This window comes from Centruroides vittatus, unplaced genomic scaffold (genome assembly GCF_030686945.1).
Source record: "Centruroides vittatus isolate TY-2023 unplaced genomic scaffold, ASM3068694v2 contig_3262, whole genome shotgun sequence".
Lineage (NCBI taxonomy): Eukaryota > Metazoa > Arthropoda > Arachnida > Scorpiones > Buthidae > Centruroides > Centruroides vittatus.
In genome coordinates, this window is record NW_027122093.1 from 29,465 (window position 1) to 173,643 (window position 144,179).

A 144,179-nucleotide genomic window follows, 5' to 3' on the forward strand; every position below is an offset into this window, starting at 1 on the left:
AAATAAGTAATGAGTCCGCATCGTACAGTTGAAGCAATTGGGTGTGGATGATGGATGCAACCTAAGAGCCGAAAAATCCCTAAATATGGAATATTAATCCCTAAAGGTTTTAAAAAGGCGGATCGAAACAGGTAAAATTTCTCAAATTTAATGAATATTTTTATTATTATTATTATTATTATTATTTTTACTTTAAACAAATTTAATAATTGTTAATTAATGGGTGAATATTTTCCTTTGGCATAAAATTTTATAACAAATTCTTGCTTCGATTTATGTGCCAGGTAATTTTTCAGCTTGACGTATGCATCACTTACAAGAAAGTATAAAAAAAAAATCCCTAAAAAAATCAAACCCTCAATACTGTAGACGTATTATGCGATGTATCAGCTTATTGCGACATAAATATAATTTAAAACAAAAGAAATTACTACAGTGTTTTCCCTTAGGAACTTTTCTGCATGATCACCTCCGAATCTCAACCGTAAATATTGAATTTAAATTTATTTTTTAAAGTTTATAAGCTGAGAAAATAAGTTATTTATATTGTTTAAAATACGAATTTAAATTATTTAATAACGACAAATATGTAGAAAATATAAAGCTTTATTATTATTATTATTATTTTCTTTACTTTAAGAAACATTTTATATTCATATTATAAGAAAGAAACTAGTTACTAAGTGGCATTATGATAATAATAATAATAATATAATTCCTTATTGTTATATAAAGGATACAATTGTAAATAAACTAGAGAAATTGTATAAAATTTTATGAAAATTGCCATTATTTACTTTATATATTTCTTTGTCTATTTGGAAACAGGATTTAAAACTTAGAAAATTGATGGATTTTCGTGATGTAGAAGAAAAATTTACTTTTCATCCCATATTATATGGGACGAAAGAAAAAAAAATGCCGGTGGGAAAAAATCCTCCAAAAGAGTGTTGAAATTGGAAAAATATAAAATAAAATAAAAAAAAAACTGTGGTCCTAATTATAAGACTGGGAATCGTATATGACAAATCTCTATAGAGATATAAACCGAAAATAAGCTAAGAGAAGAAGAAATTTTGACAGATCGTGACACGTGCTGAATTTCGCGTGAGGACAGCAACAGCACGATTTCTGTCAATCAAATTATAATGAGATAGAGGCGTGTAAGCACGTTTAAACGTCTGAGCAAACGTTATATTTGTAAAGAAAATTACAGAAGGAAGGAGGGGGGAAAAAACACGTCATGTAACGTAAGCAAACGTTGAAACACCCTATTTAAAGCGGACAGCCTGTATGGAACAAAATAGATTTCTACAATTACGTTTATGGCCCATCAAGTTTTATAATGATACAAGAGGTTAGTTAATATTTACAAGTGCTGGCTTTCAATAATTGATGAGAGAGAGAGAGAGAGAGACAGAGAGAGACAGAGCCGTTATCGATAACGTTTAGTTTGATCCGAACGTTGTAAAATTTTCAATTAAAAACCAATGAGTGGGAGGGGGGCTTAAACATAATATGACAAGGAAAACAATTCAATTCAAACAAGCTATTTGGAAAACTTTGTAAGATGTGTATTCAGAATGGTACAAAATGGCGAAATCAATGACAGAATGGATAGAGATTTCTTTTTGCTTGGTTGCAATTCCATTAACTTATATGGCACAGGAGCAATAAGGAACGTTATCCTAACTCCATTAATAAATACTTTTAAAGTTTTAATAACAATTAATTTCGTGTGAAGTATTTACCTGAACTTTACTGAAAAATCCCTTATATAAAACACTAAATAACAATTAAAATATTACACTTTTTCCTTCCTTCTATACAATTTAATTACATTGATATAATTCATTCGCTTTTTTTTTTTTAAAGTAAAACGAATTTTTATTATTTTCTTTTAAAAGATTTTTATACACAACCCGACATTTTTATTTCTACCAATCAAAGAATAATATCTCACGTGCAGTGACGATTTTTAAAATTACCGTTACTATAGTAACAGTGTGACAGCTGTCAAGGACATGAGTTCGCATTTCTTATTTTACGTTATTTTATTTGTTTATTTATTTATTTAAATTTAACATAAACATAAATTTATTTTTAAGAGCTTGTAATCGCTTGTACGTTGTTTTTTTTTTTTTTTTTTAAATCTGTCGAGAAGTATAAGTGTTGCCAGATTAAAATTAAAAAAAATATTAAACTAATAAAAGAGCGTATAAAATACTTACTAAATATTAATATTACTTAATATATTTTACAAAATATTCTTATCTGTTGATAAAATCATTAAGAGTATTTAATCTTTTATCGTTCTTCCCTCGTACGTTCGGTGACGTCAAGCACGTGACTGATTTGTTATGGAGTGACGTCATTAGGCAGACGAACACCTGTTACTTAAATAAACAAAAAATAGAACAAAATCTACGTCTTTTTACGAGATTATGTGTCATGTTTCGAACATTTTTTTAAGATCGCCGGTTAGTTTTTCATCCAGTTTTTTTATTTTATTTTTTATTATAAACTCATCAATAATTTATATTTAATCGTTTCCTATTTAAAGTATACGTCAATGAACCGAAACAGTTACGTCACGGATCGTGTACACAAAATTCCTGACGTGTAGGGGAGGTCACGTGAACGGAATAGATAATTGACGTCACATATTCTCAAGGTCTAGACCTTGGACATTAGTACAGGATGTTTTCGGTAAAAACTCTTTTATCACGTTATTTAATTGTACATGACGTGAATAATACTGGTATAAAAGTGATATTATATATATATATATATACTGTACGTTTTGTACGTTGGTGTACGTCACATGTCAAGGATTTAGGTAGAAACTAACGAAAGTTTATTTAATTGCAACTGATACTAAATAAATATTACAGGATAAAAATGGCGAAAATACAATTTTATTTGATTTTTTTTTTTTACAAGTTTTAACAAGGAAAAAATAAAACCAATATATCTATTTATCTTGCAGAATTACGATAGCGTAATCTTGTTATATCAACCAGAAAAAATCGGAAAATATTTATATATAATTTTCCTAACCAGAAATAAGGAAAGATAAATTATGTTTTCAATTCATAAATATTCTCTATTTTTTTTATATATATTATTATTATTAAATAATAATTTTTTAAATAAAATATCATGCATTTAATAACCTGCCATCTCATCGGATTTAATACTAAATTTTTTTACCATTTTTTATTTAATATTAATAAATTATAAAAACTATGAAATAAATATTTTAATAAGGAAAACATTTCAACTGAAATTTCTCAAAAAATTTCACCAGAAATATTAATCTACTTTTAACTTATGTATATAGGTTTTTCACAATATATATATATATATATATACACACACACACATATATATAGTATATAGGCTATATTGATGTCAAATAAAATTGATTTAGAAATATAAATTTTACAGAGGAAACATCAATACTTCAATTATATATTTTGTATATATTACAAGTTATATTTATATTTAATTTTTAGTACATTAATTAGAAGATTGTTTTATCAGAAAGAAGGTAGAGTTTATAAACCCATTTTGTATTTTTATTCTGCATTTCTTCATTATAAATAAATAAATAAATAAATAACATTATATATACATGGCCTATAATAATTTTCTAAAAGAAAGAACCAATATGTATTACTGATTTTAATTAAATCTTTAAAAATATAGACAGTTTTATTTAAAAATTTTTAATTATATTTTTTTTATAGTGAAAACTTTTAAAATTAAAAAACTGTTTATAACTTTTCTATCATTTAATCTTAATAAAGAGTATTATTATTTTTTAAGTGTAATTTAAAATTCAAATAATAGAAAAAAAACAACCTCTCTATCTACCTCTTACTTGCTATATATATATATATATATATATAATTACTGTATACATATATTTTTTCTTAAATTGTTTTTATAAAGACATTCTTTAATAAATTATTTAAAAAATAAAAGTTAATTTAAGATTGAGAAAAGTATTTTAATATTATCAAGATTTTTCTGAGACAAGAAAAGATTTAAAAAGAAAAGAAAAAAAAATATAGCAGTTTACAGTAAATTTAACTCTGTCTTACATTACATTTTTTTTTTTAATTTTATGTTTTTTATTTCAATTTTTAAAGAGTTTTATAAATATATGAAGAGTTTTATATTTAGATGAAAAAATTCTTAATTTATTGTGATTTTTATTATTATTATTTATTTTTAAAACACCTTAAGGGTATTTAAAACTAAAACTATTGTATATTAATTTTTCTAATATTTTGCTGTATAAATTTACTTCTTTCTTTCATACACGATTTTTCAAATTATATTCGAGTTTTAGGGCATTACATATATATATTTTAGTATATTTTCAAATTTAAATATTTAAAATAGGTATATGAATATATCTACATATGTTTTCCTCTACTTACTTTTATGTAAAAGAAGGATAAATGAAAACGTAAGAAGAGTAATTCTTTCAGGTAAATATACTTTTAGATATCTTTTCCTAAAGAGTTTAACTGGAGGAAGCTCTTATATGTCGTCAGTTGTTGCTATAGTAACAACAGACAGCTGGGTCATTTGAATTAGTTGCAGTCGACAACATCCCCATGATGTTATTTTAAGTAGGTAAATTATTGGCCAAGTAACAATTTATTACATGTGAAGAAATTTTTTTTTTCACATCTTACTTATCGATTTTCTATTTTATGAAGCTTCTATTAATTTATCCGTTTTAATATTTATATAATTACTTAATTCAATTTCTATATATAAACATTTCTGTTTTCACTTCACTACTGGTAGGGAAATTTTTTTAAATATTATTTATTTTATAACAAAGTAAATATGACAGATTGAAGGGTCTTAAATCATATCTCGTTTCCCTTTCTTTTATACCTTCAGATTTATCTATTGAGAAAGAAAATAAAATAAAATATTTTTCCTTTAGTGAGCAAAAAAGAAAATAAAAACATTTTAAGGAAAATGTTATTACATGTAGTGTTTTCTAGGGATATATATATATATATATATATCCCTAGATATATATATAATATATATATATATATATATATATATATAATATATATATTGAAGCGAGAGGGAAATTTAAAATTCGTAAGAATGTATCATCGATATACACTTAGGGAATTTTTTATCAATTTTTTTAGGGAAATATCGCTAATTTTATAAGTAGATTTCTATACTAATAGGGAGAAAATGAGGAAATTACCTTGAATTTTTTAAACTCTAGGGAAATTTCCTCATCTTCTATGTTTATCCATTCGACATTCGATTTTTCTTTCGAAAAATTCTGTAAAAAATCATTCACGAGACATTTCCGAGATGGTAAACAACGTTTAAAAATAACTTGAACTGAAATCGAACTTAACCCAAATAAGTATATACATAAAAATATATTTATACTAATTGAATATTAATTAAGAACAACCGAAAACTTAAATACTGACGTAAATCATTCATTTTGTAAGAGGAAAAATCTTTGTTTTCATCGAAGAATAGAAAATGGCTGTCTTTGTTGCCCAGGCGAACAGCTGGAAGCATTCTATCACCTCTACACTGCGTACGATATATACTTAACAATAAAAATCATTTTTCTCCACAAAAATCCCACCAAAAGTTAAACGAGTTTTAAAAGCTTAATTTGCATTAATTCAATTGGAATAAGTCTAGTAATTAAATCCTCCGGGAGCGATTAACCGCCGCATTAATTGTCGCGGAATGTTATCTGCCATATTGCACTCGGCGGAATGATTTACCAGGATGTGATGCGGCTAGATATATATGAGAAGCGCAGAAGCTGGAGCTCCGCTGGACCCAAAGTGGGTGAGAGGAGAACTTCATACTGTTTGTGGTTGGTACTGAAAACTGGTTAAAGAAAAAAAACATATATATATTAACAAAAGGAAGGTAGCAACTTCAGTGCTTATCATCATTGCCTGTTCAATAATCTCAAGACTTTTTATACTTTTTTATAAGCAAGATAATATATTGATTGTATGTCTACCTGACGAAAGGTGAGTGTGTCATCCTACTGGCCGACTGCCCTGTAGCCCTCTTATCCCTCTTATACGCGAATTTACTTATCTATAAGTTATCGCTTACGTTAATAATTCAAAATAATTAACATATTTTAAGCCATTTCCTCGTTTTATACAATTAGAAATGGCTTCTACTACTACTACTACACACACTTATAACGTAGCCGTGTATTAAACAGTTTTTTTACTACGCGCGGAGTATCAATATGTTTATGAATTGTGAGTTGGTATCGATCCGTGTACGATTTTTTTGCGTGTTATTAGCATATTAATGACGATTAAGAAAGTTTTTCTACGATATTAGCACGCTCCAGTTCAGATATAGTTAATGAGCTTTAAGGCAGAATTTTTTTTTATATATTTTACCCTCGTATGTGTTTCGTACTAGTAGCTGAGGCTATTAATTGTTACGTCATCATGTGTGTTTGTGTTGTACGCGTATGTGTTTGTGTGTGTAGTTACAATAAGTGAACACCTGTCATCGTGTACGGGTAGAAAACATGTTTAAATTGTCATCTTATATTTGTAGAATTTATTATGAGTGTTTTTATTATATATCTGACTCTAACAGATGTTTAGTTTCGATCTCGATTCACGCTTTTCCGGTACGTGGCTCTATTGATTCGGGTTCCCAATTTAGTCGCTGGACTAAAGAGCGAGTATATCTGTGTTGCGCTTCTTAAAAAAAAACGTAAAAAAATAGAAAGAAAGAAAAGAAATATATATATATATATTTGTCAACGATTCTTTAAATTCTAGATGATTAAATTTGTACTGAATAACAATCGGTTCTGTTATTTTTGAAGACTGTTTCTTCGTACTACGCTACATCATGCTATTTTAGGACCTCCCCTATTTCCGGTGTGTTTTTGGTTATAGAAAAGAGGCAATACCATTATTGGTGTTGCAAAAAGTAACACGGTTTGCATCTCTTAATGATAAAAAAACTTTAAACTAACTTCGAATGTTTATTTATTTTTTGTTTCCAATCTTTCTTGAGAAGAATCGATTAGCTAAACAAAAAAAAACAATCGATTTTTTTAATGTTTACACTCATTGCACAGTTATTCCTAACCGATCTGATATTTTTATGGTAGTAGCACTGCCTGGCATTTTAATAATTTTCTTCCTAATCGCTAAAAATTCCTTCCGTCTTATGCATTTTACCCGTTTATGCGATTTAATAGACCATGCAAATTTTTACTTATTTTTTTTATAATATATATTTTTTTTAATTTCTTCGGATTGATTACTCATTTACTTCCCCTCCCCCTCTTCGTCTTATTTTTTTTATTTTCTAATTTTGTAAAAATTTTAACGATAATATTACTAGTTATAATATCATTAATTCTAAAACACGAAAATCACGATTTATAAATAGTTTTGTTAGGAATTACATTGCAATTCCTAAAGTCGATTGCGTAAACATCCAATCCTGCCGTTTTCCACCCCCAGGTGGCGTTTCCAGTGTCCTTGAAAGGACAGCACGTGATGCGCAAGCGTCGGTGACGTAGATCCATCCGCACTTCCTATTGACCAATCAAACGAATGCATACGGTCGTTCTAACTGTTCTATTCGACGTGTTGCGTTCAATCTTCAATGTCAATTAATAATAATAATAATAATAATAAAATTGCAGTTATTTAATGCAGAAAGAAAATTTACGTTAAATTCCTTGATTTTATTTTATTTTTTTAAAAAATCGATTAGAAAATTTAACAGTTTCGCACATTTTGTTTTTTGAATTTTTAGCCAGTTACGCAATTGGTTCGATCGTGTCACGTGATCCGGCAATAGTTTATTACGTTTAGAAGAGAAGAAGAAAGCGAAAGCGAAGGGGGAAGGGGGGTAAATTGAAGTATTTCTAGCTTTATTTCATCGTAAAAAATAATCAAAGTGGAAAATCGGTTAGATAGACTTCTCGCTCTAATGGAGAAAGCCATCGAATGTGACTAAAGATGGCCGAGTTGGTAGTTTTAGTACTTGTAAATGTCTCGAGTTGTTATGGACGCCTTTAGAATTGTTACATCTGTGCGGAATTTGTTTCTGAAGCACGAAATTGCTCCTGTAAGACGATAGTGCCATAGACGAATGCTACAATTGGCACGTTTCTTGGGTACAAGTAGCGATTACGCTTGAATTACCTTCCCAGATAGAATCGGCTTTTGTAAAGTTCGCAAAAACAAGATATATGTGGTGTGTGTATGTGTGTATGTGTACACGAAACACATCCACGTACAGTTTAAAATATATATATATATGGAAGAGTATTAAACAGCGTGCTTACACGCCGATCAATACGGAGATGACAAAACATATTCCTGGTCCAAGATGGCCGTATCAGAATTGTAGGACGTGGAAATTAGTACAGCCTCGTCTTTCAAACTTTTGATATCGTTAATTAACAAGTTTGAAGTGGTTTCAATTGCTTAAATGTCGATCCACCCACTAAAAGATCGCGTTACTCTTATCGTAAGAACCGTACCCGATGCGGCTTGCGTGTTTGTGTGTATGTTATATATGCTAATATATATATCAGTCTACAGGAACTGTACTAGGAATATTGCCCGAGTACGGCATTAAATTGGTCTTAGATCGATCAAACCGATCGATATATAAATAGGAATCTTATCGAATTCAAACACGCTGATTACTCAAACGGAAGAAAGTTCGTTTTAAAATTCCATTTTTATCGTTAGAGGAAAGTGCATTAGTTTTTCCCCGTTAAAAATAATAATAAATTGCGTACGGGGAAAGTTTTTTTTTCAAAAAAAAGATGCATTTTTAATGGTTGTCGAATATAAATGTGGCAAGTGAGTATCGCTTTGCCAAAGGTTTTGTTTTTGGTTTTCCACTCGCTAGGCTTATCTTATCAATTTGCATTCCGTATGCCAAGAGAAGAGCGACAGAATGATTCGATGCTGGCATTATTTACGTCATTCTGTCACGTTGTAGATCTGGCTTTTATCCTTTGAAACTCCGTGGACCGCTTCTCATATTGTGACAAGGGTTGAGTCTTAACCTCTTCATCCTCTCATCTTTCTACTTCGCTCGTAAGCCATTTTGTCTTGCCATTCATCTCCCCGATCCGCCCCGAGCTATTTAATCACTGTATTTCTTGGCTACTTAGCATCGTAAACTCTAACAAAATATATATAGATATATATAGAGATAGAGAGAGAGAAAGCCCCGTGTTTTATGTTTATCGTCATATACTACCGATAACTGTTTGACCTTTAATCTTCGGTCTCTATCTACACGCCCCCTTTTGATTGTTACGAGGTCGCGCTTACGTCATTCGGCACAGTTATCTGTTTTTCTTAATTATTGCGTGTGTTTGCTGTGTTTTGTAACTGTTGTAACAACACAGCATTCGGGAATAACGAAAGATAAATTCAAAATTTCATTCTCCATACTTGGATAGTTACGTCCGTGTTACTCGGTGGTCGTTGGCGTGACGTCAGCCGTCGGCTGATCCTATTGGATGTTCGCCAAGTGTCTTGTTGTGATGTCATTAACGCTGTATAAATACACGTGTATATTTTTACACGCTGACAAAGTATAGGTGGCGTAAATTATTTTACGAAATCTCCGAAACTTAATTTTAGATTTACGAAAGGTTATCAATACGAGCGGCCGTCATTATAAAAGTATTTTCTCTTTTTGGATGATATACCTGTGTTTGGCATCTTTCCCTATTCCCCTATACGGAGTGGCACGGCAACGAGCACGTGACCGTCTTCTTTCTCAACCGTGACGTGTAATTGACGTCATATGTTTTAATTCATATCAATCCCGCATTGTCGTAAGCGATATCGCATGACCGGATTGCTTGATAATTTTATTTAAATATTAGCCCAAAAAACAAACAAATTAATGTATATCTATCTATATATATGTATTAATATATACGTATCGAAATATTTACCGATCGTTGCAGGATGCGGCGCCATTTTTGTTAATCGCGTTTAGTCGTTAATTTATCAAAGTAATTAATAAAGCATCCCTTCCTCCGTCGTGGAACGGTTGAAGTGAAAAGGAGCCTGCGTGTCTGCTTTTCACTTCCGGTCACATGACCTTAGCATATGCGGAAGTGTGTTGCAGCCAATCGACATCTAGGTCCCGAGTCATTGACCCGCTGGAAGAGAAACGCCGGTTGGCGAGCGGAGATGAAAGATAGAGCTTCTTTATTCGCTTCGGGAATGCAATTTTCAGCTTCCGAAAGCGATAGAAGGCGATCGCTTTCCATCCTCGCTCCCATTCAACCACGTTCTAATTAACTTAGTTTAAATATTTGTCAATAAAGCCGGGCTTTAAACAATGGAAGAACAAGGAACGACAAACCTGACGTTCTGGGTTCGTACACGCTAAATACATCGGTTTTTAAGTAATCAAACGCGATCAGTATGTCGCACCTTGGCCCATTTTTGTCTGTTCCCGTGTCCTTGAAATGTCTTAGGCGGTTGGGGTGTGCCAAAAATTTGTCATCCAAAATGACTCGAATCAACTGTGTCAACAACAGAACTGGCTGTAGTTCATCTATTTAAACTAAAGTGGCGTTTTATATACAATTGATATTCTACCTTTTTTCACCCTCTTATTTTTGTTTTTCTTTCTGTTGTTAAATAAAGAAAATTCCCCCTCCTCCGTTATTTTCTTCATTCCCCATTTTATCGATATAACAGTAATAATAATAAAAAGAAATTTAACGACAGTCTCCAGCTATAATTTTTTTTTCCTATAAAGTTTCTGTAACATTTGCAATATATTTTCTTCTTCTTTTTTTTCTGTAAGTAAAGAAAGAAAGAAGAGAGAAAAAAAAGCGATTTCATTCTTAGCCAACGACACATTATGGTCTGTGATTCAATCGATTAGTTAAGAGTCATAAGTCTCCATTGCTGCCAAGGGCTTTAGGAAGCATTGATTCTTGACCTAATTATACTTAACTAAATGATGTATTATCTACAGATTTAAAACGAACAAAAATGTAATTCGTTAATAGGATATCAATTAGATATCTTCCCCTCCCCCCGTAATTGATTTATTACTCTGTATATTTTCGTATGGTTTACGTAACAATGGTTTGTGTTATTAGTGTTACGTCATTCCACCCTCTTTGTCCACGCTCGCCAGGTATCCTCTTACCTCATTCTTAAAAATAACCCGCTGAAAGTGTCCTTGTGTTTGACCTCTCCGTCAAACGAAAGATTCCGTTGGATGACGCTGTTTTCGGCTCCTACTACTCAGCATTTTAACTGTTGTTTGGTATTTTGGTTTGGCATTAAGAAAATCCTAAAATAGATTAATGCGTCATCTTTACTAAGTAACTCCATCTTCTCGCGCCCCTGTAAAGCGTGCTCGACCGTAAAGCGCCGCAGCTACGTCAGAAAGCCCGGAGGGAAAGTGACAGATTATTCGGAGGAATTTTTATTTATTTATTTTTAATTAAATAATCGTCGAAACTATATATAATTTAACTATGAAAATACTCGAATTTAACAACGGGAGACGGGGGGATTAACGTTTATTCTTTAATCTATCAACTGGGTAGACGTACAGCTTATGGTTCTCCCCAAACCCCGGGATGCATCGATAAGTATTGACGTCAGTAGCGGGTGAGCATGCGCAGTTAATGGAAAAAGCAAACAAGAAGAGGCAGCTTTCCCTGCGACGAAAGTAGGACATCGATTTTGTTTGATGCTCTTTCAGCTGTCCTGAACAAGATCGAAGGCGCTCCTATGCTGCTTTCTGGTGTAAACAAAGTCACTTCCAATGCCGTGTTTTAGGGGATAGTAAATCCTTTAATGGTCGACCAGAAGAGACAGAGTATGGGCCAAAATATAATAGTCTTTCATACGCCACTGCACGCTTGGATTATCTCGAGAGAGGCTAATTTTCTAAAGTACTCTTAAATATGCACGTCTTGGCTTTTTACCCTATCTACTAAAGGATTTTAATTTTAAAACTGGGTAAATATTTTTATCCTCGTTTAAATTTAGTTCCGCATGTTAAGAAGATTTTTGTTTACTCTAGAAAAGTAATAAACGTTACGCGATGACCTGATATTCTCTTCCTATCTCTCTCCATATATATATATATGTGTGTGTGTGTGTTGTGTGTGTGTGTGTGTGTGTGGTACATAAACACATCTTTGTATAATTTTTACTTCCTTTTAACAAATTTTCTAAGATAACTAATTTAAATAGATGATTTTTGTTATTTATTCCTGTGTTTTTGTTTGCAGATAACGTTGAAAATTTCGAGGCATTCCAATTAAAATTGAGCACAACGTATATTGTAACGAAAGTATTAAAAATATTACTTAAACGTAAGCAAAAAGATCTGAAAAAAACCTGAACGAAACATCATACGATGCATGTGGAAATTCAAGTTGCTCTCAATTTTTTTATTTCTTTCCTTTACAACAAACTGCCACGAAGGAGGGTTAACCAGTTTGGAGAAGAATTAGAAAAGGCTCTGAAGCTCAAATTTCAGGGACATTGGTATCCAGAGAAGCCATATAAAGGTTCTGGGTTTCGGTGTTTGAAAACCACTCCACCTTTAGATCCTGTATTCGAAATCGCTGCCAGGGATAGTGGGATGGATCTCGTAGACATCCAAGAAAACTTACCGCAAGAACTCAGCATCTGGATAGATCCCGGCGAAGTTTCGTATAGAATGGGTGAAAAGGGTCAAGTAAAAATTCTCTACAGTGAGATGGAAGGAGTGGAAGGAGAAAGTAATGATCGGGAAATCACAAAGACATTTAACCCAGAAGCACAATGTTTCAAACCAGTCGACAGCATGGCTTGTCAGCTGGGTAACTTGAATTTGACAACCACAACAACCGCTCCTACTCCCTACAACAGTTCCCCTTCGCCCACTTACAAGTCCGGAAGTCCCGTCAATACTTTTATTCCCAAATCTTCAGCACCTTTGACCTTCACGACAGCTACCTTTGCGCAAACGAAATTTGGATCAACCAAGTTGAAGACAAATACGAAACGATGCCACAGGCTTTCCCCCACTGAATTCAATTACATCAAACAACGGGCCATCGTACAACAGCAAAACCAACAGCAACAACAGGGCCATCCTTCCACAGCAGCCGCCATGTTCGCAGCAGCGGCAGTAGCCGCTACGAATCCTCAACGACCACGATCGCTATCTCCTAATCCTCAACCGCCGCTCGATCCCAGCTTCTTGCTTTTGGCCACAGGACGACAACAACAACAACAGCAACAACAGCAGCAACAAGGAAATCAGGGCCATTTCTCTCCTCCGACCAGTCGATCTTTCGGAAACAACGGTGTTTTCGACAGTGGCTATTTGGCCGATTTCTTCACGTCAAGTGGCAATAACGGTGCCAAAAGCCAACAGGGTCAGAGATCAAACGCCGCCGCTACAAACAACAGACTTTCGTTATTCTTCGACAAACAATTTGCTACTGGTAACGCTACCAACACCGCTAACGGGTTGAGCATCGGAGATACAGCAGCTCGGGTATTCGGCGTCGACGGTGTCAACTTCAATCTGAACGTTGTGTCGTATCCCAATCAGTATCAACACCTGTTAATGGCCAACTAAAAAATTCAATTTAAAAAAAGCGGATGCCAACCATCCCACCAACACTCTTTCACTATCTCGTTGGAAGTGTTCTAGTTTGTCAGTATCTTTAACAAAAAAAATAAACCAAAAACCAACTAGCTTGTGATAAAATAAGTAGTTTAAACCTTAGGGGTTTGAAATTGAGTCAGGGTTTTCATTGTTGTTCCAGTACAAAGCTTTATCTTATATCTACATAATTGTACAGTGTACTGAATAGAGACAAAGGAGGGGAAGACGAATGGGGGCGATGCCAAATTTTTTTGTACCCAGCCCACAGTTTGAGAGCCATTTAAAAAAAAGGCTTTTTAAGGAAAGGAATCTTCAAGAAGAATCGAGGATGTTTCAGGAGTTGTCCATTTTTACAGTAAATTAAAGCAAGAAGAATCCTTTCCTTATCTTCCCCTTCTGTTAAGGATTAACAACTTAAAAAAAAGATTATGGAATCTTTATCATGTTCCAACATGTTGTGTCCTCCATGGATATAAGATGCGACTGTTGTTACTATTGAATTTAGTGTCGGGTATATTTTCTTACTACCAAAACCAATCGTCATTGTCTGTATGCTAGTAAAAAAAAACAAAAAATACATTAAATGTGTGTATGTGTGTGTGTGTGTGGATGTCAAATCATCAGATGCAAACTATATTTATTCTTTCTAATAATAATAATAATAATTAAAAAATAATAATAATAATTAATAAAAATAATAATTATTATTATGAATTAATGATGGTCGTGTGGATGATCAAAGAATTTAGAAATTAAAAAGAGGGACTATTTTGTCCATAAGGATAGTGAAGTATCATCCAAAAAGGCTTTTATCTTTTGTACTTGGACAAGTGTCGCTATTTCCCTTACTTTTATATCACGGTACGTATAAAAAAATATTAAAAAAAAGAGAAAAATATATAAAAAAAAAGAAAAAATGCCAGTCAAGTTGCTGTAAGCCAGAGAGTGTACATATATTATATATATATATATGTATATATGTATGTTATATATATATATTATTATATTATATAACCTATACTATATATAATATATATATATCATGTATGTATGTAATAAAATATATATAAATAATTAATAATAATAAAAAGAGATACAAGCACAGATGGAACTTGCTGGTTAAAGTTATTATACTCTCCTGTTAGTCATTGTGTGCGGTGTTGTTCTTGTTATTTCAGCCCAAAGGCGACATGCACTTAGGCATATGTTTTCATACCTTGTTATATTTTTAAGTTTGTAATAAACGTTTGAGCATTATTTCTAAAGGGTGATGTTGTCTATTTTTTTTTAAAAAAAAATTATTATTATTATTTTTTTATTTCCGTTTTTCTAAATATGAAAGTATTGCCATCAGTTTGGTTAACACTTCCATTTATTATTGTTATTATTATTTTTTTAAAAATAATTTACATTTTTTTATCTTTAAATTTTTATAAAAATTTAATTAATTAATATCAAACTGAAGACAATACATTAATTAATTAATATATATACATTATATATATATAATGGTTGGAATTTTAAAATTTTATAAAATATTAAAAATATATATATATATATTATAATAATAATGATTTTTAGTTAAATTTTTTGTGAATTTTTGAGATATTTTTTTAATAAAAATCATGTTAATCAAGATAATATAATATATTTTTAAAATCCGTTTTAACTTATAAATGTTTATATATATATATATATATGGGTCTATATATATATAAATTATTTAAAATAATAATAAAAAAAGAAATATATTATCCAGTTTAGTATATACTAAATTGGAAGAAAAGAAAAAAAAAATTTATGTTCTGTAATGAAATTTTTAAAATTTTATAAAATATTTTACTGTTGAATTTTAGAATTTTTTTTTAAATATATTATCTATATATATATATATATATATATATATTTTAAAATATTATATATATATATATATTAATATATAGATATATAAATTAATTCGGAAGATAGTTAACAACAAAAAAAAAAAATCTATATTTATATTTATAAAAGTGTGTAGATGTACTTTATAATTGGATAATATAACGCTTTCGATTGTAACGAAAATAAATTTTCTTAAGTAATAGTTTAGTAAAAATGAACATTAATTGGAGTGATTGGATTTCTAAATGATTATATTTCCTTCATTAATCAAGTCGAAAACGTGTTTAATACATTATTTTTGCGTTTAAATGAATAATTTATTAATTTATACAATGTATAAAATTATTTATAGTTTAAGCGATTTATTCTCGAATTGTATTTAAATTTAACACGCGATTTAATTTTTTTTAAAACTATAAATTATAAAATTTTTAAGTTCATACCTATCGATTTACCTTATAAAAAAAATATATATATATTAAAAAAAATGAAAAATAAAATTGAGCGAAGTTTGCGTTAGTGCTGCTACAGTAACAATTTCTTTTTTAAAAAAAAAATTTTAATTAATTTATTTTTCTTAAATTATTTTATGAATAATAAAAATAGATATACTTTTATTCATATTTAAATTTAAAAAAAGAAAAAAAAAATGAGAGCAAACATTAATGTATTCCTTTCAATAGAGATCAGACTTTTGTATTGTCGATTCTTCAGTAACGTCTTGGCGTGTACAATCGATATAATACTCCTACACAATACCAGAAGTGAGTGATCGATAGTGAAAAACCTTTCCAAGGATAATCAAGTGAATGAAAGCTAAGAAAACTATCCTAATTCGATTTTAAGTGGTGGTACGTTGCCTGGTGTTGTGAGTCGATTTTTTCTCCCTCTATCCCTTATACAAGTGATCGAAAAAATTACAGTTTACGCCAATTCGAATCTATGGTAAAATTTATAATTTTGTCACACACACAGATAAAAAAAGAAGAACTTTATTGTTATAATATATTGTTAGAAACTCGAAGAATGATTCGATGGTATCTAATCTAATGCAGATCTACTCCCGATGCTCTCCGGAAAATATACAAAATTGTAAATGGAAAAGTAAACGATTTACTCGTTAAAAAATTAGTTTTATTTATTTTTTTTCTAATTAGAAGTTTAAATATGTAATTTTTTTATTTAAAAAAAAATCGTTTTAGAATGGAACTATGTAGGTATTTTTCGATAAGGTTCATATTCAATTAGTGTAACTTAAGAGGGATGATAATGATTACAATATTGCGCATTATAGCCATAGATAAGTTTTCATTCAGTTTTATATAATCAAAACGAGTTACCTAGGCAACCATTGCCAATTTGGTCAATTGGTCTTATCAAGATCATCTCTCGAAGGAGACTCGATTCAAAAACATTACCAGAAATTCAATTTTATCAAGACGTCCATTTTTGTTTAATTTTATATATGTATATGTGTGTGTGTGTGTGTAATTTTTCAAGAAGGATTATCCTTATTTAATAATAAGAATTGCTCCTTTCTAATTCGTATTCTCTGCGAACTGCAGTTGATTTGATTAACAATGATTACCCCTCTTTAGTCAGGTGTCTCTCTCTCTCTCTCTCTCTCTCTCTTCTCTCTCTTTTTTTCTTAAATCGTTGGACTAGAAAGTTAGAGTGTTCGAAGGATTTAGTAGGAATTTTATGAATTAAAAAATTATTTCCTACTTTACTACTAAACGGAAGCTTACCTCGAAACTTATATTATCCTCTAAAGTAGTTTTTGTGCCATAAAATTGTCTCCGTATCGTAACATAAAGGTTATCGTCATTATCGTAATGCTTAACATCTTAAAAATGGTGTTATCTCGGATATATTATTAGTTTAAGCAATATTAAAGCTCGAGATTAACTTTTAAAGCACATAAGCATTAAATAATTGAAAGATTTTAACAGAAAATTAATAAATTTTATTTTATTTTTTTTTATTTGCAGAATTTTATGTTGAATATAATTTTTCTCTTCTCCTCCTTTTCTTACGAAAATAAATTTACGTACGAATAAATTTTATTTGTAAATAAAAAAAAAGAAGAAGAAAAAAAAATTATTTTTACAACAAGAAAATGATTTTAAAAAAACATTTTGTGAAAAATATATTTATTTTTCTCTAAATTTTTGTATATTTAATTTAATTTTTCAAGTCTAAATTTTATAGAAATTTGTCAACAGATTGATTAGGAGTTCAAAAAAATTATGAATAAACGAAATTCTGAATACAATAAAAACAATTGTTATTATTTATTACGAATTGAATATTGAAAAATTTTATTTATATATATTTTTAAAGTTTATAACAATAAAACATTTTTTATGTTTGTAGTATATATATATATAAATACGTTTTATAAAATTTTAAACAATATTGCAATATAGCGCCTAGAATGCAGTCTTTTCCTTCTATACTTCCGTTTTGCAGTGAAGTATCCCTCAGGGACTTTTAAGTGTAAATTCTATTTTTTGACCCTTTTACATCGCAAGAGAAGTAAAAAAATAAATAAATAAATAAAATAAACAAATAAAATATACAAGTCAGCAGAAATAACATTAAATTAAAATATAATTTTATTTTATTTTTTCAACAGAATTATTTTTAAACAAATTAAACAATTATAGTTTAAATTTAAAAAAAACGGGGGGGGGGAGAGAAAAAGAATTAATGAAAACCACGTAATTATTCATAATTAGTTAAACGATAAGAGTTTATTTAATAATTAGATTATTTTGAAATATTATATAAATTTTATAATCATTTATAGAAGAGAACGGTGTAAAAAATGGAGAAACTCATCTATTTTTGATCAATTTATATTAGTTTTCAAAGCATATTTCCTTATCGTTAAAGCTAAAACATGGTATTTTTCTTCTTTTATCTTGGTTATATCTATAAGGTTAAAGGTGAATCTCTTTTTTTAAAATGTACTCGGATCACAAATCGATACATCGGTTTGTTAAATGAATGTTATATTTTATAAATTCTTTAAAATAAAATTTAAAGATGTTAATAGAATCTTGTTGACAGCTTCTTAATGATATCTATGAAAGATATGTGGGCGTAGAAGTCTGGAAATTTCCCAAGATTTAAAATATAATTTAGAAGAGACGTTAACATTTTTACCAAAGTATTTATTTTAGATTAACTAAAATATGTGATTAAAATATCTACAGGCTACGTGTTCCTGTAAGTTACATTATCTATTTTAATTATTTAATTAAACTAGATAGCCATGAGTGTGCCAAGTTTAGTTAATTTTAATAGGTAGAATCTATTAATTACATCACATCTCACTAAGCTTGATTAATATTTATTTAAATGGCAAACGGACCGATCGAATAAAAGTATAAGCGCTTTATCAAACGAGAAAGCTTTGTGTATATATATATGTGTGTGTGTATGTATATTTTATAGAAGTGCCTGAAAAATTTAATACCCGTAAGATAAACGAAAAAATCGAAATTTAGTTCTCCATTCTTCAACAACATATTAATTTCTGTTGACCCAGTTTATTTTTTAGTGGATCAAGGTGGTCAAAGGTAGCATAAAAACCATTTAAAGTTGCCAAAATTTAACGGAGGAGCCTTCTAAGGGATGCAGATTTTACAAACGAGCTCGGAAAATTTCTTGTTTCTTTTCTTTTTTTCCTTTCTTTCTTTACCTGATACTCTTAGATAGAAGTCTTCTTTACTCCAAAAAAAAGTTTCCTTTGCTGTATATTATATTTTTATTAGATGATAGTAGTTAGTAAGAGTATTTAACAATACCCTCTTCCCTAAATCAGGCAGAAGCAATGAGATTTTTAGTGACCTTGTTCTGTAACCTACAAACGAAGTCTGCAAAGAAAGGCTGAGCTTTCTAGCATTCAGCTCGAGGCTGGAACATTTCCAATTTTCCTTCCGCAGCCGGTCGATTCCATTTATCGAGCAAAACTGGGGGTGATAGGGAGTAACAAAGAGTATAATAATTTATAAACACCACCTCAAAATCCATATTTCATATTTTTAATTTACGACCAGTATCCAGGCATTTGTCAGTTATCTCCTTCATAAATACTTAAATAAATATATTTAATATTTACTTAAAACTCTTCCATTTTTCTCCTTCTCTCTTAACCTTATCTATTATATAGGCCACGCTCCAAAGGAGATCTCTAATATAACTTGTCTCTCGCTAGGTGTATTATTTAATAAACAATCTATTATTATCGTCATTTTTGTTACGTATGTTATCTCTTTTCCCTTTTAGATCTTAGCAAACTTACCGGTTGATAAAGGGGGAAAATAAGGAAAAAAAATCTAATTTAAGTCTAGATTGAGAAGATGTGATTAATGAGAAGTGACACGCTACCCCCTAAACGTTTACCGCCATCTGCCGCCAGTTCACTAAACTACATTTATTTTATTTTATTTTATTTGTTTTTTTTTAAATCGAATTTTCGGTAATGTTGACGAAAGTAGGGTAAATCGTTTTACATCTTCTTTATGGCCGAAATTTTTCTTATTTTTTAAACAATTTTATAAAAATAAATTCGATAGTTTAAAGACGAAGAGAGGGGGAGGGAAATTAAGTATTAAAAATATCCGTTGTTGTCGTGGTTACCGGATGAATGAAGTATGGAGCAACATAAGAAAAGCAGAAGAAGGAAAAAAAAGACAGCTTCCAGTCACGTGATGTTTCTCCTCGGCGACCGTGACCTTTAACCTTTCCGGTAACAACAGCTCCGCTCGCTACCGATCGATGGCGCGCGTGACCGAGGGGGCTCTGCTGTGGCGCAGATACCGTACGCAGCGCCCCTATGCGCGTTACTAGCGCCTCCTTCGTGTGGTGTAATTTCCACCTCGGTTCCTTTCCTATTCAATTAAAGTCGATTTCTTCTCGACCCAGTGGTACAGATTTATTTCCCAAATAATATCGATTATCAAAAGTGAACGAAAGTGAAATTATGTTTAAAATCTTTATTTTATTTTTTTAAATATACTTTAATGGGTACGAGAGAAAAAAATTTAAGGAAATAAAGTATGGTTTTCTAAATACAGATACAAAGTTTTTATCCGTTGTTAGATGAAAACAATTGATTTTGACGTAAAAAATAAATTTTTTTTTTCCTTTATTTAATTAATATTTTTACTCTTTTAATGATGATTATCCTATTTTATTTCAAATGCTATTTTTTTTTTTTCCTGTAATGGATTAATATTTAACAATAATCATAAACACGTCATTATAACTTTATGCGTCATTTAACTGCACGCTAAATCTGAAAATTTTTCGCTAATGATTCCCTACCAAAACTTATATTTATACACACGAAATTTTTTCTTTAAAGAAAAGAACACACACACATATATATATATATATATATATTAAAATAAGAAATTTAGTCTTAATTTTAAAACAGTTTATTATTATTATTATTATTATTTTAATATATATATTTTTGTACGATTCACTTTTGATAATAGAAGGAAACATTATCTTTTCGAGACATAAATAACTTTTGCATCCAATAAAATCATTTATCTTCATCTCGGAAGCATTATTGAAAGGATAAATCAATCAATAGATAAATAAGAGAAGCGTACTGTAAACTGTATTTCTGTTATTTTTCTTTTCTTTTTTTTTCTTTACATTTAAAAATAAATAAATAAATTGTTACAATTTAAAATTTTTCTACACGAGCTAGAAAAGATTTTATATTTTTAAGTAGAAACTTCTATCGTTTTCTTCGTTTTCTTAATTAATTGAAAGAAAACAATAGAGTAACAAAGCCTCTTATTACTTATTGAAAAAGTCTATAAATGTTTTAAATTAAGAATAAAAATAGGAAGAAGATGAAGACGAAATAAATTTAAATAAAAATGACTCTATAAACATTATAAAAAATAGATTTTAGCGATTAAAAAAAAAAGTGACATATATTATGTTTTTATGGCTAAAGATTATTTGTTAGGTCATCTATTTGTAAATTTTACGTAAAATTATTCGATATTTTAGTGAATTAATATATATAGGTCTATATATAAATGTAATTAAATTAGTTTCAGAGCTGTCTATCAATTTTATTACTGATCTAGCGTTACAACATAGGAATAAAATCATTCCATCTTTGATATTATATAAATTATTGTATATATTTTACATAAAGTTATAATTTATATGGAAATATATTAAAAGATGGAGATAAAATTCTCTTGTTTATTTAGTTAAGCCGGAATGACCTTTCTGAAATTCATTTTTATCGACTAATATTCAAAAGGGGTAAAGAAAATTCGCTTTTTAATGTAATTTTCTTTATTAAACTCCACGAAAAAGTTTTGTTAAAAAAAGTATATTTAAAATATCGCTGAAAGTAAAGCATTACTTAATTCTCTAAGAGAATTGTTTTATTATATGCTTATTTATTATCTAAGTATTTTATGAAGGAGATGAAAATAAGCAGTAGAAATTCTTAATCCCATAAGGTTAGTGGCCCAAAGCATGTCATTCAATTATATTTATCAAGGACGTCTATCCTCTAGAGAATCTGATGTAAACAACAGAAGAGAACACGTGGTCCAATTGGTTACTGCAGCAACTAGTGAAAAGAAATGTCGACTGTTCCGTTGACTTTTTACCATCCCTCTAAAGGAAAACAAGAACGAAGCAGCAAAAAGAGAGAAAAATACATCATTCATTATAATATTTTCAGTATTAAAAATCAACATTTGGATAGTTTGTATAATCAATCAAAGAAGAAGAAAAACTCCCGTCTTTTGTATTTGAGAATTGAGTTAAAAAAGATATTATATATGTTTGGATTGTAAAAATATATACATTGATTTCCCTAGAACTATAAGCTTAGATTAAATAATAAAAGTTTGTCTTCCTTCATATATATTTTTCCTTATTGCTTTCTACGTTCACGGTACATATTTAGTTAGTAATATTACATTTTCAAATTTATTTTTATTAATGTGCCAATGCCGGGTAATCGAATCATATCGGATTTTTGGATCGTCCGGAACCCATTCGTTCTTATATAAAATGGGTATCTTAGCAGCAACGACTGGAAAATGATGCTCCTTACACCATTCTTCTTTCGGGTTAAATGAGTTTTTCTTAGCCATTATAGGAAATATTCAGGCTGGCGCTTTCTCTCCAAGATCGTTTCACGACTCTCAGTTAATAAACGTTGCCTCGGATCGTTACGATAGTCGTGAAAGCCAGCGCACTTCGGCATGTCAGTAGTAAGTTTTTAAAGATAATATTCAAATTTAAACAAATTTGAATTTATAACCTAAGATAATCCTCTGTTAAAGGTTATTATAACAATTTAAACCAATTGATTAGGCAAATAGTAATGAATATTACTGTAAATTCTAACGACGTTTATAATGAATTTGGTTTTAATGACAATATATTTATTTTACATCTGTTTAATACAACTTAATCGATTAATAGCAACAATTGCAATAATTAATGATTATAAGAATGAATATTTTATTAATATCCCTCTGGTAATGAGATAAACGTCATTATCTACGACATCGTTGTCCACCAATCACAATAACGATTGGGAAAATTTCAATTTTTTTTTTTTTGAAATCGCTTTCATTTTCGCCATTTTATCCTAATTTATTACGAGGTTACATTTACGTTTAATTTGTTACGTTATAAAAACGCAAATATATCATTTTCTATTTGATCAATGAGATTATATTTAGATATCGCTCATGATGTTACGTTAGAATCAATGGTAATACCTAATATAAAACACCGAAACGTATGAAAATTTTATTACGTATTTACACAGTAGCGTATTATAGCTTCATGGGGCCTCCATCTTTAAATACAGCTTTATTAAAATATCTAATGGAAGACATTCTAACATGATATCTAGTTTTAGGTGATATATATTTGCATTATTACAGCATATCTTTTCCATATAAACTACAACTATCTGGAATCATGGAATACTAACATGAATCAAATTCTAATTTTAGATTTAACGTTGCACAATCATCGAATTGTTAATTTAGATTCGTTTCTAGATATAGTCCAATAAATCATTTTACACGAAGGTTTGCTTCATATTATGGGTGAGTTAATGAAGTTGGTCAAACAAAACTTTCTAACTTTAGATTATGATTTTTATGGATTATTTTGGGATATTATTGCAATGAAAAAAAATCAATATTAACAAATTTTCAAAAATATTATTGAAAGGAAGGAGAGATTGTTTTATCGCGTTTAATTGTCGTAATTATTACGTTATGACCATTAAAGCTTATCTTTTATCTTTAATTAAAATAATGTGATATCTCTTTATATATATATATATATATATATACTGACTATATTTAGCGTATTAATAATGTAATTCTGTCACTTACTCGGATTTTAAATCGATTGTGTTATGAAAAAAAAATGTAAGAAGTTTTTCCAATAACTTCTTCTGTGTTTATAATTAAATTGAAACAATACCATATCAAACAAGAAAATTCCGGACATTTTAAGAAGATGGTCCGGAATATTATCATTAAATATTTACATTCTTATATTTCCCTACTTAAATTCTACGCTTCTTATTTTTGAATATTGTATCAAACACATAATAGCTTTTATATTTGTAGTTGTAATTATTAATATTAATACACTTCGGGCTATATGAGTTTGATATAATTGTTTCGCTGTTGAATGCAATTATTTTATAGTAACTAATTTATACATTCGATAAAATATTCAACAAAATTTAAAGTCATGATCTGTATCACTGATCATACGTAGTGTTCGCGTTACACTAATTCCACTTCATTTTAAAAAGAGAACGGTAAATAGTGAAGAAAATATCCCGACAGTTTTTATATCCTGTTTGATAACCTTTCTTTTATTAATTAGATAATACGAAATACAATATCTATCAATAACATTTCAATTGAAATTTGTTAAGACACACACACACACACTCTCTCTTATCATCGTTGTTTCAGATTTGTCCATACGTCTCTTAAGATTTATTACTGTGTGATTAAAGGAGATATGAGAGAGATAACCTTTGTCTGCCTGAAGTAAAACCATAAAATAAAATTATATTCTATAGAAATATTAAAAAAAACAACTTACTTTTATTTTGTAAGCCACTAATTTTAGGAAATATATATTGTTACAATATTATCGTTCCACGTCTCCTTTTTTTTTAAAAAAAAAAAAAAAAAACCTAAATGTATTTTCGATAACAAAATTTACCTAGCAAATATTGATAATTTTTCCCTCCTCTTCCTATAAAAATAATGTACTTAAAATACACTATTGACATATAGAGTTTTTAAGTGAAAAGTTTAGGTTTTTGTTATACTTTTCTTTTTTTTTTACAGGTTAAATGCCATATTTAAATTGAATTTCTCTACTTTGTTGCAATATTTGTAACAAAAGAGAAATATTGCAAAACATTTTCGAGATCCTGAAATCGATTTAAGCTATCTAAAGCTGCATAAACACCCAAACTGTAAGATAGTTTATTACTTTTATCTCCGAACAGCAATATGAGTTTCGAAAATATATAATATTTATTAATGCATTCTTAAAGATAGATACAAATCAAAGAGAAAAATAACTGAAAGATATATATATATATATATATATATATATATATATAATTTAATAATTTTATTACTGTACACTTGAACGAGTAAATCTATGCATTAGCTTCTAATTATAGATAAGGAGGTTTTAATCTAGCTTATCTCATCCCATTGTCTTCGTAGTAACGATTATCTTTCGCATTAAGTAATAAAAATAAATATAAATTATTTCGAAAGATTATAAATATTCATATTTTAATGTCGTCTATAAAAATCACCAGTAATTAAATATGTTTATATTTAATATTCGCGTGTTTATAGATAACAATAATTACTATTTACTTATCATTTCAATAATATTAAATTTAATATAAAAGTAATTGTAAAATCGTTTATCTTAATAACAGAAAAAAAATATGTTTATTTAATACATTAAATAGATTTTCAATTGTTATAATTATTATTATTTTTTTAATATCAGATATTTTTATAACGTGATAAAAATCATTAGATTGTCATTAAAATTTTCGAATAAAAGTTGAAATTGTCTTCGTCTCATTTGCTGTGATGTTAATCGGTTATGTCCAAAATTTAATAGAGATAAACGAGGTGTTTGTGACAGAATATATTAAAATCTTCTTTAATCCTATATTTAAGCCTGGAAGGTACTCAATTAACGGGTTTAGATGTAATATTATATTTCAAACAAAGTTTTTATACAATGTAATAATCGTATATTACTATAAAATAAAAATAAAAAATTGATTTATAAGAGATTAACTTTAATTTTTTTTTCAGAAAAACTCTTGTACATCTTTTACTAGAAAAGTAAAAAATTAAGGAGAAAAAATTACTGTGGCATCGTCACAATGTCGAAAATATATGCTCTCGATCTGAAATCGGCAGTGTCTTGCCCCTGTAAATCATACTTTTCCGGATAACAACAGATTCATGCAGGTCATCCATTGTGAGAAAAATTTTTAAATTGAAATCACATGATTTCCGGTCTCTACCGTTCGTAATTGGGGCCTCCGGTCCCTAATCTTTCCATATCTGGTCTTAAATTTCATCTATCTAACACAGTTCTCGAGATTAAGGAAGGGCAAAAAAAAAACAGACAAATATTATTAGTATATTTATTTAGTTTTGAAATAAGTTTTACCAAATATTTCCAAAAGAAGTTCGAACGTACTTTATACCAAAAAAATTAAATATTTTCCGTAAATAATAAATTCTTAACAACAGGAAATAATAGGAACAAATGGTGCTAAAAGAAACTTCGTTATAAAGCAAAAGCAAAAACATGTTTTTCCACATTAGAATCTAATGGAGTATTTCTTAAATCGAACATCAGGTTGTGTCGTGCGCCAGTCTGTCGCTATACAAAACTCTAAGTAAAAAAAAAAGTAGATATAAAACATCACAATTAAATCAATATTTATGTAAAGCTTGAAACATTTATTTCTATTAAAATAATTATTTTATCTCCATTCCCTTTCTTAAAATAACATTCAGAGAGGAGTGAAGTTATTAGAACTATTATCATTTTTCTTTAAAATCTTATTTAAAAATCATCAAAACGATATTGATGTAATAAAATAAAAGAAAAAAACGTATAATAACTGATCAGAGAAAGATATAATTCAATAACTGTATTGTATTCAATTCAATAGCATCAAAGATTATCTTCTTACAAATGCCAATAATGGGAAGAGGATTATTTTGTCGGGATTTATGGATCGTTTCCAGATTATTGTAATTCCTAGAAGAGACTTAAAGATTTCTAATCGTATTTTAAAAATTTTTAACCTTATTAAATAACCTTAATACGAGAAAAAACAAATAGGAAGAGACGTGGCAAAATGTAGAAAATTAGGCAGAATTATTGGTTGATTTTTGAAATTATTTTCTAATTTAGAAAGTTTAACGATGGTTAAAGCTTTTATTTACACATTAGAAGGATCGTGTAACGGAATGTTTAATTATATTTTCTCCATTTTATCTTTCAACGGTTACCGAAATCTTAGAAAGAAGCTTATTTGCCGTCAAGTGAAGCTAAAAGGAATTGACGTCATTAACAGAACTATCCAATCACTAAGAATTTAATCTTTCTTTTGCTGCTTTGTCCTTTCTAATCAACACGATTTAAAAGTAAATTTAACGTTATTAAATAAAAAAAAATAAAAATAAAATAAACAAACCTAAATGTTAAACGAACAAAAATTATTGCCAGGCTGCAATTTATTAATCATTTAATTTAAAATATATGCTCTCGATCTGAAATTAGTAGTATCTTGCCCCTGTAAATCATACTTTTCCCGATAACAGCACATTCGTGCCGGTATAGACTGGAAGTTCGTATATAATCGAGGGTCTCCAGCCCCTAATCTTTCCATATCTGGTCTCGACTTTCATCTATCTAACGCCCTTCTCCAGATTAAGGAAAGGACAGACAGCCGGACGAAAATGGGAATTTGTCCACAATTTTTTTTTCAAATTGAAGCACAAAAATAGATACAAAAATGACCAGATAAGTTCCGAAACTGTTTGAACAGAATAGAATTTTATTACGAATTGTATGTAGAGGTATTTATTTAATAATTGAATTTGGAAAGGAAGTCAATTATTCAATTCGTTTACCTTTGGTTATTTGCATTTGATGTACCAAAAATAACTTTGTTTATTCGTTTCCCTTCGGATATATATATATACTTTTTTACTTCTTTTGTTTAAGCTGCCAGTAATGGAGTTCACAGATGGTTTAAAGTGTCTTTTTCTGTGTAATTCTCTCTATGATGGATGTCATCGATAAAAAAGAAATTTTATTGTCACAACACTTTGGAACTTATTCAGTTTGATGGTTCCGACATAACACGACAATTGCCACCTTATGTAGTAGATTGTGTAAAAAAATAAAAAGGAAAAATTGATTTATTACAAATGATAACATGGATAAAAAAAAAGATAATCGACTTTATCACTTTTCAATTCATTCCATCGGAAGATAACTTTATATTTTAGAACTGGAAAACTACCCTAAACTCTTTAAAAAAATGTACTTTTTTTTATTTAAAAAAATAACTTCTTAAAAAACATCTATTAAAGCTGATTTGCTTGGTATCCTCTACAATTTTCTAATCATTCAAGTTCTCTAGAATAGTCTCTCTTCTTTGAAATCCAAGCATATTTTCTAATATTTCAACATTCGTAAGCAATTAAGTTAATGTAAAAAAGAAATGGTAACTTTATTTTCATTTTTTTAAAAGAAAAAATCAAGCACCACTTAGTATACTTCAGATTTTTCTTTAGCAAAAGTAATTTGAAAAAAAAAAAAAATTATTATTCAAATTCACTATTTACTTTTTTTTTTTAATGCATTCCACGATTTTATACTCTATGAATAGAAAACTAAAGATAGAAAGATATTAAATTTTATTTCTGAAGCTTATACACATAGAAAGAGCGAGAGAGCGAGAGAGAGAGAGAGAGAGAGCTTGACAATTGCGAATAGTTGACAATTTTGCGAAAGATTAATTATAAATAATCAAAATGGAATTCCATGATAGCGTAGCAGGAAGCTCTGTAAATGACTTCAGCCTTTTGTTACAAATTTCCAAATGAACAATTTCTTTCTACACTGGCACAACAAAACGTGACTTTGGATAAAGAAACATCAAATCACACTCCAATCATTCTTACGAGGAACTGATCGTTGAAAAGTCGAATTCTGAATCATTTTAATTTGAAAGACATCTAAAAATGATCATTAATCAGAGATAAAGCTTGGCAACAACTGTATGCAGCTTCTGATTGTTCAATTTTAACTAATGGGATTTAAAATTAAAAAAAAAAAAAAAATGTTTTGATGCATTCTGGCGTGACACTACAATAACAAAATTCAATTATTGTTCTTTTTTTTTAAAGACTTAATTCGAATATTTAGGGCAGTATAACCCACTGTTTAATTAAGTAAATTTTTAAATAAAAATATATTCACAAGGTTTATAAAAAATGAAAAAAAGATTTGAAGTAAAATTATGGTTTGTTCGTCGACAGGAATCTTGAATATTTAAAGCTTAACTGAATGGCAAATATGTAAATTTTATGACATTTCGACGGAAGACGTTTTTCATTTTCGATATTAACCACAGTTGGATGCCAAAATGTTTTAAAAGATGTTGATTCAGCAGAATTACAAAATGAAGATTTATTAATAAGATGAGCTACGACTTACGATGTTCGTCCTTACAGTTTTCTCTTTCCTCTTATTATCCTTTTTATTTTAATCAGCAGAAACAATTAATTATGAGGAAGTTGTAAGAATAAGTTAATCATCATAACAATAAATGATGGGAAAAATCCGCAGAGGGAAATATCTTCTCCGTGATCTTCTAGAGTAAGGAAAGGAAGGGGGTGGGAGAAAAAAAGCTTGTAAAATATCATCCAATTCAATCACAGTCCAGAAGGAAGCATTATAATCTAAATGCCATAACTTATAGAAACGTTTCATACGCCCACGTTTGTCGAATCTTAGGTGGAAAATTATTGATCATGCAGATAACTTCTACATCTTTTATAATGTCGGCTTTCTAACCGCTTTTATTATGTTTATTAATGAATTTTAAAATACAGGAAAGTGATCACGCCGAATTTAAATTGTTATTACGAATGATTTACTCAAAAATCAGTTAACTAATTTGATCGGAATTCTACTACACACTTTTTCCCCTCGTTCGAAATTGTTTCTTCAGTTTTTTTAATATCAATACCAGTTTTTCAATCTTCAACACGCTGCCGCTCTTGTATTTTTTCAATAAACTCGGTTAAAATTGTCTCGAATAATCATTTTGGTACAAATAAAATTAGGAAAAAACTTAACTAAACTAAAATCGATATGGAATTCTGACTTTTTAAAGGGGGAAAGTTATAATATTAAATCTGGGTTAAGGTATGTTACTGGGCTACTCTCCTATAGATCTGCATTCTAACGCACCGTGAAGTGATAATTAATACTATAATGAGCGATTGATTCAATTTAACATTTTGTGCGGTACCAAACCAATGGAGGGAATATAAAGCTTAAACGGAGTTAGGAATATATTCAGAGCTTATGGCTATTCAAACATCGATCGATTCGGCTTGTAATCAGTTTTATTTTTAAGCGAAAGTTGTCCATCACTCACTCCCTTTATTGCATGTCTTCACAGAGAACTGAAGAATTTTCAAAATTTTCCGCAACGACACGAATATATTTCTTTAATTTTAGAGAGATTAATTTCTTGTTGTTCGCTGGCTTAATCCCGTAACGTTCGCCAAAAATAATGTAGGTTATATGCATATGAATAATTTCAATAGGATAAAGGATTCGATTTCCACGATTACAGTCTGTCAACTTTGATTAACGCTGATCGTGGTTGCTAGTAATTCCATTCCGATGAAAATAGAAACGTTTGACCTTTTAACGCTTTACTTCCATCATTTTCTTTCCTCCAGGAACAAGGGGGGAAAAATCTCTGATTTATGGTGGTAAATTGAACGGTAATCAAGAATTTCATCTTTTAAAAATTAAATGATGGAATACAGATTTGATACGTTCACTCGGCTATTAATATCGACTTTAATTATCATTATGTTACATACCGTTATCTTAAATTGCCATCCATCAAGGTAATAAAGAAACCTTATTCTGAATATACTAGATAAAATATCACCCCGGTTTTTAAACGATTGAAGAATGAAAAAAATCGATTTACATTTTTCATCTTGGGTAAACAAATACTTATTCGGTCAGGAGTTTGGAATGAAATTTAGTTATAAACGATTTTTTTAAACATTAGAAAAGCAGAACAAATCTAAAGGGAGGGAGGGAGAGAGAGGAGGTAAACAAAAATTATTGATACAATGTCAATAATGAGCCAACTTGGGTTACAACGCCTACACTGTACACACAGTACAGTACAACCCACGTTTTTCTCTTCAGTTTATTTCTCTGTTTACTACTATAAGAATAATGTCGCAGAAGGCCGGTTATACATTGAGATATTTAGAGATTTAATAAGTTTAGCTTTTTGCTGGAGTTACCCATTTAATAATGTAATACTTTTCCGAAGAATAATTTATATCCGTGCCAGTTATTCCAGCTTTTATCATTAATTACACGTTTAACTTTCTTTCTTAAATCGGATAATTCTATTATTTATCCAGTAGTTTTTTAAATATTTAGTTTCGGTTGCCTTATAATAATAATTAAATAGATACAAATGTAATTATTGGATCATCCTGTTAAAAAGGAAATTTATAAGTTTTCTAGGAGAAAATGTTTACAAAAGGAAATCCTTTCTTATCAATGTTTAATATATTATTTTAGTCAGAAGGAAAATATAATAATATTTTCCATATTTAATTTCAATTAAATAAATTATTTTATTAAAAAAAATTAACCGAATGAATTAATTTTTATCTCATTACATATTTATAAAATAATACATAATATCTTGTGATTTGTTAACAAAATTATTACTTAAAAAACTTAAAATTTATTCTTCTTCATATTCATATTTAATGTCAACTTTCATTATAGATACAATATGGAAAAAAAATTTTGAATTTCCACTCTTGGATGAATATATTAACTTGTATACTTGGCCTACTGTTTGAGAATTACTTCTTACATTATCTATTCAATAGGCGGTGTGTATTTTATTATGGAATCCGGAGAAAAAAAATTAATCTTAAATATCAAATGTTACAAAAATGATTCTTAAATTATCAATAATAGATATCTGGCAGCAATTATGTAGGAGAATAATAAAAATTATACAAATATTTATTTCTATTAAAATGTTTCATTTTGAAAATTTGCTTAAGCCAGGTATTTGTTTATATACTTTTTTAGATAAACAAAATATACAGTTTTTTTTTTTATATAAATATATTTTATTAACAACATTTTTATTACTTAACACAGTTGTAAACGACACGACAGACAATGGAATTCAATAATTACACAGAAGAATATATACACAGAATATTCTTAACGGGACTATCAAATATTTGAATTGAAATGTAAAAAAAATGAATCGATTATTAAAAACATTTTATTAAAAAATTTGTACAAAATACTTCGGAATTTGATTTTTCAATAAAATTCGTTATCGTCTGCGTTAGTAGAATGAGATTTCTGATTTTTCACTTGCTCCTGATTTTTATATAATTCTACAATCTGCATAAAACATATATTTATATATATTTTATTAATTAAATATGCTATCATCACATTGTTTTGAATAACACTGAAATAAAACTAATTAAAAGAAAATTGACTAATTAATTTTTTTTTCTTTTCTTTAATTAAAGAAATTCCTAAATGTTCACAATATAACACTGACAATCATCAGTTTGATTGCATTCTTTCCCATTTCTTTTTATATTCAAATAAGGAAGAAGAAAAAATTACTGCGGAATAACAAACAGATCATAAATATGCTAAAGTATAAACAAAACTTACTTGATTAGCAGAAGTAGCTTCTTCGGGAGTTTTGTCTTCTCTTATCCTAAGAAATCTGGGGAATCTCAAAGAAATCCCCTTTTCTGGATCAAGCTTTCAGAAAAATTATTATTATTAAATTATTTTCTTTCAACAATATCTGAAAAATCTTATAACAAATTCATTAATAAATTTGAAAACCAGAGTTTTTGTTTATATAATTTATGAACGTTCTTTTGAATTACTTGTTATTGAGGAGTTTCTCGTTTGTTTTTTTTTTTTTTTAAATACGTTTCACCTAACTTAAAAATGAATAAGAAGTGTACGGCGTACAAGTGAATACGGCCCTGTTAGAAAAACAAATGTATAGTACGTATGTACCATATAAACGTCAACATATTTTCGGAGAAATAAATTCAAATTTATTTAACAGATAATCCACAAAAATAAAAATTCATTACTTTAGGATACGCAATACTTTATAATGAATTGAGATCAAAATAGACTACGATCTAGAATAAAATCCATTTATAATAAATTATTCATTTCTGAAAATCTTTCTTTTACAAGACAATTTACTGTAATAAACAACAAATCATTTAGCAATGTCATTGAAAACATTGCTCGTGAACAAATTAAATTATAAAAATTTAATATTTAAGATATATTTGCTTTTCTGTAATCCCGAAAAGTAATTTAATTTCGTATAAACTATCCAACTGTAATTTCCACAAAATTATGTTGATAATCAATGATAAGTTATAAATAAAATTTAAACAGATTTCACTTAATATATTATTTTAATTATGTAATTTATGCTTAAAATATCTTAAATAATTAATTGACTATAAAGCACATTTTTAATATCTTCATTTATTTTGTGTAATATAAGAAATGGTAAAACTAACAAGTGAATAATTAAATTTATAAAATTTGTGGTTAATTTTCAATGTAATGATAGCAATTTTCATCATATTTTCGAAGGGTAGCCATTTTAAAATAAAATTTCACTTGAAATTAGAATAATAATTAAATATTGTACAAAGAAAAATGTTACTTTGAAAAACACATACTTAATTTCTATATAAAATAGTATTTTTGATCATTTTAAGCATTTTTAATGGCAATAGTATTATACAAAAACTATAAAAAATAAGTATTAAAATTCAGACTATATTCACCTTTAAAAAAAAATAAATTTTATAGAGTTAGCATGTTAATTAAATTTCATAGTTTAAAATTTCTCTGAAAATGTTTAATATAATGAGTATTATTTATTAGAATAATAATAATAATAATTAAAAAGTATAATAAATAACAAAATGAAAGACGTGTCGTGTTAATGATATTCGTTTAAAATTTGATAAGCTCAAATAACTGAAAATGCGATTACATTTGTGCGTCTTTTCGGTTATTTTATATACATAATTCTTAATAACAAAAGACTACATTTAAATTAATTTTTTAAAATTAAATAAATAAATAAAACTTACAATTCCAACAGCAGCTTTATGAACAGGAGATTTAGATAAATCTGCACATTTGATTTCCCAAACTTGTACAGGTTCAAACCACTCGTCTGGCTCGACACTGGAGTCGTAGCGATAATACGATTTTGGATTTGGTATGACGTGTTCTTTGAAGAAGGAATTGTGCAATTCTAATTCTTCTTCTGTAAAACCAGTTCCAATCTACAATTATAAAATTTATTCATCCATATAGTGGTTATTAATTCTAATGGGTGTTCACTATTATTAATTTACATAAACATACAGGTTGTTTTAATGATGAATATTTAATACTTTGAATACATTATTTACTATAGCTTACATTAAACTATAGCTATTACCTATAATATGTTTTATAAATATCTATATACCTATAATATGTTCACATAGACCATACAATCTCCTCTACAATGTTCTTGATGCAAACTACAAAATGAGCTCCAGTATGAGAATGAATAGAATTGTAAACCATTTATATCAATACTGTAAAGCCATTTCTTGAAAATGTCCGTACAGTGGACTGATTGATGGTTGATTTATATAAAATATCTCTACGTCTACATCCTGTCTTATGATGGACAACACTGGAAATAACAAGTCTGATGGCAAGATCCTTTCATAATTTGATGAGCAGTGACAAAATTTTTGCCCTTGTACATGGCTCTCTCTGGTTGTGCTAGGCTGATTCTTAGTTTTAACACAAAAATGCCCCTGCATTGTTGCAATATTCTACAACTTCGTAAATGTTGAAACACAGTTTTATTGTGTTGCCATCTGCATACACACCTGCATTAGAACCTAATGGAAACCTCATAATAATAAAAAAAATGCTTCAAAAATTTGTTGACTGCAGACACAGATCCTTAAGAAATTAATTATTTGAATCCAGTGAATGCTCTCTATCTTCAGCAAGCTTGCCAAGTACCTGAGACCTTAGTGCTGCTAGGTTAGAGCCCTTTCCTCTAATCTCTTGCTCGCCAGTCTTTTTAAAATTTTCTTTACAGGATCTTCCGACCAATCACGACTCTTCCTCAAGAGAAGCTTACAACTAGGTCCTTTTGCCTCGGATGTGGTTGAAACTTACGTCTATTGATCTCCGACATGGGTGGTCACCGATTTGTTTACTACTGATGTTTACCACTCCTGTAAGCAGTTTATGACCAGACCACCCTTGAGTCAATTTAGCGAGATTGAAGCTTCCTTTCGCCTACCCTCCATATCCAAACCTATACTTTACAAATCCCATTCCAAAGTAATCTTCCATTGTATCTTTTGAATTCAAATATATTAATTACATTGCTTAAATACTTCAAAAAAGAATAAGATTATCAGGGCACACAAAATTAATGACATCTTATTAAACAGGAATTAGCAAAATAAGTAATTATAACATTTAAGATTTATATTTGGAGACTTATTTTACAATATACAGTGATATAATATTCTGAAAAAATACCAAAAGGCAGATTAAATAAACTGATCATCATAATTTTTTTTTGTAAATAATTTCAAATAATGTTCATTATATGCATATTTTAGTATTAGTTTTTCTCTGATATACAAGATTTACTTGTAAATAGTATATAGGGATGTAAATATGATATCTAAATCACTGTGAAGTAAATACTACATTAAAAAAAAATTTCTTTAGTTATTCAAACAATTAGGAAACAGAAACAACATGAACCTAATAATACTAACTGGATAATTGTTTTTTATATTTTATATACTATCAATCATGTGCTACGTAACCAGTTTTTTTAAGCATTAAACTAGAAGAGAAAGATAATAAGACAAGTTTAAAATTTAAATACTTTTGCTGATTTTAATGCAAACATCTTCAGGAATATAGTCATTAAAGAACATAAAAAATACTTTATTTAGCTGGTGTAATATTTCAATTTTCTAACTAATTATTACTTAACATAATAAATGAAAAATAATGCCAAAGAAAATTTTGAAACCAATAGAATTTTATCATTAAATTAAGCATTTATCATACAAATATATGATAAATGCTTACGTTAATGTCACAAAACAAATGCCACATTTTTATTCATAACTGTATAGTTAACAATTACTTTTCTTTTTCGTTATTTTTTCTCTTTCACTTTGTTAATTACCTTAAAACCTTGGGTATGAGCCCCCTTCATATGCAGACTATAGCCACAGTTTTAGTACATAACTCCAGAATAAAAATAAGAAAGAACAGCAATCAAGATTATTATTATTTATGTAAATCTGTGCTATGTAGTAGAGTTAATTGTTGTATTTTTTCCATAATAAATTTTATGAAAATAAAAGTTCCAGCTTTTTATGGGAAGTTACCAAATTTTACTGTATTTTTCTTTCATATTATAGTTACAGTATTTACAAGTAATCATGTTGAAAAACATGATTACTTATTATTTTCAGATGCCAGCGGCCCTTGTGCATAGGCAGTGAGCTATATAGCCAAGGGGTTTCAGGGTATTATTTAATATTTTATATCTTAAGTTAAAAAATCCAAACCAATACACTAAATAAATAAAACATCTTTCATATTGTCAGACTATAATTTTATGAATCTTTGATTGAATAAATCTTTAACAGAAACAAATATTGATAGTTTATATAATTTTATCTATTACTATTATATATAATTCAAACATTCTTCATGAAAATGCATTAGAGTGCACTTACATTCATATATTTATTCACTGTAAGTAAACAAACAAACAAACAAAATAGATACTATATTGTCGGAATATAATCTCACAAAATAACCTATATCAATTACTTTATACGTATTTAATTTTTATATCCTTTATTCCAATAGACTAGTTTCTATGTTATATGCAAAGGTATGAATAAATTTAAACGTCAATCAAGAGCGCCGTCGCGAGACTAATTTGCATAGTTTTCTATATGATGATTTAACGAGATTTGCTTATTTTGCAGAACTAACACATCAACATTAGGAAAACTGTTATTGATTAATTCAAATCAGTTAAGAATTTTAAAATAAAAATTGATATATTAAAACATTAAATATGTACTTGTAAAGAAGTTAATGTAGACACAGAAGTCTTCAAATAGAATTTTATACATTTAAGTAAAAATGTCTGGAGAATTACATCAGGTTATTCATTAAATTTGACGAGAAATGTTATTTATTTATAACATTTAGATATAATATTTACTGTATGATTATTGGACGAGAATAAAAAATAACTTGTATAACGATAAACAACAAAGTAATAAATTTTAAAAGTTTTAAGAGAAAATAATATATATATAAATAATAAAGTTATTGCTTAACATTTTCTATTATTATTTTTTGGCAATAACAATAATAATCTTATTTTACGACTCTAGTCGAAACAGAAAAAATAATAATTTATGTTATACAAACATAACTTACTTTTTATTTACTTTATTTTTATTCTTAATGCCATTTTTATTGAATCAGAAAAATTATATAACATTTATTTTTTAATTAAATAATAACAAATAAGATTAAAGGATCACTTAGGAATTTGTAGCAGAGATGATTTGGCAATTTTAAATGTAATTACCAATATAGTTAGTTTGATAAGGTGCGTTTATTAAATTTGAGTCTGTTTATGCCACAATTTAAGAGTATAAACCAAGATTAACGAGATCATCAATAAGGAAATTAAAATGTATCCTTTCTTTTTTCCTATTTCGAGGAAACTGCTAAATTAAATACAGGAAAATAAGTGGCAACTATTTTAAAAGTGAAAACAATTTTTTCATAAATTAGTAAAATAATTAATCAAAATATAAAATGATTTAACAAAACAACATTATTTTTTTTTTAATTTAACGTTTCTTTATAGTACATAAATCTAAAAGATAAATAATATTTGTTCTTGGTTTTAGTAGCAAGTTTAATGTATTATTTTCTTAAAAAATGGCAACATTATCAGTAGATACTAATCATGCGAAAGCATTATCGACTTGTATTAAATTTTTCGTATGTTTTTACGATAGCAATTTTTAAGTTCGATTGTATTATCGTTAAAATTTCGGTTAATAATTTATAACAAATTTATAATTCACTGCGTATCAACTTTTTTTATCCTTTTATATAAATTATACATTTTAAAATTAATATTTAAAAATTCTCCAAATAAAACAAACAGTAACAGTTAAATGAACTGACTTCACATCATGTAATTTCAGTAATAATCGCGAATAAAACATCGTAACTTCTGTTTTAAAGTTTTATTGATTTCATTTTATTTGAATAAATATAAAAATGAAAAATAATTAAATCTGAATTTGTATAAAATACATCAAATAATAAAGCAAATACACAATGAGACTTTATAATATTAATTTAGTTAAATTTATATTAATGTGGTATTTAAACTTGAATTGCACCATTTGACTTATCAGCAATGAAACGAAAGTTTAAATAACATTTTGGGACTAACATTTCTACTTTTTAAAATATGATATGCTTATATATATATATATTGACGAATTTTGGCTTCTCTAATAAAAGTATTTCCATGTAGCTAAGTGCTTTTCAATACTATTCAATTAATATACAAGAGATATATCTTCAAAGTTTCGAGAATCAAATATTAAATTCAGCATTTTTCTGTCATAACGAGTATGTTACTAAACAATTACGTAACGACTATCAATCGTAACGGCGTTTAAATTATAAAACAAAAATTATAATTGCTTTGTTTTTGATTTACAACATGTACAGTGTTTAAAATACAACATTTTAAACACTGCATTGTTTACATTTAAAAAATACAATAACAATTATTATCGTACAATAAAAAATAGAGTATGAAAATAATTAAACTGAAATGAAAAATAACAATTTAATTTGACAAATAGAGAATGCCAAATTTTTATAAATTAATCATTTGTTTCATGTACAAAAGGGTAAAAACACAACATTTACAATGAAATTAATAATTGTACCAACAATAATAAACATTGTTTACGAGCAAAGAAAACCTGGCATTACATCAGAACACCAACAAAACAACATAATACTGTCAAGTCGATATATATATAAACTCAGAAGTTAAATAATATTCTTATCTTTTTACTTCACTGTTCCTAAATAGCGAAGACGCACAATTAAAAACAGTCAAAAAATTAAAAAAAAAAAAAAAAAAATACAAAATACTACTACGTTAACAAACCTTTAAAGTCCAATTAAGACAAATGGGGCAACCTATTCAGTGTTGGACGTCACTTCAGTAAAATTTGATCCCCGAGGTCGATGCCAAATGCTATTGTTGGGTAGGAGCCAAATGTTTTTAACCATTTTTTTAGTGTTTATATTTTTCTGAACTATCGTAATTGATGGTTAAGGTTTATTCGGATCTCAAAATAAGTGTTCGATAATGTTTTTTATCCATCGGCATATTTTCTTTTATTAACATTTATTAACTTGGAAACTTTAATTTTTTTTTGTTAATTTATCACAACATTTTTACATTCAAAAACAAATATTTGGAAAATGCATATTTTTTTATTACAGAATTTAATTATATTCTTATTTTTACGACAAATATTTTCAGTTAGAATAAGAAAAGAAATGAATTATAATTGAAATGTCACAATAATTTAAAAATTTTATAAATAAATTAATATAACGACGAAATTTTTAGCTAATTTTTATTTTTATATTTCTAAACTCTTAGATTACTTGTGGAAATTTTTATAATATTTCACCTTGCAAAATTATTTACAATAGACCAGCAATGAGTTGTGTAACTTTCCCAGACAAACTTTAAAATCGCTTATGGTGCCATCTGTTATGAGATTTTATTTAAAGTGGCAAAATGTTTAATTTCGAGGTTAGAGACGTGTTTTATAAAAAATTGAAAATGCTAATGACGACTAAAACCTTCATTCAGTCCGACCCCACTTGAGATGTGACAAATGACTCCCCTCTATCTTCCCGTTCCCTTGACCTTAATAACGCCAAAATTTAATAGCATCAATCCCCTAAATACACAAACCTCCTCGCAAAATTTCAGAAGTTTTTGACAAAAGACAAAAGTTATTAGGCTTTGAAGTAGGTGAATAAAACCATGCCATAATCATACACATAAATTAATATCTATAAGTACAGAAAAATCCCTAAAATTTTTGCATTTTTTGATGTTTCAGTGTCCCAAGTCAAAAATGTAAAAATCTTCAGGGTGGTCACTTTTTGACCGATCGCCATACTTTCCCCTTATATATAATGGCCAGGAAAGTAAAAATCAAGCTTGGTCTCTGTTATTTATTCATAATTAAGTTTGTTATACATTTAATATGACATCATAAATATGACAAATTTTCACACAAAATGAATTAATTATTCAAGAATTAATCATTAATCTAAATGTTAAAGGAAAGAGATTAATCATTTTTACAACATTTTAAACACTGACAATTTTATTTTGTACAGTACATTATGCTGTTGTTGCACACAGTATTTAAGTGCAGTTCTCATACCACACGACAATTAAATGACTTTTTAAAATGTTTTCTTCTTCATAAATCAATATAAGATTTTAATAAAACATTTTCAAGATGCCAGGAAATAAAGCATTTTTTTAAAAAATGCTTTCAAACCTAAACTGATTTCATTTCAGACAAACTGAAAATGACGATCGGTATAAAGTGAATTTTTGAATTCAAAGCTTATTCAATTAAATACATTTACAATTTTAAATATAAAAGAAATCTTTTATGTTTTCTTTGTTAAGAATCTGTTAATATCCTGTAAAACTATTTTTTTACACTTAAATCGCTTAAGATTAATTCTCGCAATTGTCACAACCCCAGAAAAGTTTTTTAGATAGAGTGACAAATGGACAAGATAAAGTTAGAAAGATGAAAATAAATTGATCATAAACTAACCAAAGTTCTAGCCTGGAAAAAAGGAAAATGACTTTTTTAGATAATCAATTATCCTTCCATCCTTTTTTTAAGAATAAATTTTATTGCTTTCCTAACTTTGAAGCTGCCATTTTATTAAAAGTTAACATTATACTGTTATTTCTTCTGTATTTTAGTGTAATTGTGTTATATAACTATATTAATAACTTCATGATTATGGTTTTATGAAGTATATAAATTAAGCTGTTACCAAGTAATAAAAATGCATATAATAAACAGGGAGATACAATCTTATTCAAGAACTCTCTTTTTAATAATCACTACACATTTTTACTTTCATCATTTTGCCTAAAATTACAAAACTTTATTCAAATTACGTATTAGTTACAGTAAAATAAAGGCAGTAATATATAAAATTAATGCATTTCAAATACCCTCTTAGGAAGCCTAAACATCCTTAAATGGCAAAGCATTTATTATTACTGTGGATATATTCTAAAATTATATATATACATATATTTATTAACTAAAAGTTTAAGAGCTGGCATATAGTTCCTTGCCTTGAATAGTTTAAAACATCAATTCACAAACACCTTCAAAAGAATCCTCTTGCGTGATCATACTCTTTTTCCAGTTTTCGTACAGCATCTAGAAGCATTGCTATAAGCCATTTTTTACAACCACCATAATATCTCTTGCAATGCTGCTTTTACCTCATTTGATGACTCAAAATAAAACAATCTCAGGATATTTAGATAGCTGGACTCATGAAAATGACCACATTTTGTGCCCAGATATTTGGTGTTTGCCTGAGTCCAGCCATCTAAAGATCCTGCATGTGTTCTCATAGAGTTGCCAGCATTTCAGAATGCTGGCAACCCTATGAGAAAACTGCCCTTCCCTTACAATGGAGAAAACCGCTTAGCATATTTCTGAACTACTCATTTCAAGGCAACAGATAATCCATGTTCTGGACAGGTCATTTCAACAATAGTGAATGATGATAAGAAGAAATCTATGATCCAACCCTCAAAGACTGCCAAACTTTCTCAGCAATTTCTCAGAAAAGTGTTTCTTATATCTTCCATAACATCCTTGACATGTGAAAACTGTCTGCAAAATGAATTCCAAAAGTCCTCAATGAAGACTTTTTGTAAGATTGTATGATTTCCTCCCAGGTTATTTTAGTGTGGTTCATGCTGGTGCTAAAAACTTTGTGGCTTCAACTAACCGTGGATGAAACATAACTTCACCATTATGATTCTGAGACAAAGAGACAATTCAAAGAATGATACATTAGCAGATCTCAAATAATAATAGTTCCACATTTTGAAATTGGCCCAAAAAAACATGGCTTTCATGTTCTGGGACAAGAACAGTGTCATATTTATAAAATGCTCACTGAACAACCAGAGTATCAACACTAAATATTACATGTCCCTTATTAGATGAAGTGCAGAATGCTCTGAAAGAAAAAATGATTCAGCAAGACAAAGTCCCATACTGCCTATCCAATCACGAAATCAAGGATTTGAGGCTCAGATTGTTGGACCACTTACGGAACCAATGACTTCCTTATTGGAAGCAAATCTTATCATCTATTGGTCTTTTCTCAATGCTGCAAAATGATGATAATCCAAGAAGGTGAGATCTTGTTATTTGTTAGATTTATTTCCAATAAGTTGGTCATTGGTGACACAGAGATCTGATTCAGACAGCAACCTCAGGAGTTCATTTTGCGAGAAGTTACAAAAATTGAAGGAATGTTGTAGCAAGTGCATACAGTTGATGACTATGTTGAATAAAAATGACTTGGTTTCCAGATTTGTCTTTTGTTTTCTAGGAAAAGTTTGCAACCTTTCCTAGAACACAAAAGACAAATTCAGTGGCGTGCCGTGACATTTGATGATAGGGAAGCTGTGTTTCCGTAAGAAGCCGACTTACAGGGACAATCAATTAATTGCATGTCAGGGCCCGTTCGTATTTGTTTGTTCGATAAGCCAGTAAAAACCGTATACTTCTTTAAATGTATTTTTGCCAGATTATCTGACGTACTTAATAAATAACAGAGGTAATTATATTGAACTTTCTTATTAAATTCAATAAATTCCCTATGCCTTCTAAATGCCAATTCTTACTTTGAGAATAAACATATAACATCTATTAATTTAGATATGTCTATTAATTGTAATTATCTTGTTATAATTTTCAATATTTATTTTATATTGTCTACCAATGTTACGTTCTATTCTATTTTGATTTCCAAATTGCTTCAATTTTATGAAAGAATCGTTATTTGTCATAAATTTTATCGTCAAAATGTTGAAATTTTTTTGTCGACGTATTTATATTTAATTTAGGCATTGGTCTTTCTCTTTTAATGCTTTCTTTTTCATTATATGGTCTTGAGCCAGAACCTTTTAAAATAAACTTTTTAATCCCTAGATCATGATATAAGGGCTAAAATTAAAATTATAAAAAAAAAATTATTTGGTAAAACAAAATGTGTGATGAATATACATACCTAGTACAAAAAATTCTTCAATTGTATGAATATACTTTTAAAGAAACTTATAATTAAATATAACTTTGTGAAGAAACGTCCATAAAAATAACAAAATATTCTTTATTTTTTAAATCTTAAAACAATCCACTTAGTGAAATAGCTCTTCTACGAGTGGCTAATGAATGCAATCAGAGACGTCCTGGTAGGTGTGTGGCGCGTGCATGCACCCAGGTTGCCAAATCCCGAGGTTTCCGATACCTGTCAATGTCAAATGCCTCTTTTGTCGCATCACTAGTATATCTCAAAGGACGTGACAGGGCTGTTGTAAATTTTAAACGTTTCTCATCATAGCTGTAAAAATCCAAATATGTTAAACTTAATAGTCATTTGTTTTCTAACTAATTCGTTTTAATACCAGGTGTACACGGAAATCAGTTCCCCACTGTACTGAGCTAGTGATTGGTTCAGTTAAGCTTTTGTTTAAGTAAAATTCTGGCTCTTTCAGCAGGGTTTTATTTATGTCCCCATTACCTAACCTCTTAATTATTTAACTACATCTTAGTAGGAATAAGTTGAAACCAGTTACTTTGTACTTGAATATCTGTAGTTTTGGAAAAACATTGAAAAGACAAATTTTTATGACAACGGATATATAAATTGTAAATTTAAGGAAAATAAATTCTAGAGCTTTTTTTGTACCTTGTACCTTATTATTGAAATACTTAAAAAACATTCTGGTAGCCAATCATAATCCTGTACATTTCAGCAATTTTTACTTTCCTGGCTCCGTTATATATAACAAATGGAAAGTATGGTGATCAGTTGAAAAATAACCCACCAAGATTTTTACATTTTTGGACTCAGGACCTTGGAACATTGAGACATTCAAAAATAAATTTGGAATTTTTTTCCCGTATGTATGGATGATAGTTTGTTTGCATGAGGGAACATGACTTTGTTCACCCCTCTTTGAAGTTTAATATTTTGTCAAAAATTTCTGAAGCTTTGCAGGCAGGTTTGTGTACTAGGGGATTTATGCTGTTAAATTTTAGTGGGTTAGAGGTCAACAGGATGGGGGAGATAAAGGAAGTTGTGTGTCGTATTTCAAGTAGAGTCAGACTTAATGATGATTTTACTCATTATTACATTTACAATATTTAAAAAAAAATCCATCCCTGCCCTCAAAATTAAGTATTTTGCCATTTTATAATAATTAAAAGTATAAAAAGTTTTTAAAAATAAAATATAACAGATGGCACCACACATGCAGTTTTAAATGTTACTGGACTTACTTCATAATGGGGTAAATCATTTGCCTACGTATGGAGAAGTTTCAAAAATGTTTTATGGATAATTATTAACTGACTTATAAAAAGTAGGTTGGATATAATTTTTAATTGTGAAAATATGTATATATGAACTTTTAGGATTATTAAATTCTAAAATTCTAATCATCTTATGTCTTCAGAATATTAAATCTACATTCTTCAAAACTAATAGAATTTGCCAGGTAGCTCCAGAAAATGATCATCACTCAACAAATCAATTCCAATCTATTCCCATGTGTTAATCCAAAGCTTATTTTTACTTGAGAAACAGTCAAAATCATTCAAAATACTATCTATATTCAAGGTTTCCAGCATTTTTCTGATTGTCGCATTGCATTGTTAATAGAGAGGTTGCAGCCAACATTTTTGTCGTGAAAATGTGAACGTTGGACGTTCAGCGCTGTCTTCCTGTAAGTCTAGAAGTTTGACAATGACGTTTGTAACGTCGAGCACAATTCCACTAATGTTCCAAAAGCCATTGTCAAACTTCTAGGCTTACAGGAAGACAGTGCTGAACGTCCGACGTTCACATTTTCGTGATGAAAACGTCGGCCGCAACCTCTCTATTATATATGGGAATATTACTGAAAAATTTATAAGTATCACATTGTTTATGTACAAAAAAAAATCCAATACTGCTGTAGAAACTAAATATAAATTACCGTATTTACTTGAATGTAAGGCGATCTCGCATATAGGACGAGGCGAGACTTTAAAGATCAAACTAAAGAAAATTAGATTTATTAATACAATTCTAATTTTATTTCGTTTAATCACTAGTAAAATATCAAATGCACGTAAATGCCCACAAAAATCTTGTAAAATCAACAATATAATTTGTTAATGTAAAGCTGGACAATCGGGCACCTTTTTTGCCAATTCTTAACAGTCAAATTCACTCTTCATCGATTACACTTATGAGTTTCTTCAAATTCTGATTTCTAAATAATCATCTGTTTTCACGTGGGAATAAATTAAAACTTATATCGAGGTCCTGTGTAATTTTGAAATTCAATTCAAAAGCTTTGCTTTTCCTATTGCTATTCATCTTTAGCCCTGACAATACACAAGAACGATTCAAACGGCCCAGATAAAATACTTTTGTTTTTAAACACCAGAAGGTGAAAATCTGGTATAAAATGCAAATACACAGTTTACAAAAATTATACAAAAACGAAAAGAATCCTTCGCTTGCGCATATAGGACAACCTAGGCTTTAGAAGCAGTGAAAAATGGATAAAAACCTCACCTTATATGTGAGTAAATATGGTATTTAAGTAATGTAATTTTTGTAATAACACAATGCATTTTTAAAAGCTGTTCTTATGCAAGTTATTTTGTTTATTTACTTAAAGACACTAAGTTAGTCTAATCAAAAGTACACATCAAATAAACTTTTTCAGTCTAAGTAAAATAAACTCTCATATAACACGCTCGCTATAATGCAAATTCGTATAACACAACTAAAAATTGTTACTACTACTCATACAAAAACCACAAGAACTACTTTTGTCATCCAGAGATATATACGTTTTTTTTTTCAAGTTGTAGGTCTAGGTTTAAAGTTGCATAAAATTGTCTAATAATGCAACTTCCTGTAACATGTAACATACCCCCTACATTGTACAGGATTCCACTGTATTTGAAAAACTTTTAGTTTTAGCACTTCAAGATAAGTTGCAATAATATGTGACTAAAGACGAAGCATAAGAACTAACAGAAAATAAAAGCACTAAAGAAAAATTTTAAAAATTGCAAGCTTCTTATGAAATAAAATGACTTTATCAAATATGATCAATTAATGTTCAACACATTAACAATAGTATATAACAAATGAAATTACTACATTAGAAGTTTTAAAATACAAAATAACAATTTTAAGGTAGAATGGAAAATACATTTATGCCATTAACCTTCCTGTAAAGCATAAGCGCCTCCTCATACTGTTGCGCACAAGATGCATATGGTGGAAACAAAACAAAGCAACTATGCTGCCAGTTTTGTAACTGTACACATAACCTTACATTTTCTGTAATACACTTCATAATAGTAAAATATATAAATGACATTATTAAACATATTTTTGTCATTACTACTATATTAAATACCTTACCACATCTCGAAGTATCTTTTGTAATAATGACATGATCTCTCTTTTTCTATCTGGCACTGTGTTTTTATTTGTATATACCATGTCAGACTTACACCCAGGCTGTTAGAACAGATTCTACTGTAAGTTGAGGTATATCCACTACTACTACTACTACTACTTTAAAGATAATTTTGAAATTTAAAACTACAGAATAACTTTTACTAAATAATGTTGAATTAAGAGAATTATTTAAAAAAACTATTACAAATTCTAATCTTTATATATATAGATATTGTTGTATATTAATAACATCTTTATTGTTCCTGAATTAAGAGCACATTAGTTAATCTATCACAAATTACAAAATAGATTTTATTCAAAATTTAGGTTGCTGTTTCATGTTCACGCACAATACTGAATATATGTAATAAAATTTTTCCTTCGAAAGTGATAGAGCATCTAGATTACGATCATTTGTAAGCATTATTGCCACGCATTTCTGGACAAAGTAAATATATTTTCTTATTTAAAAATTCTTTATACAGTGGTACATTGGTTTTCATTGATAATCCGTCTGAAAACAATCGGCGAAATCCGAAACCGATGAAAACCGAGCAATTATTTCCATATGAATCAATGTAAATTCAATTAATTTGTTCTAGACACTCCAAAATACATATAAAAAAACTCATTTTATAGAGAACAAATATAGTGAAAACAATAAGAAATTAATATAAAAGACTAATGTAAAGAATAAATAAAACATTTAAGATGGCATTTTCCATGATGGAGCTAAAAGGAAAGGAAAGCAATGGAATTGGGTGTATTCAAAATCTCAGCATCAATCCAGTGAGATGCTGCCGGAAGTGACGCAACTGCTGGCGTTTTCTAGAGAACACAAATGCTGACTGCTGGGAATTTCAGGAGAGAAAAACAATAAAAATGGCAAATGATGTGGACTTCCACATTATGTTAAATTTATTTTTGAACTTATTTAATGAGAACAACTTAATAAAAAATGAATATTTCAAAAAGAGAAATAGGGATTAAGATGTTTTAAATTTCCATAGGAGTTTTAAATAATAAAGTCTAATCTTAGGATTTAATTTAAACAACTAAAAAAAGATTATGTGATGTCTTATGTAAATATACTAGTATATTAAAATATTCTATTAATGTACTAACAAAATATTAATTTATTCGGGATTTATTCATCAATATATAAATTAAATTCAAAATGGTCAATGCAAAATAGAGCTCTTATGAGCCTTGTGATAGCAGCTGCCATCTTATTTGCTGGTATATCAAGCACCAAAAACAATACTTGCAGTTTGATGGAAGCACGCTGGCAGCAACTGGAAGTCATCTGAGATTTCGAACAAGTCCATTGTTTGGCTAATGTGCAGGGTAATGCTCACACGAGAAACAATGCCAAACTGAGCAGGAAAATGCATGGTTTTGCAAAATTAGCAGAAAGGTCACATGGGCATGTTGACGAAAACGGAGACAAATTTTTTGTGAAAAAAATCAACTAAAACCGAAACCGACGATAACCAAAGTCAATGAAAACTGAGGTAGTACTGCATTTGATCGCTGTTAGAAACAAATCAGTTTTTCTGACTCTTCAATTTAATTTTATAGTTTTCAAAACAACAACAATTAAAATAAGTTTTAAATTGCCATTTACAACATTTTTCTTTTATATATCATATATTTCTCTTAAATATAATCATACACAAAACTGTCCACGGGAAGATAACGGAACAAGTTAATTTATGTTAATGAGAGAAAAAATAATTTTTCATTAGTCACAGTTTGAATTTATTTCTCAAACTAATATAAGCACTTAAAAATACATCAAATGTCAACATTGGTTTCACTGGAGTAAAATTCTTTTCTTCTTATACACATCTAAAAGAGATTAGAAGCATGACCTTGCTGCTATTTTTGCAAAACCATGCATTTTCCTGCTCAGTTTGGCATTGTTTCTCTTGTGAGTATTACCCTGCGCATCTAGCCAAACAATGGGCTTATTCAAAATCTCAACATGCAGCCAGCATCTCTTAGCACCTCTGTTCAAAATCTCAGATGACTTCCAGTTACATAAGACATCACATAATCTTTTTTTAGTTGTTAAAGTCTAATCTTAGGATCAATTTAATTATTTAAAACTCCTATGGAAATTTAAAACATCTTAATCCCTATTTCTCTTCTTGAAATATTCAATTTTTAGTAGCATATTTATATTTGCTACTAAAGTTACCATATTTTCAACACTTGAAAAGGGCATTTCGGTATAAATTTTAAAAATAATAAATCATCACGTATGTACTGACCATTTTAACACTCTCTCTCAAGTCAATCATCATAAAGCAATATGATGTATACCATCGTCGTATTGATAAAAATGATGACAATCTTTAAAGTAGTGCCACATGGTAGCCTATATGGCTCTTGTGCCAAAAAACTCCAACCAACTAACCAGCCATATGGTTTCTGTGCAATCGTATAGATAACACAATTGTCTTAAATATTTAGATATATATTGTAGTTTAATCTGAAACAACTAATGGTCTATTAATAAATTATAATTTCATTCAGGTTAGAGTATATTAATATGCACTGATTGTACCGAATAAAAGTCAGTATTCAGTACTCATTGGGCTCCGTTCTCTCAAAACAGAGTTGACCCAATCACTCGCCAGTTTTTGGGCAGCCAACACAAATGGCTTAGTACAGCAATGGCAAACCTTTTCCCGAAGGCATGTCAAAACTGAATTTAAAATTTAGTTAACTCCAAATTGCAGGCCAAATATTTTAATTTAAGTAATTCAAAAAATATAAAGAGTTTACAAATTTTATTTATTTAACTTTTTAATCTATATCAGAAAAATAGCTATAAACTATATAATTGGAAAAAAATGATGATAATGAAAACAAATATTTCATTTACTAGGAAATCTGTTTTTTATTTGATGATAATTTCTCTGAGGTTCATAATCTGTGGGCTTTAAGACTTTTTATGTCAACTTCAGGATCCCAATTTCACTCTACATATGCAAAATTTTGAAATCTATACTATTTTATAATTTATAATATATAAAATATAATATAATATAACCTAATACTTTCTAAACATTTAATCCGACTACCCCGAAATCATTATGTGCATCATGAGCTTGCCATTGCTGGTTTTTTAAGGTGCACTAGTGATAAATAATTTATAAAAAACACTTCTAAAATTATCATATCACCTAGGTAATAATATTAGAATAACTTATATTGAATAACATAATATTAAATTTAAAGTTCTGAAAGCAAAAACTTTAATTATTATCTATTACAATAAAACAGTTATTAAAAATATATTATTTTAATACTTTATATCCTTTTACTGTTAAAGTTGTAAAATATTTTTACTGTATGTAAAATTTTTCAAATGTAAAACAAAACGTACTTTACAGACTGTCTGAAATTCTTCATTTTCAACATCGTAGCAAGCCAATAAAAAGCCGCCATACGTGCCGGTTCTTTTTCCTTTTCCTCGATAACCTCCTATCACCACGACGTCCAAAGTGTCGCCGACACCATCTAAATAATCTTTCTTCAACTAGACAGAATAGTATTAAATACAAATGAATAAACTTATACATATTAAAATTCTTCTTTATAGTAAATATAACTTCATATAATAAAATGTACATTTAAAATATTTTTAGCTTACTTTTACTTTATTTATTAATTCAAAACAACTAGTGTTATTTATATTATTTTATGTAACATAAATTATAAAATAATAAATTTTAATTAATTATTTAAATTTAAATTTTAGAATATTCCAGAGGAAAAGATCGGACCAGAGTGAGACTCAAACCTTCAGTTATGGTATCCAGACCTCTACAGAAGCCCGGATACCCTTAACTGGCAATCGTCTGCACGGAACCATAAATAAATTAAGAAAAGTTCTAAATCAAATAAGAAATATATTAATTATTTGCATTGCATACTGATGAATAATCTGTAAAAGATCACAATGGATAAAAATGCATTTTGTAAATAAAGAAATGTTAAAGTCTAAAGTTTCTTTTTTAGTATTTGTTCAAAAAACAGCACTTAAATATCTTATTAGTTTGAATATGTTTCTATGGTACATAAAATTATTCCTTTCTCCCTGCTTTTAATGCATCATCTAATAATTTTGTTATTTATTTTGTTTTTTTTCACAAAAAAAACTAACTAGAAACATACATTAAGTAATAAATCTTCTATACACAAATGTATAGAATTTTCTAAAACTTCAATTAAGTGCACAAGTACCAAATGAATAAATCACACAAGTGAATAAATGTTTTGCATATCATCCACATTTACCAATACCAATTTCATTATTTTTTATTTATTTATTTAAATCTAAATGTATTTAAATAGTAGCTTTTCAAGTAACATTTAGAATTTCAACTTTTACTAAATTTTTAGAACTTTTATAATGTTTATAATTATTAAATATTATCATCTAAAATTTTCAATATTAAGAATTGATAATAGAAATTCTTAGATTTTCAATACTAAATTTTAATAAGAGATTATTTGGAAATACGAATTTTACTGAAAAATATCTAACAATATAACAGATGAAATGTTTACCACGTTTGCCGACATATAAGACACACTCCATTTTCCAAAGACATTTTTTGAAATTTTTTTAGTACATTTCTAATCTACTTTACTGAAAAATAAAGTACTGTAATTTTCATACAATTGATTTAGGTACAAAAAAATAAATATTCAAGAACAGACGACGACAAAATTGCAATGACTATGCATTTCCTAAAAAATATATATATATATATTTATTGACGTATAAGATGGACCCCATTTTCAGACAATATTTTTTGGAAAAAGAATGGGTGTCTTGTATACCGAAAAATATGGTAATTTATTTTAAGAACGACAATTTTGTGTAGTGCTAAATTTTATATTGTTGTAATTAATATTCTATGGCTAGACATGAATTACAGAATGAATAAATTACAAAAAGTGGCAGAATTTTACTAGAGTATTGAGATATATACGTACAAACAACAATTTAAATATATTCTTTAAAGACAAACTGAAGGTAGTTAGATGCATATTATTTAAATGATTATCTAATTAATAGTTTTAAATGTTAATACCTTTAACCAATTATGAGATCTTTTGGCTATTTCGTAACTGGCGTCGACATCTAGAGTTTTAACCATCAAACCTTCACAACTCTCTACAGAATTAAAAAGACACAAATTAGAAAATTTACCAGTATCCTATAAGTTATATATCACTTTCTTATATCCACAGAAGAATAAAATTTTAAATTATGGTATATGGTAAATTAAATACTTTTTTCTTTTCTTTAAATCTGTGTGAAAGGACTCTGCACAACCTAATGGGTCCTGACAAATTTGGCAGAAGGCTGATACACACTAATCTCTATAATATAGAGTACCGTAACATTAAGAAAGCCTCGTATACAGCTTATAGTGCATTATAAACCATATTCAGTGTGCATCCATTTGTTCAATGCTGCATTGAGTTTTCTTTATAGTATAGGTCAGTATAGACTGGCCTTAAATCTTTGATGTTTTATAGTTTTAGTGGTCCCAATCAACAGTCTCCATATGCACAGTTAAAAATGGCAGTTTTTGAATTATCAAGATCCAAGATGCCAAAAACAGCATGTATTGCAAAACCTTTTTTGTTTCAAAATACAAACTTTTTTCAAATATTATTGATGTTTGGCATATTACCTGGATTTCTTCATGAAAAAATCATTCATTATGCAATACATGCAAGTTTTATACTCACATCATTTGGTTATACTGCACTAGTAGGGTTCATATAGTGCACTTCCCTATACAGTACACGGACACCCATCTTTCAAGAGTCACTCCATCAAGACTTGATAATGGTCGAAAAGGAACTCTATGGGACATTTACATTTCAAAATAAAAAGGATTTAGGGCTTTACAACATGAATTACATTGTTTTTGTGTCTTGAATGTTCGATAACTCAAAAACTGTCCATTTTTTGACTTCGTGCCTATGGAGACCACTAGAAGTGCAAAATACGAAAGATTTGTTCCAATCCAGGTGAATATTTCCTACAAGGTTTGTGTGGGATCCTTTCAGTTTTTAATTATTTAAAAACAATTAGCATTTGAAAAAAATAATATATCTTCTCATAGATCATTGGCTCCGTAATAATCATCTGAACAAAAAAAGTTTATTAAATAAGCTATAGACAGTCTATTTTATATATGAAAGAAATTTTGAAAGTCCATTACTTATTTAGCATGTTTTCATCCCAATGAAAACAATATAATAAAACAAACTATGAAAAAAAACTCTCAAGATAAAACAAGAGAGAGAATAGTGTGTCTGTCAAGACAGAAACAGAAAAGTTATTTACATATATAGTTCATACACATGTATGAATTTAATTGTTTCTTATAGGCAGTAATTAAATATAGTTTTCCTTTTAAAGTTTCTTTTGACAAATGCTTCATTGACTATAGTTTCCAGTTTTGTACAAACTAGTGCTGAACCAAATATTTGGCATTATTCGGCATTATTGACAAATACTAAAGACCTGTATTTGATATTCAGACCAAATACTTTCCCAAAGCTAAACTATTCAGCCAAATAATCTCATTTTAGAAGAGGAGAAAGGAGAGAGTGAGAGTGAGTGGGTGTGTCATTTATTCCTCTCTGAAACAAATGCGTGGTACGATCCAAAAGTTCGGGGAATGCAGTAATCTATGACAACAAAAGCATGTATTTGAAGTTACAGCGTATGAAATGGATTCTACCAAACCACCTCTACGTGTTCAGGTTAATTTCACCCATGTCATGTGATTAAACCACGAGCACTGCTGTTTTTTTCCGGAGATAGTTACCTTTGTCCTGCAACGAAATCAAAGTGGAGTTTCAAGAACAACCTCCAACATTTCGACTTTGCCGTGACCTTTCACCGTAGAATCACCGTACACCTTTCTTAGCAATTTTAAAATCTCCGTAAGTGTTTTACCTAAACGCTGACAAAATTTAATGTTGGAGGTTGTTCTTGAAACTCCACTTTGATTATGTCGCAGGACAAAGGTAACTATTTCCGGAAAAAAACAGCAGCGCTCGCAGTTTAATCACATGACATGGATGAAATTAACCTGAACACGTAGAGGTGGTTTGGTAGAATCCATTTCATATGCTGTAACTTCAAATACATGCTTTTGTTGTCGTAGATTACTGCATTCCCCGAACTTTTGGAACGTATGACTTTAATAAATGATCTTAGCAATAGAAGAATTATTGAAACCGGATGTCTGAATGAAAGCAGCACACCTTGAATATCTCAGCAATAAATTTTAATAGACCAAAAACACCTCTTTGTTGACAGCATAAAAATCATTATAGGAATTCTAACTTTTTCTTTGTCCCATGATGTTTATTTTTATGTACTGTACTTCTGTTTTATGTTTAATAGTTTGATGTTTACTTGTACTAAACTTCTAGTTTAATGCAAGTAAACTGTGAATAAATGCTTTCAATCTTTGCAAGAGATCATCATCAGATTCGACATTCTTATTTATAATTGTAAATTAAAATGTTATTTTATTGTATGTGCATTTTAGTCCTCTTTGGTGTTTGAACTTTAATTATATTATTTATTTTTATGTTTATTTTTTATTTCTAGAGTTTAAACTTATGCATGTTCTATTTCATTTAGAATGTTTGTGTTCTTTATTTAAATTTTTACATAGAAAATTCACACCTTGCTCACACTTTCCAGCAGTACCTATTTCTTAAACTAATCTTTTTGGCCACATTCAGAGGCCTGAATCAGGCTAAAACATATACAAAATTGAATGTCTATAGCAAGTTTGAAGTTTGAAATATTGCCAACTTTCCTTGACATCATTATTTTTAAATTTAAATTTTTGTTGTTCCAACTAATGAAGATCTATATGTAGGTTGAAAATGTTTTTGGTCTATTAAAATTTATTACTGGATTTATTCAAGATGTGAGGCTTTCATTAAGATCTTGAGGATTCAATCAATATTTATTAATAATCACAATTCAGAAGCGATAAATTGTAATGAATGAACAATAATGCTTCTGCATTCTTGGGAAGCAAGCAACTTTGTATGGTTGTCATAAATACTTCATAATTTCAGCTTTGCTGAATATACTGTACATTTACAAAATACACTACTTTGTTTGCTAAATTTCTACATTGCTTCTTCATGCAGTGTTTAAAAGAATCTAATATACTATTTAAAATAATATGAGTTTGTTGTCTTACCCCAACTACAAATGGGCAATTTATGGATGCCGCTTACTAATTTTGAGCCAGATGCACCAGGGTCATTAATTATTTTAAAATTAATAAATGGACTACATCAATATTTCCTTTTTGACTTTTTTTTTTAATAAAATGCTTAAATTTACAAATTTATTAAAATTTTACTTTACAGATATCATTTTTGACTGATTTTATGGGCGCAATAATGAAATATATCCATTAAAAAGGGGTATTAGGCCAAAATAGTTTGGAAAACACTGCTATAAGCTTTTTGTTTTGTGTAGTTTCAAATATCAGCTGATATACTGTATTTAAAATACAGTATATTAGCTGATATTCGACCAAATATTCGATATTTGGTAGCCAGAAAAATCAAATATATGAAGTATTTGGTGAATCATTTCATATCAGTAAATTTAAATTTAAATTATTCACCTATAGTTTCTCTGCACAATTCTTTCTTTTGGAAAACATTATATATTACAGTAGAGCATCAATTATCCGACTTAATTGGGGACTGGGGTTGGTCGGATAACCGAAAAGTATGAAAAAATATATTATTAGTATAGTGTATTAGGCCTGGTTTAAATACTCGCCTCCCTTTCATGGTCGAGCCAGTGCTGCCAGTTAAAACATGCAAAAATTTAACAAAAATAATATTAAAGTAGCCAAGACATAACCAAATATTGTAGCGCTACATCACTAGTGGACATTTGAATTTGCCGACTAGAACACGGTCGGTTAACCGATAAGTCAATTAATCGGGAGTCGGATAATCGATGCTCTACTGTATTTCAAAAATAAAAATTAAAAAAAGAAGAAAACTTACGTTTCACAGATTTATCCAGAAATTCTTGAATGTCTTCAGTGGATGATATGTCAGAAGCAAGAGCAAACATAAACTTTGATTCAATTTCTTCGAAGGACTGATGCAGAAGTTCTCTACGTTCTCTCAAATTCATCTTTACCAAAGATTTACCATTCAAATACAATAAATCGAATGCAAATATGCATACTTGTATTTTTATTTCTGACTCAACTACATCCTAAAAAATTAAAAACTGTTTGCAAACTGGAACCATATATTCTGAAGATATAAAATTCACTAAATAATGAATGTCTTGCAATTATCATGTTTAATTTACAATGTTACTGTCCTAACACAGTAACATTCAATGATTTTCAATTCCCTTATATAGTTTATGCTGTAAGACAGTAACATTGTAAAAGTTAGCACTGCTTAGTTGATTTTATTCTGATATGAAAATAAAAAAATTTTGTTTCACATTTATACGTGATAAGCAATTATTATTTTTTAATTATTTCATTAATATTTAAGTATATATTTTATAATTTTTGTATACAAAAGTCTTTAATATTTGTGAATCTAGGAGAAAGCATTCTAATAATAAAATAATTTTTATATGTACTGTGCATTAATAATCAAATGGCATTCCATTTATAATATATACTCAATATTTAATTATTTAAATTAAATGTTAAAAACCTTTCTTTTTCTTGTACTGAGCACTTGAAAAGGAAGTATCTGTTTATTTTCTACATCCCAAGCAACAGCTTCGCTATCTATAATACACGACTTAATCTCCGGCTTCAAAACCAAAGGCATCCTACTGATAATGTCTGGATATTTCGAAGTGTTATTTTCCTGGTTTCGACTGTATATCTGAACGCGTCCGTCTTCTAAAACATGAATCTGAAACAGTTCAGATAATAATTTGTTAATAAATTCATTTTCATTTGCTAACTCGTGCATTTAAAAAGTTTCAGATCCTGAATTTTCAATATAGTTTTTGTGTAAAAGACACTGATTGAAAATAAATTATTATTAAAAAATACAACCATCTTAAATGTATTTTCCTTATTCATTCTCAATCATTTCTAACTGTTCTTTTTACATTATGCATACCCAAATTTTTATTATAGTTTTGTATTAATATATTATAATTAATAGAACAGATTTAAATATTTAGATATATTTGATTTACAAGAAACAATGATTCTGATTAATATTCATATTTAATATGAGAAAAATGTTCAGCCTCTGTATACATATAATTTATCCATATATGAAGCAACTAATGAAAGAGTTATTAAGTTTATAGTATTATGAACAGAAAAAATGTTATATTTTACTTATTTAAAATACTGTAATAAACTTCGTCAATAAAAATCTTTATATGTTGGATTAAATACAGATATTATAATAATATGTCTGTAAGGAAAATTACAAACCAAATAATATTTAAATCAATGTAAATATATTGAAGAATATTTACATTAAAAATAAAATTTTTAAATATAACTACAGTAATGAAATAATAGTAAAAACAAAGTAATATCAAATTTAAAAGTGTTTATTAATAATAGGAAGGTGTAAATTATTTATTTGAATTTAAAATAAAATGTGTTTTAAGTACAAAGAGATTTTTGTGCTAACAACAGACCGAGTTTTCAAAGGTGTGCTTTGCTTTTTAGATTTTGTGCATATTTTAATTTACTTGAACTTCATTCATTAATTTTGGTGTTGTTTTATTTTTAAAGTATTAAATCATCCAGCATAATGTCATTTGTTTCATTTTTATTTGCCGACAGGTTTGCAATTTGTCCTTTTTTGATTTTGTCTGCTTGAGATCATACTTTAAGGCCATAATTCCTCTGTGACTGCACCAGAATGAACTAATATGTGTGAGTATAAGAAAGTGTTGATTCTGATTGGATGTACTTATAGATGTATATAGTGTAAAGCAATGTTGTGGGAAGTAAGGTCCATTCTAGGAGCATGAAGATCTACGTATCAATCATGAATACTATTGTTAGAGACCGGTCTTGACGAAATGTACGAAAGAAAATTCATCTTTCGTCTTTGGAAATACATTTATTTAAATCTCAGAAAAAAGCGAAAAGCAGCATTTTTGTTACCAGAGGATGAGTGCATTTCTCTCCCCAGAGTCATTTCCTTTCCCAGGAAACTCATTGAATGTGTCATGGGGAAGTAATAACAAAAATTACTATTAGTGAAAAAGACAACGTAACTTGGAAATATAAAAAGGAAAACTCAAGGAACAGAAGGTTGGCGAAAGTCCAGCGTGTATCACTTAGTGCCCGGCCAAAAAGGTTTATTGTTGTTGCCCATACCTCCAAGAATATCCTGTGTTTCTTAGTGCCCAGCCAAAAAGGTTTATCATTGTTGCCTGTTCCTCCAAGAATATCCTGTGTTTCTCTTGGAACACCTTCGAAGCACATACGGATTATTATTTCCTCCAATAGACTTTAACTGCCATTCAAGGCAAAAGAGACATTCCCAACCGCCATTCTAGGAAAGTGACATTCCCAAGCCTCCCCTACGACTCCACAGCAGTCTTAAACTCGCACACAGAGCCTCAGGTATTTATAACAACACGCAATGTCATGTAAGCTCTCTCTCTCCAACTTAGATCTTGTGAAGAAGCTTTAAGGTTTAAATGTGAATTAATAACCTTTTTGTAGAACTAGCTTAATAAATGAAATTTGTTATTGTTAGAATTGTGTTTGGTGCACTTCCTCAATCTGTGCCATTCCTTGTATCAGATTGAAATGTCTACAATGCAAACGCTTGCGCGAGAAAAATCGAAATTAGAACCACTTAGGTTTCAATATCTACCTAGAAGACACAGTGGTGTTAGTCCTGACGAATTAGTCATTGTAGTCTTCGCCGACGCAATGTCGACCCTTTGGTCCCATGGTGCCGAAGCATAGGGGGCGCTTCGTGCATTGTCACACTATTGTTTGCTTTGGAGTACAACTTTCATACATACTAATTAGTTTGGTTAGAATATCAAGTATAATATAGCATTAAAAGCACTCATAGCTTTAGTATTTATTTCTTTAAAGTTATTACATTTAAGTTATTGTTTTAATGATGTCATGATTACAATGTACAGATACTTATTGCTACATGAAATCAAATTTTAATTTGATTTCATTTAGCAGTGTCTCTGTGTACTATTATTCTTTTGTTTTGGTTGAAAAATTATTGTGTACTATCAATAGTTTTATTAAAATAAAACAAATTCTAAAAAAATTATAAGCTCATTATGCTTTCACAAAGTTTAGAGGTACAAAACATTTATTTACAAAAAAGAGGACATCTCAAAAAATTTAAGAACCATTGGTGTAAGATCTTCCTTAATTGTTTTGTTGTATCTGTGTAAGATATTTATGATCTCTTTTTTGGTATCAATCAATCAAGTTTATTAGCGTAGTAGGCATGAGCCTGTTACAACGGGGGTTAAATATACATTTTTTAGGATAACGTAATTTACAATTTTAGGTAACTTTTAACATTATATTTCCTTTCAATTTTTTAATTAGCCATAAGGCTTAATTAACTATTAACACATTGCCTTAATAACCTATTGACAATATTATACAGGCCATAAATGTCATTACTATTGACTTTATCTAGTTTTCTATACATATCAATTTCCGTCTTTTGGTTATGACTTTGATCGTTGATAATATTTAAATCCTGTTCTTCGTTCTCATTACATCCGTAGATTAAGTGTAGTTTTGATAATTTTTTTCCACACTTGGAGCAGGTACATTGATTATATTCTATATATTTATTTATAACAACTAGACCTTTTTGATTAAGTCTTAACTGAATGAAAAACTTTTTAACATTAAATGGGAGATTTGAAAGCATATAGTTGTTGATATAAGGGTAGTTAAGGATTATATTATAGTGTGAGTTTTTTCTTTTTCTTATATCTTCATTATCCTGGCTTATTGAATGTTCCATGGTTTAATATAGTAATTGACTGATTCGTTGGTCATTATTTTTGAGATACTCAAATACTAGTTCTATCGAAAATCCGTAAGCATTGAAATTCTTCGATAATTGAGTTATCCAATTCCGTTGAATGTTTATATTTCTAGATCTATTATATAACAAGTGCATTAGTTTAGATGACAAATCTTCTGCATTAATTATTTTTTTAAGCCAATTAATGTATCTCTTTACCAAAATAGTATTAAGTTTGAATCTCTTAAGTTCCAAGCGCAGTGCACTACCTGGCGTATTATATTCCAATTGAAATGTTTTTTGAATGAATATATTTTGGATTTTTTCAAAATCATAGAAATTGTTTAAACTCCAGATTGGAGCGGCATAGCACAATGCGTTTATTACTATTGCATCAAAGAGCTGAAAATGAGTTTTGATATTTCTTATTTTTGCCTTACAGCATAGAGCTATTAAATTACTCATTAGATTTCTAGACTTTGCAGTAATATATAAGTTGAATGTAAAGAAAATACCCAGAAATTTTTTCTCATTAACAAGTTTAATTTTTTTATTCTTAATATAAAAGGATTTAGCTCTTTTTGTAAGATTATTTCCATTTCTGAAAACCACGATTTCTGATTTATCAGGATTTATTTTGACTTTTAAAGTACCTAAATATTCAACTATCTGGAGAATCTTCCTTTTTAGTGCCACAGCGGTAGGAGCCAGTACTATGATATCATCTGCATATAACACTGAGTGTATACATATATTGTCAATATATATCCCATCTTCTTCCCTTGAGAAACAGTTATTTAAATCAAATAGATAGAAATTAAACAAAATTGCAGATAAGGGATCACCTTGCAATAAGCCTCTACTAGTCGTAAATGGATTCCAGCATGTATTATTTTGCTTGACAATGACATTATAATTACCATATAGTTGACCAATTATCTTAGTTAAGTAATTGCTTACATTATAGTTATTTAATTTGTCCTGTAGCAAGTTTATACTAACAGAATCATAAGCTTTTGATAAATCCAAAAAAATTGCAAAAATCTTCTGTTTCTTCTTTAATAGTTGTATTTGGATTATTGCCAGCAAAACAAATAGAGCTTTCTGAGTGCTTCCATTTTCTGTATAAGCAGATTGTGTCGGATTCTTGTAATTGTTCACCTCTATCCATTGTTTAAATTTCTCTGCCAGTATTGCTGTAAATATTTTTCTGAAACTGGATAATAATGCAATTGGTCTATAATTTGCTGGTTCATCTTTGCTGCCATGTTTGAAAATCATAGTGAAAATTACTTCCTTCTAGTTACTTGGAATTATACCACTAAAATATATATTATTAAATATTCTAGTTAAATATTGAATTAGTTTGGGAGGTAACAATTTAATAAAGGAATTCGGAATACCATCTGAACCTGGAGCCGATTTGATTTTCAATGCCTTAACTCGTTCCTGCACCTCATCTACACTTATTATTTCATCCTGATTAATTTGGTAAGCTATTTTATCTTCCTTGTGAATATGCTTTTGATTATGTAAGTATTCCAGGGAAAATTCTTGAAAATATTTTATCCATTCAATATAATCAATCTTTTTTTGATTGAAAGAGCCAGATTTAGTATTACGGAAGTTGTTAATGACTTTCCAAAAGGTTCTGGTGTCTCTTGATTCTATTAACTTTTTGTTAATATTGGTAAAGTAGAGTTTCTTTTTTGCCTTAATTAAGTTTGTATATATTTTTTTACTTTTCACATAGTTTGATAATGCTTCAGGAGTATTGTATTTCCTAAAAATTTTAAGATTTTTTTGCTTTTTAAGTTTGTGGTGAAAGCAAGAGTTATCGAACCATTGATTTTTTGATTTTAGTTTGGAGGCGTGATTATGTTGCATGACACATTCTACTATTTTAGAAACTAATCTTTAGTAATTGACAATTGGTTTATTTTTTTCCTCCAGCCTTAGTAATTCAGCTGTTATAAAATCAACTCTTTTTAACCATTTTTTCTTATCAATCCTGGATTCACATGTTTTGCTGAATTCCGACATATAGTCTTTTTTAATAATGTTACTTCTTATATCCTTTTTAATTAATAATGTGAGTTTTACTAGAAAATGATCCGAAGTGTCTTCATCAAGAACTGTCAAGGTCTGACAATGTTCGATTAACTTCTTGGAACATATAATGAAATCTACAATTGACTTCCTATTTTGTGATATGTATGTGTATTCTGCTGGAACATCACCTCTCATTCTACCATTAAGTATAATAAGCTGGTTTTCGTAAATAAATTCTACTAGAGTTTTGCCTTCACTGTTTAATATTTTATCTTTAGACTGTCTGTTGTTGTTTATATTTTCATAATTTAAATATAACTTTGTGTCCAACATCTCTCCAATTCGAGAATTGAAGTCTCCTCCGAGCAACCAGAATTGTATCAAAAAAGCCCATCAATTAATACAGTGATGTATTTTCATGAGTATCGATTTCTTATTAACCGATGGAGAAAGATATATTACAATAACTCCTAAGTAGGATTCATTCCAAATGGATTTGAGTTGATTATTTATTCTAATTATAGCTAGTATATAGTACATGGTTATATTTTGATATATGATTTCACCAAAATTTTTCTTCATGATGAGAAGTATGCCTCCTGAAGGTCGACCGAATTTACTTAACCGATGAGCGTCACTGGAAATCAAGATATTCTCTTGTTCTACATAGTTTTTATCAATTAAATTTAAGTTTTCTATCCACGTTTCCGTCAAACCAATAATTGTATTAGAATTTATGAAATTTTTTGTTGATAGCTTATGAAATTTTTCTTTAAGGCCCTGACAGTTCCAAAAACTAATATGAAGATAGTTTGATTCCATATTAATCTTAGTATTATTATTTTGAATATAACTATATTTATCCGAGGATTGTTCCTTTTCGACTTTTTTACAATTAATATTTTTTGTTAACTCGTTTTCCTGAATATCAGGCAGCACAGTTGTTGTTGTTGTTATTACTTTCTTTGTGAATATTTGGTAGCTTGACCTAAAAAAGAATTAATTACTATAAATTCATTTGTGTTCATATCCAACGTGTATACGAGATCATCTTTTATAAAATAGTCATCCCTGATTCTCACTTTGGTATTAGTTGAGAATTCTTAATTTAATTTTATTGAGTAATAGTTTTCTCCTAGCTCTTGATCTAGAACATAGATCTGTTCTGATGACAGTTTTTCTTATCTCTTGTCTAATATTTGGTCTCATAGTCCAGAACCTTTTAAGTATTGAGTTTCTATCTTTAACCGATTCTGTTATTAATTTTATCATTTGATAATCCAAACTACTCTTTCCTAATTGAATTAAGCCTTCTATTTCTGTCCTTTAGGTCAAGATCTACCTTAATAAATTTTTTAATTTCTTGCAGCTTATCATCAGTATTAAATGGGAAATTAACAATAACCAGATTTCTATTACTATTTTCATTGTTTAGTTTATCCAACTCAAACTCAAACATACCTTTTAGGTTTGCGCAGAGCTTTGTTTTATCTTCACATTGCTGAGTTTTTTGTCCAATCGTATCCATTTCTTCTCTAATTTTCATATTATCTCTTTGTATACAACTAATATCATGTCTAATTGAATGAATTTCTTGATTTAATAATTCAAACTTATCCTGAATTAGATTATAGATGGATTTTAACGAGTATCTTGAATCACTGTCACCTATCTGGTCAAGGTGCTCCGATGTTGTGAAATAGTCCTCAATTCTAGATTTAGCCGTAATGCCACTGTTACTTTCAATTTCTTCCTCTGGAGTATATTCTTCACCTACAAGATTCACTAGCTGGCTTGTTTCTTCAGAACTCTGTGCGTGTTCCTTCCTTGGTCTTCCACGCCCTCTTTTTTGCATATCAGTTTGACTTGTGTTAACTGGCGAATGCTGAATCGGGCCAGGATTAGTTTCGACTCCAGCCATTATTAACAGCAATAATATTAGTTTTAATGATAACATAATTAATATTATACCTTTAAAAAACTTTTACAATTATTGTATAATCAACGTTTCACAAAAATACGTTTTCTGAAGCAGGTCAATGAAAAAGTCGCCAGCACTGATGATGGCTAGAAGCGCCCCCTCCTTTTTTGGTATTGATACCTGTATACTTAAGAAATATTTCTTAGAATAAATTAAAGTATGCCAATTAATTCTCTGTTATTAACGTCATCCATTGTAATTGGTATGGTTGCTATTTTGTGTTTTCATCATTAATTATTGCTGGACTGTTATCAACAAATGCATGATCTTCAGTGTAATGTAGTATTTCTGCATTTATGTATCTGTTCTGAATTCTGTTCATTGGAATGTTTGAGTATTGTTTGTAAAATAAATTTGCTGTGTTTATAATTGTTCTTTTCGATCACCACCCTTTTGTCTTTATATTTATTAAAATTATTATTTATAAAAAATTTCTGAAACCATTTCATATATATTTATCAATATTTCACTTTATATTATAGACCAAATAATTAAATAAGTAGTTAGAAATTACTAAATTTGATTTATAAATAATAAGTGATACAAAAAAAAAAAAAAAAAAAAAAAAAAAGCAATATTGAGATTTACCTGTGCTCTTTCCCCATCGTATTTAAACTCGCAAGTGAATTTTGATTTTTCAAATCTTTGCAATATTTCTTCAATTCCTTTGGTGGGATGAGCTAACATTGGCTTCAAAGGAATTCCGGGAGTTATGTGACAATGATCAGGAAGTGCCTCTAGACCTTCCGAAAGTAGGACCGGAATAATCAGATCATAACTAGGACACTCGCTAAAAAATAAAATAAATAATTTTTTTTAAATAAAAATGATATCAAATTGTTTTATAGATGATTACTTAAAATTAAGTCAATTATGAGATCTGAGAATACATATTAACATACTTCTGTTAGTAATGCGTTTCGTCAGATTTAATAATTGACTTTTCTTTTTATGTAATCTGTAAATAATATGTTTAATGCATATATCAGTACATAAGACCTAGGTTAATGAAAGTTTTCTAATTCAAAAAATAATTATGTAATTAGTTCAATAACATTATAATTAACAACAAGAAAAAGGAACAAAAAGGAATTTTCCTGCAATAGTCACTCAGCAAGGAGTCTGCAGTGAAGCCAAACTTTGACTTATTTTTCTTCACTTTCCAAAGATCATTTTCATTATTTTTTTTAGCAGTTATAAAATACTTTTGTGTCATATAGTGATAATGCATTTTAGTTCTTTCCATTTTTCAAAGTATTGTATAATAAACAAGCAAATATTTAGTGTGACATCAAAGTATATTAACTAGTGCATAAAACATCAGCGATGGTTTTCCTCATATGCTTTCCTTATTTCTGAACTTGAGCCTCACTTTCATCACACAGACCTCCGTCTGAATCATCAAGACCTTGAGGTATTTCAGAAAAACAAAGCAGTCGTCATTTAGGTATTTCAATATATTGTGGAGAACAAAACAACAAATGATTAAAGATGGTACACAGTCCAGTGCAACTCTCATTACATAAGCTTTTGTTAAAGTGTTTTCCTTTGGGAGTCTTAGGGTCATTGTAGGGAGTCAATGACCAAGTGCAATACTGCAGCTAGCATATGAAGTAGAAGTACATCTTTGGACTTCTTCAAACTTTACATTCCAAGCTACATTTCCAAATCTGACTGATGTGACACAAGTAAAACTACTCGTTGACATAGCGTTTGACCTGAGTGTTAATCATTGAAAGCCTTTTCTCTTGACAAAATGTCCCCACGAAGGCCAAATTTCAAGATTTGAATGTATCCAGTCAAGTGCTCCAATACATTTTGGAACACTTTCACCAATTCTGCTTTGCAGTCTTGTTCTTGCTAAATGTTTTCAAAAATCTTATCAGTTCCATGTTTGCAATAATTCAGTCAGTTACCTATTTAGCAGTAATGCACTTTAACTCAGTTTTCTGTAAATGATGCTGTAAAACTTTAAAATTACACATTTAATTATCTTTTTGACAGCACTTGGCTGAACACTAATGTTGTTTGCAACTCATCTGAAATTCAACATATGATATACGTGGTACGATCCAAAAGTTTGGGGAATGCAGTAATCTATGACAACAAAAGCATGTATTTGAAGTTACAGCGTATGAAATGGATTCTACCAAACCACCTCTACGTGTTCAGGTTAATTTCACCCATGTCACGTGATTAAACCGCGAGCGCTGCTGTTTTTTTCCGTAGATAGTTACCTTTGTCCTGCAACGTAATCAAAGTGGAGTTTCAAGAACAACCTCCAACATTTCGACTTCACAATGGTAGAATCACTGTACACCTTTCTTAGCAATTTTAAAGTCTCCGTAGGTGTTTTACCTAAACGCTGACAAAATTTAATGTTGGAGATTGTTCTTGAAACTCCACTTTGATTACGTTGCAGGACAAAGGTAACTATCTCTGGGAAAAAACAGCAGTGCTTGCGGTTTAATTACATGACATGGGTGAAATTAACCTGAACACGTAGAGGTGGTTTGGTAGAATCCATTTCATACGCTGTAACTTCAAATACATGCTTTTGTTGTTGTAGATTACTGCATTCCCCGAACTTTTGGATCGTACCACGTATATTTTCAAAATATCATCATTTTAGTTTTGAAGGAAAGGCCACTTTCCCTCATCTCATTTTTATAACCAAGAAAGTAGTTGGCATTCCACATCACGTTCTCTTAAAAAATTGGTACAATTTCTTAAAATTGGTACTTACAATACCGATTATGGGTCTATACTTCTTAGTTTTTCTTGGCAATATTATTGGATGCAACAAAGACATTTTCTCTAAGTTGAAAATCAAAAATATGTGAATATGAAATCTTTTGCTTGTGTTTTATAGGTACCTGTAGAGATATCTACAAATTTTTTACAGTATTTACTTAAAAAATCAAAGCTTTTACTTATTTCTATTCACAGATTTGTGAACATTTACTAGTTTTAGCAATCAGTGTGAATGAAACCAAGCTCTTACTTTTTGCTTTTAGTAAAAGCATTTATTAACTTTTATTCATCAAACTTCTAGTAAATGCTAGAATAGTAGTAATCAAAGTATTTACTACTATTTATTCAACAAGCCCATTGCATTCAAATTGCTAAGTACTATGAGCTAACTCTCTAAATTAAAACTTGTAAATTATATAACTTTACAAGATATCTTACAAACAATGCTTGTTTCAAGGATCATGATCGAGCTGTAAAAAAGCTTAGTAGCAGAGACCAGTCTATTTATTCACATATCTGTGAAAAGGACACTGTGTTATCAAAAAGGGGCTTTTGAACTTTATAATAGAAATGCTCTGTACTTTTATTATATTAAATATAAAGCAGCAAAACATTAAAAAACTATTATTGTTCAAGTTTCACCTTTAATAATGCCATCTAGTATCAATGTACTAAACTATTTTGCAAAATACCTTACATTACTTTGACTTATCCATAAGCTTTAACTAATAAGAAAGATTCTTTTGAAAACATTACTTGAAAAAGAAGAATGTTGGCCATTGTAAAGAACATATCTAATGCTAAGATGACTACATCTTACATAATTAATCATGATTTGGTGCAAATTATCAATGTTATAAGTGGAACCACTAATTATGATAAAAAATAGATGGATTACTACAGGAATAAGGAAAAAACTTACAGCATAGCTGTTAAAATTCAGTATTCATGCACCAAACACTGCTAGCAGGTTTTCCCAGTCACAATTTCTGCCTACTGCAAGTCAATGACATGAGTGAAAATTTCCAAATTCATCTTACAAAAAATAGCAGAACTCTTAGTGAGGTTGAGGCCAAAGTTTTAAATGCAAAAACGTGTATGTGAGACGTTCGGCGCCGCTTTCCTGTAAGCCTAGAAATTTGACAATGATGTTTGGAAAGTCAAGCATGATTACACTGACTTACCAAACACCATTGTAAAACTTCTAGGCTTACAGGAAAGCAACGCTGAACGTCCGACGTACACGTTTTCGCGTTTAAAACTTCGGCCTCAACCTCGCTATTGTTTCCATAGCAATGGTTTTAGGAAAATTTGATTGAATCATGTACTTTAAATTAATTATTACTGATTGCACTAATTCAAATACATTATAAATAAGTTACACTGTATTTTATTTATTAATGCTGAAATGTAATTATGTTATAAAATTTAAATGTCAGCTTAAAAAATTCTATTTTGACAAAGGTATGTTGATACAAAGCATGCCATTCCAAAGTTTGTCACTTTCACTTAATTGTCAATATTCGATAAAATCTTTATAAAGCTTGAAATTTGAAATGTTAATATTGGTTTATAAACCAACACAGAGAATTGGTATAATGTGAGCTATTGGAATTAGCCATTAATTAATCTGCATGCAGCTGTTTTTAACAGTTCTGAAAAATTTATTTGTTGAGTGAATTTTGGGCCATCCTAAATATATGAAAGAATTTCTCTGCACTTTACTCATCTTATTTTATTAAATCTCAATTTCTTAAAATTCTATTTTTCTAATAATTTACAATCATTACATAAAATATTAAAAGAGCCAAGATGTTGAACTACAGTAAAAGTTAATATGACTTACCAATAAGTCGATTTTAGAATAGCCACATTTTCTTCAAATTTTTTCTTAATACTTTCACTTGATAAACCTTTTAGTGAATTAAGTATTTTTGGCGGATATTCTTGATTCGGCGGCGTCAGCACGGCCGCTTGAGCCAAAGCCGAGAGTATGGATTGTTCGGCCAGGCCGACTCGAAGCTTACCACTTAGAGAACGAATGAGATATCTTGCTTCACAATGTCGACACGCAACAAACAATCCCTTAATCTTCTCGATCTTTTTATTCATCGACTAAAACATCAAGTAATATTTTTATTAATATATAAATGTTTTGCTGTATATGTAGATATTATTAGATTTTAGTCTCTGTAATCCAAAAATTATTGGTAGACCAATCTCACAGCTGTAAGGACCGAATTGAGCCGGTCCAAGTTTAAATTTTAATTATTTCGAAGTCCTCTCAGGAGATAACGATCGAGATCCGCGATAACGATCAAGTTTCGAAGGATGTACAATCTTCCGCCGTCAAACTCACTTCCCTCCTTCTCAGGATCCGACCTGAGTCACGGAATTCAAGTCATCATCCTCTATCGCAATTGGTGATCGTGGCGGAAGGGACTTAGAGTATAAATAGGGGGGAGATCTCTAAGAATGGGGTAGCTGACGTCCGAAGAAGACGAACTGCCCGGCGACACCGTATCCGACTCGAAGGCCAAGTCAAGACGCCGAAGCCTCCGCCGACAAGCCAATCCTGCCGCCCACCTGTCGCTCCGCCAGAAAAACGCCCAAGTCCGACGAACATTCCTCGACCAAAAACGCATCACCGAGAGGTATGAATCCCCTAACCATTGTGAGCTCTCTCTCTCCCGCGATTAGGGACGGGATGCGTAGCGTTTCTGTAGTAGTTCCTATGTTCCAATAAACCATTATCTGTGTTGTCCTGTTATACGGATATTGCCTTTCTTTATCGACGACCCCACACACACTCCTCCACTCGACCTGACAAGTAACTGACCGATCCCGATAAGTCGGGATATCGCGCAAAATTAGCCATCCTTGACAGTGGGGCGGGTCTTGCCGACCTATTCGCCGAGAACAAGGAGGTCCGACTTCCGTCCTACCTCCCGGCGTTTCCCACACAGCAATATCATTGGCAAATTGATTTTATTTAGAATTACATCATATGCATTTCGGGTTGGTCTAATGTACTCCAACCCCTCTTCAGTGCTAAACCAGAAAAGGTTTTTTTTTTTAGAACACGACATCAATGTATAACTACGGCGGAAATGTTAGAACATGACATGAATTATCTAAAGTGTTTCCTAGTAGTTATACATTAATGTCGTGTTCTAAAAAAAAAAACCTTTTCTGGTTTAGCACTGAAGAGGGGTTGGAGTACATTAGACCAACCCGAAATGCATATGATGTAATTCTAAATAAAATCGATTTGCCAATGATATTGCTGTGAGATTGGTCTACCAATAATTTTTGGATTACAGAGACTAAAATTGTAATAATATTTTTATTATTATTAAATTTGTATTTGTAATACAATTTATCATAATCTAGTTACTATAATTTCATCAGTTATTATGTAATTCAAGTGATAATTAAACAATAGCATTTCTGATTCAGGAATTTCCGGGACAAAATTCCTGGAAAATTTCAAAACTTTCTTTGTTTCAAGTCCCGGAAAAAACAACTAGAGACTCGAGACTTTTATCAAACTTTTAAACGTATCATAATATTTTATGATTAGTTTCTGAGTATAACAATTCCACATGACTTCAGGCAGAAAGAAAAAACAAAACACTACAAAATTTAGAAGTCAAGTCAAGTCATTTTTTAGGACCTCCCCACCCCATCATTTGATTCAAATAATTGAAAAATGGAAATTTGAATAAAAATGTCTAGTATTTCCCATTGAGCCTTTCAGAAAGTTTTAATGTTTATAGTTTTTAAAGAAAGAAATGACTAATATGAATGTACTGTACAATGAAACAAACCAAGTGCAATGAAACAGCCACAGGTAATAGAAATAAACAATTATTATTAAAGCAGTTCTTGCCAACCTTTGAAGAAAAGGGTAAAGACGGTAAAAAAAATAGTTAGCAAAATAGCCTCCCTACAGGCAATAAGTGAAGAAAGATAATTATAATAGTGGCAGTATCAATGCTTTTAATGTCCAATGCATTGTCTCCTCAATTCCTCAATAATTTTTAAACATTACATTACTAAAATCAAGAGAATACACAATAATTTTTGATTGTAATGTTTAATATTTAACAAAATTCCCTGACTTTTCTCAGGTTCAAAAAATTATCCAACCTTTCCAGACTAGTAACCATGTCTTAACATCAACAGGACAGGAGGACAAGAAAAGCATTTTTGTTTTCAAGAATAATTTAACCAAAATTAAAAATAACTTAAACATTATAAAAAATTATATTTTATAAAATTAACTTACAGCATTTCCAGTCATTTTGGCAATGTCTTTCAGTTTGTTATACACTCCTGGAATTGTTAATTTTGGGGGAGCAAACATTATTTTTTGAGTTCCACGGCAATTCTAAAATATGGAGGTGTATTATGTTTATTAATGATATATTTAATTACATATTAATAGAAAATTATTTTATATATTACATATTTAATATGAATGTATTATACAGTCGACTCCACATAAGTCGACACCCAGATAACTCGTCACCGTAGGTTAATTAGTCAGCTTTCTGTGGTCCCAGCCAACTTACATAGGCAATAATGTTATTAATGTTAAAAAACTCGGTTTACTCGACATCGTTTAACTCGTCACCACTGGATAAATCAACATACTTTTTCTGTTTCACACTTTTTTGACGTCTGATAAGTCTACTCTCCTCCTGAAAAAATGAGTTCACACCGTACAATAAGCTGTGTGGTGTGAACTCATTTTTCAGGGGGGAATTGACTTATCAGAATTCTAAAAAGTGTGAAACAGAAAAAGTATGTTGATTCAGTTCATCTATACACACTGGGGTGAAAACCATATAATTCTCTTGTAAACCTTGTCATCGGTGCTGCCAATATTTGTACGCTAACGTTTTCGGCCCTTCACTAGGTCCTTCTTCAAGCGAAAATTTATTCGATTTTCTTTTTAGACCGTTAGATCGAAGAATATCCGCTTTTTGGATAAAATTCGAATTGTTCGATTCCGTATCCATGAAAATCGCGTGTCAATAATATTCCAAATTTTACGCAAAATAATCACGCACTTATTTTTGTGACGTAAACTATCAAAACGCAATCCAATCGCATCTTTTCCATGTCAGTTCCTTGCAACGGCCTCTTTAATCATTTTGCCTCCATATGTTCGAATCGGTGTCCCGAATTAGCGCCTGCCATGCCAAAGATAATTTTATCTCGTCCTTCGAATTGATCGGTTGGGTGTACGAGAAGGCTTTACATATCTCCACTTGCTCTAGCCATCGAAGGCGGTCTGTGTGTTGCATGGCGATGAGGAGTTTAGCGCTCGCGAAGTCCGCTGTTATTTCTTGATCTGAAGCGTAAACGGCAAGCGCAGTGTTGTTTCTGTTATTTCTAATATCCTGCTGATGTTCTTTCCACCTAATTTTATCCTTATATAGAAGAATTGCGAAGAAACAAGAAATACACATCGCATACAGACGATGCCCATCGATTTTTCAAATCCTCCGGAACGATACGGATAGGCCGAACAGGAAAAAACTCCCAGGGGTGTACGCAGTCCCTTTAAAGGACCATAGATTTAACAGAGAATTAATGTACATTGGCGCCACAAAAAGATCCGTTGAAATTAGGTGGAAAGAACATCAGCAGGATATTAGAAATAACAGAAACAACACTGCGCTCGCCGTTTACGCTTCAGATCAAGAAATAACAGCGGACTTCGCGAGCGCTAAACTCCTCATCGCCACGCGACACACAGACCGCCTTCGATGGCTAGAGCAAGTGGAGATATGTAAAGCCTTCTTGTACACCCAACCGATCAATTCGAAGGACGAGATAAAATTATCTTTGGCATGGCAGGCGCTAATTCGGGACACCGATTCGAACATATGGAGGCAAAATGATTAAAGAGGCCGTTGCAAGGAACTGACATGGAAAAGATGCGATTGGATTGCGTTTTGATAGTTTACGTCACAAAAATAAGCGCGTGATTATTTTGCGTAAAATTTGGAATATTATTGACACGCGATTTCCATGGATACGGAATCGAACAATTCGAATTTTATCCAAAAAGCGGATATTCTTCGATCTAACGGTCTAAAAAGAAAATCGAATAAATTTTCACTTGAAGGAGGACCTAGTGAAGGGCCAAAAACGTTAGCGTACGAATATTGGCAGCACCGGTGACAAAGTTTACAAGAGAAGTATAAAGTATGTTGATTTATCCAGTGGTGATGAGTTAAACGATGTCGAGTAAACCGAGTTTTTTAAAGTTAATAACATTATTGCCTATGTAAATTGGCCGGGGACCACAAAAAATTGACTATGTAATGACGAGTGACGAGTTATCCGGGTGTCGATTTATGCGAAGTCGACTGTATATTATTTGTTTGTATAATGCAAAATATGTAGTAGCATACAGATTTTTTTTTAGATTTAAATTATAACAAAATTTTAAAGAACTTTTTAAGTATTTCAAATCAAAATTTAAAAAATGTAATTAAATGTAAAGGTGGAAAAATTATGTACAAATATTTATTTCGAATGACAACAATTATGCAGTTTTTTCTGAAAAATCATTTAAGAAATGCATCAAATTTTTCATGTTTTTACTGGCTTTTTCATTATTTTTTCGTTTTTGAAAACAAAATCATATTTTTATAATGTGCTAAAATTTATTATAAAATAAAAAATATGCTTCAGGCTCTACACTCAATGTTGCTTTACTATAACACATGCCTATCTCTCATAAATAAATGCTTAATTTTCTTTCTCTTTAACCTGATATTTGCAATTTTACCTTTAAAACACAATCTCCTAACCTTATATACATTAATTAGGATATTTTGGCAAACTTTCCCAATTTTTCTACTTCAAATTTCCCTACTATGGTTTCTCCTTGTTTGCAGATTCAGAAATATTCTGAACCACTGCTAATATATTTATAAACTTTAATAAAGAATTATTTTTAAACAATAAATTTATGTGTACTAATTCTGTATCAATATTTAATAAAATAAACAGATTATTATATTTTATTTCTTATTCAGACTAATTCAACAATACAAATTAGTGATTAATTAAAATTTTCCAGTAATCAGAATCAAGCAAATCTTATGATTTCCAATTCTTAAAATGAATTATTTTCCAATCTTCCACATTTAATGAGAAAATTAATTATTTCTTTCAGTTGAAAATTAAAAATTTTTTCAATTACAATATTACCAATTAAGTAATAGTTTATTGAAAACTTTCATGTTTACAAAGCAGAGAATATGCAATGTTTGTCATGGCAGACTTTCTTTCGTATAATTGCACGACGAAAGATTACACTTGGTCAATACTGTCCTTATTTTAGGAGACAGGATGACATGATGAGATAGTTCTGTAGTATTTAACTTGACCTGTTTTGGGGAGAAAAGTCACCACTGTACTTGGTCCAAGCAAATACGTATGCATGCAGAGAAGAGGAAAGGGTGTGGACAGTTCTTGGAATGATTTTACATCCAATGGATATGTGGTTTTATTTTTTAACTAACAAATTATGTATTTGGAAATTTGTGGTTTAATACTTTTCTTATTCTCACTTACTTGTACTTCTACTGTATTAAAGTAATATATAAATAATACATTTTTTACACTGAAAAAAAGCATGTTTTAATTGACAATGAACTACTTTTTGTATGAACTATGAACTAGTAATGCAAATATAATTTTGTAATTTTATTTGAAACAAAGATTAAAGATTTATTGTATGATAAATTGTTTCCTAGTGTATACCTAACATGAGTAAGAAAATGTTTTCACATTTGCTATCTTGCATTTCACTGATTAAGAATTTTGAGTAAATGGGAATTACCTGTAATTTCTTTGAGTGTGGTATTGCAATATTAACTTTATCTGAAATAAGATCACAAATTTATTTTGTAGTACATAATAAAAGCATGCAGATCACATATAAATGGAGAATTTTTAGGCTTCTTTTGAAAGATTTCCAATCATTTTCCATTCTTAAATCTGACATTTATTAGTTAATGAATGTACCATGCTCATAATGTAAATTGTTAATTTTTTTAATTTCTAAAATAAACTTTAGAAAGAATTCAACAGAATCAGAAGAGAAATTTTGGTATTATCCCATCACTTATGTGTGTAAATTAAATCAATTTGAATGTGTCCCTATTTAAAATGAGAATATCTGATATATATATATATATATATATATATATATATATAATACTATAAAATACACTGCTGGCCAAGTAGAATGAAACACCATGATGGACTATAGATATTGAAACAATGGAGGCTTCCTTCATGATGTTGCATTTTGCTTGGCCAGCAGTGTATATTAGATGATTATTGATCAAAATTTGAATTCTAACAGAGTATATTCGTGTATATTGTCAAAAATTTATAACTATCACTAAGACACCTGGAATAAAAAACATTTTTTCAAAGAAATCCTCAAAGAAGAAATAACATGAAAGAATGAAATAATACAACACTTTGATGCATTCATATTGTACCTCAAAATAATTACAAAAAACTATTTAATACAAAACACTTACTTCTGCCACAAGCCCAAGATCACCTCTAACTGTTATATCTGCTTTAATTTTATCTACTGTTCTTCCAGTAGCTTGAGAAATTGCTTTCATCAATACCATATCTCCAATACCAAGTTCTATGCCTTCAAAATCGGGAGCCACTTTATTTAAACAAAGATAAACAGAGTACAAGAGGTCTTCGGGTGTTAGCACAATTACGGAACGAAAAAAGTTTGATAAAATTTCAATCATTTTTAATCTGAAATAAATGTTAAAAATTTATTAGTAGTTATATTCAGTACATTTATATTTAAATACAACACTTACTTCAGCCTGTGACCGATGTGAAAATAAACAAAATCAAATCAACAAACGTTTTCCGAACACCTTCCGTGTCCTTCCTCAGGTTAAAACGGCTGGATTCTTTTTTATAACACCATTCCAAACTTTTAAAAAAAATCCAGCCATTTTAACCTGAGGAAGGACACGGAAGGTGTTCGGAAAACATTTGTTGATTTGATTTTGTTTATTTTCATACCAGTCACAGGCTCAAGTAAGTGTTGTATTTATCTATTATACACCCCTGTGTGTATGAAAATACATTTATATTTGTTTTTAAAAAAATAATTACAGTATTAATATAATTTATTTCTGTAATATTAAAAACTTAGTAAATAAGGACTGTAACAATAGAAATCTGTAAAATTCAAGAGACTTTTTGTTTATTATTTATAATTCTGTTGTTGCATAGCAACAATTTAAAATACTTAAAATAAAAATTCCATTATCAGTTTTATTAAAGTAACTGTGCTATTGCTTTAAACAATGAATGAAATAGACTGTCAAAAAACAATTGTTGACAAATGGCTGGAAAAAAAGACATTTCATAACAAAAGAGCTACAAATTTCCCAAAGTACTGGAGTGTTAAATCAGTATCATAAGACATTTTCCATTTCTCAAAAGCCAGGTTCTGGTGGAAAATACGGTGCTTGCAGATCATGATCACAACTCAACCAGAAGATAATCAAAGTCATTTCCAAAAATCGCAGTATCTCAGTGAGAAAAGTTGCAAAAAAACGTGAAACAAATCAGACAATGGTTCAAAGGGCTAAGCAGCATGCAAGTACAAAATCATATAATAAACAAAAACTACCTAAAGTGACTAAAAAACAAAAAAGTAGTTAAAACTAGAGCTTGAAAATTGCAATCATTAACAGGCAAAAAAAAAAAAAAAATGCTTGTTTGGTTTTACATGACAAAATATACATGAAGACTGACTTTTTAACACTTTCAGGCTCGTGCTATTATACAGTGTTTGAAGGAGTTCTTTCAGAATCTCAATTGTCAATCGGTGCTGAAAAGTTTGGCTCAAAATATCTGATAAGACAAGCAATTTGCCAATGTGGATTGAAAAGTTTGTTGACAAAAGGAAATATTAGTGCTGAAATTTATATTAACAAATGTTTAAACAAAAGTCTTCTACCTTTTTATTATTATTTTAAGAAATTATGGTGGCCCTACTTTGTTTTGGCCAGATTTGGCAACAATACACTATGCAAAATCCACAGTAAGTTGGCTGAAACAGTACGAAGAGGTAATAAGCCACTAAACATACCACAATGCCGACCAATGGAAAGATTTTGGTTTCTTGTAAAAAATAAACAAAAAGAAAAAGGAAAAAAAAAAAAAAAACAGAACAAACTGCAAAAAGACATTAAAGATTTTTCTTTGAAGTGGAAAAGAGCAGTCACAATGACCAAAGGGGATACTATCAAAAATCTTATGAAGAGTATTTAAAAAAAAACTTTGAAAGGAATGGAGCAAAACTTAAATGTTATAATTATTTAAGTCTTAAATGTATTTTAAAAGACAAACTTTTAAATAAAAGTAAAAACTTTCTGATTACAAATAAAAAAGTTATTACTTTTTGAATTTTACAGATTTCTATGATTACAATCCTTAATAATATATCTTATTTCGAAATTATTACCAAATAAAATATACAACTTTTTGATTTTGAATGATTGTTTCTGCTGTTTCAGACTCTCGGTTATTCATATTTTATCATTTAGTAATTTTGCAGATATTTGATTTTATCACTTAAAATTTAAACATTAATTTTTGGATGATGCAAATTGTATCTGACCACAGTAACTGTAAGTAATCAAAATAGTTTAATTTGTTGTAAAATAGTCAATGTTTAAGTACTTAAGTGCATTAATCTCTATGTAAGATGATTGTATATGAAAAAAAAAATTAAAATTTGTTGATGTTTAATAAGTGTAAACTTTTGTTGTACACTTCAAAACATTTCTCATACTTCTTAAAAGTTTAATCTATTGTTAGTTTGTTATGCTTCATATACTAAAAGCAGCATTTAATTTGTCTCAACAATACTGCAGTAAATGAGATTAAGTATTTTAAGTTTTCTATTCAGGGCAACTAAGTGGTTAAACTTGTTAAAAGTGGTTAAACTGTTCAAAGATGAGATCTCGTGAATCAACAATTTCCATAAAAACGCAAAAAAAATTAAATAAAATTTAATTAAAAATACTAAGAAAACTACATATTTCATACAGAAAAACTTCTCATCTATGAATTGCTTCGCAATAAAAATAAAAATTTCCAAAATTAAATTCTTAACTTATAATTTATATTTTAAACTATTTTTAATCTAATAAAACTAATATTAACACTGTTAAAAACTAAAACAATTACATTTGTCCTAACTGAATATCTCATAAATAAAAAAAGATTTAAGTGCATAACAACACACCACATTGGGGATAACGTTAATAACATACACAGAACAAATAATCAGTGCAAAAAAAAATACAAATAAACAAACAACAAATGTTTTCTAACTCCTTCAGAGTTCTTCATCTGGTTTTCCAATGGTTGTTAGGTGGAACATAAAGCTTTTGGAATATAACATTCAAACATGGATTTGAAGCAGCTAGTATAAAATTCAAAACCCAGAAAGTCGTGCATGCACATACTCGTGTTTAATCAAGATTCAATGAAAAGGTTAAACCACCTCATAAATGGTTAGAGGCAATGGAAATATTTAAAACTAATTTCACTTTATCATGCATAAATTTCGGAGAGGAGATGGTTTTGTTGATGGCCCCATCAAGCATAACTTGCCAGGCCATCAACAAAACCATATAATGTAATCAACCAAAATAAACATAAATAAACTGTAGTTTTGGATTGTTGAATTACTGGTAGCATTCCTATACACCTGCAGACGCAGGATTACAGAATTCCCAAGAATTTTCTAATTGGAATATACCTGGTAGCCCAACAAGAAAGGAAACATATTTTTATTTTGTCATCTGTAAAAAAATTTTATAATAAAAGTAAAAAATATGAAAATGTTGCTGATACTTCTGATCAAGGTCAACAAAAAATCTATGATACTTTGTAAAAAGAAAATGCATTTGCTAACTTCCAGAACATAACTCTATGTTTTGCATTAGTCCTTTGTTTCATATAGCACAGATTCGTATAACATGGCACTTTTTTGGAACGTATCTACCATATTATATACAAGGGATACCTGAAATTGATAACATGTAATTACGCACACCTTTATATAAACATATGTGAATTTATATTCAACCATCAAAATGTCCATTAAATATATAATGTACAAAATATTCTACGTAGAAACCTTCATTTTAAATATAAGAAATAATGTAATATCACATGGTATTCTTTATACAAACTATAAAAATGAAAAAAAAGGTGTTACTTTACATATATAAAGAATGCACTTATCACATCACCCATGATAAAAAAAATATATTACCTTGAAGAAATATTTTCAATTTCTTCTAATGTTCTTGCAAGTGCAAGATAAGGCACTTTTTCACCTCTTTTCCATATAGCATCTTCAATTATGTGATAGTTAGCTTTTGTAGGATTGTATTCAATTGCAACATCATCTTTTTCTGAATTAAAACTTCTATAATAAGAATAATTATTTTATATGATTATTTAAAACCTTCAATCATAGTATGTTCATTATTAGTTATTATACTAAATAACAAATAATGAATAAATTAGCATACTTAGGTGAACTTTCTTTTCCAGATGACTGCTTCTCTTCATTTTTTTCCATTGATTTTGATTCACTTGAAACTATAATTAAATGTGATATTTATATTAAAAATTCAGCTATTTTGTCACATTCACAGTTTAACCATTTTAAATATGCAAGATGAAATCAAACAACAAATGTACTATTAGAAATTCAATAAAAAACAATGAAAATAAAATAAGTCCTTACATAACTAAAAGTTTTGTTTCTTTCTGATCATTTTATATTATTTAAATAAATATTTTATTAAACAGTTACTGCTTTTTAAATTTTTACTTCTTTCTAACATATTAATGAAATGTTCAATTCGTTCCTTTATGTATGTTAATAATTCTAAAATTTCAATTATTATTAACTGCATTTATAAATTACTGGATAGAAAACAATCTGTAAGTAATAAAAAATTTATTTTCCTCCAGTTTTCTTAGAAATCAGGTTCAATACATAACATTTATTCTTAAGCCAAATTCATACAAAAAATATAGATACAGTAGAGCATCGATTATCCGACTCAATTGGGGACTGGGGTTGGTCGGATAACTGAAAAGTCGGATAACCGAAAAGTATGAAAAAATACATTATTAGTATAGTGTATTAGGCCTGGTTTAAATACTAGCCTCCCTTTCACGGTCGAGCCAGTGCTGCCAGCTAAAACATGCAAAAATTTAACAAAAATAATATTAAAGTAGCCAAGACATAACCAAATATTGTAGTGCCACATCACTAGCGGACATTTGAATTTGCCGACCAGAACGCGGTCGGTTAACCGATAAGTCGGTTAATCGGGGGTCGGATAATTGATGCTCTACTGTATATTATTATCATCATCATCATCATCAATTCCTGTTGATACCCAGATGGTATACAGATCAACATGGTGAAAAAAATCAAACTTTTATACTACCACCCACTACTTTTTTCAAAACTCTCCTAACAGACAAGTTTTTAGCCAGGAATAAAGTTAAACTCCTTTCCTCTAAAGCCTGCTTAACATTATCACTCTACCTTCATCTAGGTTGTCTCTTTAGCATTTTCTCTTTGGTTTTAGCTTCAAATTCCTGTTTGGCCGGTCGATCTCCCATTCTTTTCAAATGGCCAAACCACCTCAGATTAGCCTTGCTTACTCTCAACTGAATATTTATTATCTTAAGGTTTCTTTCTTATGTCTTCATTTTTAATATGATTTTGCTACTGTATCCATCTATTAACAACACTAATTTTTCTAAAAACTCTCATTTTTGCTGCTTCTAATGTTTGGTCAATTCTCTTATTTCTCACCCAACTCCCAGAACCATATGTCAATATAGGTTTCAAGATTGTTCCAGATATATTTGATCAATTGGATTCTTGTCTGACCTGCCTTGCTTAATCCATTCAAATCTAACTGAGAACTTATTGACATGTTCTAAGCATTTGTTATCAAATTTAACTGTTAAAGTCTTTCTAATATAGCCATAACCTTTGTTTTCTCGTAGCTGACTGACATACTGAAATTCCTGCAACTTTCCTCTAAATTATTTAAAGATTGCTGGGGGTCCTTGAGTTTATTGAATAGTAGGGCAATGTCATCCATATAGAGTAAAGAACCAATATTTATATTTCCCAAACTCAAGTTTGTCAATAGTTTTGATACTTTTATTAAATTATCCATGAAAATTATGAATAATGAAGGAGACAATGTACTTTACATCCTTGCCTCACCCCATTTTACTTGGAACTAGTCACCAATTTGTCCTTCTATCCTTACAGCTGATTTGTATTTCCTATACAAGCTTTGGATTCCTCTGAGTAGAGTACTCTTGATACCATATTTCTTAAGAACTTCAAAAAGTAATCCTCTAGGCACTCTATCAAATGCCTTCTCTAGGTCAATGAATCCCAAGTATAGTTTCTTGTGATATTCCCATGCTTTCTTTGTCAATTGCCTTAGTGTAAATATTTGATCTTGGCATCCTCTGTTTGGTCTAAAGCCTGTCCGTTCTTCTAGGTCACTTTCAACTATTCGTCTAACCCTTTTTTTTCCTAAAATGCTGGCATAAATTTTAGCCAGTATATTGAGATGCGAGATTTCTCTATAATTACTACATTCTGTTTTACTTCCTTTTTTATGAATTGGTGCAATTAAATTAACTTTTCCCCAATCCTCTGGAACCTTCCCTTCAGACCAACATCTTTGAATAATGTGATGTAACCAGTGTACAACTGTTATTCCCCCATACTTTAACATCTCTAGTCTGATATCATCTACATTGGTGGCCTTTCCACATTTGATGTTTTTGATGGTCTTATCCACTTCTATAACCAATATAGGATCTGATACTTGCAAAATTTCTGTACTTTTCTCTTGTTTGACTAAATCTGTCACTCCTTCATTCAATAACCGTTCAAAGTATTTGCTCCATACCATTAGAATATCTTTTTCTTCTGTTATAATTTCACCTTTATCATTCTTAAACTGTACCTAGAGGAATAAAGAATGATAAAAGAAAAAGATATTCTAAAGGTATGGAGCAAATGCTTTGAATAGCTACTGAATGAAGGAGTGACAGATTTAGTCAAACGAGAGAACTCCCACTGGTTCTGAGATTCTTTACTAATTGCCAGAACGTTTTGCCCCCCCTCTTTATACTTGCTTTCTATTTCTGTTCCAAAATTTTCCCAGTATCTTTGTTTAGCCATCTTTACACACAGTTTAGCTGTCTTACATTTAGCTTTATAATCTAAAAGGTTGCTTTGGTCTTATTTGCCAGATATCTTTTATAAGCTGCCTTCTTCTCTTATACTGCTTGTCTAATCTCAATGATCCATCATGGAGTTCTAACCTTCCTATCTTTGCAAATGATTTCCCCACATACTATTTTTGTCGATTCTATCAATGTCTCCTTGAATTTTCGCCATTCCTTCTCTAAATCCATTTCAGTAATGGAAATGTTATTAGCTGCAGTATTAACCATATTTCTGTATTTAATGGCATTTGATAGATCTGATAACTTTTCTATTTTTATTTGTTGAAACACTTTTTTACGTCTCCTACTCCTAATAACTGTTTTTAATTTTCTCAGTACAAAATGATGATCACTATCAACTTCAAAACCTTTAAAGACTCTTGTGTCTTCAATTAAATGGATAATGTCCATGTCTACAGTAATATAATCAATTATGCTTTTCATATTTCTAGTGTGTTCTCTCCATGGGAATTTATGACTCTCTTTGTGTTGGAATATTGTATTAGTAAGCACTAGTGAGTGACAAGCACAAAACTTGAGCAGTCTTTTGCCATTGTTGTTAGGTTTTTCTTTCTCACCAAACTTACCTAAAATGCTGCCATAGATGTAATTGTCATTTCCCACTCTACTATTAAGATTTCCAGCTAGAACTATTTTTTCATTAGTGTTTGTCTCTACTGCTGATCCCATAAAATTCTTCTATATCTTCCTTCTTTGAGCTTTCAGTAGGTCCATAGGCACAGATAAATCTCATTATCCAATTTCCTATTTTAAATTTTGCCCAGATGACTCTGCTAGAGGGTTTTTCCCATTTTATAAGATTATCTTCCATAGCAGATGTAAATGCTATTGTTACACTCTCCTTGCATTGAGTATCATTCCCTGAGTAGATCAACTTATATTTATTGTTTAGGCTTGTCTCCCCAACATTAATTTTCTTAGTTTCAGTGATATCTGCTATATGTACATTATTCTATTCTAGCTTTTCAGTTAGCTCTACTTCCTTTTCATTCAGACTTCTATCATTGATGGTATCAATCATGATTTGTATTCCAGTAGCATATTTACAAATGTCCCGGTTTTCTGACTAACACAGTGAGGACCTTGTTAACCTGGGCAACATCCCAGCTGGTATGCCTTTCTGTTTATTTGATTTACCATGTATGATAAAGAGATCCATTATGATTGGTTAATCCTATAATGGCTACCCATCTTCATTCAATTTGATAGACCAGTTAATTGGCTCTTTATTTCCACATTGTCCAATGTAGGAGTGAGGAATGGACGTTAGGTCGAGTCTTCAGTTGGTTCTTCACATTCCCTATATGTAGGATTAACCAACCATAATGGATAAATATATATATATATATATATATATTCAAGCTAACTTGTATTTGTTACCTGAAAGAAAATTCTTTGAATATAACTATGAGAACTCAATTAACCAACTGACCATATCAAATACTTTAATTATACATGAATATTTTAATTAATTAAAATAATAAAATGTAAATATATTAATTGAACTGTCCAAATAAAGAAAATACCTTCATTCATATGTTTCTCTTCTTTTTCAATTTCATTTAATTCTATTTTAACTGCAACTTCTTCAGACATCTTTTGTTTTTTTGCAATGTTTGCAAAATCATTTCCATTTCTAATAACTGTTCTCTTCATTTGTTTTCGGGCTACAGAAGATTAAGATTTAATTACCATTTCATTAACAAATATTTTCATTGACAAAAATCTACATATTTATAAATATTTTAAAATTATATTAATTTTTGTTTCATTATAGAAGTTAATTTTCTTGAGGCTTTCAAAATATCTTGGCAATGCTGAAATATTTGGAAATTATTAAAACAACAACAATAAAATGTAAAAATAAAAATTCCATATCATACAAAATTTTAGCAATTTGATATTTAGTAAGATTAATATCATCAATCATTACAATGTCTGAAGACAGTGAAATTAATAATAATGTCTTGCTAATACATTTAAATGCAGTATAATTGTAATTATACTCTAATGTTTTTGATCATTTTCAACAAGCTTCTTCAAAAAATACATTCTAAATAAAATTTCAGGGTGGAACTTATTAATTTGATTTGATAGTTAATGCATCAGAATGTAATTTCACAAATTCAAATGCTTGTACTGAATATCTGTTTGTCTTGTATATGTTACCGACAAAACCCAATTTTACGCCAAACTAATTTAGAATTATTATTCAAGTATATTATTGGTTAAAATAAAATTAAAAGGCAATCAATTAGATGAACAATATTTATTCAAACATAGTCTACTTAATTATAAAAAACAGGGTTAATGTTACCCTACATATCGAAGATGGCGGCTCGTCTCCGAGTCCAGCAATCAGAAGACAGGGAACAATGGGGATGCGCATTTTAACCTAACCTAACCTATTCTTCTCAATGTCAGATGTGGTAGCTGTATATACGTAATGTGAATGTATGTCTCTTTAATCCGAATAAATGCTGCGAGGAAGTCTACGGGAAAATCGGGTTTTGCCGGTAATGTATACATACAAATCATAAAGTAACCAGCAAAAAATGCAATAAAAGAAAACAAAATAGGTTTAACTATACTTAGATCAATATACAGGGTTCCTACTCAAATTTTTGTTTTGAATTCCCTGGTTTTCCCTGACCAACTTTGTCCAAATTCCCTGACCCTCACATTTCTTACGGTGTGGAATATTGACATAATAAAACAGCATTTTATTTACTGTGAACATCGAGTATATCTATCCCTCTTTTTGCATAGTTGTATGTTTCAAAGACTACCACATTAAAAAAATACAGTATGCATACATCCTGTAAAAAAATGTATGATAGAATCCACAACTTCAATGTAATGAAAAAATAAACAATTTACAAACGAAACATTGAGCTTTTTATTTTATCATCATTTATCAATATTATTTGTATGTATATCTAGTAAATACAAGATAGCATAAAATCAACAAACAGTATTCTTTGATATACAAATAATACTGTACTGTGCTTAAAATGAACTCTTGACTTAGAAACATGTAATTTTAAAATCTTTCAACAAAAAGAGTAACTTTTTTTAAACAGCAACATAATTTTAACAAAAAGTTAAATTTAAAAAATTTTCAAATAAAGCATTTTTTCCCTCATAAAAAAATTGATCATGTAAAAAAAGAATTAGTTTTCTTTTGTCAACCACATTATTTCAAAATTGCGTAAAAATAGATTGTATATAAAGAGGGATAGGTGTAAGTTTATACTATAGCTTCTCTAACAAATCCACTAAATCTAGCAAAAAAATTAGCTGAATTGGCAACTCATTAAAAGAAAAAAATGTTCCGTTGCCGCCGTTTTGATTTTGGTTTCGGTGTAAAGGCCAGAGTTTTAATAATTATTTTTAATAATTTTTATTTATTATTTATTTAATTTTGCATTAAATTTCGTCTTTGCATAAAATTTTCTTAAGAATGGAGACAAAATTTATCTATTTTAACCCTTAATTACAAATCTTATAATTATTGCAAATCATATCACAAACCATCTTTCTCACTTTTATAGCAAATTTTAATAAACAAACTAATGTTTTCAGCAATCTTAAATAGCCTTCCTCAGGTTTAACATAATTTCAAACGTCAATTAGAACATAAGATTTGAAACTTTGCATTTTGCTTGTGTGAGATATGACTGCTCTTTCCCTTTGGGAAAATAAAGGGGATAAAGTTAATTTTCCCAACGTCAGGAAAGTCGAGGGTCTAATAAGTATGTGGGAAACGCGGGACAGACGGACAAAGACACCTCTTTACCATTTAACCTGCTTATTGTAAAAATATGCTTACAATATAGCTAAAGTTGTCTTTGTTTCTCGTCTTAAGTTCGTAGTGGCGGTAGTGGAATCTGGAGCAATGTTCAGTGAATAATCCGGAAAGGAAAGTTTATTTGATTTCTGTTCGATGTCTAGCACTAACGTAAATCACTCGTGTTTTTCCTGAGTTAGAAAAGTCGTCCTTTTGAAAGGCAACTATTAATTTGTGGAAGGAAAAGGCAGCAGCGGCAGCAAAATAGTAGAGATAAAGTGGAGGGAAAAGGCAAATGACTGGAGGTGATTGGTGGCGATGGCTACGGAAGAGATGACTCTCGACAGCCTCCCTCGTGTCCTTGAGACACCAGCTTTTATCACCTTCCTGTAGGACCGTCACCCATGCTTTATGATGGGGATCTAATGGATTCTGCGATTTACTTACGTCAATCGAAGAATCAGAGTTCGCAGAAGTATTCATTGTCTTTTCAAACAATGGAAAATCCGACTCCATTGCAAATGATCGATCTTGAGAGCTGCACTGTCTTGACTATTTCTCAAGTTTCTATAAAAAATTTTTGTTCATTCCTTTTTTTCATCTAATAATTTAATTATTTTATGTTTTTCTATTTTAGTGAGACTTGTATTCCTATGACGTCATAGTATTACGAAAATTAGGATTCTTAAAATCTATAGAATTTAAGTAAAATAAAATAAATATAGAAATAAACATCAAATGAAATTACAATTATATGTTAATAAAATATAGAAGTTCAGCGCATAGAATCGTAACTACAAATCTCTTTCTTTTCGCAACATAACTATAAAAATTGTTTTGGCGTTGTTTCGCACAAACGATTATCAAATTTATTTTAATTTTTTAGTAATTTAATTAATTTTTTAAAAATTTACCAGCTTTTTAAATTTATAATTAATTATAAGCAAGTTAACATTGGTTAAACTATTGGATTACCTAGTTGATTTTCAAAACGATAACTACAGTATATCTATTACAGGTATGATCCCTAAATCAGTGGATATTTGTTACCCAACATCATTTCTGTTAAACTAATTATTAAACTATGTATCAAAGTTGTGGAAATTAATGGGAGGGGAAAAAATACGCTTGCAGTTCAGTTCTTTCAAGGAAAATCCTAACAACAAATGTAAAAAACTACTAGTCGGCACCAGCATTTTACTGTAAATGTCAGGTAGCTATTTATAATTTTTTATGTTGTATAGTAATGTTTTAAACGTAAAAAACAATTAAATTACAGATTTTTACTGATCTATTTAGCTATTTTGAAGTGAACGTTCTAATAAATTACGATTTCAAGTTTTAAAAGTTTGTAAACTTTTAAAACTTGAAATCTATTTTATTTTGTATTCTAATTAACAAATTCATCTTTTTATAATCACTGAATTATTGAAATTAAAAATTAAACACTATTACATAATAGTAGTTTATCCTGTTATTAATCCACAACTGTAAAATTATATGGCTTCAGAACGGTGAAAAAAGCCATTTCGGATTCAAAATGGATTCTGGTATATTTTCTTATTAAAGATTGCAGCATTACTTCGTGCCGCCTGCAGATGGCTATGCTTGGTCAGCCATATTCAGCAAACAAAATCAACAAGGCAGTTAAGGAGACAAATTCTCTGACTTTTTGACAATTTTCGACAAATTCCCTGACTTTCCATGACTTTTTCCAAAACTAATAAAAATTCCTGATTATCCAGGTGTGTAGGAACCCTGAATAGTATAATTATGTCTACTGCATTTAATTTAAATACAGTAGAATTAGATTTTTATTTCAAGATGAACATTAATGTTCATCTTGAAATAAAAATCTAATTCTAGTTATCATAAATAGATAATAAAATCCTAAACAATGGAATGTGGATGCTACTGCTAGCAATTCTTATGATGTTTCCACACAGGAATTGCCACAAGTCATTTTCATAGCCAAACAAAGCCAATAAAAAGGATTTCCCCAGTCTCCAATACAGAATATGTGAATAGTAAAGTAACTCAAAATATATGCTTTTTCATAAGAAAAAGAAATTTTGGACTTAATATAATAATTTTGGACTTAATATAATTTTGGACTAATATAAAAGAAAGAAACTAAATTAAGCTTAACAAGCAGAATCTACCTTTTTCAACACAGGTATGTGCTGCTTAATGACAGATTAACATACAATGAAGGTTCCTTAAGATTACAATGGAGTTAAGCTCCATTGTAATCTTAAATTCATAGCCACATGTACCTTTTCTATGTTTAGATATCATTGTGTTACAAAATGACTACAGATAGTAGACATAATACCATATACATGTAGATATGTCTAAGTAACACAAACTTAAATTTGTTTCTTTATGGAAATATATTGACATATCATTTGCAATTCAAACAATAATCATCAATACTTCCAATACAAATAAATCTTAGTATTTCTACATAAACATTATATTATTAGTTTATACATTAATTTTAAATATTTTACCTGTTTTCCTTCTAGGAATGCTCAGACATTGATCAAAATTATTATTAGTAATTCCATTTGAATGCACATTTTCTTCTTTTACTTTATGCTAAAATATATTAAAAATTTTTTTCATTAATTTAATTACCGTATTTTACGAACTATAAGACGCACTTTTTTCTTTGAAAAATTTCCTCCAAAATTCAGGTGCGTCTTATAGTCCGTAGCATCTTATACGTATTTTTTTTTAAAAAATTGCTTAAAAATTAAGGTGCGTCCTATAGTCCGTAGCGTTTTATAGTCCGTAAAATATGGTATATATTTTGTAAACATTTTTATTACTTTTATGAATTTTTACATAGAGTAAAACCTCGCTTAACAAGTATTTCGCATAACAAGCAAACCAAAATTATAAAAAAAGGACTTGCTTAACGAGTGATGTTTCGCATAACGAATGACAGGGAGAGGGGAAGTCCCAGATTGTGCACATGCTCCACCAGTCTGTGTTTAGCACTCGTTCCACTAGCATCTTAGTGTCGCTTGTGATCAAATTTTTCCAAACTTGTGTTCACACATATTACTGCATAAACATCAACAACCATCGCCCATTATATAATAAACACGCCAAACGATATGCCAAATTCTTGGGCTATGTAAAGGCTATAATTAAATATTAGAAATTAATTAATTTGACTAGATGTAGATAATTATGCTGCCATCTCATATTAAATTTAATGACCAATTCCAACTTAAATTTTAGAAATATCTAAATTAAAAATTAACTATTTATAATAAATAAATTTCATACAAGATGGAAACATAACTGCTTATCTCTAGTCAAATTATTTAACTTCTAGTAATATTTAATTATAGCCTTTACATAGCGCAAGAATTTGCCGTAATTTGGCATAATAAGAATTTGGATCATTTGGTATGTTTATCAGACATATTATCTGTAATTTTTTTGTTTTCTACAAATTGAATTCGCATTCCAGGTTGGTTCATTCTGCGCTAAAAGAAAAGATGATGATCATTCATGCTCCTTAACAATGTATATTGTATAACTGTCTTTAAATAAACGTTATACATAAAATATTTGAGTATTTTTTGGCATGGAACGCATTATCGTATTTTACATTAAGTTATATAGGAAAAACAGTTTCACTTAACAAGTGTTTCGCATTACGAGTAAGATTCTGGAACGAATTATGCTTGTTAAGTGAGGTTCCACTGTATCTGATATGTAAAAATTTATGTATTTAATAACAAAAAATAAAAAAATGTAAAAATTTTATTATTTTAAATGAAACACTCAAAATAATTTTGAACATATTATAAACCAAAGTTGAACTTGATAACCTTTCTTTGCTATAAATCACATATATAAAGCATCTATCAATCTTTGCTTTAGATTATGATTAACCCCAGAACAAATCTGGCCTGCTGCACACATTAATCTGGTTTATAAACATGTTTGACACATTGCTTATTAATTTAATGATGTAAAAAAGATGAAAAAGAAATATCCCCTGGGCTTGAAAATTGAAGAAATGACAGAAAACACAGAAAACAATTTCTGGTAATCATTTATAAAATGGAAGACAGATGGATGTAACTTTATCATATTTTCCAATTTCTTGTAAATCGGGACTTTCTGTACGTTGTCCATTTGTCGTTGGTACTCAGATCCGTATAATCGGAAATAAGGTATTTTGTAAAAAAGATGAAGAAGAAATATCCTCCGGACTTTACAAGAAATTGGAAAATACGATAAAGTTACATCCATCTACGTCTTCCATTTTATAAATGATTACCAGAAATTGTTTTCTGTCATTTCTTCAATTTTGAAGCCCGGAGGATATTTCTTCTTCATCTTTTTTACAAAATGCCCCTTATTTCCGATTATACAGGATCTGAGTACCAACGACAAATAAACAAAGTACAGAAAGTCCCGATTTACAAGGAATTTAATGATGGAAACATGCCTACCATACATAAAACTTTTACAAAAATAAATAAAAACAATAAAATGATTTATGATAAAGACAGTTTAAAACGTTTTTTAAAATGTAAGAAACAAAACAACTGAAAGAAATCAGATCCATGTGTCACTTCCCATGTTTCCTTCCATACCCTTCCACCTCAGATTGACTTATGTCTATTTTTTCACTGTGTGAACTATAGTAGGCATGTATATAAAAACATATTTATCAATACAAGAAAAATAGGACAATAATAAAACTTGAAAAGTCAAGACCATTTCAAAGACAGAAATAAGTGGCAAGACAAAAACTAATGATGTTTACAGAAAGACAAAAGTTATATGAACTGGAAGAGAACAGGCTCATTAGTTTACATGATGTAATTTATAATGTTCTTTGTTTATAAGAGCACTTTGTACAATTCTTTTTCCAGATAATTCTAAATTGATTAAATTAAACATTATTTAATCATTAATTCATTGAATAAATTATTCAATAATTACCACATTTATCTGCAATATCAAATTCATTCAATAATTAGTAAACTTTTAGACATTATTTAGTCAAACCCTGATTGATAAGTATACATATTTTTTTAGATTTGAATATTGAAAACAATTAAAAACTAAATAATAAGAAAAAAATAATTTGCCTCAAACAAAAGTTTAATAATTAACTATAGGTAATTTATCATTAAATATTGATGAAAATACACAAATAATATGAAAGAAACAATAAACTTCTTTAATATGTGTAATTTTTCAATAATAAATTTTCATACGTAAGAATTCACAAGTAACAAAAATGGGAAAATGTTCGAATTATATGCAAATATATTGTAGTAAGAGTCCATACAGTGGATACTCGATCTATTGTTCCCGTATCAATCACTTTCCCGCATCTGTCAGTTGTTTTCTCCAGTCCCAAATAAGGACCCATATATATATAATGTTAATTTTTCCTGTATTCTTAATTCCTGCATTGTTCACTATGTATTTTAACTGAAAGAAAAATGTTATCAAACATTAATCATTTTGCTCTCATTAGAAGGCACTAAATTGAAACACTGATTTTTGTGTACTAAAAATAAAAGCATGCCAAATTTAACAGTTAAACGCTTTGACTACAGCTAATCAGTTTTTATTGTAATTTTTGGCTACTTTTTGTCTACTGCTTTACAGAATATTGTACTTTATTGGCGACATTTCCTCTTAAAGCCTGGCTACGCTGGTAAAAATGAGCATGTCTGAGTTGCCATTTGTACAATAATTTCATAAATATGCCTTACTCCAAAAACAACATTAATTATTGAAAAACCAATTCACAATCACTACTTTTATACATATTGCCTTTTCATTGCTATTTCATGCCTTTTTATGCCAATATAGGGCTACAAAACTTTTGGAAATTTTTAGATTGGCTATTACTGTACATTCTCGATTATAAGGTGCACCTTTGTCATACTTTTTCACTTACTGCTATACTAGAACTGAAACATTTTGATATAGAATCACAACAACTTGAGAAGTGGACTAAAAGTTTTAGACGGTCGCAAAAATTTGGAAAAACTAAAGTTTATGCATATGAAATAAGTACAGTATATAAAGGAATGTGTTACATATTTGTTGATGTCTGGTATGCTGAAATCGTATGAAAAAATATAAATTTTAGCTTATGCCCATTCAGAAGTCTGTTTTGCATCATATAAGGGAGAGTCATAAAAACTTCATTGTAAAATGTAAATTTTTTTGTTGTAAGAAGGGATTGTAGATAAAAAGTTTACAAGATTCTGACATAGGGAAAACCTTGTTAATATTTCTAGGAATAAAGGGCATAAATATAAAGGATTGAGATGGATTTACAATAATTTCAAGGGGCGGATATGAACCTGGTTGGCAACGCTGCGTTGTCTTGAGGTAGGGGAGATCATGTATGGACAAGTGAAAAAAGTCAGAAACCTTTTCCGTATAAGAGAATCAACACATCATAAGTGACAAAAATTTCTAATTTTACTAACATTTTCGACACTTCTACGTATCATCTTCAAGTGCAAGAAAAGTCAAAACGTTAAGTGTTCTTACCAAAAGAAAACAAAGAACAAATTTCAGTATCCTTAACTATTTTTTAAAATGTAGGGTAAACAAACATCCATGGGCATGCACCATATAGTTTAGTATTACAGAAAGACATCATATAAGCCTACCACTGGAAAATATGTTTCATGCAGATAAACAATAGAAACATCGACGTCATAAATTTCCCATGTTAACTGTTTTCTCTCGTCAGTCGTTTTTTCCCCAAGTCCTGCCAAAAATGATAGATCAAGAATCCGGTGTATTTTATTCCAACATTTTTGTTGCAGTTTTTCTATGCAACTATAAAAAAATAATCTAGAAAGGGTCCCAAAATTTTGATATTTTTTTTATTGTTAACGGTAAATATCATATCTTAAAAAATAATGGTTAATCCTATTATTAAGTATCAAAATTTTTCATATTTTAATTATCTTTGATATTTAGTACCTCTTGGACTTTGTCTTTAGGTGATTCTTCTTCCTCATCACTTTCAATTCTCTTTCTTCTTACTTTATTACATTTAATTGGAGAATCATCAATTACTTCCTGCTTAACTTCAGTTTTTGACTCATTTTCTTCTGATGTGATTTCTGTGTTTGCCTTCTCTTCTTTTGTTTCAGTACTAGATGATTCTTTACTAAAATTAAATTTTATTTACAACTAATTTCTATTGCATTGTTAAATATATTATATAAAATAAGTTATAATTCTAACCTGTTTATTTTATTTTCCAGTTTGTTTTTAATCACTGGTTCCTTGTTTTTAAAGTATGTTCTTAAAATAAAAAGATATTATTATTTCTTCATATAATATTATAAATCTAAAAGCAATAACTTTACATATATTCATATAAATAATTAATTATTTAAATATTTCTAGATTTCATTTTTAAAGGTGAAAGATGTAACTAATTTCTTCATTATAGTCATGCAGATTTCTTCATTTCCATTTTGCAGATAAGCAGTGGTGATATCCGAAATATTTAACAAGGGGTTCGCTAGCAGAAAATTTTTCCCTGATAATCACCGACAAATGAAATGGAAGTTTTGAATAAAAATAAATACAATACCTTTTCTTGCAACCGTATATCTAACAATCAGTGGCGTACTTGGAATGTAACGAGCCATGGGTGAAGGGCAGGTAACGATAATATTTTAGGGCTGTCGACCTTTTTTTTTTTTTCGGGCAGGGGCAATCTTTACCGCAAAATGGCGCTTCTGGAAATACACACGTGTCATCATCTCTCGAGATACATTATACTTTTTCTTTCGCTGTCCATAGCCCGACACGTGTTCGACAGCCATCTTGTATTATTTCGCGTGCGTGGCATTCTGGGATCTATCTTATGACTGGATCAAGAACTCTCTTGAATCGATCGCAATTAAACCTCGATTGAAACGGTCGAGAGAGATCGCACCAAGACATACTCCCTGACCTTGCTCACAATCTAGATTGAAATGCTCGGTACGAACGGGGTATAAGGCTCTAGTTTAGTAGTATTACAGAGTACAATACGCATATTTTAATATATTTAAAAAAAAACAAAAACAAACCCACTGAGAAATGTTTCGTGTGTTTAACAAGGTTCGGGAAACTGATAATTTTAACAACTGGTTCGGGCGAACCCGTTTGGAAAACTGAAAATTTTAACAACGGGTTCGGCCGAACCTGTGCGAACCCGCCGAATATCACCACTGCAGATAAGTAACTGTAATATTAATGATATAAAAGCTATCATCTGTGTACGAGTGTCTGTAGTGTCTGTAGTTTGTGAATTTCCTAAAACTCCTGCTGTAAGTCTACTTAATTTGAAGAAATATTGACTATAAAGAAAAGGTGTTAGGAATTTGAGCTCAGAGTAACTGATGTTGCAGTGATATCATTTACATTATTCATAATAGTCTAAGCTGGAAATACACAGTAAACAGAGACACCTAAAACACCTTACATACTTTTTCAGCAGTTCATTTTTAATAAAACTATGTTTTTGGCTCGATTAAGAAGCCTTCATCAAGTTTTAAACAGAGATTCTGTTTAAAACAATATTGAAACTCTAATAAACTTCATATAAAATCTTTAATAAAAATTTTTAAATAAAGTAACTGCTGGAAAAGTACAGTACATAAGGTGTTTTAAGTGTGTCGGTTTAAGTTGCATTTTTAAATAATTTGACAAATGGCCTAATTTTAAATTTACTTTATTAAATTTAAAGATAATAGCCACATTGTGTGCTTCTATGACAAAGTTTTTAAAAACTTTCTATAGCAACCATGTGATGTTCTATTATCCAATCAAAGTAACAATCTAACGACTATTATTTAAAATATGTTATCATACAATTCTACACTAATCAACACCAATTCAACGTTCATGTCTTTCCACACACAATCATACCAAATGCCATTTAAAGCATCGGAAATTCAAAAGTGTTTCACCACTTTTACGGGTATTTTCATTTGAGTACTTATGATACTAGTGTAATAGACTAATGAGACTAAGCTGACCTCTTAAATATTTTATATTATCAATATTGATCTAATAAAACATGACTAGACAGAACTGATTAGTGACAAAGAAATATAACACAAAACACTAAAGCTCACTTGTGCGATATTATATTGAATGTAAGATGAATTATATTTTCAGAGATAATAAAACATGAAAAAAGTATGTCTTGCATTTGAATAAACACAATTACTACTAAAAGAAATCAGGAAACTTTAAATATAAGGATTAAAAAATTAAATAGGCCAAATCAATCTTAGGGTTGGGGGTTGGGCACAATTACACTTCTGAATGAGACAGTTGGGACCTTATCAGAGCTGTAGACCATACCTACAAGAACAAAAACATCAAAGAAACCATACCTCTACACACGATCCTTGATACGATACAGCCCACAGAAATCATGCTGGTGTAATCACAGGTTCCATGCAATGGGAAGTCCCGTTGCATGGAACCTGTGATTACACCAGCTTCGAGTAGCTCACTTGACTGTTCTCGGAATATTTGATGTTATACAGATTTTAGAAGTAAAGTCTGTGCACATACAGACAACCTCTCTACCCTTTTAATGTAATGTTACACAGGTCATGTTGCCCGGTAAATGGCTTTAATACTACTGAATGAAAACAAAACACCTTGGTATTTCCAGCAAACAAGTAAAATTTAATAAAATAAAAACGTTTTCTACTATTTTTAATAGTCCTCTTCAGTTAGACTCTTTAAATTTAAAATGGAACATAAAATAGAATGCTTCTTTAAAAAGAAGAATTAGAACAAAAATAGAATGCCAGCAATAACATCATTTAAATTTAAAATAATAAAATAAAAATAACATGAAATAAAAGTAACATAAAAATAGTACAAATTAAACAGTAAAATAAAACAAACAGTATTAATATAATTAATTGTTGTAGTAAAAAGATTTCCATGCACTAGAAAGACTATCAGCATCTCTATGGTTGATGCAACCTTTGGTATTATGGGCCTTGTAAATCTCTAGTTTTTCAATGTATTTAATAAGATGTTTGTTAGTGGCAGTCTTAATTATGGAAGCTTTATCCCAATAAATATTGATATCTTGTTCTTTTGCAAAGGCTGCCAGTACAGTACTGTCCAAGTGTTTAGTAATTGAATATTTATGCTCCTGCAACCTTTGTTTTAAAGACCTCATGGTAGCACCAACATAGTACTGGCAGCCTTTGCAAAAGAACAAGATGTCAATATTTATTGGGATAAAGCTTCCATAATTAAGACTGCCACTAACAAACATCTTATTAAATACATTGAAAAACTAGAGATTTACAAGGCCCATAATACCAAAGGTTGCATCAACCATAGAGATGCTGATAGTCTTTCTAGTGCATGGAAATCTTTTTACTACAACAATTAATTATATTAATACTGTTTGTTTTATTTTACTGTTTAATTTGTACTATTTTTATGTTACTTTTATTTCATGTTATTTTTATTTTATTATTTTAAATTTAAATGATGTTATTGCTGGCATTCTATTTTTGTTCTAATTCTTCTTTTTAAAGAAGCATTCTATTTTATGTTCCATTTTAAATTTAAAGAGTCTAACTGAAGAGGACTATTAAAAATAGTAGAAAACGTTTTTATTTTATTAAATTTTACTTGTTTGCTGGAAATACCAAGGTGTTTTGTTTTCATTCTTTATATTCCAGTAAGTGTTTTATTTTATTATTTTAATACTACTGGATAAGCAAACCAATGGCACCATCTGTTTCATTTGAAATGACCATGCCACAGGTTTGCTCATCCAGCCGCATTAAAGCCGCTTTACCAGGCAATGCACCCGTAGTTTTAGAGGCATGGGGATTCCCCCAATGCAGACACCGAGGTGCAAACGAAAGCCAGCACCGAAGCACACGACTACAGGCAGAGGACAAGGCAGGCGACCCATTGCTCACCTCAATCGACACAGAGCACAGAGTAGGCAGTATACTCGTTTATAGTAGAAACTGACCTTTGTAGGTCAATAACCCCACAAAGGGTCGCACTTACAGGTATAGTTCTATTAACTTTTTGGTTAATGTTACCTAAGGTAGCAAACATGGCGACTCGTCTCTGAAACAGCTGGGATGCATGTACTAACCTAACCTATTCTAATAAATTACCATAATTATTGCCAACTAAATTATTAGAATTGGTTAGGTTAGGTTAGTACGTGCGTCCCCACAGTTTTAGAGACGAGCTGCCATGTTCACTTCCATAGGTAACATTAACCGACTTTTTTGCTCAGGGTCTATAACTCTGAGGGATGTCAAATCCCTCATTCAGAATACAAGTAGAAGTTACTTTTAAGTAATTTACACGTATACAAATTAGCTAAAAATAACTTCTACCAAAATTTAATAAGGTAGACGTGATATCATATTTGGTGTTTTATACAGTGTTTATTAATCATTGTACAGTACAAGGACTTACATGGAAATAATTGATCTTCTGAATGTAAATTCGTACAGATAATTGCTTTTTGGTAGCATCACAGCATTAACACGATATAAACGATACGGGATTTTCATACATTTTAAACATAAGTATTTATATAACAAACACTTATTCGTCAGAGCCATTGATACTCCTAAGAGAGAGAGAAATAAGAAAATAAATATTAATAACTTACAAAATACTTTTCTGCATCGTAATTTCTATTCAAACAACTAACGACAATAAACAAATTCCCGCGTACACGATTTCCTAAAATGGCCGCTAGATTGCAGCATCGGGCAACTTTTACTTGAGAATTCCAATTTGAAAAATAATAATTATCATTATTATCGATATTAAGCATTAAAGTTTTTTATTTTAAAATAATTTTCTGAATATTATCTATAATAATATTAACTTTTAATGCAACTTTTTAAATAGTTACTTTAGTCAATGGCGGCTTTTTTAAAAAGTCTTTCCGCCCTGTGGGCACTAAGAGAGCATCTTTTAGCAACCCCGTTATGGATTCGGCCGGGCCCACAAGTATCCAGACGGGCCACTCCCGAAAAATTCCTGGGGTTTTTCGACATGTTCCGATTCGATCCGAGTCCCCTAGAACGGTAGCTACCAGCGTGATCGCTCGGCCATCCGGCCGCCATTAGCAGGTAGTTCAAAAGCATACAGTCCAGTGCTAGATGATTGCGCGAATTTGTCAACAATTGCTTCTCCATCAATTCATCTAACAATTCCTTTTCAATGGATAGCAACATATATGATTCCAGTTTTTCCTCAGATAGTGAATTTCTTAGCCTTGTCTTTATGATTTTTAGCTTTGAAGATATCCTCTTAAATTGGACTTGAGTAATAGATAGTTTCCAATGACTTTATAAAGTTCATAAAAGTATATCATGTGCCTTGTCAGGAAGTCTGTTGGATCCCACATTGGTACATATGATGGTGAAGTGCTACAAATTTTACACTTGTTACAACTGGAATCCGTATTCTCATCATTAAGTAATAGCTTTAATTTGTCAAAGTTAGAAGCAAATGAAAACAATTCCAATATTACTTGTTCTTTGCTGATTTGTGGAGACAGCTTAGTAATAATTTCCAATGCTTCATCATCAAGATTCTTCTCTACAATAGTTTTGAAGTTTGCTTGGTCTAATCATGTTAAATCTTTATATAACGTTTCTTGACACAAAGCTTCGTGTTGTACAAAGCTTGAATGTAGTGATTGCACAATGCGGTCTATTAAACACATTAGGTTAATTAGGTTAAATACATTTACTCGGAAATCAAATAAAGAATCTGAGGAATTTCCTTCATCTATAACCACCATACTCAACTTGCGGCCCGCTGAGTTTTTGTGAATGGCCTGGACGTTACCCGTAAATAATTTTGAAATTTTCGCGGCAGAAAGTAGATTCGGTCACTCCGCCCACACCGCTAAGTCCCTTTTGTTCTTTCTTAGAAAGTTAGTAATTTACTGAGACCCAAAGCGCCAACACGCGACATTATAATTGAGTAAACAATAAATCACATTGAATGAGCTACCATTTTATTTAAAAATGTAATTTATAATTATTATCAATCATGTCAGGAGTGTCTTTTAAATACAAACGAAATATGTCTGACGAAAATAGATTGTTTCAAGACGAATGGGAAGCTGTCTATTTTGTAGTGCAAAACAAACACGGTTTAGTAACTTGTTTGATCTATCGTGAAAGTGCTATATTAAAAAAACATAGTATTCCTCGTGAAGGTTTTCTTCATGTGTTTTTAGCTGTTACTTCTGTGGTTGGTGAAAATGGATTAAAGATAGACTTGAAAATGTGTATATTTTCGTCATTGTCTTAACTTCGAAATAGAAGATATCCAGAGTTATGTAACGATAATATTGCTCGTCATTTTAACACTAAACACAAATCGTTCAATGATACTTTTCTTCCCGGATCTCTCATTAGACGCGAGAAATTGGCTATTTTTAAAAAGTCATTGCAACATCAACAAAATATTAATAGCACAAGATGCAGCTGCAACAAAGGCATCGTATGAAATTTGTTATATACTTGGTAAACATATGAAACTGTTTACTGATGCTGAAATTGTGAAGGAATGTTTTTTAAGCGCTTCCAATGTACTGTTTGATAAATTCAGTAACAAAAATCAAATAATTTCGGAAATAAAAAAATCTAGCTTTCAGATTATACCTGTGTTAGACGTATTGAAGATATTGCAAACCACATTTGTGATAATCGAAGACTTGAAAAACTGCAAGTTGTTCAGTTCACCACGGACATTTTAGCAACATCACAATACTCGGTTTTCGTTAGATATTGTACAGAACAAAATTCAATTTGCAAAGATTTTTTGAAATTCCTTCCGATGAAGGGCCAGACCAGGGGCCAGACCGGGCCAGACCACGGGCCAGACCGGGTTAGACCATAAATTATCTCAGTACTATTTGCAATTTTCTAGAACAGAACAGATAGATATAAAAAAAAAATTTGGTTTGTGTGTATATCGATAGCTGTCCTTCAATGACTGGATCCGAAAATGGATTTATTTCTCTACTGAAACGGAATTATGATTTGACAAATCTAATAACATTTTATTGCATCATTCATCGGGAAAACTTGGCTTCACGTATTGCTAATCCTGAAGTTGATACTGTGGTGAAAACTGTCATAAATATAGTGAATTACAGTGACGTGCCGTGACATTTGATGATAGGGAAGCTGTGTTTCTGTAAGAAGCCGACTTCCAGGGGCAATCAGTTAATTGCGCGTCAGTAATGGTCTAGGGTCCATTCGTACGTGGGTGGTGGCTGTAGAGAGAAAGACGACAAGTAGCTGACAAAAACCATTTATTTTAACATAAAATAAACATACATTATGTACAAAATAGTTTCCTTTAGGACAATCAGCCGTTCGGACATTCTGGGCGTCGATGTGGTTCTTCGATGGTCGATCGAAGGTGGCTTCGGGACAGTGGCGTTGACAAGTCTGTAGGGCACGGGGAGACTTCCTCTGTTGGCGTCGGGAACACGGTCTAAGTCCGAAGTGGCACGGGTTACAGGTTGGCACAATAGACGAGAAATTGTTTTTTTTTTTTTTTTTTTTTTTTTTTGCGCGTTGACACACGGCGTTTTGGTTATTCGGAACGTTAACCGAGTGCCAGGTGTCCTCGATTGTCGGGGATTATATCAATCTCCGTTCTTTCTTTCGTCCATTTGATTGATCATTCTCCCTCAATTACGCTTCCCGAATGGTTGGTCCCTGGTTACTAAACGTAACGATACTCTTACCTGGAGCGCGAGAAAAGTGAAAATCGAAGACGAATTCGATCTTCCACCGATCATAGGACGACTTCCTTCCGCGATTTACGGTTTCTGCCTGGCAGTTTGATAAACAATGGGTGTCCGACTACAAACGACTTTTACCTATGTTTATTTAAACTAATAAATTTGTCGGGCTCTCGACGAAAGAAAATCCAAACGCGGACCACCATAAACAATCGCGAAACCTGCCGGTCGACTACTGGGTAAACAGTCCGCGATTATTTTTTTTATAATGTAAAAAAGATCTGATAAAAAACTGTTGTTTTTTTATGACAAGTATAGAACAAACTTTGTTTTCATATATGAATTTTGTTTTTCACGTTACTACACATCATAATAAAAGATATCAAAGACCAAAACAGCTTTAAATTCTCAACTACCGATGCCATTACCCTATAATATAAATTTAAAAAATCAAAACACATTATTTGAATTTTAATATTTACTTAATATTCCATTCCAACATTTATTTTAGATGACATGTATTGACTAGTGTGAAAATATTGAAATAATTATTAGTTTATTAATAAATATGTCAGTTCATTAAAGACATATAAAATTCAAAAAAAACCATTTGATTATATATGTATAAATAATTAAGATGAATATTTTGTATAAAGTATTTCTTGTATAATTATGAAATTATAAAGACGTAAGCTGTTGGTTAAAAATAAATAACCTCCAAAATAACAGGCAATGTTTTGCTTTCCATAGCACCACGTGGATCTGGTTTCATTTATCTCGAACCGGAAAATAATGACGGAGATGAATGGATATTTAATCGAATACAAACCAATAATAATTTAATATAGAAAACTGTAATTATTTCGCAATCAGATATCCATTTTATAATTAATCATTAGAGATCCTCCAGTTTTATCCTCGTAACTCTTGAGTAATATAGGAAATAATGCAATAAATTATTCTAATTATGAAAAGCGTGAAAATTAAGACTCAAACCTTCGTAACAATCCCGTTGACCACAACATAAATCTTCTATAAAACCTTTTGCTAAAGAGAAACAACTACATTTTTAAACTGCCTTCACATGACCACAATGACCGGACAGATGTTTATTTTTACTCAAATTTTTTGAATTTTTTTTTTAAATTAAAAATCATATATAATAGTTATTTTAATTTATTAATTTTATATAATGATAGCATTAAATAAAAATGATAATATTTTAATGTTTTCTCTACTCGTGTTAAATAAAATGAAAAAGCAACCTACGGTGACGCGTTATTAATCGTTCGATACTCGATTAATCGATTAATTTTTTTTGGTCGATTAACAATTAATCGGTTGAATTGTTTTTCGATTACTCATCAACTGATCAATTAGTTTTCAATTGTAAATTTGAATCGGCGTATCGCTTAAAAATTCTTTCTAGTTAATTTAAAAGCGCGTGGTAATAATTGATATCTCGGAAACTATAGATTTAGCATTGGATGGGAATAAAATGGCGATGGCGGCAAAGCGTAGTAAAACAAATGAAAAACTTAAGAATTCGATCCAATTGTTAGTACAGTATGACTTTTTTTACTGGAAATGAATGAATAAATAAATAAATACAGCTGAATTATGTAAACTGTGCTCGAGATTAGTAAAAGTTTGCGGAAATACGTCAAATTTATTAATCACCTAATCGCCACGTAGAATTCGTGCAATGATTACGGATAAAAGAAAAATTTACAGCTCGTTTTACGTATCTCGGTCGGGTTGTAAAATTGCAGTAGCTGGATCAACGGGTTGGCCGTGTGGGATTTTCTTAATTTTTTTTCAGATGTCGAACACCTAGATAAGGCAGGCTAGTTTTCCATAGAAAATCTACCTAGAATGGTATCCCTCTCTGGCAGATGGATCTTGTGTTGTGTCGCCTTATCCCATCAAAGAAAACACGACCAAAAAGCATTTTTCAATGGAACGAATTCTCAAATAGTTAACCCGATACTGTGTAATTTAAAAAATACACATTAATATATTACACATTTAAAAAAAATTATATTAAAGACGTTTCTCACTGTAATTCATATATTTCGTTTCACCCATTCTTTTGTTTTAATCTGCATTCTACTTTCAAATTCTAAATGCAATACTGTATTAGTGTGAGGTTGCCGATCCGCGCGTAATAACAGGATATCCGAGCAGTTCTGAATCGTATATGGGAGAGTTAGGCACAGAGACAACTCTCCAGTTACACAAATTTCTTCCCTATTTCTTGTAACTTAAAAATATAGCTTACAATAACAATATTCTTCGATCTGACAGCGGAGACTAGACCTTCAGATTTCCTTTTCTAACTGAGAACGAAAGTCCTAAGAGAAAGGTCCTTCGATGTTCCTTTCGGAGTCGACGGCCCCGGGGCGTAGTTGTAGGAAGTCCGAAGTGGGGATGTTTGGTCCTGTTTTTAGTTGAGGATGAAGATAATTCTTCCAAGGAAGGCGTGGCACAATAGGAAGCAATAGAGAGAAACTCCCAGTGTCCTTGAAATTCTGATTTTTATAACTTATTTGGGTTCCAGATCGACCACTCCGATTGGTTGTTTCTACCCACCCCGTTTTCTAATTGGTCGTCACTCGTTACTAAATGTAGGGTTACTCATTTCCCGGTCTTTTGCTTGTTCCGGGATTCCGGGAAAAAAGTGAACTGTTTCCCGAAATATACCGTATTTTACGGACTGTAAGACGCACTTTTGTCTTCGAAAAATTGCCTCCAAAATTCAGGTGCGTCTTATAGTCCGTAAAATACGGTATATCCGAGCACGAGAACTGAACCACAGAAAATTTAAAAGTCTTTTAGAGGAAGTGGGTAGTCAATACAGTGATGTTCTTTTACATACCTCGGTACGTTGACTTAGCAGGGGAAAAGTTCCGGAAAGGTTTTTTTTTTTCTTTGAGAAAAGAAATAATGCTGTTTTACAGAAAAATAATAAAATTTACAGTGAACTGCAAAATGATGAATGGTGGTGTATTGTAGCGTTTCTGTGCGACATTACAGAGAAGCTTAATACTATCAGTACTTGTTTACATGGTGAAAATAAAATAATTTCACAGATGGCGAATAAAATATTTGCCTTCGAAAAAAAATTAAACATTTATTACAAAGAAATACTAAACAAAATACTCCGAAATTTTCCAATCATGACAAAAGCTAAACAAGACGATATTAATATTTTTCCAGAAAACTATACAATTTTTTCAAATTATTTAATTGCGCTATTCGAGGAATTTAAACATAGATTTCATGATCTAAGAAAAATAAAAAATATGCTGTTGCTCATTGATAATTCCTGGCTCTTGGAACCGGCAATAATATCAGAACTGGCAGATATATTGGCATGTAATTACGCAGAGCTATTTGACGAATTTATTGAGATGAAGAACAATACACACCTGGAAGCTATTTTTAAACAAAAGAGAGCGGAAAATAATTACGTTGACTTCTGGAAAATAGTGCCCGAACAATATAAGACTAAAAAAATGTGCTCAAATTTTACGTTGTTCGCATCAACGTATCTATGCGAAACGTCATACTCAAAAATAAAATATGCAAAGAACATATATAGAAACCTGGGGCCGTATTCTAGTCACCGTCTCTGGTCTCTTGTCTCCCACAAGCCGGTCGCTGATTGGCTAATCATTTGGTGATTTAGTCAATCAGCGACCGGCTTGTGAGAGACGAGAGATCAGAAACGGTGACCAGAATACGGCCCCAGTTTACTAATTCACACCTCGATGCCGTTTTACGAGTAGCATGCAGCAGTTACAAGCCTGATTTAAATGAAATTGTAAAAAAATGTTCGCAATATCAACAGTCACACTAATTTTCTAGGGTGAGAGAAATTATGTACGTTTTTTATTATAATCGCTATGTTGCGGCCCGCGTGTAATAGCTAACATGTGTATGTGGTCCGAGAAAAATAATAGGAATAACTAAAAAAGGTCGAGTGTGGTGGTGTGGCCGTTGGCCAGATTAATGTATATTTTGTATTTGATAAATTTATAAATTTAAGTTAGGTTTACGATTTATTTTGTTTCTCTCCCTTTCCTGTTGACAAAAAAAAAAAAAAAAAAAAAAAAAAAAAGACTTCCTTCTTAATCACTTTACTATCTAATTGTTTTACTACCTGATGGGGAGTGATGCCTCCGATGAAAAACAGCGTTGTTAAAAACAAAGTAATAAAAAACAGAGAGGAGAGGAAAAGAAGAAAGAAGAACAGAAGGGATCTCGGCTCTCGACGAGAAAGGTCGTGGAGCACGGGTTGTAAGTCGGAACGACATAGGATAAGAATTGGGGCTCGACGAGTGAGGTCGAGACGGAGAAGCTATCTAGTGTTAAAGTAGACAATGAACTTCCTGATGAACTGCCAATCTTATTGGACGGATTTGACAGTGGATTATCGACAAAGTGAACGAGAGGTACCTACTGAAATAGACGATCAGAGGCATCAGTAACCCCGCCCAGTGTCACGGATCACCCAGAGCAGAAATCCCGGTATTTCCACCTTCCCCTTTTTCTGTACTTATATCCTCTTTTTCTTCCATTCTTATAGTCTGTAAGTAGGTTTAAGATAGATAAGGACCATTGTAATATTAGTAGTATTGTTTTATGTATTCTGGACTTTGTAATTTCACCGCCTACACGTTGGGATCCAGTGTAAAAGAACCCTGTAGCGTAGCGAATAAAAGTATAGTTTTGTAAATTAACAAAGTGTGTTTGTTAATCCTTGCTTACCATTCGCTGTCGGTTATCACAGTGAATCTTATAGATCCACCATTGGCCGGAATTGCTCGTCTGCATTTTTCTTTCCTCTTATTTTTCCCTTGATTTTCATCCATATTCAACTGTGAAATCTTGTCATTACAGTTATTTACAAATTCTAATGCCTCGCTATAAAACATTATCGGTTAATGTTACCTATGGTGCCAAAATGGCGGCTCGTCTCTGATTCAAGGAAACAGAAGAAAGAAAACAGTGGGGACGCACGTTCTAACCTAACCTCTTCTAATAAACTACCATAATTATTACCAACAAAATTATTAGAATAGGTTAGGTTAGGTTAGAACGTGCGTCCCCACTGTTTTCTTTCTTCTGTTTCCTTGAATCAGAGACGAGCCGCCATTTTGGCACCATAGGTAACATTAACCACATTATAAAATGTTCTTGTCTGTTCATTTAACTTTGTTGTAGATGAATCTACTAAAATGCATGCAGTAGGCATATCGAAAACAACTTGTCTGCAAATAACTTAATAACGAGGCTGTAATTTCAAATATATACAAGTAAGTAAATGCTGCCAATATTGTTTCAAGCTTTAGAAGACTTTGAAGAGAAACGTTTGCTTCTTGTTTTGTGTTTGCATCAAACTTTTCCGAAACTTGTATCATTGTGAATAAATTTGCAAAAGTATTGCAGGAAATGTATACACTAGCTCGATACAAAGTTGAAACTCCGTCTGCACGTCACGATCCCAGGCTGTAATTCTCACAAATATTGTCTAATATTAAAGGAAGGTCCACTTTTAAGAGGTTTTATATCGTTATTTATTTATTATAAAAACATAAATTTTTGTGAATTATTATTTTATGTATATAATGCTGTATTTCATATTGAGAATAGAGTATTTACTAAAGAAAACGTATTTACAAGAATAAAGTAAAATCAATGATTCAAAGATTAAGCCAATAGATTACTTAGCTTTTAAATTATTTATAAATATAGCAAAGAGGTTAGAACGACAGTTAAAATGGTCTGGGAGAGATGAAGTTTACATTAAATTCTAATGTTCAACGATTCTTTTGATGAATAAAATGGTTAATAAACATTCAATTGCTACTTTTTAGGCAAAAATTTGTATCAAAGAATTAAACGTTATACATTTCTCTAGTGTATCGTAGTTATTTATTAATTTAACAAATAAAATTATATTATAAAATATTTTTACGACGTTTAATTATTAAAATTATGCAGAATTTTGAATTTAAAAAATATGTTAAACATTTATTTATTTCTATCTTGAGGAAACCGTGTTTTGTATTTTCGTTTCTTTTCTTTTCTTTCGAAGACACAATGTAGTGACGTAAACTTAAACACTGGGCGAATTTTTCATCCTTTTTATTCGGTTGGAACGCTTTTTTATTACGTAACGCGTTTCGGGCCGATGCCCCTCTTCAGCCAACTAAACATTAAAAAGTGAGAGATGACTATATACAAATATTTAAAATAAATATCGTGACAGTATACATAATTAGTTTTTTAGAGGTTGTTACCTTTTAAATCCTGGTAAGAGCTTGTATACCGTTAAAAGCTGGTCCGTACCTCATTCGGTAGTTTAGACGGATGTAATAGTCCAAGGGTACGAATCTTGATAAAAATTCCATAAAAAAGGAAGGTTTAGTATCAGTCTGTAGAAGTATACGGGGTTATTCTTTCACAAATCATATTCGTGAAACCATACCTGAGATTCGTCTTCCGGTGTGTTGTCTAACACTGAGCTCGTACTCCTCCACCTCAACTGCGGAGCACGATCTATTTTTAATTTGCATATGTCTGGTCGAGCATTAGCAGGGGAATGTTCCTTTTTTTTAATAGGTTTCTTTTCCGATAAAATTATTCGGGGGGTTTAGCGGTGATTTTTTTAGAACATAGCACGTGGCCATTGCTATTTTTTCCCGCTTTTAGTATTTTTAATATTTGTCGCTATGCAAATGACGTAACAGATCGTAAAACAGTTTTTTATTTTATAGTATATTTTATAGTAATTTAATCCAGTCATTAATATTCATGCTGGATTAAATTACTATAAAATATACTATAAAATAAAAAACTGTTTTACGATCTGTTACGTCATTTGCATAGCGACAAATATTAAAAATACTAAAAGCGGGAAAAAATAGCAATGGCCACGTGCTATGTTCTAAAAAAATCACCGCTAAACCCCCCGAATAATTTTATCGGAAAAGAAACCTATTAAAAAAAAGGAACATTCCCCTGCTAATGCTCGACCAGACATATGCAAATTAAAAATAGATCGTGCTCCGCAGTTGAGGTGGAGGAGTACGAGCTCAGTGTTAGACAACACACCGGAAGACGAATCTCAGGTATGGTTTCACGAATATGATTTGTGAAAGAATAACCCCGTATACTTCTACAGACTGATACTAAACCTTCCTTTTTTATGGAATTTTTATCAAGATTCGTACCCTTGGACTATTACATCCGTCTAAACTACCGAATGAGGTACGGACCAGCTTTTAACGGTATACAAGCTCTTACCAGGATTTAAAAGGTAACAACCTCTAAAAAACTAATTATGTATACTGTCACGATATTTATTTTAAATATTTGTATATAGTCATCTCTCACTTTTTAATGTTCAGTTGGCTGAAGAGGGGCATCGGCCCGAAACGCGTTATGTAATAAAAAAGCGTTCCAACCGAATAAAAAGGATGAAAAATTCGCCCAGTGTTTAAGTTTACGTCACTACATTGTGTCTTCGAAAGAAAAGAAAAGAAACATTTATTTATTATTAATTATTGTGTATAGTAAAAATGTGTAATGTTATATCATAAGTCATTATCTTTTCGCAGATTTACACAGGCACGACGTCCGTTAAAGGAACAAGAAAAGTGATTGGTCACGTTATCAGCCGAATTCCTGGAGATGTAATATATATATAGAAAAGAATACTTGGAAAATTTAATAAAGAGAAAATTATAAACGTCTAAACTACTGAGAAATTTACACAAAGGAAAGTTTTATTATATTAGTTTAAGATGAAGAAGTTTTACTTTGTTTTGTTCTTTACAGTTTTATTATTGAACATAATTACAGCGGACGACGATGGTTTCGGGAATTTTACATATGAAGAACCCACTGTCTGGGATAAAATAAAATGGAGAGTCAAAGGATGGCATTCGAAAGGAAAAGATTTTGCACATGACACTTGGGAGAAAACTAAGGATACTTCCAAAAAAGGCTGGGAAAAAGTGAAGGAAGGTTGGAAAGGATTTAAAGAGTGGATTGGATAATTTTCCAAATACTCCTACCAAGACTTACATTTTAACTTTTCGTATATCGGTAATATTCAAATATATGTTGTACTTTTAAATATAACTAATATGTTTCTTAAATGATATCATTTAATACAATTTATAAAAATGTGTATTTAATATATCTAAATCTTGTTATTAATTTTTTAATATAAAATTTATTAGTGAACATAAGTTGAAAACAAAAAAGTGAAATAAAAAATATTTTATCGATTATTTTATTTTCGTTGTGTTTTTGCTTCGATTTTTTGAACATTTAAAAATTTATTCTGGAGATTTTCTTCTATTTATCTATTTATTAAAGCTTAAAGAAATTGGTTAACATTCAATGTAATTTGAAAGCTATTTTTAATAATCACGTAAAACAAAGTCCGGATGGCCGAGCGGTCAAGGTGGCAGCCTACTGCTCTAGTTCGGAATCGAATCCGAACGGGAAGAATGTCTATTTATTTATCCCTAGGAATTTTTCAGACGGTGGTCCGTCCGGATTTGTCGGCTCCTGTTCTCATAAAACGACAAAATGAGAGAGCGTATGGCATGCAGTCTTGCTTTACAATCTCGAAAAATTGTCTCTTACTACTAATTTCTTTATCTCAGTTTATCGGTTATTTTAATAGTGGTGTTTTACTTACCATTTATAAATTTTAAATACTTTTAATTGCCTACAATAAACACATTTCTTTGCTGTCAACTATAAGCTTAACATGGACCACGCAGGTCGCCATCTTTAATTTTTTTTTTTTTTTTTTTTTTTTATGGGATCCAAACGATACTACCCTTCGTCCGTATTAGTTGGATCGAGATCCAGTTGATCCTAGATGGCGTTTGTATACGCGGATAGAGATTGATCAGATCGCTATAGTTCGTTTGTATACGCGATTTGAACGATCAAAGTAATCTTGGATCAGTTTTATTCCAAAAGTACATGCGCCTGTATTCCTCTTCAGTTGCCGCCATGTTGCATTTTACGCTCATCGCAGTGAAGTATGGAACCAGCGGTGTGGGAACTATTCTCATAAGAACTTGTGGACACAAGGCACAGACATAAACCCGTATAATGACGATATGTTCGATACGTTCCCCATAGTAAAATCACGAAACCGGGGAGTTCTTTTTGGATAATCCCGTATATTTTAAATATTGTAAGGCCGCGACTCCACTAGCGCAAAAACGGCTGTAAAACCCCTCGCCGTAAAAGCTTTTAATCACGTGACCAAGATATTTTACGCCTGAGCAGATCGTAAAACCAACTTAAAAACGAGTTGAGCAGTGTTCAACTTTCGACGCGAATACGGCCGTAAGACGGTACCATCCACAAATCAGAATTCAGTGAAATCTAGGTCATTGTGACACGTGCGAAAATGGCGGAAAACGAGCTTTTGTGTATGTTCTCTCGTGGCTATTCTAGAATAGATCTGGAAAGATTTGTCGAAAACATCCGAAAGTATTCGTATATCTACGACAAGAGGCATCCCGATTATAATAATGAATGCCTAAAATACGAGATATGGACGGCCAAAGGAAAATCCTTCATTTAGAGGAGTATATAATAAAAAAGCTAAGCTTATAAGTGCTGTATATTATCTTAATAATACAATAATAAGGTTAATATATGAAAGTAAAGATATTATTTTTATTACATTTGTAATTATAGTACAGAAAAAACTCGTAGAATATAATCATTGTCTTTATATCGATATATCACGTATACAACCGTAATAGTACTGTCGCCGTAAAAAACTTCGCTAGCCGGACCTCTACCGCAATCCGAGCGCAAACGCAAGTAGGTCACGTGATTAAAAGCTTTTATGGCGAGGGGTTTTACGGCCGTTTTTGCGCTAGTGGAGTCACGGCCTAACTTCTAAACTCTAATTTTTGTATACTAGGCATTAAAATTACTCTTTTACAAAATCCAAGAAATTGCTAAAAAAATTTTTTAAATTAGAAATTTTATTTTTCCGACTATTCTGTATAGGCCTACATGACAACAGTGGTGCGTTATCCTATGGGCAAAAAGGGCAATTGCCTGGGGTCCCCACCTACAGGGAGCCCAAACCAATCTTTTATAAACTTATTATTATACTTAGAATATCAAAATTTAAATTTGGCGCCATATTTGAAGACCCCAGATTACTGGTGTGGCGTGCACAGAGCTTAACCTTGCAGAGGTTGCGAAGGATTTTTCTATGGGAAGGTGAATGGAAGGGATAGTCGGCTTATATGGGCTAGTGACTTTGAAGTATATTCTCTTCTGCCGAAGGCGAATTCGGACTTTTTGATTGTTAGTATTACATCAGGTGGAGACACTTTATTCTATCGCACGCGACAAAGTGACTCAACTCGTGACCCCAGGTGAGCTAGCTTCTCTGGCGCCACGCTCCTGGACATGTCAACACAATATAATCTAAGGCAGCTGTATCTAGTATAACAGCCGCTCTAAAGATAACAAGAAATCTTTTATCTTCATGAATGATCCAGCTTTCTAACAACCCACTTTATCCCCAGTGGATCTACAAGCTAATTTCAACGAATGGATTCATCATCAGAAATATAAAGTTCTAAATGCTACAGACGGTTCTAAAAATAATGAGTCTGTCACCTCGGCCTACATCGACATAACGAATAATACCTCTCCACCCTAAAACGAGCATCTTCACGGCTGAGAGCTATGCCATCTTTCAAACAATCTCCCGTGCGGTAAAAGTTAACAAACAGACCATCATCTGTATGGACTCTAAGGCCGTCTTGGAAAGCATGAATTTGCTGAATAAATCCTCTTATTCCATCAATACCAATATTCTTTCAGCTATCCTGTGGAATCAAAACCTTTCTCCTAGTATCATCTTTAAATGGATATGTAGGCATCACTATCAAGAAAAAAGCAGACAAGCTTGCTAAGAGCAAACCTAGTTCCACCAACAAAACAAATATAATCTCCCCAGAAGAGTCCCTCACCATTAGTAAACAGGACTTGAAAGAAAAATGAACCAAATATGGATCTCTTATCATAAAAGGGAAGCGTATCCATGGCTGGAGAAAACTTCCGACCCCATTTACGATCTAGACAGACACATCACCATTCTTATCACCAGAGCTCGCACTAATAGCCGAAAAATTACGCAACTCGTTGTTGGATTTATTTATCTCTATTTACACGATGTGTGTTTTAACGATTAACTTAATTGTGGAAGATATAAAGACATTTAATTAATAACACTAATCATCTAACATGATGTATTTTCGTATAAGGAAGTCTTTTAGTGCAATGTTATAACAATAATTTCAAACACGACAAGAATAACGACAACTCTATACTGTATATAAAAATAAAAACTTAAACATTATTTTAATTTCTTGTAACGTATTATTATGCAGTAAAATACGTGTAACATAATCTATTTTTCAATATGATATATACACAATTTGTTATTTCCGTTTTAAAGTCAAATAATCTATTCCCATTCATTTCAAAGATTTATAATTAACAACTTCGCTAACGAATGTTATATAATATCTCTTATATAAATTAATTATTAAAATCCAAAACAATGTAATATCATGGAATTAATTAAGATTTAATGTAGTAAAATTAATAAAAATAATATTGATAATATAATAAGCATTAATATAGTAGGAAATTCTAAAGGAGAACATCAGTACTTTAATAAATAGTACACTTTTAAAAAGTAATATTTACTGTCATTATGAGGGATTTGTAGTATTTGCATTGTTTTAATATCAGTTTATATTCTTTCTTGGATCATTTTTATATCCAAAACTGGAATCAGAACTATATTTGCAAGTAATGAATTTTATCAGGAAGAACTGACAGTCAAGTATACAAAGTATAAATATCCAGGCAATCTTCTGTGTGCTAAGAATATGCGCTAACGATAATCCTCTTCTTCGTATGAACAATGATACGAGTAAAAAAGACGATAACGTAGGCCAGGGATTTCGGTCGTAAGTAGTTTTGACCAATTACAATCCGAGCTTACGTTGCTTTTGCTAATCTTGACTGTATAAAAAAAAAATTGCGAGAGTACCACGCTGATCCTGTAGATGCCAAAGTAAAAAACTTCTAGTGTATATTGTACATTAAAAACAGTCATATAAATTTGTTGTATATCTTTTAAATTTTTGTATAGCTTCGAATTTTTTCAAACTTGAAGTTAAGCTTTGATAAATAATAAAAACATCTTTCATATACAGTAGAGCGTCGATAAGTGGAACCAATTGGGGACTGGGGTCCTTCCAGTTAATGATTTGTTCCAGTTTCCGACTTTGTACGAAAAAATACATTAACCTGTCCGATGTTCAAATTTTTCTCCGTTGCGTATCGCTTCCTGTTGAATTTTTCTCCGTTGCGTGTCGCTTCGTGTTGAATTTTCGTCGATTTTAAGCCTAACGAAAATTTTTATAATAATCATCGAGGCTATCGTATCTTTAAAAATTATTTCTGCATTTTGTACAAACAAAATAAATATATTAAAGAATATAAAAAACATGAAAATGATACTTTAGAAGTAAATTTAGTATCAAAAACATTCGATTCAGCACGACACAGTCCGACTGAAAATCGTTCCACTTTCCGGCCATTCCACTTACCGACGTTCCACTTATCGACGCTCTACTGTATTAATTATTTAATCTTGTTGAATTGTAAAATTGAACAAGATTAAATATACGAAAGTATTTCGTTCTTTGTTACGAAAATATACACTATGCCACATAGTGGTTGTTGTTTGCCGTTAAGTATTAAAGAATAGTCCAAACAGAACAACATCAGTCTACAAGTTCATAAAGAAAATAGCGAGGTTGAGGCCGAAGTTTTAAACGCGAAAACGTGTACGTCGGACGTTCAGCGCCGCTTTCCTGTAAGCCTAGAAGTTTGGAATGTCGAGCATAATTCCACTGACTTTCCCAAATGCCATTGCCAAACTTCTAGGCTAACAGGAAAGCGGCGCTGAACGTCCGACGTACACGTTTTCGCGTTGAAAACTTCGGTCTCAACCTCGCTAGTGTTTAACGCGTGGAGGCGCCCTCTATTAATTTTTACCATTGGGGATCAATTGACATGCTATCTGAAATATTAATTAGATTCTCTTTAGGGTGTTTTTTAAATTTCTATATGTTCTTTAAATTTCCTTTTGTATGGGTCTTTTTCTGAATATAAAACTTTGATATTGTTTTTATTAATTTGACAATTATTTTCCATTGTGTAATTGTACCAAGGGGAAGTGTTATGTTTCAGGCGAATAGCAGCTTCATGTTCTTTAATTCTTGTTTCTAATAACCGGCCTGTTTCGCCAATGTAAGTTTTCGGGTTATAACAGTTGCAATCTAGTCTGTAAACTGTTCCTACCTTTTTAAGAATGTTTATTTTATTCTTGTGTTGTTTATTAATGCTATTATGGATAGTATGCGATATTTTGTTGGTCAAAAATGGTGCCAAACTGATGTCATCTTTTTTTAGGATTTTATAAGATCCTAAAAAGGACTTTTTACTCCGTTTTACTCTTATTGGAAATAATACATATTTACTGCAAATGTAAGTTTCCATAGAAAATCTAAGACGAATAACTGTATATATTTTATCAAATTGCGTTAAACTGCAATAATTTATATATTTTTATATTATAGAGAATGGTTATACTGTACACCTATGTGATAAGAAAAATATAAAAACATAATTTTAAGATGTACCATCATATAATATGTAGTTTTATGCTATTGTATTATCCCCTTTTTACGTGATATTTAATAATGTCGTGAACCTTACTATGATTTGTATTTTTAACAGCACTGAAGAGGTGTTGCAAACATAAACCAACCCGAAATGCATTTGACTAAAGACCTTTTAAAATAAACCGTAAATTTCCTAACCATTGCTGCAAGGTCGTCTACCAAGAATCATTTCTTTGGATTACATACAGAATAATTATTTAATTTTTCAAAATTACAAAGATTAGCAATTGTTGAAACTGTGAAATTCGCCCCTTATTATCCCATTTTATTATATTTTATTTTTCCAACATTTTCACAAAATTTTACTGTTGATATTAACGGATGTTTCCGTTAAAGGAACTTCCTTCGAAAACGGAAGTACACTGAACTTTCGTTTCTCGTCTTTTAAGTCAAATCCTTTATTTGTAAATGAGGAGGAATAAAAATTGTAACATTTTTTTTTATGTTGAAATATCGTATAACTTAAATAATATTGTAAATAACTTTAGAAAAGAGCCAAAATCCTCTCAATTTTCGATTGTGAGAAACGAAGAAGCTTTGTCACATTTCCGATTCAACGGAAGTTGACTTCCCTTTCTGCCGATTCCTTATCATCATTTTTATCACAAAGTCTTAACGTCATCTAAAGATTTACCCCTTGTTTTACCCATTTTCAACCTGTTCACGTAGAGAAAATCCCTTATTTTGGTTGGACGAAATCATCGAAATATACCGAATTTCGCGCCTCGAACGGGGAGGGGAGTTCGCCGCTGTTTCTCTTCGTGAGAAGAAGAACATAGAGAGTTTTCCAGAGTCTTCAAATTGTCGTAGAGATATCATCAAATTTTACAAGAAATTTACTCTGAGTAAAAGCATCGATTTAGACTCCAAGAATATCATCCTGCATATCACCGGAACTTGATAAGGTAGTATACAACTACGGAATTATTGTAAACTCTCTCTTCGCGAGATAGGTCTTAGTATATAAGAAAATCTTGTAATCCGTATTTGTGCGTATTGTAATGTCCATTTTATTTTCGTTTTATTAAATATTTTGTTATTGGATAACATGGACTCATCTTTGTCTCACCTCCAGGCCTATGTCCTTCCCACTTACCCGTGCACCTCCCACTCGAAATTCCTCGCGAACGAATGTTAGCGTGCCTAACTCTATAACTAGGATGGTGTCAGGAAAAACAAACTTGCAGGGGTTCATACTAATCTCTGTTTCTTCAACAACTTCTAGGGAAGCCATCCTCTTAGACAACCGTGGACTAGTCTCGCCGAATAGAAGCCGATTAAGCGGTACATAAGTACTTTCCCAACTTTATACCCCCGGCTAGCCCCTCACAAAACATAAAAAAGCTAATAAGTAAAGGATTTTTACTTTACTTTTAGTTAATTTTTCTCTCATTCATAAAAAATAACATAGTAATATGTTTAATTAAAATTTATTACACATATTTAACATATTTTATAAAAACACTTTCTGCCTTCTTTGCACTAACAAGTAAGACGTTTATTTCCATGCCAATTGTGAGTTCGGTGATCTCGGTGCTCCGAATGTGGTAAGTTGGCGCCTTAATATCAACATATTTTAATATATAAATTTGTTATATGTTCAGAATAACACGTCTGATTCAAATTTTACGAGATGAAATAAAATATATTCGACTGATTTTATTAAATCGAAAGGAGTTGGCGTAGTATTCAAGTAAGCGTATAGACTGCTCATTGATGCATACTTTTATTTATTAATTAATATACAATATATTAGAGTAAATTGAAAGACTATAATTCTAATATTATTACAATCTATTCAGATTTATATATCTTACAGATTTGAAACACATTAAATATTTTAAACTCGTTTTACTCGTAACAGTGGTCTAGTGTTTCACATTGAAATTCATTACAAAAAATTGAATCATATAAAATTACATAAATACTAATGTATACATAATTTTAATGCATTAATTGATCATAGTATGAAGTCGAATAATATTTCAGTTATACATATGAGAGATAAAGTGATATATTTTACATCCGATACCGAAAAATACATTTCTCAAAACTGTATGTCATTATGATAAACAATAAACGCATTATTTACAATAGGATATAGTTTATATTAATTATCATTATACTCAAAGCATACTCTTTCCCATTTTTAAGTTTAAGGCAGCCTTTTCCATAACGATGTTATGGAAAAGGCTGTCTTTTATACACAGTGATGTCTCGTAATTCGAATTTAATTCATTCCAGCATACCGTTGGAATTTCGAATCTTCCAAATAAATTTTCCCCATTAGAAATAATGGAATGTGAATTAATCCATTCTCAAACCCCGAACAATGCCTATTTCAATAAACTTAAAATAGCAAATATACATAATCAAACGTAAAAATAACACAATAAATGCCGTAATACTAAGTTAAAACGTTTTTTAACGGCTGTATAATGCATTTTTAACATCACGTAGATGTGTGGTTTAGTTATAGCAGTTGCGTGATTTAACACATTATTCGTAATGTGACATTGTATTTTTTTTTTTAATATTTCGTTTGAATGAAATCGAGATCATGCTACACTAATTGCTTAATCAATTCTAATGTGTAAAACTAAATAATTTTAAATTTTATTTTCATAAAAGGAAAGAAAAACAGAAACTTTGAATATGAATTTGTGTTGCCAATTCTCGTAACGAATTTTCTAAAAATATTTTATTGAAAAAAATTGATTATTATAAATTGTTCAATTGTCATCTACGAAAATTGTATCATAATAACGCTGTAAGTGAGAATTACACCAAAAATAGTCACCACGAACTTTTTGTCCATGTAAAATATTTCGTATCCAGAAAATTTGGGAAGGACTAGCATGGATTTCATGTAAAATCGATAAGTGCATTCGTGCAATGATTTAATATTGCTATCTTCAGACACTTTGTAGATAGAATTTAATAGTTTCGTGGCTGCTTTAGTTACATTCGAAGAAGAAAAACATACGTCGGAAAACGAAAATGGTACAAATATACTATAACTAATAAAGCCTACTACAGCATGTATCGAATTCGTTGAAAATTTAATAATTGCGCCGATTTCAAATACTGCATTCCCAACAATTAAAATTGGCCAAAGGAATAATACCGGGGAGTAAATGTCTTGAATATGACTTATGACATCTATCAATTCAGTGTACTTATTCGCTATCACAAGAATTTTTTTAGTTTCGTCATTCTCAAATGTTAAAACTTTCTTGCGTAAATAATCCAAAGAATATTCTAACTCTTTGCATAAATAAGAAAAGAAAAGCAGCAAAAAATTATTTTGTGGATTCAAAAATATTTGAAAAAGACACATTGTCATGAGCATAAGTATGGACGAATTGATTTGAATTCCGAGAAAATCTCTTTCAAACTCATTTTTATTTGTTAAATCAGCTATATAAAAATAATAACATGCTATTATCAAAACTATATCATCCGTCCATATTAAAAGACATCTGAATAATAATACCGAATTTTTCACGTTTAACTTCTCTTCATCGTCGAAAATTTTCTTCAACTTTCGCATATTACTTAATAATTTTTTCTTTGTAATATGAAAATGAAATAAAAATAATATGTAAGCAACAAAAGAGACAAAAAAATACAGGGAAATATAACAACTGACTATTGGTTGGTTGTGTAATTCGAACATAACTAGTGATATAATGTACATAATTGGAACCATTACGGCTCCGAACAACATGAAGATAACATGCAGAGAATACGTTTCTTCAAACTTCAAGCCGAGGAGACTCATACTTATCTTTAGTGGTTTCCATTGATTTTTCAATGCTTTTTTATACATTTCTTGTCGTTGAGAATTATTTTCAGATGAAATTACGGCGATTGAATTCATCTTTCTAAATGTTGTTTTCTCTTTTCAGAATTTCTTCTGTTAATAATAATTTTAAAAATATACATATAGCAAAATCGTGTTTAAATTCCGAATATTCGAAATTACCGATTCGAGATTTAAATTTCAAATCGATATAATAAAAACTATAAATTATTTTATATCGATTTATTTCATATCTAAAAATAATAACAGTTAAATTATTAGTAAATTAATACTAGTGTTTTGTATTTTCGGCTCTTCGTTTTGTGGCACTATGAGTGATTTTTTCCCATATCATTGTAAAAATATTGTACACATATTTTCATTACTTTATTGTGTTCTTAATATATTAAATATTTTCATATTATTGTAAACACAGATAAATCAACTATCTATTGTCGTCACCGTTTTAATAGGCCTTGACAGTAAATGTTGCTTAGGACCGAGCTGGTCGAGTGGATGTCTGCCGGAAGAACTTACTATAGGGGAACTGGTTCCAGTGTAGGTGTTAGACACGCGAAGAAAACAGGAAAACTCCACGAGACTATGTTTGTTACATCTAAACCCGTGACCAGTTATCAGTGTTCAATTGCTTTATCACTCCGCTATCCGCTACTATTGGCCATATACAGGATAGGCCATGCATGAAAAATTCTTGGAGTTTTTTACGGAATTCGAACCTGAGTTCCCCAGGGCAGTAGGCTGGTATTTTAATCGCTTCGGTCATACAGACGTTAATTCATATTCACAGTCATGATCTGAAAGTTAAAAATTTACATTTTAAATTATCTGAACCAGATCGTCTAATGTTTTCTAGATAGTTAGACTTTCCATGTTTCTGAGCCCATTAGTGGCCGAATGGATAAAAGTACTAAACTCTAGCAGTTAGTTACGGATTCACGTGTTATCAAAGGACCGGCCACATTAATTTTTCCGAGCTTTCTTCACGTGTTTAGCACAAAAGTAGATGGCTGGATGACCAAGCGGATAAGGTGACAGCCTGTCGCTCTGTGGTCCCACACGGGACAAAACGCCCAGATAGTTTTCGAATATGGATCGTCCGGATATCTTGGGTCTTGTCCCTTTCTACCTGGCCGTATCCTCAGTGTGCTTACTAAAAGGCCTTCTTTAGTGCGCAGAGGATAAAAAAAGTTAATTTAAAAGCACTTAATTAAGGACAAGTTTTCTAAAGGAAGCCCTTTCAGAGATGTTACCCCTTGACAAATCGCCCATGTTTTGTGTTACATTATCCCATAAAACCAAACAAAATCATTATCACATCAACTTTTCAAAAAGAACGTTTAATGCCGAATATCATTTATATTTTACTTCAAATATTAATGACAAATTTAACTAAGAAAAAATAAATAAAATCTCTAAACGGGAGAATGACTTGTAGTAATTTCTCATAAAATTTGATAAATATTACATGTTGATACAATGAAATCTAAATCAGTGATTAAAGACTATTTAATGACTATTCAATTGTTAAGTCAAAATAAAGGAAAGTATAAGATAAGAAAGGACAGTTATTCAAAACAATGGTAAAATTTTGAATATAACTCACCAGAAACACTGAATGCTTCTTAGTTTACGAAAGAGTTGACAAAAAATACAATTCTTGTCTTTATTGGTCGTGCTGCGAGTAAGACGTTGAAGGTCGTTATGTGTGTTGACTTTTCTTTATTAAAAGTTCTTGTTTACACATTTAGATATTCATTATTGAATTTAATAAATCGAACTATAGCTTATAAATGAAAATGAAATAAAATTAAAGAGAAAATGATTACTTAATATATAAATAAAAGCAATGTTTATATTGTGAAGAGAATAAAATAAGTAAAGAATGCTTTTTAAAACAAATTTTAAACTAAAAAATGTTGCTAGGTGTGAAAGCAGTTTCAGTTGTAGACGTATTCATGATTTAACCAAGTAATCAAATTTACTGTGTCATGTCGGAATATATATAACGTTTTCTAGTTTAAAATTTGTTTTAAAGAACGTTCTGTATAATCCCGGAATTTGATATTTCTCTTCCTTGTTATTTACTTAAAATTCATATGTACACATTTCGATCTGTTTTCTGTAGTGGGTCAATATTTTTCAATTAATACAACAGAATTTTGTAAATATTGTTCTTTGTTCGTAGAAAGAATAATTAAATTTAACTGAAAAATCAATAGAATTGAGTTTTTTAACTTTTTTCGCCCTGAGGGCACTAAGGGAGCCTGTTTCAGCCTGCCCATTATGGGTTTGGCTAGGCCCACAATGGGGCGGCCTGGTGGTGAAGGATATCCGGACGGTCTATCCTCCAAGAAATTCCTGGGGATTTTTCGATCTGTCCGGATTTGACCCCACAGGGCGGTAGGCTGTCACCTTGACCGCTCGACCATCCTGCCATCACAGGACTGAGCATTTTCGAGCTCAATTAGTGAGAACAATGTCTCGTGAATGTTTGGAAGAATTATTTTTTATAACCTTTATAACTTTTATTATTTACTAGCAGGTAGGCCCGGCGTTGCTCGGGCAAAAGTAACGATAGCGAAGATTACGATTATTACGTCATAGTCAACCTTACCCGTTTCCACAGAATGCAAAAATTGGGTTCCCCTGTTTCCGGACTAATTAGAGAATTTTTAGATGGGTCTAAAAATATGTTCGATTTCCCGCAAAAACGAAAAACTGCATCTGCGTCTTGCACGTCGCTTTCTTTTAACACTTTCATTGTTACGTAACACTTCCATTGTTGACACATCCATTGTTGACACTTTCATTGTTGACACTTCCATTGTTTCTTGACACTTCCATTGTTACTTAACACTTCCATTGTTGATGGAAGTGTTAAGTAATCCTGTCCCTCTCCCCAAGGGGAGGAATTTCGAAAAATCACTTCTTAGCGTGCGTTCTCGTGACGTACTCTAACTGTGTACCAAATTTCAACTTTCAACTCCTAACCGTTTGGGCTCTGCACTGATTATTATTATGTTGGGTTAAGTGAGATATACTCGGTTAACACCGGTGGCTGTGTACTATGCCGGACCAAAGTCAAGGCATAGTAACCAAAACAGAAATTAAAGAAGTGTATTAGTGTGTGTGTCTGTATTCAGGAATTTTCTCACAATATGACATGTTTTCAATATAGTGGCCTTCTGTAGTGTGATGTATGTGTTTCTATTCAATTCTAATGTGCCCAGGCTTTTGTGTAGTGTGTGTGGTATGACACCTGTAGAGGAGAGAACAACAGGTACAATAAGCACCCTATCCATCCTCCACAGATGCCTTATTTCCTGGGCGAGTTCTGTGTACTTCCTAATTTTTTCAGTTCATGCGTTTTGTATATTGTGAGTGTTTGGAATGGCTATGTCTATAATGTATGTGATTTTATTGTGTTTGTCAATGAGTGTGATGTCTGGTCTGTTGTGGTAAATTGTTTTATCTGTGATTATTATTATTATTATTATCAACTCGTCTCGATTATATATATCTATAATCTAGACGAGTTGATGATAATAATAATAATAATAATAATAATAATAATAATAACTCTCCCGTGGTCACCACCTGGTCGTGGTGGGAGAGCCCAGTAATTTTACTGATCCATAGGGCAATGCAGGCTGGAGCATAAGCTCCTGGTAGGGACACCCATGCCAGTAAGGTCTATGGGGAGAAATGAAGCTAAGAGTGATCACGCCCACATTCTGTGGAGATATTCATCATGGTAATAACTAGATCAAAGTGTGATACCGGCTCGGACGTCGCCCGGGTTAACAAGGTCCGCGTTCGTGGGTTAGGCAGAGGCTCACGTTCGAAAAATAGGTCACAGTCTCCCTTGGTTACCGGTGGCGAAAGCAGCACCGGCCCAAGCATGGCTACTGCAATGCCCTCAACAGATGTGAGGAACCAACCCAGCCTTGGTGTTTCTGTGGCAATGCATCCACAGACCACAAAGGCTGGAAAACCACGCCAACGGATGAAATGGACAGTAGAAATGAACGAGTTTATCATCCGTACTTATTACACCATCACAAAACTCGAAACAAACATGACAGCATACAGACAACAACTACACCATAAATTCACACAACAGTATCCTCATCTCACTGTCACCGAACAAAGGGTTGTTGATCAAAAAAGAACAATTATATACAACAACCTTGTTCCACAAACAACACTTGAACTTATCAAACAACAGGTTGCTGATCAAATACATCAACAGACAGAAACATCTAACATTAATGAAGATCATGTAACCTGTCAGGATAATCCAGCAACAAGCATTGATAATAACACACATACAACAATTACCACTAATGATACTACAGACACTTCCTCATCCATCACTGATAACATAGACTTGGATTTAGTTAATACGCTCTCACTTATATTTCAGGAAACACTCACTAAATATACAGGTACAGATCCCACACAACGACCACGAATACCAAAAATCAACACGTCAAAGGAAGTAGGAAAAACACTAAATTATGTAAACACTCACTTACTACCACACTACATTCATTCAATTTCTACACTCGCAGACATTCATACATTAGTTTATGCTGGGGCAGTCACAGTAGTGACACATCATGGACTGAAAGTACAATCACAGACAAATACACAGAAAACACAATTCTATCACAAGCCTGCCTGGCAGAGAAGAATAGAAACACAAATAAATGACATTAGACAGCAATTAGGCAGGCTAACACAATACACTAAAAACAACATAACACCCAAATTAAGGAAACAGCTCAAAAACATTTTCAAGAAAATAAAAACACACACAAAACATGAACATCACAACACACGCATTACAGAATACATTGATACACTAAAACAAAAACTTGCTGCCAAAGCACGTAGACTCAAACGATACAAAACATGTACACTACGAAAACAACAAAATAAATTATTTACAAACAATGAAAAACTCTTTTACAGACAAATCAATAACAAAGCAAACACTGATACATAGCACAGTGGCATACCAACAGAAGAACAACTTACAACATATTGGTCTTCTCTTTAGTCCAGTGCTGTCACGCACAATGCTGATGCAGGCTGGATCGAGGAGGAGAACAGAAACTTGCACAACATACCAACTATGCCCTGTGTTGAAATAAACATACATGATTTCCAATACACTGTTAACAGAACACACAACTGGAAGACACCTGGTGTAGACAACATTCACAATTTCTGGTACAAAAAGTTTACATCACTGCACCAGGAACTAGCTAAACATCTAACACACATCATCATCAATCCACAAGACATGCCAAATTTTCTTACTCAGGGCATCACCTACATGAAACCTAAAAACAACAATACCACAGACCCCACACAATACAGACCAATTACATGTCTTCCAACACTCTACAAATTATTGACATCCTGTATTGCAAACAAAATATACAAACATGTTGAAGAACACGACATTCTAACAGAACAACAAAAAGGTTGTCGTAGAAACCACAGGGGATGCAAAGAACAGTTACTCATAGATTCAGTCATTCTACGGCAAGCACACAGACAACACAGAAACATACACATGGCATATATAGACTACAGAAAAGCATTCGACAGTGTTCCACACAATTGGCTGCTACATATCCTACACATGTACAAAATACATCCATCACTCATTGCATTCTTTCAAAACACTATGCAGCACTGGAGAACAACACTACATCTCAGAGTTAGTAACACTTCCATACAAACAAACCAAATTTTTATTAGGCGAGGAATTTTTCAAGGAGATTCCTTGAGTCCTCTCTGGTTCTGCTTAGCCCTGAACCCATTATCCAACATGTTAAACAACACGCAATATGGTTACAATATTAGACACAAAAAAACAACACAGTTTACACTGTCACATCTCATGTACATGGATGACATAAAACTTTATGCATCCACACAAAAACAACTTCATCAACTCCTACAAATCACACATTCATACACCAAGGACATACAAATGGAATTTGGCCTAGATAAATGCAAAACAGTTCACATAGAAAAAGGAATCCTGAAGAAAGAAGATTTTGCACTTGGAAATGGAGACATTATTGAATCCATGGAAGAGGGCGAGTTCTACAAGTATTTAGGATTCCAACAGGCCAAACTAACAGAACATACACAAATAAAGCAAAGATTAATTAAAGAATACCAAAGTAAATTAAATGCTATTCTCAGAACACAATTAAATGCAAAACACACAGTTAAAGCAATAAACACATATGTCATCCCAGTACTCACATATTCTTTTGGAGTTATACATTGGACTCACACAGATCTCGAGCAACTCCAAAGGAAAACAAGAACAACACTTACTAAGCATAAACAACATCATCCTAAATCCGCCACAGAAAGATTAACCCTTCCACGTAAAGATGGCGGACGTGGCCTGATTGACATAGTTAACCTTCACTACAAACAAATACAGTCACTGCGAGAGTTTTTCTACAAAAAACAAGAAACATCACAATTACATAAAGCAGTAACTCTAGCAGACTCGAATAACACACCATTAAACTTACACTCACATCATATGGACACAACACAACATATAAAAAGCATAGACACCATTAAGCAATCGTGGGCTCGAAAGGCACTCCATGGCAGGCATCCTTACGATCTGGCCCAGGATTTTGTTGACAAAACTGCGTCAAACAGCTGGTTAGCTCGGGGATGCCTCTTTGGGGAGACGGAAGGATTTATGATTGCCATACAGGATCAGGTCATAAATACTAAAAACTACAGAAAACACATACTCAAAGATGCAACACTCACAAATGACACATGCAGAAAATGTCACATCATGCCAGAAACTATACAACACATCACCTCTGGTTGCAAGCTCTTGGCACAGACAGATTATTTACGCAGACATAATCAAGTAGCAAATATAATACACCAAGAGCTTGCAAAGAAACACAAATTAGTAGACATCCACGAACCATACTACAAATACATTCCACAGACAGTATTGGAAAACAACACGCACAAAATGTACTACGACAGAGCCATAATCACAGATAAAACAATTTACCACAACAGACCAGACATCACACTCATTGACAAACACAATAAAATCACATACATTATAGACATATCCATTCCAAACACTCACAATATACAAAACGCATGCACTGAAAAAATTAGCAAGTACACAGAACTCGCCCAGGAAATAAGGCATCTGTGGAGGATGGATGGGGTGCTTATTGTACCTGTAGTTCTCTCCTCTACAGGTGTCATACCACACACACTACACAAAAGCCTGGGCACATTAGAATTGAATAGAAACACATACATCACTCTACAGAAGGCCACTATATTGAATACATGTCATATTGTGAGAAAATTCCTGAATACAGACACACACACTGATACACTTCTTTAATTTCTGTTTTGGTTACTATGCCTTGACTTTGGTCCGGCATAGTACTTAGCCACCGGTGTTAACCGAGTATATCTAACTTAACCCAACATAATAATAATAATAATAATCAGTGCAGAGCCCAAACGGTTAGGAGTTGAAAGTTGAAATTTGGTACACAATTAGGGTACGTCACGAGAACGCACACTAAGAAGGGATTTTTTGAAATTTCTCCCCACGGGGGAGAGGGACAGGATTAAGTCTTAACACTTCAATCAACGATGAAAGTATTACGTAACAATGAAAGTGTTAAGAGAAAGCGACGTGCAAGACGCAGATGCAGTTTTTTTGTTTTTGCGAGAAATCAAACATATTTTTAGACCCATCTAAAAATTCTGTAATTAGTCTGGAAACAGGGAGGACCCAATTCTTGCATTCTGTGAAAACGGGTAAGGTTGACTATAACGTAATAATCTTAATATTCGCTAAAACGGTTAGGAGTTGGAAGTTGAAATTTGGTACACAGTTAGGGTACCAGATTTAAGTACCAAAGTGTTATGTAACAATGGAGAACGAGAGAAAGCGACGTGCAAGATTTACGGGCGCTTGGAAAAAAAAAAAAAAGAAAAAGAGTAATATGTTGGAACATATTCGATTTTCAAATTTAAACAGATTAGTTCGGTTTCTGTCGACCTTTCTTCTTTATGATATTCGATGAAAATCGAAGGATATAATCAGAACACGTAGTGAAAATCGAACAATATTAGAACATTCGATTTTCAAATTCGACCTTTCTTTAGAAAAACTTAGTTCGTTGATGAAATTACCCTTTTTTTGTGACTATAATGTAATAATCTTAATCTTCGCTATCGTTACTTTTGCCCGAGCAACGCCGGGCCTACCTGATAGTATATAGATAACCTGAGAAATTAATTTTTCAGGATATAAATTATTTTCAGATCAAAAATTTCTCGAGTAAATTAAAATTATAAATAATTTTAATATTTAGAAAACTTCTTAATTCATTTCTTTAGTTTTCATAAAACGTCTTGATACTCTATAATATCATTTTCTTTTACATTTTAAAAATTTATTGTTTTAATATCCAAGTATTTGACATATTTCAATATGTCAAATACTTGACATATTTCAAATATATTTGAAATATTAAACATGACAATTTAAAATAATATTTTAACAATAAGACAAAGTAAAATAGGGAAATAGTTTAATATTATAATTATTTAAATTATATTTGTTATTTATTTATTAAATATCTATACAACTTATTGATTTTGAAAATACCTATTTTTTGTTGTATTAAGAATTGTTCGTAAGATAGAATATTGCAAAAAGAACGATGCTTTTTAAAATATTTGTGGTAATAACAATTCTTTTTAACATTATCTGATCTTGGACACCCAAGAAGTTCGATGTCTAAATAACTGTAGCTCCAGTTTTTAAAAAGACTTTTTTTCCCTATCTGTCCACCTTTAAATAAAAATAATTCTTTATACGTTGAGAAATAATTTAATAAGTTTTGTAAATTACTATGTTCGATTCAGCCAGTTATATCCGATGGTTTCTCGTCTATAAAATTTAACCCATGAATTATTTTGGTAGTTAAATCGACTTGCCATTGATTTTTCGCTGGTAATTGATGCTTTTTAACAGAATGTATAGCCAAAGATTTCTCTTAAAAAATTAATTTTGTGATCTGAAATAATGCCATTAAAAAATTATTCGTATGAAAAATTAATTTTGTGATTACTGCTACCCAAACCACTACTACTACTCCTTACACATAGACTTCAAGAACATGTTTTTTGCCGCGAGTTTTAATACAATTTGTTGCCAATAAACATCCAAGAATAGCCAGTACGTCGTCATCAGATGCCATGGCCGACTGACTGACTGAAAGATTTTCCTCCTCGTGTGTGGGCGACAGGAAACTCTGAATTTCCTCAAGATCAGGCCTGCACAGTTATTCCTCAAAGGATTCCCTGAACGTGTGTGGCGGCCTTAAGACAGCTGCATCTAGTATAACAGACGCTCTGAAGATAACAAGAAATCTTTTATTTTCATGAATGATCAAGCTTTCTAACAACCCACTTTATCCCCAGTGGATCTACAAGCTAATTTCAACAAATGGATTCATCATCAGAAATATGAAGTTCTAGTTGCTACAGACGGTTCTAAAAATAATGAGTCTGTCACCTCGACCTACATCGACATAACGAATAATACCTCTCCCCCCGAAAACGAGCATCTTCATGGCTGAGAGCTATGCCATCTTTTAAACAATCTCCCGTGTGGTAAAAGTTAACAAACAGACCATCATCTGTATGGACTCTAAGGCCGTCTTGGAAAGCATGAATTTGCTGAATAAATCCTCTTATTCCATCATTACCAATATCCTTGCAACTGTCGCCTGGAATCAAAGCCTTTCTCCCAGTATCATCTTTAAATGGATCTTATAAGATCCTAAAAAAGATGACATCAGTTTGGCGCCATCTTTGACCAACAAAATATCACATAATATACTATGTAAGTTTTATGTTATTGTATTCCTCCCTTTTTACGTGATATTTAATAACGTCGTGAACCTTACTATGATTTGTATTTTTAACAGCACTGAAGAGGTGTTGCAAACATAAACCAACCCGAAATGCATTTGATTAAAGACCTTTTAAAATAAACCGTAAATTTTCTAACCATTGCTGCAAGGTCATCTACCAAGAATCATTTCTTCGGATTACAAGGACGGTACACACAGAATAATTATTTAATGTTTAGTAGCGTATATTTATTTAATTTTTTAAAATTACAAAGATTAGCAATTGTTGAAACATAAAAAAGCTAATAAGTAAAGGATTTTTACTTTTAGTTAATTTTTCTCTCATTCATAAAAAAATAACATAATAATATGTCTAATTAAAATTTATTACACATATTTAACATATTTTATAAAACACTTTCGGCCTTGTTTGCACTAAGACGTTTATTTCCATGCCAATTATGAGTTCGGTGATCTCGGTGCTCCCAACGCAGTAAGTTGGCGCTTTAATATCAACATATTTTAATATATAAATTTGTTATATGTTCAGAATAACACGTCTGATCAAATTTTATGAGATGAAATAAAATATATTCGACTGATTTTATTAAATCGAAAGGAGTTGGCGTAGTATTCAAGTAAGCGTATAGACTGCTCATTGATGCATACTTTTATTTATTGATTAATATACAATATATTAGAGTAAATTGAAAGACTATAATTCTAATATTATTACAATCTATTCAGATTTATATATCTTACAGATTTTAAATACACTACAATACTTCTAAGTGTAACGTCACTAATATCGTGCTTATGTATTCATTGTGTGTGTAATAATTAATAAGTGATAATATACATACTAATGCATATATTTATTGTTGCATTGATATACGTGTAGAAAGTACTATATAGGATACTTATTTAAGAAATTGTTTCTGTTTTAACACAAATCACTAAATATTTTAAACTCGTTTTACTCGTAACAGTGGTCTAGTGTTTCACATTGAAATTCATTACAAGAAATTGAATCATATAAAATTACATAAATACTAATGTATGCATAATTTTAATGCATTAATTGATCATAGTATGAGGTCGAATAATATTTCAGTTATACATATGAGAGATAAAGTGATATATTTTACATCCGATACCGAAAAATACATTTCTCAAAACTGTATGTCATTATGATAAACAATAAACGCATTATTTACAATAGGATATAGTTTATATTAATTATCATTATATTCAAAGCATACTCTTTCCCATTTTTGAGTTTAAGGCAGCCTTTTCCATAACGGTGTTATGGAAAAGGCTGTCTTTTATATACAGTGATGTCTCGTAATTCGAATTTAATTCATTCCAGCATACCGTTGGAATTTCGAATCTTTCAAATAAATTTACTTCATTAGAAATAATGGAATGTAAATTAATCCATTCTCAAACCCCAAACAATGCCTATTTCAATAAACTTAAAATAGCAAATATACTTAATCAAACGTAAAAATAACACAATAAATGCCATAATACTAAGTTTAAACGTTTTTTAACGGCTGTATGAATTTGATTTAACACATTATTCGTAATGTGAGATTGTATTCTTTATTTTAAAGTTTATTTTAAACTTTTTATTTCATTATTTGTTTGAATGAAATCAAGTTGAGATGGCAAAGTCGAAAATTGAATCATGATAATGCTGTAAGTGAGAATTACACCAAAAATAGCCACCACGAACTTTTTGTCCATGTAAAATATTTCGTATCCAGAAAATTTGGGTAGTTCTTGAATGGATCTCATATAAAATCGATAAATGCATTCGTGCAATGATTTAATATTGCTATCTTCAGACGCTTTGTAGATAGAATTTAATAGTTTCCTGGCTGCTTTAGTTACATTCGAAGAAGAAAAACATACGTCGGAAAACGAAAATAGTATAAATATACTATAACTAATAAAGGTTACAACAGAAAGCAGTCCTATCGAATTCGTTGAAAATTTAATAACTACGCCGATTTCAAATACTGCATTCCCAACAGTTAAAATTGGCCAAAGAAATAATACCGGGGAGTAAAGATCTTGAATATGACTTATGACATCTACCAATTCAGTGTACTTATTCGCTATCACAAGAATTTTTTTAGTTTCGTCATTCTCAAATGTTAAAACTTTCTTGCGTAAATAATCCAAAGAATATTCTAACTCTTTGCATAAATAAGAAAAGAAAAGCAGCAAAAAATTATTTTGTGGATTCAAAAATATTTGAAAAAGACACATTGTCATGAGCATAAGTATGGACGAATTGATTTGAATTCCGAGAAAATCTCTTTCAAACTCATTTTTATTTGTTAAATCAGCTATATAAAAATAATAACATGCTATTATCAAAACTATATCATCCGTCCATATTAAAAGACATCTAAATAATAATACCGAATTTTTCACGTTTAACTTCTCTTCGTCGTCGAAAATTTTCTTCAACTTTCGCATATTATTTAATAATTTTTTCTTTGTAATATGAAAATGAAATAAAAATAATATGTAAGCAACAAAAGAGGCAAAAAAATACAGGGAAATATAACAACTGACTATTGGTTGGTTGTGTAATTCGAACATAACTAGTGATATAATATGCATAATTGGAACCATTACGGCCCCGAACAACATGAAAATAACATGCAGAGAATACGTTTCTTCAAACTTCAGGCCGAGGAGACTCATACTTATCTTTAGTGGTTTCCATTGATTTTTCAATGCTTTTTTATACATTTCTTGTCGCTGAGAATTATTTTCAGATGAAATTATGGCGATTGAATTCATCTTCCAAAACGTTGTTTTCTCTTTTCAGAATTTCTTCTGTTAATAATAATTTTAAAAACATACATATAGCAAAATCGTGTTTAATTTCCGAATATTCGAAATTATCGATTCGAGATTTAAATTTCAAATCGATATAATAAAAACTATAAATTATTTTATATCGATTTATTTCATATCTAAAAATAATAACAGTTAAATTATTAGTAAATTAATACTAGTGTTTTGTATTTTCGGCTCTTCGTTTTGTGGCACTATGAGTGATTTTTTCCCATATCATTGTAAAAATATTGTACACATTTTTATTACTTTATTGTGTTCTTTACTCTCTTAATATATTAAATATTTTCATATTATTGTAAATACAGAAATCAACTATCTGTTGTCGTCACCGTTTTAATAGGACTCGAAAGTAAATTTTGCTTAGGACCGAGATGGTCGAGGGGATGTCTCCCGGAAGAACTTAGTATAGAGAGACTGGCTCCAGTGTAGGTGTTAGACACGCAAAGAAAACAGGAAAACTCCACGAGACCAGGTTTGTTAGATCCAAACTCGCGACCAGCTATCAGTATCAACAAAATCATTACCATATCAACTTTCCAAAAGGAACGTTTAATGTCGAATATCATTTATATTTTAATTTAAATATTAATGACAAATTTAACTAAGAAAAAATAAATAAAATCTCTAAACGGGAGAGTTATTTGTATTAATTTCTCATAAAATTTGATAAACATTTATGTTGATACAATGAAATCTAAATCAGTGAATAAAGACGACTATTCAATTGTTATCAAAATAAAGAAAAGATAAGATAAAAAGGGACATTTATTGAAAACAGTGGTAAAATTTTGGATATAACTCACCAGAAACACTAAATGCTTCTTAGTTTACGAAAGAGTTGTTGACAGAAAATACAATTCTTGTCTTTATTGCTCGTGCTGCGAGTAAGACGGAGAAAGTCGTTATGCGTGTTGAGTTTTCTTTACTAAAAGTTTACACATTTAGATATTTATTATTGAATTTAATAAATCGAACTGTAGCTTTTAAATGAAAATGAAATAAAATTAAAGAAAAAATGTTTACTTAATATATAATGTTTATATTGTGAAGAGAATAAAATAAGTGAGGAATGCTCTTTAAAACAAATTTTAAACTAGAAAAACGTGCCAGGTGTGAAACTGCTTTCACACCTGGCACGTTTTCTAGTTTAAAATTTGTTTTAAAAAGCGTTCTGTATAATCCCGGAATTTGATATTTCTCTTCATTGTTATTTACCTAAAATTCATATGTACACATTTCGATCTGTTTTACTTTAATACTTTACGATACTTTAAAATAATAATAATTCTGTAATGGGTCAATATTTTTCAATTAATACAACAGAATTTTGTAAATATTGTTCTTTGTTCGTAGGAAGAATAATTAAATTTAACTGAAAAATCAATAGAATTGACTTTTTTAACTTTTTTCGTCCCGAGGGCACTAAGAGGGCCTGTTTCAGCCTGTCCATTATGAGTTGGGCTAGGTCCACAATGGGGCGGCCGGGTGGTGAGGGATATCCGGACCGTTCATCCCCCGAGAAATTCCTGGGGATTTTTCGATTTGTCCGGATTTGACTCCACAGGGCGGTAGGCTGTCACCTTGACCACTCGGCCATCCTGCCGTCACAGGATTGAGCTTTTTCCAGCTCGATCCTGTGACGGCAGGCCCGAATATTCAGGCTAGTCCCATTAAAAAATTAATTGTGTTAATAATTAAATTATGGGTCGATTTGGTGACAGGTGTGTTGAAATTTTAAAAAAAAGTTCTAACATTTTATATTAATATTAACTGCTTAAACATACTTATGAATATATTTTTATCGATTGTTTTTAGGTCTTGACTTGTTGGGCATGAGCTTCTAGACTATATCACCCTGTGGTAAAGTGTGACGTAATTGTTACGTAATAGTTGTATGCGTTTATGATGGTTATTACGCAGGGAATAATGTCTTCCGGGAGGTGTTTTAACCCGTTTACCCTCACGGAATGCCGAACCATTCAGGAGTTGGTTCCCTCATGCCAATTCCAAGGTCATGGGGTTCAATTCACATATATTATTTAAAAAATTCGTATAAAATCAACCGTTTGTATTAAGGGTAACTGGCCCCTATTCAGACGTCACAGACGTGGATAAAACTCGGAAAACTCCACGTGGCCATCCCGTCCACGTACGACCGAGCTTCCAGTGTTCAGGAAACGGAACCACTTGGCCACTGATGGGCCATATTTTTAGGTTGCTCCACTTTTTGTTTTTAGTGTTTTTGGTCAGTGGGCACTAATAAAACAATTTTTTATACATCCACAATAGGAGCTGCCGGATAGATGGGAAAGGGACCCGACGTATTAGGGATGATCGCCCATAAAAAATTTCTTGGGCCACTCGCCCGGAATGAATATAACAACTTTCTGAACTATTTTTATAAATCTCTCTGTATAAATTCTGGACAAGAGATCGATATTTATTTATTAATTTTGTTTCATAACAGTTCCACTTTGAATGATTGAATTGTATGTATGATTATTACCAAATATTTTATGCAATAACAGAAATAACATATTTGAAAATAAGAATTTCTATTCTTGAGTGAAGTAATTTGAACTAATCAATTGTAAGTTACGCATATTAAAAAATAGGAAAAAGTCAGTTTATCACATCAAATATAATTTTGTATATTTTATGAAAATTGATTTAATCATTTAGAGTTTTCGCATTTATCTTCTGACTTTTGTATCATTTGCATTTTGTCGTAGTAAGAAATTCGTCTAGCTTTTTGTACTTCTTCATCCCATTTTTGGTCGTATTCTCTTTGGTACCAACTGTCAGCTCGAATTTCCGGTATGTAAATTCTTTTGTTCTCTGGTTTTATCATTTTCGTAATAAGGTCTCTACAACAAGTTGAAATCGTCAAATTTTCTGGAAATTTTACTCCGTCTTTAATTTTTTCTCTGTACTTTTTAGGGTCCGAAGTTTGGTAAGGATACCGTCCGCAAATCATTACGTAAAGAATGATGCCCATGCTCCATATATCGGAGAGAAATGGTTGATACGGTTTCTTTCGTAAAATTTCGATACTAGCGTATGCAAAACTTCCGCAAAATGTGCTACACCGAAAAATTTCTTTATCTTTTATAATTTCTGGTTTAGGTAATTCGTTACGAGCAAATCCAAAATCCGTTATTTTAAGTACGAAGTATCTGCATATTAAAAGATTTTCGCACTTCAAGTCTCTGTGGGCAATTCCCTAATTACGAAAGTACAAGAATTAATAACTTCTAGCAATATGAAAATGATGTCTAATGAAAAGATTACGAGTATTCTTATTTAGCCAATAGTGAATTTTCACACTACAAGGTATTGTATTACATTATTATTTCATTATACGCAATTACCTTATTATGGCAGTAGTCGATGCCGTCTACTAAATGATGAAACCAACGACAAGCTCTCTCTTCGTCTATTGTTTTACTTCTCTTAATCATCTCTAATAGATCTCCATGTTGTGCTAACTCCATGATTTATATATAGGCTGAAAATAAAATAAATAAACATCAGAAAAGTCATTTTAATTACTGTTTATTTTATTTGTTCTATATGATTACACACATTGATGTACAGTACATAAATGCAAAATTGAGAAAGACGGAGGAACCCTCTGACCATACCTCTTTCGGGAGCCCTCAACAAATAACAATAAAGTAACAAAGTAAATAATAAAAGAACAAAAGCAAACATGAATACTTTGTGTACAAAATACAACACTTTCAATTGCAGGCTAATTATGCCTGCATTAAACACTTATTTAAAGGTTAGTTTAGCTTCATTTTTAAATGATGGAAAATGCATTCGTGTTGACACTTGAAATAATATAAAAAGAATCGTATTTACTATTGTATATTGTAAAAGAATTCTTTATGAAACTAATATTAGGATAGACATTGATCCAAACTGCCCACAAAAAGTATAAATTCAAATGAGAATTGCTTTCATCAAAGTAAGTCGACGTTGTTTTGATATTAATAAATTTTTAATATATAAATTATTTAATTTAATGAAATAAAGTGTATACCATACATATAAATTTAATCGAATTTCTCATCAGATTAACTTACTGTTTGCTTGTTTCGATAGTCTTTATGAATTTGATGATGTTCGGATGACTAAGAATACGAACTACAGCCAGCTCTCGAATTATAAATCTGTCCATCTCGTTCTTCGGATTAGTTTTGTCGAATTTATGTAAAATTTTAACTGCTAAGTGACAACCAGTTTTCACACAGCGCAATTTTTTAATGAATCCGAAAGATCCTTTCCCAAGACTCCCTTCAACACGGAATCCACATTTATCCAAGACGTCCCTATGAAATTTACTCGAGATAATATTATCCATTTTTTTATCAATGTATATTTGTTTAAAAATAATTGAAAACAAATAAAAGAGAAATTGTTACGTCAATAAACGGGTAATTGTTAGTTTTGTTAACCGTGTAAATGATAATTTGTTAATTGTCGAAATAATTCATTGTATCACTGCATTTAATTCAACGTAAACGGTTTTAATGTACTGCATAAATATGCACAAAACGTATAAATAGCGAAATAAGTATAATTGAGTAAACTACTGTTTCGTTTAATGCAGTATTTACATACAATAATGTTCGACTTTCACGATCATTTACCGTTTCTTTTGTATGAAATTACATTAAAACCAACTTACAATTTACTCATTTCCCGCAAATTATTATTATTATTATTATTATCATTACTTGTCATTCAATGAAGCTTTTATTTTATACATACCTTGACTTACACTCTTTTATTTTAATAGTTTTTATAATAATAATGTATGTTGATAATAATATACAGGATATAACTAAACTAAAGGTTGGTTTTAATATAACTTTGTGAAAGAGCAAAATGCACATGATTGTGAAAGATGTATATCATGGTACGTAAAAGAAATTTTATAAAAGTCGATAACACTGTATATAAATACAATAATAATTTGCATTTTAATTTGGCCCCGAAGACTGCAATAGCACATTTCAAAATCATACAACTTCATTTTTATTAATTACGCTCTCCCCCTCCGACAAGTGACAACCGCTTACCTGATTACATAGTAAAAGTGCACGCCTTAAGCCAGAAGGATTACAATGAAAAAATCTTATACACCTCTACACCAAGTAACAATGAACGGCAGCAATTGTTTGTAGATATGCTTGCTTTTAACTTAAGTAGTCGCGAGGAAGTAAAATTGACTCAATATAACACTGAATTTATAACCAATTATCTTTGCGACAGATTCCATTACACCTGCTTCGTTTATCTTTCGGAAACATTCTTGTCAGCCCTTGAATCTGGTCGTCGCCAGTTTGGTTGTTATTGCCCGTGAGTTGTGGCATCTTTTTCTACTTCGGGATCAAAATTGACCCCACGTGATTAATTGCGTTACCTAAAAATTCAGATTCATTTATTAGTGAGTCATATTATAGATTTCTAAAGTATTGCAGTACGTCATGGCAACGAGTGATCCTTTTGTAAAAAAGAGAGCGTTACAGACATGGAGAAAACCCGGAAAACTCCATGTGGCCAGACTGTCCGAGCGAGGCGCAAACCTACGACCGAACTCCCAGTGTTCATGGTACAGAGACCGCTTGGCCACTGGTGGGCAACTGCCATTCGAACCTGCTTTTCCCCCAGACATTTTTTTATTTAATTGCTGGTGGATTTCTCTGTCGAGCCGACGTAATAAATAAATTGATTTTTGATAATTTATAAAATCCAATTATAGTATGATTCTATGTAAAAATTTTAACCTTTTATAGCAAAATTTTAGAAATAACAATCAGGTAAAAGCTGGTATGATTGTGATAAGAAAACGAATCGATTCTAGGCACAAACATCTCAATTTAAAAAAGAATCCTTACTAAACATTTGGGAGTGAATGGGTCAACCGTTTGAAAAAGCATTTTTCGGTAGCCCATCCGGCAGGGGCGGATCTAGGTTTTTCGGTGCCTAGGACTTATCGAAGTCCAATGATGCCTCATTTACAATAAAACAAATCATACTATAAATTTACATTATTAGTATTAACTATTTTTTAGCATATGATGTGCTCATTGTTAATGAAAAAGTATTAAAAATTTATGATGATAACTCAATTTTTGTGGGCCCTTGATACTTGGGGTTCAGAGCTTCGGCCCTATTAGTCTCTATGTAGATCCGCCCCTGCATTCCCGAGAGCGTTTTTGAGATTTGGGACAACATTGAAAGGTTTACATTTACACAACGTTCTACATAATAAGAATCGCGTATATATACGTGGATGGTTTATTATGGGTTACTGATAAATCAATGCACAAAATCATGATTTTTATCCGAACCAAACTTGACGCCAAGTCCGAATTCCTCCTGACCGATTCCAGTTAACCTCTATGGTACCTCAGATGTAGAATCAGAAGAAAGTAAAGTGAATGAATATAGGGTAAAACCGGGTGAGACGCCTACTGTTTTTGTCAGTGCATACAAGTCGTTCAAAGCTTCCAGAAGAAAAATGTATAATGCGTATACACTTAAGTGTTATCTTTTAATAAAAGTGAACGAAGTGAATTAAAACGGGATGAGTTAGGGATGAGTTGCCTAATGTTTAGGGTCTAAAGGTGAGATGTCTGTTTTACTTAACGTTTAATTTAACCGACGTTTTGCACTTTTTGTACTTTTCACACTCATTAAACTCTGTAATGTACATTATATTGCACGTGTTTCATGTCTCCTTTTTACTTTCTTGGCTGTTATGTATACGTAACAAGGGAAAACGTAACAAGGGAAAGTATTGGAATTGTATCAGATTTGACCTTCCGAAGTGTTTTGTTTGTTTTTTGCAGATCTTCATGTTTTGAGACCTCCTGAATCCAAAAAAGTAAAGATTTAGTAACGAAATTTGACATGGTGGCTTGTATATGAGGGATGTTGATGCTATTAAATTTTGGTGGTTAATTAAAGGTCTAAAGGAGGATGCACACATGCGGCGCGGCAGCGAAAAGCGGTGTCGCGAACGGGTCTTCGCTGTACGGCAGTACAACCACACAAGCGGCAATCCGCTTACATTTCGGCGCATGCGTTCAGTATCCAGGATGGCGAACGATATCGACACTGACGCTATCCACGTGTTTACAAATTTTGTTTTGTATGGGGCTTGCTTTATTTAGCTAGAAGATTTTGTCGAAGATTCGAACAAAGATTTTGGATTAGAGATATTTTCTTGGATCGAGAAAGAACTGGTGTACAAAATAGGCTTATTCCTCGATTAAGATCTTTGGATAAAGAATACTATTTCGAGTAAGATTCGGTTGTTTTATTCTTTGAATTAAATTATATATGATTATTTGTGTAGAATTTGTGTTAAATTTATTATCTTTTCCTCTTTATTCTGATATTTGTTATCTCGGTTAATCGCGTCGAACTTTCCGCCGATAAAACACCACGTGGTTGTATTTTCTCACGTGACTACCAGTCAAACTGTTATTGGCTGATAGAAACGCGTCTTGGCGGCGACCGCCGCCAAAGATAGAATTCAACCAACTTTTGCGGCACGAGAAAAGCGTCACAAAACCGACTTCTGCGGCGAGAAAAAGTGACGTCATTCTGCCGCTTTTCCTTGCCGCGCCGCATGTGTGCATCAGGCTTAAGGGTGGAGAGATAGTCGTGTGTATCTCCAGTAGGCCAGACTTAAAGACGATCTTACTCGTTATTAACATTTATACTTTTTTTTTTATATAAAACTCGTTCCTAACCTCAAAATTAAGTTTTTTGACGTGTTTTAGTAATTAAAAATATAAAAAGTTTTTTTATAACAAAATCTCATAACAGATGGCGCCACGCACATTTTGTTTATCTTGCTTAATAATTAGTTCTTTTATTTCAAATAGAAATACATAATAGCCGAGAAAGTTACAGAACTCGTTGCTAGATTCTTTTGTACATTCTACATCGAAGCCAATCGTCTTTACTTGTCTAAATTTTGCAATTTAATTACATGATAAACAAATGATTTTATTTTGGATACCTGCATTCTTTTTTTATCCAAGAGCTCTCTTTGCTACATTACTATCTTTAAGTCTTCTATGAAGAGTACGATATGGTTAGTTAAATTCTTTTCTTGCCTGATAGTATTTTAGACGATTACTACGTACTGTTTCAGCTGGAAGAATTAAGTCCTGTTCGACCTATTCTTTTTCTATTTGCGCCAGTTTCTCTTCTTTTGTATTCAGTAAGCATCTAAAATTAATAAATTTAAGTTCATAATAAATATTCCAGGAAAGTACGCATCTCTTCCTTATGGCTCACTTACTCTTAGATCAATAGAATAGCAAGTGCTTCGATCTAACTGTAAGTCAGAAATAAATTAATAAAGCGCTAAACTATTTAAAAATTATTGTATTGTACAGCTTATGTAAGCTAAAAATTATTCTGTTGTCTTTGATGAAATTTGTTAAAATTTATTAATTTGTACACAAACATTAAATTTTAAACATAATTCTTCATATTTCTTGGTGTTAGCTTTTGGTCACTTGATCCGTTCTATATTTATCGCCTTGGCAGGAGATTTCCCAGTGATCTTTTTCATATATAATTTGCATATTTGTGATAGTACATTACTAATCTTTATTAAACAGATCTAGACATTTTATATTACAGTAGAGCTTCGTTTATCCGAATCAATTGGGTGCGGTTGTTCGGATAACTTATTTTTTCGGATAACCAGTTTAAAATGGAATTTCGTATGTGACAAGCTACAATTTACACATAGTACGTAATATGCGTATAATTTATGGTGGCAGCCATCTAATCTTTTCTTCGGCGCTTGTGAACCTCCCTGTTAACCATTTAGCGCTACAGCTGCTTACTGAACTTAAAGCGAAATAGCTTAACTGTCTTTTAACAAAGAGACTTTTTTAGTTAACGCCACCATTGTTCGTTGTTTATATACATTTCTAGAATGTTTTGTGGTACTCTTTTGTGTCTTCCCTAATGGCTTTTGTATTGACGATATGTTGCCTAGAGGGACAATAAACCCAGCGGGGGAAGCTGGACAGAAGGATATATACCGGTGGACCAGTAAATACGAGCCACTTGTTGAAAACTATTCTTCGTGTGTAAGACTACGTTAGACGAGAAGAACGCCAAAGAAGACTTCATCATCACCACCGTTCACCATTTTGAGACAAGAGGTATCAATTCACTTTTAAATTATAGAATAAAGTTGATATGGGCTTTGAAAAGTTTCGTGGTACCTGTCCCGGACGGGATCCCTTAATGGACAGTTTCAGAAAATTATTTTCTTTGCGCGCAATGAGAACACATCCGGAGGTATGTATTTTAGTTTATTTATAAGATAATTGAAATCCCAAAAATTGTTACTAGCTACAACTTAAAATAGTTATTAAACTCGATATTCTAGACTTATTCCTAAACCTTTTTTAAATGATCGAAGTAAAAAGAAAACGAGTGAATTAAAATGAATACATTTTTTTTTACTTTAGTTAGAATGTATGAAAGTTATAAGTAAAATATCGTTAAATTATGACGAACACATAAATATGTATTTATTGAGTATATTTATCGGTGGTTTTCAGAATGCAGTCATAAAAATAATTTTAAATACAGTAGAGACTCGTTAATCGGAACCCCGGTAATCGGAATCGCCGGTAATCGGCACGATTTTCAGTCGTACTGTGTCGTGCTGAATCGAACGTTTTTGATACTAAATTTACTTCTAAAGTATAATTTTCATGTTTTTATATTCTTCAATATATTTATTTTGTTTGTACAAAATGCAAAAATAATTTTTAACAATACGATAGCCTCGATTATTATTATAAAAATTTTCGTTAGGCTTAAAATCGACGAAAATTCAACACGAAGCGACACGCAACGGAGAAAAATTTGAACATCGGACAGGTTAATGTATTTTTTCGTACATAATCGGTAATAGGAACAAATCACTAATCTGAACAACCCCAGTCCCCAATTGATTCCGATTTTCGGTTCTCTACTGTAATTTACAATTGAGTGAAGATACCGCATTGTGGAAGTAACACAATCATTAATGGCAATCGAGGCTGTTTCCTTTTGTCGATGAATTGTATTTGGGATTTCTTTAAATAAATAACCGGCGTTAATATTTTTTATTTTTATAATACAAACTGGTAAAACACAATTAACTTCTAAATCGTATCGTAGTAACTCGTTAGTGCTGTATATTTTCATTCATTTCTATGTGATTTATTATCGAAATATTTATCATAAATTGCTTAAATAAAAGGAAACGTGAATGTCTTTTTTTGATTTCTTACAGCTTGTTCCATTAGTTTTAATTACAGGAGCCGCTACGACAGGAATGGTCTCTTCGGTTATATATCATTTATTTTACAACTTAGATGCAAGGTATGTGACGTTTCACAAAACGTAAAAATCCTTTGAACATATTTTATTTTTACTTTAAATGAATTGAACGTTTGTCTTTTAATACACAAAACGTTTATTACATTAAACATGTTTTTATTTTTATTTTTATGTCTTATTTCATATTTACTTTTGACATTTTTAATTAGAAATGTATAAAATTATAAATTAAATAATACATTTATTCTAATATAAAATTACAGATTTGTAAAAGGAGGCTATCCGAGATGGGAATTGGTGGATCCCGAAAAACCACAGAAGGTACGATTTTAACATGGATTTTTATTCGTATTAAAAAGTTTGATTTATTAACTATGTGAAAAGTAGTTTATTTAGAAAAGTCCTGTTATAGAAATAATCTATTTTTTTTAAAAATAGAACAATAGGCTCTTTCCGGATTCTTCATTATTTAAATGTTGAAATTAATCTAAATGTTAACCGTTCTGCATTATTACAAAATCATTTTCCCCCCTTCAAATACCACTTTCAAAGTATAAATTAGATTAAGATGATGATTAGAAGTGTGTAAGATCAATAATTTTCCCCTTGAAGAAATAATACAAATGAAAAAAGTGTAGACACACTTAAATTAAAAATGTGTTGATTGCATTATTATTCAACAGGTATTATGAACAAAATGACTTTTTAAAACTATCTAAAAAATAAATTTTGCGTGAAATTTAAATATAAATTTTAATTAAGCACGTGTACATATATTTTCCAGCTGATTACGATCGACCAAAAATGGGAGAGAATTCCCAAATTGGATGAACGTCTTCTTCAAGAACCATTTAAAATGATTCTTTATAGTTTTAAATGGTAAATAAAAATTACTATAAAAATAACAATTTATAATTAATTTATAGAGCATAAAATATAATTTAAACATACAATATGTAAATATGTATAAGATATATTTAAAGAGATCATTTTCTGTCCACTGCATTGCAATTTAAATATATTATATATATATATATAGTACAAATGTTTCGTTCTGTGGAAACAATAATGTAAATTCTGTAATGTATATAGTTACAATACGCTAGTTTGGATCAATTTGTTTAATAATTATCAAAACTAAACGTTTTATTTTTAATTAATGATGGAGAATTCATTACGACGTTAAATTTTTAATTTAGAATTTAATTGAATTATATTTGCACTAAAGACTTCGCTTACTTGTTCAAAATTGCATAGAAATGAATGAGAAAGTGTCTTCAGAGCTATGTGATTTTACTCTGAAAAAGTTATTAAAACTATATGAAAGTATATGTTTCGCTGATATTAATATAATTTTTTTCATATTTATTATTACTATTTTTGTTGAAACTACCTTATTTTAAACTGTAAAAATTGTTTTCAGTTAATTTTCACAAATTTCTTCAAAAATTAAATAAAAAATTTCAAAATATCAAAAGCAATAATAACGTATCGAATTGAGGAAACTTTTCACGATCAACTTTATTTGATGAATGCTAACAGAAGAATTTATTATATCTTGTGAGCTCAATATTAAAAAATAATTACTTTTTCTTTTTATTTAAATTTAGCGCAAATATTTTGAAATGTATATATGCAGTATTTACAGTCAATCAACAATGTAATAATAATATAAATGCAATTCGAATGGCGAACAAATCTACTTATCTACTTTTTTCATCAACGACATCGCTTCCGGTTGTTAAACGACGTGTTTCTTGTAGTTGAGGGCTGTTTTACTCTTGCTAGAATGTAGAAGAATTCTGCTAACATTCCCTCTTCACCGGGAGATTCTGGGTGAAACAATTTAGAATTGCGAATTACAGTCGAATTACAGCGCTTGGTATGGAATTGAAACAGAAGCTATGCTGCTTTGCGGTTGGCTTTCTCTGACTTTATGTTCGTTCCTGTTCTTTATTGTTCGGGACTTTTATACTTGGTCTACTTTTACTACTGTTTTATATTTGGCAATTTTTATGTGAATAAAATGTTGTTGTTGTTCTTGTGTGAGGTAGCGTAACGTAAGACGAGAGCCATCTGCCAAGCAGTGTATCTGCAGGGAAAGATTTCCTATTGTAAGGTGACTCTTGTGTTTAGATGTTAGACGCAGACAGTAAATTCGGTAAACGTCACGTGCCTGCAGTTGGTCAGGCAAAAACACGAAAACCAACTGTTACAATAGAGCATCGATTATCCGACCCCAGATCAACCGTCACATCGGTTAACCGACCGCGTTCTAGCCCAAGGTCCTAGAATATTCTAAGACCTTGGTTCTAGTCGTCAAATTCAATTGTCCGCTAGTGATGTGGCGCTACA

The 144,179-nt window shown here is 30.6% G+C and overlaps 3 protein-coding genes across 5 annotated transcripts; 1 reads left to right on the plus strand and 2 right to left on the minus strand.

The window, feature by feature from the left end:
• Nucleotides 1-5,838: 5,838 nt before the first annotated feature.
• On the plus strand, nt 5,839-14,293 carry LOC136973677 (protein Tob1-like). Of its 2 annotated transcripts, none has more exons than XM_067268418.1 (2): nt 5,839-6,059; nt 12,329-14,293. In XM_067268418.1, the coding sequence occupies exon 2, from the start codon at nt 12,457-12,459 to the stop codon at nt 13,669-13,671; it is 1,215 nt and encodes a 404-aa protein (XP_067124519.1). In that variant the 5' UTR covers nt 5,839-6,059; nt 12,329-12,456; the 3' UTR covers nt 13,672-14,293. The 2 variants fall into 2 exon arrangements, with proteins under 2 accessions (XP_067124519.1, XP_067124520.1); XM_067268419.1 differs by lacking the exon at nt 5,839-6,059 and adding an exon at nt 11,718-12,053.
• A 17,979-nt stretch (nt 14,294-32,272) lies between these two features.
• DNAlig1 (DNA ligase 1) lies at nt 32,273-97,922 on the minus strand. Of its 2 annotated transcripts, none has more exons than XM_067268415.1 (18): nt 97,816-97,922; nt 93,378-93,437; nt 93,111-93,300; nt 88,628-88,715; nt 83,851-83,991; nt 79,549-79,618; nt 79,287-79,442; nt 75,493-75,730; nt 71,202-71,303; nt 68,757-69,025; nt 64,745-64,946; nt 56,827-57,033; nt 56,149-56,365; nt 52,158-52,240; nt 50,441-50,593; nt 34,173-34,370; nt 32,701-32,793; nt 32,273-32,415 (listed from the first exon to the last, which is right to left on the minus strand). In XM_067268415.1, exons 1-18 carry the CDS (start codon nt 97,830-97,832, stop codon nt 32,332-32,334), a joined length of 2,568 nt encoding a protein of 855 aa, XP_067124516.1. In that variant the 5' UTR covers nt 97,833-97,922; the 3' UTR covers nt 32,273-32,331. The 2 variants fall into 2 exon arrangements, with proteins under 2 accessions (XP_067124516.1, XP_067124515.1); XM_067268414.1 differs by having other exon boundaries at nt 97,617-97,882.
• Nucleotides 97,923-133,969: 36,047 nt separating this feature from the next.
• Nucleotides 133,970-134,930, minus strand: LOC136973680 (testis-specific serine/threonine-protein kinase 2-like). Its single transcript, XM_067268420.1, has 2 exons — nt 134,810-134,930; nt 133,970-134,661 (listed from the first exon to the last, which is right to left on the minus strand). Exons 1-2 carry the CDS (start codon nt 134,897-134,899, stop codon nt 134,113-134,115), a joined length of 639 nt encoding a protein of 212 aa, XP_067124521.1. The 5' UTR covers nt 134,900-134,930; the 3' UTR covers nt 133,970-134,112.
• Between the last annotated feature and the right edge of the window lie 9,249 nt (nt 134,931-144,179).

Bases quoted from the DNA above. Each gene is read 5' to 3' on its own strand.
- DNAlig1 (XM_067268414.1), bottom strand. From the start codon at position 97,765: ATGGCTCTGACGAATAAGTGTTTGTTATATAAATACTTATGTTTAAAA. The intron at 93,301-93,377 runs GTTAGAATTATA...ATTTAATTTTAG, and splicing joins CTGGAAAATAAAATAAACAG to TAAAGAATCATCTAGTACTG. The intron at 56,366-56,826 runs GTTTTTAACATT...TTAATTTTTTAG, and splicing joins TCAGTACAAGAAAAAGAAAG to GATGTAGTTGAGTCAGAAAT.
- LOC136973677 (XM_067268418.1), top strand. From the start codon at position 12,457: ATGCATGTGGAAATTCAAGTTGCTCTCAATTTTTTTATTTCTTTCCTT.
- LOC136973680 (XM_067268420.1), bottom strand. From the start codon at position 134,899: ATGATTAAGAGAAGTAAAACAATAGACGAAGAGAGAGCTTGTCGTTGG. The intron at 134,662-134,809 runs GTAATTGCGTAT...TTTCGTAATTAG, and splicing joins TCGACTACTGCCATAATAAG to GGAATTGCCCACAGAGACTT.